The following is a 120,968-nucleotide window of genomic DNA, read 5'->3' on the forward strand; positions in this document are numbered from 1 at the left end:
AAGTGAATGTAGAGGCAATTGTTTGGGGAAGTATTTGTCAAATAAACTCAAACAACAAATGCATTTGAGGAAATTGGATTTGTCCACCTGATATTGCAGGAACAGGAGAAGAGGCTAAATTCATCAGATAAACTATACATCTGAACTGTTTGTTCTCCTCTATCCAGCCTCCAATCATTATTTTAGGGAGACTACAAGTGTTCTAGGCACTGCAGAAAATTTATAGGAAACAGATCTCTAGCTGCTGAAGCTTGCAGTCTGGATGATGGACGTGGCAGATAGGGCAAGATTTAGCATTCAGCAGTTTGCAGAAGGAGGGGAGCCTGTCTCAATCTACAGAGTTACAAATTTTAGCCCTGCATCCCTGTTAGTGATTCAGTAGGTTTATTTCCTTTCAGTTGGCAGCAGCGCGGTGGTGGTGACATGTTCAGGTGACATGCTCGAGGGTCTCACAGCTGTGGTGAAGTCTAGGGGGGAGGCTATGTCAGGGGCTGGTGCTGCCTGTCTCCGTCTGTTCTGTATAGGGCGCCCTTGGCCAGGGACTTGGAGCAAGGTGGGTAAATGTCACCTACTCCATTTTGCAGCTGCAGAAATCAGTTTTACTTCTGCACCAGCCTCCCAGGGTGCCAGATGTGAGTACCCCAGGGTTAACTGCTGGGGCCTGGGGGCATTGTGACTGCAGAGCAGGAGGGATGGCCGTGGTCTCTAAACAACTTGCAATAGTGGCTGAGAGAAGGAAGAACAGAGGAGGGGGGTCAGTAGGTTGGGATTTGATTCCCAGAAGTGCAGATCCAGGGAATGATCTCAGATTCAGGAAAGCAAATTATGCACAATGTCTGTCGTCAGAGCACAAATGAGTTCCCAAATGGCTTGGGAAGCTGAGATCGAGACAGGAGGTGACTGCAGTTTGGAAATGCAAGACGTAGGGTCAGGAGCCAAATCTTTGAGCTGCAGAAGGCAGAAAGTTGAAACTACATCTTAGGCTTGAAAGGAGGAGTTGGAGAAATGATGGAAGAGCTCGTGACAGCAAGGCAGAGCAAACCTCAGCAGCAGCAGGTGCAGCAGAGCAGGTAGAAGGAGAAATTGGGTGTACAGCGTTTGTCACATCTACTCTGTAGGGATCCCAGCTGAGATCCTGAGGCCTGTCTGGGTACAAGTCCTTTTCCTCAGAGACTGGGATCTCCTCAGTGGAGCTAAAATAACGTGTCCTAGACAGGCAGTGGGCTTCCTCTGCTCTTCCTGTGTATGGAGGATTTGCCTCTAGGGCTGTCAAGCCAGTATTTTCCAGTGCAAGAAAAAATCAGCCTAAAGCCTCTCAGTAGAAGTCTTATTTTGTAGTAGGAATGAGCAATGGATAGAAATAGCTAATATGGCTACATAAAACCCAATATGAGAACCTGTGGGTTAGAAAATGCAGGTCTTCCTTCTGTGTTTGTTCCTTGGGGCTTTTGGCAGCTGGCTTTCACCTGGCTGCACCTTAAGGAATCGGGAATATGCCTGCCCTGGGTGGTGGTGGGGACAGGCTCCCTGCATGTGGTGCTATCTCTGGCTGTGTCTCACCATGGCCTGCCCTCTGGGCTTGGTCTGTGGCATGTGCTCGTAGCCTGGTGTTCAGACTTGCTGCAGGTTTTCTGAGCTAAATGTAGGGACCACTTGAAGCCCCTTGAAGGGGGATGTTTACTTTATATCACCCAGGTAAGTGATAAGAAACACTAGCTTTTGCTTGAAATAGGAACTGAACACGAATTGTTGGGGGGGGGGGGGGGGGGGGGGGTATGAGAAGAGCTTAAAGGAAAGCTAGGAATTACTGAAAGGAAGCCTGCTACTTTTGCACACTGCTACTTTTCCAATTTGGCCCCGATCGAGTAGCTGGATGGATGAACTGGTGTGACACCAGCTGCTTTCCTGCCATTCCTGGCCCAATTGCAGTCTCCAAATGCACTGATCTTACACAGGAACAGAAAGGGCCATCTCCCCTGTCTGTAGGCTCTGTACACATAACCAAGCTTTCATTTGCATCCCCCCAAAGTAAGGGCTTTGCGTGATTGCCAGGAGGGGATTTGTGCTAGAGAGCAGCTTGCGTTCACTTTGTCAGCTAGAAATGAAGTGCAAAGAAGGACTCCAGCAGTGTGGGAAGGTTTGGTGTTAGAGCGGGGCTGGATGCCTATGTGACCCTGCCTCCAGGCCTGCTTGTTGCTTGAGGCTTGGCCTCCCAAAGGATGGGGTGGTGGTGGGTGGGAATGGCTTTCCCCCGTGGGAGCAGGCAGACTGGCTCCTTGTCAGCAGTGGCCAAAGCAGTGCGGGCTGCGCTCCCCAGTTCTGTGGGATCAGCATGCGGCCTAGTTAGGGCTGTGGGAAGGATTTTCTTCCCCTAGTCTGAGAATTCAGGTTAGTGGGTTTGGCTGCTTTTGCTCTGCACAGAGGGATTCAATTTCCAAGAACTTTGACTCAGCTTCAGCAGCTGAGCTTTGGATTTGGTCAAAAAATCCTGACCAGAACCTCTGAGCGTGGGCTTCTTGTGCTCCAAGATCCTGTCCTGCTGTCCCAGGATGTGTCCTAAAAGGTGCACCCACCCTGGCCCCATCAGCTCCACAGCCTTGGATGTCTTTGGGGTGCAGAATGGGACTCCTTTGTGTGAAATCCTCTCCCAGCTCTCATGGTGATCCAAACCAAATCCACCTGTTGGAGCTCTGTGCTGTCCTGATGCAGAGCAGATGTGTTTGGGCAGGTGCGGTGTGGGAAGGCTGCCAGGCTCAACCACACGCCTTTCCAGGACAGAGAGACCCTCCAAAGATAAGTCTGCAGTTCCGACGTGGGGGTATTAAGTGTTTTGCTTCAGGGCAAACGCTGCCCAGTTTATAACGCAGCTGCTGATGAAATCATGTCCGTATTCTGGGGAAGAGGCAGATCCAGCCTTTTCTGGTCCAGTAACCCACAGCCTTACTTGTTTTCATTCTAGGGGTTACAGCCTGGCTAAGAAACTTGTCTGGGTGATATGTTGCTTGATGGCAAATACCGTCTGTGCTGTGGTGGGAAGATTTACCATTTCTTGATGTTGCAGTAGGGGAAGGTGTGCTGTGTGGCTTTGCAGCTGTTTCCTTGAACGGGCCTTGCTGGTATCTTGCCTTGTGGGTTATGCTGCCATCCTAGCTTTTTAGGACTTACCCAAATGGGGAAAAAAAAAAAAAAAAAAAAAAAAGCCTGTACCTACAGCATTCTGTGCATCCAGAGACCACTAGACCACTAGGTCTGGAACTCAAAAAGACTCGCTGGCTCCCGAGCAGGCGTGTATGAGGTGTGACTGTCCCTGACACGTGCAGCATGGGGAGACCACAGGGCCACCCCTCTCATAGCATGGCTGCCCCCTGCGTATGAGGGTGACAGAGGGTCAGATCTGCGTGGCTTAGCAGGAGCTGCTCCATTTTCTGGCCGTACGACTTCTCCTTGTGCAGAACCGTCTGAGCCGGGCCCTGTGCATCAAACGGGAGGAGGCCAGGAGCTGAGCTCTGTCCCTTCCAGGGGCAGGAATCATTTGTTACCTGGTCTGCTGATGACTTGGGGTCAGAGCCAAGAGAAGAGGCAGGAGGACGGAGCCTTGCCTCTGCCTCTGTGCTAGCAGCAGCTCCTTTGACACCTGCACTTAAATTCTGGGCCAGATGCCTCGTGCCACTTTAGTCCCTGGCCCAGCTATATTAGAAGCAACACTAATCAGCCTTTAAATGCTGGAGACATTAGGAGAATTATCTCCATATTTTATAGCTCTCTTGCGAATATTCTGGTGCAACGCAGATGCTAGGCTGTGGGCATGACTCATGGAGTGGGGACTCTGCTTTATGGCGGGCTGTATCCTGAGGTCTTTCCCATATCGCTGCATTATGTTGCCTAGCTCCAGAGCAGGGATATTGAGTATTCTCTAAGCCCAGATTACTGTGTATAGCCCTTGTTGTATGTGCCGCAAATGAGCGTACGGGCTGCCCATCATAATAAAAGGGCAGGAAAATTAACTTGATAGAAGAGGCTGGTGGAAGCGGCTTGTTTGTGATCTCCCCTAGGAGACGGAGCCATTCAGCGCCATTATGGAACAGGGTCTGTTGCTTGCTTTCACACAAACCCTGTACATTGCTGACTTATTTAGAACTCATTTTATACCGAACAAAGCAAGAACAAAAAAGGCCTCTCCAACACTGCAAAGCCAACCCTCTTGGACTTAAACCTCCTGTTATGCTGAAGCTTCTGGAAACCTGTGCTTAACGATAATCCTTCTAGTTGCTCTGTCAGGTTCTTTCGGTGTTTGTTTTTCCTCATTTAACTGTGTGAATGAAGTCAGGATTTGCCTTCCTGACCAGCCCCCTCACAGCTTGTTAATGAAGCAGATCCTGTGACCTGATCTAGCAGCCAGCACCCTCTGCACCGTGGAGTCTCTGGCAGAGCAGGCAATGAATGGGGGGCTGTAACTCCCCTCCTTGTCCCGGGGGGCTGTGCTAGGCCTTTTGTGGAGGAAAATGATCTCCCCCCTCTGCTGTAGCTGATATGTTGAGGTTGGAAGCCGATCCAAGACATGGCGCAGTGCTGTCTGTCAGTCCTGGGGTGAACGCAGGGAGCTCCAACCTCCCCAACCTGCCCAGTGAGCCTGTTTAGATGGACTGCATCCCCTCCTTGGCCCAGTCCCAGGGCAAGCAGGATGCTCGGGCATAGGAGGGGTTTCTGCATGGTGCTTGTCTTGATGGCTGCAGCGGGGTTTGCTGTGTGCTTAGAGCTTGGAGTGTGTTTAAACAACTTCTCCCCCTGCCCCAGCTTCCCTGCCTGCAAGAGTGAGTAGTTTTTTCCTTATTGACCTCAGCTGTGAAGATGGATGAAAAGAAATTGCTCAGAGCTCTATTTGCACTTTCTTCTGGACCTGCTGAGCAGTTTCCCTGAGAGATTCATGACACAGGGAAGACAGAGCAGGGTAGAAACCTCCCACCTTCCCCCTTTCCAGCAGCTTCAGCATTGTTTGTTTTCAATTGCATTTTTCTGAGAAATGTTTTATTTAGGAAGAAAGAGGTTAGCTATTTCCTCATGGCCAAAAAGAAAAACATTTTCTTTAAGACAAAGCAAGAGACGGAGAATTGGAATTATTTTCCTAATGTTTAGGCTTTGTCAAAACCTCATTTTCCAATGAGAGAGGAGATGAGAAGAGAGGGAGCAAGGCCAAGGAAAAGCCTCTAACTTGTGTCAGGAGCTTACGTGCATGAGCATAATTTGTTCAGTGTTCCCTTTGCTTCTCCTCTTCCTCCTCCTCTCCCCACATTCCCTCTGACAGGGCCTCCCTTCCAGGGCCTTCTGCCTCTCATGTTCTTAAAATTAATTTCTCTATAGTGCTGGTTATTTCTTCATCATACTCCGGGCTCTGTCTCACTCAGCTGCTGGCCTCTGAACTTCCAGATGGACTCTTGCCACTGTATTTTCTTTTTATATCCTTCTTACTGTAATCATTTCTGTTTCCCTCTCGCGTTCCCTCTGACCAAGTCAGCAGATCCATCTCTGTGTGCCCCTCTCCATCACCTGCTCTGCACTGAAGCCTCGGGCACGGTGCTGCGCTGGGGCCAGCTGACAGGAGCTGACGTTGCCCCCGCGCCACCCTGCGGTGCTCCCACCTGCAGAAATCTTCACTTGCAGGTGGATTTTCTTGGCTTCTATAGAGAAGCCAAGCTCTGTTCCAGGCTCCTCTGCTCAAATCTGAGGCAGTGATTTAGCAGAATTTGTTTTGACAATAGCAAAGGATATTCCCAGCCAATTAAAAATATGGTAATGGAAAGATGGGAAAGAAATGTGGTGCTTCCTCTGCTTGAGGGGTTTGTTGTTAGCTGTCACTGTGCTTAAAGGGATTAAAAGTGCATGCTATAGGTCCATGTCAGATTGAATGTTAAGCTCCCAAGCTACAGCCATGCTCTCAGGAGCAGGGAAACAATAATTCATTACTGTTGGGGATGGAAGGATTACTTCAGTAATTTCCTTATTGACTGGTATTCTTTCTCATGCAGGCACGTACATGCATATGCACAAGCACACGCAATTACAGCACTCATTTTATTAGCATCTCACGCTGCGGATGATTGAAATCTAGGATCATTTCTGGAGTTTGGCCTCAGATACCATGTGCAAGATGCCTTGTGGTGCCAAGGATGGGCCAGGTGACAAAGGCTGGAGGTCTTGGAGGACCTGAACTCATGTCCCTCCTCCAAGGTGAGGGTCTATTTTTTGTGCGTGTTTCTCTGTGTGTTGGGCTGCCACAGGTAAAAGGTGGCCTTGGCCCATCATCCTCCTCCTCCTCAGAGATCCTACAACAGGTTGTAGGATCACACCTGTAGGATCACAACCTAAAGTTGTGACAGGATCCTCAGCAGGCAGCGTACAGCTTGTAGTTTCCTGGGTTTTCCACCTGTGGAAGAGCTCCATGAGCAGTTTCTCCCATGGCAGCAGCTTGTGATGCAAAAGTTGTCTAAGGAGGTTAGTATGGGCACAGGGACTGTGGTGGCCGAGGCTGAGAGAGTAAAAACAGCCTCGTTACAAGCACCTTGTGAAGGTTACTCTCAGCTGCACACAGGTGTGCCACAGCCATGTCCTGGGTTTATGGAATGGGTCGGTAGGCAGGGGCAAGGAGCCATGGAGAGTCCTGAGGCGGCAGCTCAGGCTGTTTTCAGGAATGAGACTCACAGCAGAAATCAAGTGTATGTAATAAAATAGGTGGAAAGAACTTGGAGGTATACTTCCCTTTCCTCTGGGAGAGAGGTTTGGTGGAGAGGCAGAGGCAGGATGTCTTGACAGAGGCAGGATCTTTTTTTTTTTTTTCTTTTTTTTTTCTTTTTTTTTTTTTTCCACTGCCTTGTGCTGTTTGCTGCGTCTACTGCTATTTGGACATCTTCATTTTCTCTTGCCTTTCTTGATGGGTTACCTGCTCTCCGGAAAGGAACGTGGTGAAAGGAGCTCAGGTGTCAGGCAGTCTGTTGTGGACCCGCTCTTGGCTTCTGAGATGAGGGAGACCCAAAAAGGGCAGGCCTAGCAAAACCTCCCCCACCTAAAGCACAGAGAAAATAAGGATGCGTAGGCACACCTGGAATCACCACCTCTTTGGGCTGCAGGGAGAACGGGGTATCGGTGGCTCCTCGGGGGGTGTCTTATGCCTCCTAGCCCACCTCCTGCTTGTCCACAGGCGGCAGACTGAGGCCGAGCCTCCCACAGAGGCTCCTGGAGCAGCCCATGTTTTCCTCCCTCTGCTCCTGCTTGCGTGTTGTGATGGTGGCGGCATGAGGTGAGGATTTGCTTCGCTTGCCGTTTGAGGGCTCCTGGCACAGGACAGCTGAGGTCCTGGTGTCTCCTCTAAGACAAGTTGTCTCCTTGCTGCCTGGCCCAAGGTCACTGCAGCAAAATCTTCAAGATTTGATGTGCAGAGCCATATGGGGTTGAGCTGTTTTCTCGCAGGGAGCTGGAGAAGCATATAAAGGGTTACATCAGACTGCAAGAAAAGACAGACTTTACAGCAGTGCTGTTTTTTAACAGGCAGCCCAGACTTGTAATATCAGCACTTACTGAATTAATTTGCTATGTAGCACCAGTAAAGCTCAAAGTTCTTTCAGTGAATTCTAGTTTTGAGAAAAATCAAGAAAGTAATTACTTGGTTTGGTCATTAATTACTCACTACTGGACATTTTCGAAAGTGTAGTATGAAAAGCCTGAGGCAGCTATTAAGAGTAGCTCTAATGCTATTGATCTATTTGTGTTTATCGTGAAATTTCTCTGCTTTTATGACATTTTATTGAACTGAAGGATACAGGTGCATGGGGCCAGGAAGTATGAGCTCTTCTCTTCTTTGCTTGTCCTCTTGGTGGGGGAGCAGTGACTTCTCAGAGGAGAGCTTGGCAGGATGGTGGGACAGTGGGGACTCTAGCCATTACCTGGCCCCACAACTGGGGCTGGAAGGCTCCAGCACGGCTCAGGGCTCTGCTGAAACCTGATGATCCCCTGGCACCGGCTGGGCTGCTAGTAGGACAAATCCACCTCCGGAGGGGAGGGAGAAGTGGAGCCAAGAGATGTGGCTTACCTGTGGTCTTGCAGAAGATGGAGCAGTGTCCGGATCTCCTGACATCCAGATCTGCTCAGTTCTTGAGCAGACCAGCTGGCTCTTGAATCACTTTTGCTGGCACTTCCATTACTGTGTTTGGCTGGTGACAGTTCTCCAAATCTCTCCGCTGCTGCAGACAGCCCCCAGCACCTGCTTCCTCCATTTATGGCTCCCCTCTTGCATTTCACTCCTCTGTAGCCATTCATGGACATGACGTATTGTTTGTAATCAGATGTTATCTGGAAAAAAAGTTATCTACCAAGGAATCAGGGGGCAGGCAGGGTGTGCCTAGGCAGTGGTACTTGCTGCTTTGTTTCATTCCTCTGCAACCCCTAGGATAATCTTTCCTGTTCCCTAGGCACAGCCTAGCTGCCATCTCTGAGTGCTGTAACACAGATGAGGTTAATCCTGCTGGCAAGAAGGAAAGGTGTAAGCCAACAGCAGCGTGACAGCTTTCTCTGGTGAGCTGGAAATGCAGCAGGGAACAGTGACAGCTTCTGGAAAAGGGTAGGATTGTCATTTAGTTTCCAGGGGGTTTCTCAAGGCAGACCAAGGTCTCAGGAGGCTGGTGTTGGTTGGATCGGGATTTGTTCTGGCTAAGCTCCCAGCAGTGAGAGGTGCAGTCTTTCCATGTCCAAGCTTGGACAGAAAATGCCACCAAGCCATTATTTTATTTTTCTTTTTCCTGTACCCTGAAGAACTGGAAGAAGAAACACACATTTAACAGTGCCAAAGGGATGCGGCTGTTCAGCTAGTGCCTCCTGGCCTTTCTCCTTCTCCCATCATGTTTGGTATGCAAAATTGAATCACACCCTTCTCACCCGCTTCCCACTGGGGGAAAGGTGGCCTTTAAATCATATTATGATTGCAGACGATGTTGCAGAAGGGGAAAATGAGATGAACTTTAAACTCGCCTTTGCTTTACAAATTTGTTCATGTCTTCCCTCATAGCTGCTTAGTCATGCCTATTAGATTTACCATTTTCTAGGAAGGAGAAGTGGAAGGGAATTTTATTATCTCTTCAGCATCTGACTTGGTGCCTTCCTCCCCTCCTTTGTCTGGTTTAATCAGAAATTTGCAGAGGTTTTGATTGGATTCTTTTGATCCTAATGCAGAATACCCTCAGGTACAGGATCATTAGTTCTCATTAGGAGAAGAAACATTTTTCTGTGATGGTGCACATCCTTGTACAGCTAATTGAAGAATCATCACAGGGACTCTATGGCTTTGTTACTTTTCATGGGTGCCTTAGATGCTTACAGTGACTGACCAGGTTGAAAATGAGTAGGATAGAAAACAAAGAAGGGAAGGGACCAGTTGTTGAATTAATTAGCAACTGCTAAAAGAAACACTTTGCGTTTTTCCGTGCAGACTGTGCAATACAGTGCTACTGGATGAAATTAAGAAAATGAAATCAAGAACTTGGCAAGTTTGATATGGAGGCTGGGTCTGTATTTGCATATCAAAAGTAGCCAGAATTTTTGGAACAGTAGCACACATTCTGAAAGGGATTTTACACTTTGTTTGAAGAGTTAAATCAGTTTTGGGTTATTAGAGACTGCAGAAGGAGACCTGATTTGCATATGTGCTGTCGGTAGGAATCTTATACTTCAGCCTGGCACGTCCCCAAATTGGACACCAGACAAGATGGCCACGGGCCTGCTCCTGCCTGTCAGTTCTCCTGGTCTTGGATTTGTGGTGATGGGATGGAGGAAATGGAAATGAATGGGCAGGAGGGAGAATATTTAATAGCGAAGAAGAACTTCTCTGCAGCGGGCAGAAAGCCAGCAGGTCTGCACCAGCCATGTAGGAGCCTATACTCAGAGCAGGTCACAGAGCTGGATCTCAGCCCTGGCACTTCTGCAGCCATTTCAATTAATGTCATCGTTCGAGGCAGAGCTCCTGGATGGAAAATGTGCACTACTGTGAAATGTGATAGTGTTGTGCCCTGGGGTTCTTCTTTGGAAAGTGCTGAAATGCACAGTGCCATGTGAGAAGAACTGATACCTGAGGGCTCCTCGCCAGCTGGTGCCAGAATGGGACCCACCAACTCAAGTTGAAGATGACAGAGACCTATGTATGAGCAATACATGTTTTCTTCTTCTTTGTGTATTCCTTCTCTTTCTTTTCCTTTGCAGAAAAAGCATTTAGGTACTGGAACAGATCACAAGAAGGTGCGATCAGTTCTCCCTCACTGGAAATCATTCTCAGGCGTGTGTTGGATACCAGTGTAGAAGATACGTTGTAGCTCCACCAGGAGACACTGGTTTCCATGAGGATATGTTGCCAGGAATTGTTAAATAGCCAGACATCATAGTAACACCAGGTTTTCCTGGCCTTAGAATCTGGAGCTGGCCCCAGCAGTGTGATCCCACTGGGCAGCCTGTTCCAATGCTTTACAACCCTTTTGGTGAACAATTTTTTTTCCTAATATCAACCTCTAAACCACCCCTGGCGCAACCTGAGGCTGTTTTCTCTCATCACTTGGTGGTTGGGAGAAGAGGTCGATCCCCACCTTGCTATAGTCTCCTTTAAGGTAATTGTAGAGCATGATAAGGTCTCCCCTGAGCCTCCTTTTCTCCAGGCTATGCAACCCCAGCTCCCTCAGCTGCTCCTCACAAGACTTGTTCTCTAGATCCTTCACCAGCTTTGTTGCCCTGCTTTGGACACACTTCAGCACCTTGATGTCCTTCTTGTAGTGAGGGGCCCACAACTGAACACAGTACTTGAGGTGTGGCCTCACCTGAGTGGAGTACAGGTGACAATCGCTTTCCTGGTCCTGCTGGCCACACAATTTCTGATATGAGCCAAGCTGCTGTTGGTTTTCTTGGCCACCTGAGCACGCTGCTGGCTTAGAGAAAAGTGGGGAAAGAAAATGCTTTGAAAAGCTGTTAAAGGAGGGAAGATATTTCCTGCAGAGCACTAACCCATCACACCTTACTGTGTATGTCCGGACAGGTGCTCGAGTACTTTGCCTGGGAGATGTGGGGACCAGATTGGCACCGCAGCCGTGTGCTCCTGCCTGGCTTGAAGGACACAGCTTCACAGGCCCGTGCAAGCTCCTGGGGGCAGGCCAGCAAGAAGGACACAGCACTGCTCGGTGGGACCTATGCTGCACAGCTGGTGGGAAGCAAACCCTGCGGATCTGTGGTAGGGGTGAAGCTGTCACTGTTTCACACCTTCCTGCTGGGGAGAACTCCCCTCTGGGTTTTTGCGCTTCGGGAGCTGGTGCAGGAACATGTGGGATGCACCAGCAGGGCAGGGTCAGTCTGGTTGTCTGAGAGTGGTGCCCTGGCCCAGCTCTATGGCACAGTTGGGCGGGTTACACCTGGTGGGAAGGGGCTTAGCCCTAAGGGACTGAGGACAAGGAGTTAATTCTGGCACAGATCCCGCTGTGTGCTTGTTCACAGCCTGATGAGAGCCATGGGAAGAGCTGTCTGTGCTTGCCTCATTCAGTGTGTCTTTTCTCTGTGCATCTGGTGGGGGAGATGGGGCACAAGAGAGCCCAGCCCAGCATGGCCTGGCCCTTCCCGTTGTGTTCTCCCATCCCTGGCCTGCGGGTGTGTGATTTGCCTGCAGCACCAAGCGTAGGTGGCTTTTGAGAGCAGAAAGGTGCTGAGTACATACTCCCTGCTATTTATCATCCCATTTGCTATGTCTGAGGGGGACATGTGGGCAGTGGGAGAGCAGGGTGTGACGGAACGAAGGGTGCTTCTGAGCTGCGGCTGTTTATCACCGTTGCAGAAATCCTCCAGTACGGCAGCCAGACAGGCACGCACACTCCCCCAGCCCCCTGATCATGTTATTATATTACACCTGACATTCCTTTTTTTTTTTTTTTTCTTTTCACTAATATGTTATTTTTGGCCTGACAGCTTTATGAAGGAGAAAAGAGAAATAGAGAGTGAGACACACACCCGGACAGACACAGACAGTATTCATTCCTTATCAGCGAGGAAGGGGTCTGACTCAGACACACAAGACTTACTGATTGAAACATCTTGCTGTCTCCAGCAGCTCTCTCTGCCACCAAAGGGAGGTCCCCAATCTGCAGAGGTGAGGGGAAGGGGCAGGGGAGGATCAGGTCTGGAGAACTGGTCCTTCAGCACTCTCGCTTTCCTGGCTTGAGCCATTCCCTGAGCTCTGCTGGGATGTCTACTTAGTCAGAGAAATCGTGCTGCTGACCCGGTGGGAGAGTATGGTGGTGTGGCTGACCACATCACCTGTAGTGCCTGGTTCTCGTGTTGGATAGACCAGGCTCTACAGAGTTACATCTCGTGGAGAGATGTCCTGCCTGGGTAAGAGTTCAAGGAAGAGCAGTGACCCCAGCGTGTTGGGAATCTTAATGCGTGTTTCATTTTGCAGAGAGGAAGAAGAGAAATGAAAAAGTGTGTGTGTGGGAAATGCCATGTCAGATGTGGCCACTAGTTATTGTGTTGTATTCAAAGGCCACCGGGCAGAAGGAAGTGTGTGTGGGAAGTGGGAGAGGCAGGAACAAAACCTAAAAGGCTGAGTGTTGGGATTGTGAAAGTGGAAAAAAGGAGTGCAAAATGAGCAGGAGTTCATTTGAGCTGGATATTGGCTGGCAAAACGTAAAAAGGAAAAGAGAATATTAAAAAAAAAAAAGCTGGGGATAAAACCAAGGGGGACAGTGTTCCAATATGAAAATAATGCTGAGCTCTTCTGTCCTGTCTTCCATGACTCATCAGGTCACCCAGAAAATTCACTGAAGAACCAAAGAGGAGGGTACAGGCCACGCACAAGCCACTGGCTGGTGACAGAGCAATCCTCGACAGCAGATCCCCATGGTCACACTGATCCCAGGAGCGTTGGCTGTGCACAAGACTTTGCAGGATCATCTTTGGACTCTTTGGCCAGGTTGTTCCTCTGCCCACGTTGCTGCAGCAATGGCAAACACCATCTCCCTGCTGTGCTTCCTTGCAATGGGAAGGGGTGAGCTGGAAAAAAATTTCCATCTGTGTTGCTCCCCTTGGATTGCCTTGTGGTGTTTTTTATTTCATTTTTTCTTGCTCTGATTTGGGGTCATCACATGGGCACTGACCTTTGGAACTTGTGGGAAGGCAGACGAAAGGGTGCAGGGGCACGACTGTTGCTCTGTTCTGTGACCAGTCACAGTCCTGTCCAGGTGCAACAGGGGAGAGACTCCAGTCATGTTTGACTGCCAAGTTAATGATCACAGCCACAAATAGAGCCCAGGGGAGTTTCTTAAAATGCAGTTGTCAGCTGGAAAATGAAGCAAAAGGCCAGATCAGTATGCTACCTATGCATATGCTTCTCTGCCTTTGGTCCATACGCTTTCCCCAGGACGCCTAACTTGACTGAATACATTCTTTGCAATAATATTTACATTGGGCAGCTCGTGTGCTGTCCCCACTGTAGCCCTTTTTGCTAACTGCATACCAGTCTGTGTTCATTTTCCAAGGAGAAACAATCTTCAGCCTTCTCCATTCCCACATTTCAGCAAAAACGTCTCATTCCCGAGCATTATGGGAGAAAGACTGATCAAACAGAGCAATTAATTCAACAAACAATACAATTAAGCCATGATCCCAGTGTAGTTTCCACCCAGAAACAGAATAAACAGCCTTCCCAGCATGGATAAATAAACTCACAGATGGAGGCTTTTGTGAGTGGTGAAGTTTTCCCTCCACAGCTTTCTTGAGAGCACATAAAATTGTGGAGTACATAAATCTCTGGCTCTCCATCCTCGTGGATCGCAAGGAAGGAACTGTGCGCCTGCTGTGGGGCAGATGTGTGTTGGCTTGAGACTCAGGGAAGGGACCTGGGGACTGCGCAGAGGCGTGCGCAGAGAGGCTGCATGCAAACAAAGGCTGCTACAGCTGGCTCCTCCAACCTCCCCTGAGGCCAGCTCTTGTCACGGTCTTGACACAAAACACATGGCGTGAAAAACTGTGAAGGAGAGGAGTGACCTGCTTCACACTTGGCTGGACTCACTTGTTACTTCAGGAACTGATAGAAATCCCCTTTTTGAACTGGGTAGCAAAACTGCCTGAGCTGATGGTGGGGGAAAAAAGGCTTCTGCAGAGTCCTTGGGCAGTACAGGTATATCTATATACCATGATATATAGATATGTATATAGTATATAAGCAGAAAGCAGAACTGAGTAAGCCCTTTACCCAAGGAAATGGCAGGTAAACCTTCCCAGGGATGATGCTGGCTGTATGGAGGTATAGGGATTGGGGCTGGCTGCTTTGACCCCCTCTAAAATCAGCTGGAGACCATTCTGGGAAAGGCTTTCCTGTTACCAGTCACCACTGGCCTCTGTCCTGAGCTGCTGGAGTCAGTAAAGTAAAATGTTACCTCCCTTGAGGGCTAATAGAAAGCAGGATCATCAGGGCAGTGTGGGGAAGGAGGTTATGAGAGCTTGGGCTGGAGACCTACAGGAAGAGCAGTCCCTCTGGGGAGCACTGGAGTGGCGGTGCTCTGTGGGGTCAGGAGAGACATCTGAACGGAAAGGAGCAAAGGGCAGGCTCAGGTTATGTTGCAGCTTGCGTGGTATCTGGGGTAATTTCTTTTAGAAGCAGTCAAGTCGGAAGCAGGAGGGAATGGTGCCATTTGTAAGAGGTGTGAAAAGCCTGAGTGATGTAACCACGCCTGCGGTGAGCAGTTGTGGCAGTCTTGGGTGCAGATGTTCTGGAAAGAGAAAGGAGAGGCCTGTTTTTCTGAGAAGAGCCTCCATGGTGCTGTACCCCTGCTATTTGGCTGGGAAAGGCTGGCTAGAGGCCACTGAGACCAGGGGAGAGGTGGGTGCTGCAGGGAGCTTCAGCTTGCGGAGTGCCCCCTGCTCGGCAGCACAAGTAGGCATGGTGGCAGCCAGGGATTTGGCAGCAGCAGGGCTGAGGGAAGCTGGTGGAAGTTGCTTCCCAGCTAAACCCTTCCCCAAGAAGAGTTGAAGTGGAGTTCTCTCCTTTTTCCTGCCACAGAGGATGTTTCTGTTGTTCTTCTTTACCTCCTTTCCTGCACCCTGATTGCTGGACACGTTGCTCAGAATCCAGGAACTTGTTGTACGCCCAAATGGCTCAATTTTAGCATCCAGGATCTCTGAGCAGGGACTTGAGGCAGTGAACCTGGCACCAGCCCCTGCTGCTGCTGTTTGAACCTTGGCAGGCTGTTGTGCTAATGACGAAATTAGCTGGGGAAACAACTCGCAGCCTCGAACTGGGTAAATCTGAGGAGTGGGAAGAGCAGTGCCGAGGTGTTCTGGGCTGAGGGAGCGTGCTGTACGTGATGCACAGAGCTCAGGGCCAGTGAAGGAGCACCCTGGGTCAGCAGGCAGCTCGTGAGCACCGGGAGAGCTGCATGAGCCTCGTGCATGGGCCAGTGGGTGGGCAGGGACACGCTGTTCCAGCTTGAAGCCAGCCTCAAATACTGCTGGTGGTCTCTCAATGGAAAAACCTTCAGATACATGCATTAAACCCAAGTCCGTTGATAAGGACACGCATACCATGACCTAGCCGTGGTTTTCTCACACTGTGAGCAATGTTTGCTTGGGCTGATGTTATATTTTCTGGGACCTACCCTGCTGTGGCTTCCTATTTGTTGTTGCCTGTTAAGCAGCGGTTTTGATCATGGGTGAGCAGAATTTCAGGGCTTACATCTACTGCTCGTCGCACCCGAGGTAGGGTTTTGACTTGAAAGAACGGGGACAAACATTCCTTTCATCCTGACTACTGACTCGCACAGGCTGAGATCAGAGCCCTTCTGCTTCCAGATAGGAAACAGCTGCCATTATGTTCATTCTCTAAAAGCTTCTAGAACTGGCCGTCCTCCAGCTTCTCTTAGCAAAACCCTTTGGTGAGCTGGGAGGCTACAGGTGGGCCAGCTGCTGCGACGCTGCCGTGCCTGAGCCCTGCCGTAGCTGCTGACACAGCCGGATCCCGGGGTGGAGGGAACAGTGAGGATGAGAAACTCAATGTTTTCAAGCAAGGGTGTAAACCACTAGTGGCTTGAGAGACTTCGGAAGGGGAATAGCTGGAGAAGATTTGGAAGGCAGATGCATGCCTGTGCTCTGAGCTGACCAGAAAGAAATCACACGGCTGCAGTTCTGTGGTGCTGAGCTAAGGAGTTTCACTAGAAGGTAAAATACTTGGCTTGGGCTTGGCACCATTCTTGTTTGACTGCGTGACTTTTGGCCATCTCCAAGTGAGCTCACACCTGCCAGTAAAATGTCATGTGGCTGTCCTGTGTCATGGGAAAGGCCGAGAGACTTGCTCTTCATCACCATAACGGCTGCTAAACTCTATCTAGCTCAGCACTTCTCAGTGAAAAAGCTTATTTACCCTAAACCACTTCTCTTCAGAGCTAATGATTTCCAGGGCAAGGGGCTTGTTCAGTGGGAAGGCTCTCCGAGTCGAGCAGATCTCACCATCTGCAGGCAAAGAAGCTCAAAATCCCCTCTTCCTCCCAGAATTCGGTTCATTTCTTGCAGTGTACAGAAACTCTGGGACGCAACTGATGATGCTGTCCTGTTGGCAGTGGAACTGAGGTGGGAAACCATCTTCCAGAGGCTGTCAGTGGTCTGGGCAATAGTTTGGCTGTTACTTCTGCAGCCTCTGCCCAGAGCAACAGGCTCTCCAGGAAGTCTCAAGGATTGTACTTGTGCTTTCCTAGCAGCATGTTAGCATTGAGTCGTTGGGTGCTGAGTTCTGTATCCTGGATGGTACCTGGTCAGAAGCCCTGCTGGGTGATGGAGCATGGTCTGCACAGGGGCATTGCCTCCTTCCCCTGGGGAGGCTTCATCTGGGCAAACACTCCATGTCTCCTCGATGTGTGCTTGAGCTGTACCAGATCAGAGGCAGAGCAGGGAGAGGATCCTAAGAAGACAATGTACTTTGTCTTCCTCTCCCCCAACCAGAAATTTGGTTCCCTTTGCAGGTGCACTCTGCTCCCAGCTTGCTCCAGCGCAGTCTGCAGGGATTGCGCAGCAGAAGTCTGAGCAGTGTTGTTTTGCCCATGTTTGACAGGTAAGCAGTGGGGGAGCTGTGTCACCCTGACCCTCAGATCTTGCTGTTACCTTTCTGTTGTCATTTACAAATTTCAGGGCCCCTTTCAGCAAATACTGTCACTACTTCATGACAAAGTGTGCTTCCCTTGTTGGCATCGCTTTTCAGGTACCTGTTGGATAGACTGTTTGTACTCATTGACATGGAACAAGCTCAACTGAAATGAAATCATTTATAAAAGTCAGGAGAGGCTTTGGACACTGTGGTTCATTTCCTGCTGCATTCACCAAGCTGCAATTAACATGGACCTGAAAGATTACACAGTGCTACTTGTCTTCTCTCTCCTCTTTCATCCTCTCACTTCCTTTTGCCTTCCTCATTTCCTTCTCTTCTGAGCTGGCCGTATCATATGTCTCCGTTTTTACTGTTCTTTCTTCCCTCTTCCTCTGCTCATTCTCCACTTCACCCTTTTCCCTTCTCTTTGTGTTTTTTTTTTTTTTTTTTTTCCTCTTTGCTTTCCTTATCTCTTGTACTCTTTTTTTCCTCTTGCTTTCTTTATTATCCCTCTATATTTAAACCCAGGCAGAAACAAATTATTTATGAAGGGTTGTAATTTATGATGCGTTCTTAATGTCTTGGAAGACACAGATAATTTATTTAATGAGTAAAGACATGATAATTCACACATGATGATTCCAGTCAGAAAATTAGTTTCATTAATTTGCTGTAAATTCTCTGCCTTGATTTAGTGCAGGAGGAGTTCCTGAAACCAACGCAAATCTTCACCATGTTTTTTTTTTTTTTTTTTTTTTTTTTTGTCATCACAGAACCAGAGTGCAAGTGTGCTGGCTTCCCCACCCCTGCTTATCTCTGTTGCTCTTCTGCTTTCTGCTTCTGTCCCACCAACACTAAGCTGCAGACAGCAGAAACACTTTTTCACCATGCATGTGGCTAGGAAGCTGGAGTGGAGCAGGGATTCCAGTTGAGTGTATTTTGCAAAGCCACATGCTGTTCTGCAAAATTTTCCCACTAAGCTCAGCTTTAAGAGAATAAAAAAGTGAGTTTCCCTTTTTAATAGAGTATAGAAGGTACTTTTTCAAATAAATTTCAAAGCAGACAATTTTACGGTAGAATGTTGCTGATAACTGCAGTATATATAAATATTATAGGAAACCTATAGAAGTGATTCATGGTGTACTATTGATCTAATCAGATTTAACTAAGTGTTTGCATCATTCCTTATTAATCACAGATAATAGGGCCCCAAGGACACCTTGCAGAATCAGGACTTTTCTTTTCAGAAGTGAAAAATGTTCACTTTCATTGTGGATGGACGGGGCCCACAAATTCTGGCCTTATCTTGATGGCATCACTGCAATGCATGGAGTTTCCCCAGGAGTGAACTTTCCCCTACAGTATGTTACTTTTTTTTTTTTTTTTTTCCTTTCATAAAACAGATCTATCGATCGTGCTCTAAACCACCTTATTGGGGGTACTGCTCTGCTGTCTAATTGATGTCAGCTTACAAATGTTTTTTACTGGAAAAAAAGGATTACAACATGAACCAGTGTTCTGTGAATTGTAGAGTTGGATGGGGGAGATGTGTATTACCACCGGGACTCTTTCCTCTTGTTGCTCATGCCTGTCCTCCCCAGTCCTGCCTCTTTGGTTTATAAATTCTGTGCTGAGTTCCAGCTGTTAACTTCTACTTGTCTGTTCCAGGATGAGATTTGTAATTCTGCTTTTCATGGGTTACCCTAATCCCTGGAGTCCCCTTTGTATCAACACTGCAAGAGAAGCCTCATCTCAATGGTCACATACAGAGGAGTTTGATAAAGAGCAGTGATAGGCTGGAGGATAACACTATTAGCAGATATTATCAGCACTGCTGTTCCTGCATGTGACAGAAAATTGAGCACAGGCTGGGATCCTCTTTGCTGCTTACAGGTTTGGATTAAGCTGGTTCTGGGACTGAAGTTTTGAGTATCTAATCTCTGTTGCCTGTAATATGCAATTCCACAGACAAAGCTGCTTCATGAGTCTGTTGTTCACGCTCGCTGGCTGCATAGCTCTTGAAAGTTAGGTGCATTTCTCCTTGGTTTTGCCCTATGGATTGTGTATTTTGATTACCACAGTTGAGCTGATACAAGCAATTCTTGAGATGCTTCTTTAGAAACTTATATGTGTGCATCAGACTGGGCAATCCAGCACCCTGCTTGTTACCTATGAAATCCCATACAAAGGGCTGTTCAGGGCTGTGGCAGGTGAAGGATTACCCTTCACCTGAAGTGAAAGCCTCCAGGAATTTCAGAAAATGCTTGAAAAGGGGGGTTGTCAGACATCTGATTAAATGCCCAAAACCTTTTCAAAGGTAAATGATGTTGGTGAGATTTGATTGTGCAACTCTCTCAGGGTCCTCTGGTCAGCTCAATCAGGAGGGGCAGTCACTAGGGGCTAATCATGAAGTGTGGAGGATGAGGCCTTTCAGTGCAAGGTCCTGGAGGTCTTTTATTTGGTGCTTTATAGAAGCTCCAGGAGTAGAAAACAGCACAGGGAACAGAGTTTGAATGACTGTGTGGGTCTCTGGGTCTGTGTGGAGGCAGGTAGGTGGTCGACAGGGCTGCAGGGCTGGGGCTGAGCTTGTACAAGAAATGGATCAGCCCTTTGGCACCTGGGTGCTGCCCCAGTGTCCCTGTGCACTACCTATCCTAGTGCTTCTTGAGCTTGGGCTCACTTTCCTTTGCTAATATTGCATGAGCCATGGGCACCTGTAGCTGTCCCCAGCTTGCTTCTGGAGATCTAAGATACATCTTCACATCCTCTCCAAAACTGCTTCCTTCAGAAAGAGGGGATGGGGGCTTCCCTGTGCTAGAGTAAGGCTGTTCAAGGACCTTTGCATGGCTCGGCTGTGTGCCCTGGGACCTGTGTGCTGAACACCAGATGCAGGTGGGATGCAAGACAAGGGTCTGCATTCCTGTTGCCTAACCCTTGAACCCAACTTTCTTTTCTTTGTGCAAGGGGCCTGTGAACTGAGTTTGAGTTTTGCTTGAAATTCAGGTTGTGATGAGCTGGCACAGTGGGGGCTCAGCCCCTGAGTAGAGTGAACTTTCTGGATAAAAGTCACCACAGCCTGCTGCAGGTTGAGGGTTCAAAGCCTGCTCGTAGCCTGGGATAGCACGATTTTACTGCACTTGGCTCTGCTGCTGGCCACAGCTCACTCCTCCTCCTTTACTAGAAGTTATCACAATGTAACTTGATTGCATTGTTCTTTATGAGGAGACTGAGTTAGATCTTGGCAGAATTTGTCTTCCCTCCCCCACGTATGGGATGAGGCCTCCCCAGGTGCTGTCTCAAGTGTACGCTCGAGCGTTTGAAACCCCTGCTTGAAGCCAGACAGATGAGGAATGAATATCCCACATGAAAATCTCCTGCCTTGCCCCGTGGCGGCGGTTTCGCGGCGTGCTGGAGCCAGCTGCACAAACACAGGAGCACGGTGCAGCCATCAGCGCCTGCCTCGCAGCCTCCTCCCAGCTCTGCCTCCAGTGCCTCTGGAGGCCGCGCCAGCTTTGGCCTTCATGTCCTCAGGTGGACATCGCCTCTGCCTCCAGGCTTCCTGGTGGGGGTGAGCAGCTGGTGGGACTGTCCCTGCCAGGGGCAGCTGTGGCCCCATCCTGCTGCAGGACTGAGAGCAGTCAAATGTAGTGGTTTGACATCTCTTTGGGCCTCTTCGGGACCCCGAGCACCCCTGGTCCCCCACCCCATGTGCCAGGCTGGTGTCTCAGCAGTTGTTCCTGCTGAGCTGTGCGCGGGGCACAGGCTGCCATGGGCAGTCACTGGAGGGTAGCAATGAATCTTTGTTTTTCTCAGCTGTTTTGAAATCTCCTTTCTGAAGGTGGTGTGAATTAGGCTCTGGCTGTTGTGCCGGAGTGCTTGGTAGTTTTCTGGGGCTCTTCCCTCCGGAGAGAGCTCCTCTCTTCCCCACAGAGCCTGCTGCACCTGCCTGCCCCCAGGAACATCCTGTGCCACCAGTCAGGTACAGGGGACTTGTTTCTTCTGCGTGGCTAATGCTTTTCCAGTTGATGTGGCAGAAACTGCCAAGAGAGCACAGAAGTTGCTTTCCCTTCCCTATAGCTGGAGATAAATAAACCCCTGGCACTTCTGCCCTGCCAGAGTCTCTTGGCTGAAAGTGGGGTTGGTGAGTTGTAGGAGGGGTTCACCACCTTGTGAAGATGTCAGGCTGTGCTGGGAGGTTGAAACACAAAGCCCCAAGGCTGTCACAGCCCCAAATTGAGCAGATGATCAGGGAGGCTCCATGGGAAGGACTGTGGCTTGCTAGGATCCCAGGTGAAGAAGAAATTAGGGACCTTGCAGAGCGGCTCGTGCTGCCTGCTAAATGCAAGTTCATGTCCTGAGACCTTTTTCAAAGCACGTAGAGGAATATCTGCCTGGGGAAGTCAGTAAGTAGTGAGTCCACAAAGCAGTCTGTTTGTGCTAATCTCATATGGAACGTAATAATAGTGCTGAGCACTGGCTAAGTGCTGGGCAAATATTAGTGTATTATTTTACTTGTTGCAGAACCTGAAACTTATCTCTCTCAGTAAGCTACACTGTCTGCTCCTGTAAGCTTGCTGCCCAGAGCCTGGCTTTCTTCTGCAACCACCTTTAAGGGGCTTGGGACAGGATGTTTCAGCAGGGTAGCTGGGAAAGCCCATTCTTATTTTCGTGTTGCACATTTTTTTTTTTTTTTTCCCCTCCCCTCTTACTTGACTCCAGTTTTAAAGGCTGTCCTGGTTAGTTGCTCCCCACACCTACTACTCATAAAAATCCCCTGCAGAGACTCACCGGGAGGTAAGCTAGTGCCAGCAGCTACACCAGGGTGCAGCATACTGTATTTGCGTCTGCTCTGGTGTTGGCTGCCCTCTTTCTGCAAGTGACAGGCTCTGGCAAATACCAGGCTGTTCATTACCATTGCACTGCTCCATACATAATGAGGTAAAATGAAAACAACTTCTCTCACTACAGCTATGTGATCTGGGAACTCATAAAGGCTAAAGCGCTTTTAATTATGAGCTTGTTCCGATTATGCCCAGGCTTTCTGTTTCCTCCCATAGAGCAGGCCAGCCCTCTGAGGTCAAGATGAACTTCAGTTAGAGAATTTCTGGCACACTGAGTTAGGAAAACTGGAGAGTTCCCCCCCACACACCACCCCTCCAAACTAGACACCTGCAGTGTGTGATCTATTGTTCCCCAGAGGCCCATTCTCTTGGCTATAATCTTGATGAAAGCAGAACAAACATTTATTTCTGGACACGAAAGAACCTCTCCTTTTTCTCTGGCTCTGCAGTACACCAGGAGCCCCGTGTTCTCCTCCCAGCTGGGAGACTGCAGGTGAAGCAAGGAGCCGGAGCCTGTCAGCTCAGTCTTCTCACTCCTGGGCTCAGAACTGAGATTTCTTAAGCTGGACCCGCTCCCTTCATCCTGAACTTCAGCTGATGTGAAAATGAAATCCAAGTCCTCTCTGGAGAGGGACTGGACAATCTGCAAGCAGAGATTCAGCCTGGAAGGGCCCCCCTTCAGTTCCCTGCTCGTGCTGACTTGGGGTGAATCCCTGCCTGTGCCCCTGGGGGTAAAAGGACAGCTCAGGCACTAGCAGCCTCCTAAAGGACATGACTGGGAGAAAAAGGGAGGCTGGCTGTGCCCCTCATCTTGGGAACTGAGGCTGGGTGCAAGGCTCTGGGGCTGAAAGCCCAAATCTCTGCCACAGGGCAAGGAACCCTATGGCTCGCAGCACTGGCTAGCCGTGTGGTAGCAGAGGGAGCGAGGAAGGTGCTCCTGTGCCAGAGTCCCTAATATATTTTGGTATATGTGCATTCAGCTTCTTAAGAAGCTGTTAGAACTAGTAGTAGTGATTTCCTATGAATTTCTCTTGCAGTTCACCTACAGGACCTTTTCTCCAGTCAAACTATATTGAAAGCATCATATGAGCTAAAACACATTCCAGCTCAAATTAGGACAAGATAGCTCAGGCCTTTCTTTAGGGAAGAAGGACACGTGGGGATGACGCATGGAAGTTGATGTGCTTGTGACTACTTCTCTACCAGCACTGAGGGCAAAAGGTCCATTTTTGTCAGGGAAACTCTGGTACTGCATCTCTGTCTAAGAACTGTTGCCCTATGTTTTGCTGGATGCCAGTACAGCTGTAACAGCTATGGCCAATTAATTAGAACTGCTTCCCCTTGTTTTCCCCTTATAAATCACTTCCTCTTTAGTCAGTCCACAGAGAAAACAAGGGAAGAGTGAAATAAGTCTGAAGTAAAATATGAACCTCCCTTTTATTCCATATTTCAGACAATAGCAGTCTGCAGGACACCCAGGGAATAGGTTTTCTGAGCCAATGCTCTGTGAATTCACACTCTCTTTATGAGCCTCTTCAGTGTATAAAGTGAAGTTTTTAAAGGCTGTTGCTGTTCCTTTTGAATGGCTGTGAAGTCTGGGTCATCGCAGATCAGAGTAAATTCCCCTCCTCTTCACTGCCATCAGAATTAGCTTTTCCTAACTACAAAGCCTGATGAGGGCGGGTCAGCCCGGAGCTCTGCCATGATGAGGATCTTAATCAGGGTTCCAGCCAGTGTGCTCGCCCTGATTGGGAAGGAAGAGCAGGGTGATTTTTTTCTTGTGTGTTTTGCGTCATGTAAAGATTTTCACGAAATAACCTTTGGTCAGCTCTACAAGTAGAGAACTCTGCCACTGCATGGAGGTGGGCCACCTCCTTTTGCCGGAAGGGAGGGAGCCTGCAGTGGATCCGATATTTGCATGAAGTCTTGGCTTAACATGGGCCCGATTTCCGTATATTTCAGTATTAAGGCCCAAACGCTTTTCTCTGTCACTCCCTGGCCAGAGGCAATGCTGGCTGGACCTTGCTTCATGTTGCACAGTGACCTGGTATGTCCAGGAGCAGTCCTGTGCCCCGGAGGGATGCTGGCGGGGTCTCTGGCATTGTGGTGAGGGAGAGCATAAACAAAAACGGACCAGACTTGCTGTGTGTGTGGCTGAACTCGGGCAGGATGAATCTGGACTTCTGTACTTACAGGTTAGAAGGCTTTGTGGTCTTGGCTGGGTCTCATTGTCCCAGCTGAGGACTCTGACACTTCCCTATACAAGGTCACAGGTATGGATGTGATTTGCCCAGAAAGCAGCAAGTGTGTGATGGGTGCTAGCATCCTGCATGGGCTGTGTGATGGATGGGCCTGATGTGCAGTGCTCTTTGAACGAGTGGGTGAAGGGGAAAGAAATAACCCAGCTCTGCTTTCCAAATGTCTTTGGCGAGGTCCCTCCCGAGAGGGAGATTTACGGTGGCAAGGTGAGGATGAGCAGTAAGTTACTGTTAGCTATAGATCAAAAACTGGCTAAGAGAAGCGAGCAGTAATGTTGAGTGATTGCAAAGCTCCTGCCAAGCTGAACAGTGTCTGTCTGTTCCCCGTCTTGTTCCCATGTGGGTTCATCCTTAACAAGTTCCGTGGCACCGGATACAGGTGATGTTTCTAGGGTCTAGAAGGAGGATAAGAGCTGCAGGATCATGAGTATACCTGAAGAACAGGTACCTCCTGGGTGCTGCACCCAGCTTGGGACCCTCAGCAGTAGGTCTGGGGTTTTCATGTGCGAGCCTCCATAACTTTGCAGACTGCAGCCAAATAAACCCCATCTAGCTGACCTGGGTGGCTGTGCTAGTGGCAGAGATTTCTGCATCAGGCCAAAGCAGGTCATTAAGAAGGATATTCAGGACCAGACTTAGTCCCTGGCAGGTGGATCATATATTGGTATGTATGGGAGAGCGTCCATCTGCGTGATGGGCAGGTCGGAGAGCGGGGTCATTGGTACCACTATCCTCACGTCCGAGATGCTCGTGCAGTCCCCTGATCACAGCCCCTCGCTGCTGATACATAGCTTTCTAAGCCAAATGGGGTGACCTACCCTCCCCTGCTCTTTTATTCAGCAGCCATGATGCCTTTTTTTTTTTTTTCTGTAAGCTATTGTTTCCAGCTCTCTGGTGGCTTCCCAGAAGCCTATGCATGCAACCTGCAGCTAATGACAATCCATGAAGCCACACATCCTTCCAAAAGTTTCCATGAAAGGAGAAGTCCAGGCATCGTGTGAACTATGCTCAGGTTTCTCTCTTATCCAAAAAATGAGAAAGCTTAAACAAAATAGCCCCTTGGCATTGTTCCTAGGAAACCACTCACCAGGCAGTCTGAAATAATCATACAGATAATTTACTTGAACGCTGCCGATATGCACATTTTAGACTTCTCTTTCCATTTCAAAAGAAATTGGAAAGAGGGGCAGTGTTACTGTCTTTTGAGAAATAATGGAGGCAGAGGGTTACATAGGCAGCAATTCTTCAATTTCTTTTGTGGTATTAAGAAAAAATTGCAGAAACTTCAAGTAGCAGTAAGCAAGTAAATTCTGTTTTTCTTTTTCTTTTCTTTTTTTTTTTTTTTTTCTTTTTTCTTTTATACATAAGAACAAAGTTAATTGATACTTTTTTTTTCTCTGTAAAAGTGTCCAAAGGGTATTTGAAGTTCAAATGAGAAATCTTATTAGGCTCTTGTTTTGTAGAGGGATTAACAGAGAAGTTTAGGTGAGAAGCAGATTTTGGCTGACACGGCTGCATTGTTGCAGTCTTTGCCCCCCCACACTTCCAAAGTTTTCATCTTCCAAAACTACAGATTTTAATTAAAAAAAAAAAAAAAGTGTGGGGGGGAATTCTCGGCCTTTCAGCTCGGCAGCACATACAGACAAATAAATTAAAAAGTGGGAGAAGTGGAACTAACCCAATAATCCGTGAAAACCTAATTTCCCTCACAAGCGTCGCTGACGCAAGCATCTCCCCTCTCCCTTCCCATTCTCCAGTTCAGGGGCAGTGATTGGAGAAATTGGCTAACAAGATCAGAAAATTTAATTACCGTTCTGCCTCCCCTTCCCAAGAAATTGGATGTCACACTTCCTTGTAGCCTGTTTTTAAGATCCGCTATAGCTGATTTTCATGGCCTGAACCTGACTCCCTACCCTTTTCCCTCACCTTCCTCCCCCTGTTCCCCAGGGGAATGTCCATCGCATGGTACAGCTAATCCTCAGTCCTGAAGTGCAGTTAGAGCCCATGGCCCTGTTTAAAGCCATGCTAAAGCTCTCCGTGGCCTAACCGAGCCAGCCTTTGTTCCCGGTGTTGGAAGGAGCATTGAAGGGAGAGGGGAGGCTTTAGGTTGCTTCGCACCACGGAGCAGCAGCCTCAGGTGTTCCTGGTCCCTCTGCTTCATGGTGATATGCAGTGATGTTGCGTTATCGATGCTATTGTCTGTCTGGTCTGGGGATCTCTCTCAAGCCCGGGGCTCAGTTGTGTTGCAGCCTGTGAAAGGAGATGGGACTGCTGCCTGCAATGGCTTAAAGTTGTATCTGACTAATGCTACCTGCTGAAAGGAGTTCAGGAGTCCCAGACCCAGCTTACGTGGATTTTGCTTGGCAGATATTGGCACTAACAGAAAGAAGAGAGACTGGAAGGTCCCCAGTAGTGCTATGTCCCCAAACTTGGTCCGAGTGTGCCAGCTGGCAGTCATAGAGTGTCTGCGCTGCCCTGAATGCTCCTCCTCAGCAGCCCCGCACCTCCCGGGGGTCTGTCCCCCCATGCCCGGCCTCGGGTGCTCTGCTCATTTGCTCTTTCTTTGGCTCTTTGATCAGTACAGCTGTATCAAGGCAAAAGGAGACGCCAGGGTGAGGGAGGGCTTTGGATTAGCATTATTCTTGCTCCTCTGATTTTATGCCTGGGCCACAAACTAGCACATGGAAGAGTTTCCCTGCCTATTCAAAATGCAGGTCTCAGACCTAAGCTCCTTCTTTTTCCTCCTCGCTCCCAGGCTTTTGTGGGAGCCCTGTGGATATAGAAGAGCTGAGGCTGTTACTGCTTGGCTGTTGCAAGGGTCTGGGCAGGGCAGAGATGAATGCAGCGCAGAGGAGAAGAAACATGGCTTGCTTTGTAATGTCACTTCTATCATCGGAAGGGATCTCAGACACGTAATTAACTAAAAAGGAGGCTGTTCTGCATAACACAAGCCCGTTGTATCCAGCTCAGCAGGCCTGGTGACCCAGGCTTTGGTCTCATGGCTGGCGATGTCACCAGAATCCCCTGGTAGCAGAGCAGCCTCACTGGAGACAGCTGCTCTATTTATTTTTCGATTTGTATTCCCAGCATGTCCTGTTCTGTGCGAACTGTAAGCTGGTTTAGAAATTCAGTGCAAGCGCCTTATCAGATAATGAATAATGATTTATTGAACATATGGGTAAACAGCATAGATAAGGTATAAATACACTTCGGAAATGCAGTTGCATTTGTTAGAATGTATACTGAACCAGCCCCGTGGCTCTCGGCACTCATTGCAGCTGCCACAAAGGCATCTCTTGCATGGGCTGCCACGCGTCGCTGCGGGGCCCCGTCTCTGCCCGCATCTGCACCAGGAGACACCTTGGGGTGCTGCGTGAGGGCGAAGTCACCTGCAGTGAGCCCAGGCGTGAGGTTGGATGGGATGTGAATAGAACTGAAGATGTTCATCCTCTGTAAATGAGCCAACGCTGTGGGAGCAGTGGGGTTTATGCTGGCTGGGTCTGGGCTTAAGCTACGGAGCGTGGTGCAGGGACCCCAAAATTAGCATTTGGGGACAGCGTAAGGGCTGGTGCTGCCTTGTGGCCAACAGCCTCGTGTCACACAGCCCGTTCACATGCACCAACCAGCTTGCTGGGGTACGTGGCCACGCTGTGCCTCAGGTGCCCCCAGCAGCAAGCTTAGCTCTCCGAGCACGATGTGTAGGTACCCGACTTTTGTCTGTAGTGCTGTGACTGCCTCTGGAGGACAGAAGGTAGGATTCCACTGTTAAACACAGGGTTATGTCTACAAACATGGTGACTAGGTTTGTTTGCGATGCCCTGTGCGTGGAATAGCTGACTTTCCCTTTGAGGTAACTCCTCCTCAGCAAACAGCAGCTTGCAGGCCCTGCTCCCTAAGCTAACAGCTGTCTGTGCTGCCTGTAGTCTGCTGCATGCTTTCTGCTGAATTGGCAGCTCCCGTTGGTGAAAAAACCTGCTGGAGATCCAGCATGCTCCTGGTGCTTCAGGAGTGGTCCAAGACTTGTTGTGATGCTCTGCCACCACTCCTCTGCCATCCTCAGGTATGTGCCATCCTCCCCTCTGTGCTTTCTCCTGCGTCTCAGCGGCAGCCTCTGCCTGTGGCTGAAAACCCAGTCGTGCCGAGATGCCTCCAGCCCCAGGAGGCGGTCAGGCTGCCCCCCTTTGTTATTCTCACTGCGGCCCTTCAGAGCGGATCCGCCACTTTCTGGCCAGGAGCTCTGCTGTTAAATGAGCCCGCATTATTTGCAGCCCCCTTGAGGTCCCAGATAAGCGATAGCCATGCCTCTCCCTCTGCTCTAATCAGCAGTCACCAAAGGCCGTGGCACTGAAATATGTTGAGAGGAAAGTCAAAGCTCATGGAGCTGGTTGTTAGGTGTCTGAACCACGAGCGGCAGGGGTGTGAAAGACCTGGCTAACCTGGGGTTATTGCAGAACAGGACTCGGCGTTTTGATGGTTGTGATACCACCTCTCAGAGTTGGGAGAGATAGAGGTGACACAGGTATTTTGAGGTTAATATGAGAAAATCCTTTAAGACACAGAGGGGACACAGTTCGGGGCTCCTCTGAGATCACCTTTTGCGTGCAGGAGGGCTGTGTGGTGAACGGGTCTGAGCATACAGCTGGGGTGGGTTCTCCAGCTTCGGCTCTGCCTGTGGAAAAATGTTTTTCATGTGCTGCGTAGCAGTGATTGTGGCGTTGCTTTCCCTGAGGGTCTTGTGGAGAACTGGGGAATTGTTTCTTTTTTGACTTTAAGATTTTTTCAGCGTCTTACAGCATGAATGTGCTCCTCTCACTTTCCCTGGTTTGTGCTCATCAGCCCCTTGTTTTTCCCCAGCAGGCCTCGTTCACTGTTGTGTGACTTCTGGGCTAAAAGGTAAATTTCAAATGCCCTGGGACTGAGAGCTTGATAAAGCTTTGTGATCCAATCTGTTGGCGAATATAGCCACAGAGAGAATTCGATTTGCATACATTTCCTACCCTGAATTCCTCCGGTGCTATTAGGAGTCACCATAGCTAACACAATCTCTGAACTGTGGGGCTTATGTGCGTGCCGAAGCACACCTATTTGCCTTCTTGGAAAGAGATTTACTGAAGCGTTTTTCATGTTATTGTCCACCCCTCCACCCCCCTTTCTCCCCATCAGAGGATTTCGTGCTGCTGTAGAGACTCTTTGATCTGAGTTAATTCTTTGATGAAGCTCCACGGGACAATGGAGGAGCTGAGCACGCTCTGGGGAGAATTCTTCCCTCTCAGAAGGAGTAGCTGATAGTGGTGCGAGGTGGTGTGGCCCCAGGGCAAAGAGCCCCTCTGCTGCTATTTCATGGCCGGACACCAAGCTGTGAGTACTGGGCAGGGGGGAGATGGGGAAAGAGTCCTCGCCTGAGGGCTGGTGGTGTAAACGTGGCGGGGAAGTGGGGCGTGTGGTTATTGAAGTGACACTGGGGAGCTGCCGGGGCTGAGCAATGGGGGCTGTGTGTGCCGTCCTTGCTGGAAGGGTTTTAGAGATCCTGGTGGTATGAGGGCCAGGAGGACAGCCTTGCTGTCTCTGGTAGGTTTGGGGGAGACCCCTTCTCTTTCAGCTGACCCAGGCACGTCTTGAAGTTTCCAAGCCGAGCTCTTTTTCCAAGCCTGTGTGCGAGAGCAGGGCGCAGGGTGAGAGGGAGGGCTCTAGGCTTTCACATACAAATCAGAGTGGATGCAGTCATGGATTCGGGTCCTGCCACATCAGACTCCTCCTAGCTGATCTTCCCCTTGGTGAAGCTGCCACGAAACAAAGCTATGTGCCGGCGCGTGAGTCGTGTGCGCTGCGGGATCAGCTCCCGTGGGAAAGTTACCAAGCTGCATCTCATTGGCTGTGGTCGTTCCTCCTTCCTCTGCTTGTCTGGCTGCCCCGTTAATTGATTACTCCACTGTTCTGCTGTTGCTTCTGGAGCTGAATGCGTTGAGTTAAACTGAGAGAGCAGAGAAAGGGAACAGTGATTGTGAGTGCCAGGCTTGCATCTGAAAGATTACGGCACAATCTAATGAGCTCATTAATTTCATTTCATTAACCAAACAGTGCTTGTGGAGAATGGCAAATATTTAAAGAAGCCCAGCAGGGTCAGAAACACATTTAATTAATGTTGTCACATGATACTGAGAACAGGAGGGGGGAATAAATCCTGATGCTATATATTAACATCCATGCTGACTTCTCTTTTGCGTTTTATGTGCTTCTTGGGTGAAAGTCCTCCCTCTCTTGTCTGGCCCCTATTGTGGCAGTGCCTGAGCACCTCCCAGGCTTGAATGCATTTCCCCTTCCTCCAGGCTCCCCGTGGGAGTGAGGCAGTGCCATTATCCCCTGTTTATAGGTAAACACTCGAGGCGAGAGCAGGAGAGATGACGGTTATGCCAAGGGTCAGTAGCAGACGATCCTGGTTTCCCTCTATTTCCTCTCTTTGGTGGCCCTGCTCATCCCTTGGGACTGAGACTTGGATGTTGAACGAGTTCACCACAGAGAAGAGATGACCTCCTGTGCTGGGCAGGTATTGGTTCCTTCAGAAACGCACCCTTTGCCTTGCAGAAAAATAACACCCCTAGCTGCGTGTACCATGGCAAGCACTTGAAGCCCCTGTCTAGACAAGGACTTGGTGATGCTGGGTGACTACACTGTGTGATTATCCCAGTAAATTAGTCTGAGCTCATCAGCTTCTTGTTTGTCCAGCTGGGTGCCCTAGATGCCACAGCATGAGCAAAATCTGAAATGCACACAAACTGGGAAGAGAGGGTCAACCCCTTTTTCAAACCCTTCCAAGTCTGGTGCATTGGCTTGGCTATTTGTAGAGGCTGGTGTGTGTCACAGCAACGTGGGATCTCATCTGATTCTCCCCCATGTCGGAGGCAATTTGGACTGGGGATTATGTAATCAATGAGCTGTGAAATTATTAATCTCCATTGTTGAGGTGGGCTTTACTAAAAGTTTGTTTTGATTTGGGGGAGGCTATATTCCTTCGTAGTTCAGCAGCTGGATCTGCTGTGAGGCGTGTTGCTTTCTGGTTGTCCTGGTACGCTCTGCTTCTTTGTGAAAATTGAGTCCTGATGGATACCTGTAACACACCTGAAGGTCTGACTTTCTCATGGGCAAATTATTTCTGTGGTTTCTGGGTCAAGAAAAATCCCAGCTCAAATAATCCCAGAGGGTGTAGAACTGTTTTTTACCCCAAAGTCTCCCGGTGCTCCTGTGTTTGTGTACGTATGACTTGGTGGCATATTAGTATATTTGTAGTTGTGGTGAGGCACCCCACTGTTGAGAGGAGGAGAAGTTGGCTCAGATTTAGGGCAAATGGTCACCTGAGTCTGCCTGGAAGATTGCTAGGGCCAAGCCCCTGCAGTACCATGCAAACGAGCTTGTCCAAGGCACTGCAAAACCAAGTCAGCTTTGCTGCTAATGGCAGGTTTGCAGCGTGCTAGGAAGAAGTCCTGGCCTCCCGGGACAAAGCTGGCGGAGGGGGGGCTGTGCCTGCACAAACGGGGAACGCTTTTTCCATCAGCATTTGCTTCTTATGGCAAATGTGCTGTATGTGGCAATATTCCTGAGCGGTGATTATAGCAGAGTTAAAGAAGTGTGCGCTGTTAATGCGGTATTGATAATGTGAGGGGTTCAGAGGAGCCGTGCCTGCTGGCTGAGCAGGTAGAGAGCCGGGGGGGTGAGCGGGCTGCTGTCATTAATTGCCGCAGCTGGAGGAAGCAACCGGCTGGAAGGCTGAGCGTAAATCGTGAAGTGCCTATGAATTAGTCCTCTGGTGACAGCTCTCGGTGTGGTCTGGCACTTCCGCAGGCACTGCAAGCGGCTGGGGAGCGGCGGAGGGCACCGGGCAGGAGGAGAGGGTCTTCCTTCACCCTGCTCTGTGGCACTTTGCCCATTACCCCGTCACTCACCCCTCAGTTTCTCACGGTGTGATTCTGCTTTATTGCAATAAGATGAAGCTGCACTTGGGGCTGGTGAGTTCATCCTCCATCACGGAGCACTAACTCTGTGCTCTCGGCCAGAGGGAGCCTCACAGGGCAAAGCCTGCTGCTACTGCTGGGGGTGCCCCTGGGGAGAGGGGCCTGGCACCAAGGGGTCTTGGCACTGCTCTGGAAGCACTCAGCACCCCAGCAGGAGGCTGTGCTGGCAGCAGGAGGGATTTTTCCCCTGTGCCAGGGGTTTAGCAGTGCTGGTGGCCTGGGTGAAGTCCCTTGGGATGCTAAGGGACCTAGCAGAGAGGAGGGCGCAGTGCTCATAGTCGCATTAAGACTAAGGAGAATCGTCTGATGTAAGTACCTGCTGGTTGTCTGGTGGTGACCTGAGTGTCCCTTTTTGTTGGCCTAGATGGAAAGTCACTGAAACGAAGCAGTGGGGCCTGTGTCCTTGGCAGGCAGGCGTTGTCCACAGGGAGCCCTGGGGCTTGTGCCGGATGCGTTGGATTAGTGTCCGAGAGGCAGATCGCAATGATTTCCACAGTGAGTTGGTTGGCTTGTCCTTCACGTTTCTGCCATATGGGCCTTGGGCAGGTCCAGCTCCTGCCTTGTCCTTGGGTGGATGGGCATGGTATCAGCACAGCGTGGGAAGAGGCAAAATCCCTCCCTGCTGCGATGACCTGACCATGCATCGGGATGAGCAATAGTGCAACGTGACCTGGGGAGAGGTCCTGCAGGTCTGGCCCAGCCGTGGGGCAGGAGAGGTTCTTGTCGGGGCTGAAGCCGTGGCCCAGAGCAGGAGGTGCGAGCAGCAGGAGATCTGGCAGGGCTGAGCCTGGCCTGGGGGCTCTTGCCAAGCACTTGCGGTGCTGAGAGGCTGATAGCATTTCTGTTGTCTCGGTGACATGCGCTGCCCTTTCTCAGGAGGCTCCGTTTTTGTCCGTTCTTTGTTCGCCAGCTCCAAAGTCTGTGCGTGGGCTTTCTCTCCCACCCTGTGGAGTGGCCGCCCACAGCATCCTGTTGAACCACTTGTGCATGGGAAAAAGAAAAACGTGTCCTCGTGCATGAAATCACAGGGACGAAATCTCCAGTGCCTGAGGAAACCGCTGTGCCTTTAGTCGCTTCTTTGCAGCCACGCTGCCTCCAGGATGGCAGTTTGCTTTATGGCAGTCACACATATTAAAGCAGTGCTTCCCCGTCGCTTCCCCACTCCCTGAGAGTCAGGTCACACCAGGGATGTGACAGATTGGCTGGTGACCTGGAAGGACATCAAATGGAAGGATTTAGCTTCTGGAGGGGGCTTGTCCAGGGAACTCGTGGGTGGAAAAACAAAAAGCTTTCCAATTCCAATGCTGTCTGTCCTGCTGTTTCTCAGAGGAAGAAACTGGAGTGAAAGGAGCACCTGACAACAAAATGCTCCCTGAACTGCAGCCATTTCATACAATTCCCATTCCCGGTCTCTTTGAGTAAGTGTTTGGCCACCTTTGAAGGTGTTTTCTAGTTTGCTGGTGTCATCCTTGAATAGATTTTCTGGCCCTACTCTCTGAAATTTGGACCGTGACCGGAAAATTGCTTATCCCTTTTACACTCAAGGTGTTTGAATCTTTGTCAATCAACCAGCTTGCGAAAGTGGAACAAACTTTTCCTCTAAACCTTTCCAGCCATACCACAAAAACAGAATATTTATTATAGGATCAAGAAAACCCAGAGTTGCCAGTAGAAATCTGAAAGGTAGAACATAAAAACAAAATTGTGGGTTTCAACAGAACTTAAAACAATACTGTTACATTTTTATTATTGTTGTTGGTTTGTTGTTGTTGTGTTTTTCTGTTTTTTTTTTTTTTTTTTTTTTTTTTTTTTTTTTAGATGGAGGTTCCCTTCTCACAAGCTGAAAGGCAAAGATTTTTTCCCAGCTCTAGCAGTTGCACCTTCTGCTGTCAGAATTGATAGCTTAGATTCTCAAGATACTTCAGGCTTCAATAGTTATGCTCCCTTAACTGAGGTATTACAGATACTATGGATTTTCTGAGCACATCCTTTACTTTTTGTTGCTTTCTATGGTTCAATGGTTGCCTCTGTGGGCGAACTTGGAGCATGATCCAGAAGGTAAACAGAAATCCTTAAAATAAACAAATAAATAGAAGAAAGTGAGTCTAAATATAAGTCTGTCAAAATCAGGCTCTTCTCTGCAGCAGCATTAAAGTAGACCAATTGATTGCTGGTGTCTGTGTCCAAAGTGCTGAATGAGCGAGCCAGGGGGAATATCCTCCTGGTGGCTGTCAGCATCGCGCTTGGCAGCTGAGGTGCCGGGTGTCCATCGTGGACCTGGAGACAGATCAATGAGCTGCACAAGTGAGGTTCTGGCTCTGCTGAACTCTGGGGCAAAAAATCTCACAGGCTTCCATGGACTTCATGCTTGGGGGAAGAAAAGAAAAGGAAAAAAAAAAAAAAAAAAAAAGCATGTACTTTATCTCAAAATTTGACCTAAGCATTTACTTATCTTCCAGCTCAAGTTATTGGTTGTCAGCAGTTTTCAGTTCTAGAAGAGGCCTTGTACCTTCCTCCAGAAAACCAAGCTGCTTTACTCCTTGTAGATGTGCACCCAAAGGCACTAACAACTTTTGAAAGTCTTGACCTTGCAGGAACCCACAGGAAATGGTAACTTTTGTTAGCCTGACTCTGCTTCCCTGCTTCGATTCTCCCGTTGCAGTTCTGCTTAGGCACTCTGGCAGTCATCTGAATTCACAATATGTTGGGTTGTGGCTGAAATATTTTAGTTTCCACTTTTCTTCCCTGGTAAAAAAAAAAAAAAAAAAAAAAAAAAAAAAAAATCTTATGGAAAAGTTTAGACAAAAAGATTTTTTTTTTTTTTTTTTTGTTAGAAATTCTCAAGGGAAAGGACTAGGAGACAAATCCTATTTTCTGAATAACTCTTCTTTCAAATACCAACGCAAAATCTTTTATAAGCCCTTTTAGAGGAGTGGTTGTAAACAGAATTGTCCATGAAAATGGAATATGTCTTGCACATCCTGAAAAGCACTGGGACGTTGTTGTATAGGGGCTGCTACTGCTCCATCTCCTTCTGGCTGAGATGGAGGCAGCAACACTCTACATTTAAGCACAGCCTTCAGGCAAGCTTTCCATATTCATAAGACAATGGCTTTATCAGAAAGGGAGGCATTTTGGGGAAATGTCAATATAAGTATTACAATCTCTTTATATTGTCCCCTAAATCGTCAAAGTGAGGTTGTAGGAGATAATGTGCGATTATGCTGTCACTGGAGTTTGTGGATCCATACAGGAGCTTTTGAGAGAAATCCTTTCAGGCGTAGAGGGACCGCGTGCTCCAGTTTTCGTCTTCTCTCTGCTGTGCTTCAAAATGGGCTGAAAACTGCATTTCAGTGCATGTGAGAGACTGGCTGGTATTTGAGAGCGAGGTGTTCCCACTGTCCTGTTTGGTGATGACAGTGTGAGTGGCACTGGGATTAGGGGATTCCAGAGGACCAGCGGTGGCTGCAGATGAGGAGATGCTGATATCTCACGTGCCCACCTTCAGGAATGTCCTCGAGTCTTGGGTTTCCTAGCAGTCCCAGCCTTCGATGCCATCCTAAGGGCACAGTAACAGTGCTCCTGCTCCCTTAGCTGGTGTGTGCTGTCTTTGCATGGACAGAAAGCTGGGCATCCCATCCTGCCTGGCTCCTCCTTGCACAGGGGTCAGATCTGGGAGAGCTCGGAGGGGACAGGCTTGGGGAGAGGAGCTTCAGAACTCAGGAAGGAGGGATAAAATCACCCTGGAAGACAGATTTTGGGCATCTTGATTGATTTCTGATGGAGGTCTTTCTCTCATCAAAGGCTGCGTTCCTTGTTTTAAGTTTCCGACAGGTTCTGTGGAGTGTTACCCCTGCTGAGTAGAGGAACTGAAGGCACAAGGCAGAATTTTGGCTGCAGTGACTCACCGGCTCCCAGAGGCAATTCTCTGAGTGGTGAGATGGGGCCGTGCCTGCCCTGCCTGCCAGCACGTCGCAGCAGGATGGCACCGCATGCTCGGGGAGTGGAGGTAAGGCTGGCACCTAGTGCTGTGGAGTGTTACGGCCCTGGGGACAGGCTCCTCTCACCTCTCCTTTCTGCAAGTGATGTCTCCATTTAGTGATAAATTTTATTTTTTCATTGTATTTATTATTCATTTCCCCCATTTAATATTTAAACACGCGCAATCTGTAAATCACGTATCCTGTAATGACAGGAGCTAGGAAAGCTGGAGCGCTGGAGGCGGCATCGATACAACACAAACATAGCCAGAGGGTGTGGGAGAGCACTTGAGGGATTGGGTTTAACTGCCCTGTTGCTGATGGGGTGGGCTAACCTCTTGTTACTAGATAAGCCAAAGTGTCCTGACGAGTATTCCCTGGGCCTGGTTCCAGCCCTGTAGGGTGCTGAGGGCATGGTGCAGCCAGCAGGGCAGCGTTTGGTTTGTGTCCATGTGGAATTGCACAAGGCATTGCTTGCTGCAGCAAGGACCTGGTGTTGCTGACCCAGGAGGTCTCCCCCACCTCTTCATTTCCCCCCTCTGAGAAGGCAAAATCCATTTATTCTTGACAGGCCCATTTGTACAGCAGCATGGAGCCCAGCTAATGCGTAGTGGGGATCGTTCAGGTCTGAGATGAAGTGTCTCCAGGGCTGTGCAGTCTCCCAGGGCCTGGGAGACTTTGCATCAAGGAACTCGTCTGCCTTATGTGGGGCTTGAAAGCTCCTGGCTGGCATGCTGGGGCCATGTTGAAGTGTCCTGTGAGAGGGGTGATCTGCTCATGAACTTGGTGCGTGGGGCAAAGGCTGCAGGCGCTGCCTCCTGGTAGCCAAGATGAAGCTGCTGTGCCTGAGCGAGAGAAAGTGAAGGAGCCCAGAGGAGCAGTGGGTAAGAAAAGCCTTCTGCTGCCAAGTGGAGGAGTTTTATTGCACGTCTTAACGGTATTTACTGTGTTTTCCTAGAGCCCCAGAGCCAGATTTCATGCAGTTCAGCTGTCACTAAAAAGCAAATGTACATTTCTAGCCCTCCTGGCCTTGTTGACATGATGGAAAATACGATTCCTGCATGTGGAAAAGCCAGCAGGCAAATACCTGCTCCCTGAAGCATACTGTCCTCTGATCCCACAGCGAAGCCTCGCAGGTTGGGAGGCACGCTGCCCTACGCTTGGGTTCATCAATACTGAACATCTGTCCGAATTCTCCCTGGCTTGTTCAGGCTGTCTCCAAGACCCACAAGGCCTGGCCTGAAAATGTATTATTCAATAAAATTGATCTGGGTGGTAGTGAGCTGTTTTATTTAATTGCTCTCTCTTTGTTTCCTTGGGCGTTTTCGTTCGTTCTTTGAAATGCAAGTCTGTCCTTGCCGGTTTAACCTTACAGAGAGGAACCCAGGGGAATCCTCCTTGCTGGGATGTGGCCAGGGAGCGTGGTGGGGGCTGCGTGATGGGGACGGGTCGTGTCCTGCAGCCCTCCCAGCATCCCAGGACCAGGGAGCTGCTGCTGGCTTGCAGGACCTGGAGGAGGTCGGGGAGCAGCAGCGTGGGTGCAGGCGGGCAGCTCGGCTGAGAAAAGTATCTGCTTTCCCTCAGCCTCTTCTGTTGTTCCTGCCCCCCAGCCCCCCCCCCCCCCCCCCACGCCCAACCCCTCCAATTCCCATTAAGATAATTAAGTCAGAGGTTATGATCGCGGGTGGGGGAAGGAGAAGTGTCAGACCGCCCTCCCTGGGTGGGGTCCCTGTACCTTCCTTCCTCCCACAGTGCCACCTTTGAACAGGCGTCCGGTCTTTTTTCCTTTTTTTTTTTTTCTTTTCTTTTCTTTTTTCTTTATTTATGAATAAATAACTGCCTCAGCACAGAATAAATCAAAAGTCTCTCACTGCACTGATGCTTTCGGCGAGCTGGTTCCTCTCCCTTTATCCAGCTCCGGGTGATGCCTGGCAGAGCCTGCAGCCGCAGCGCGCTCCCCGCTGCTCGCCCTTGTCCTCCCGGCCCCGTGCCCCCTGCAGCAGGTGCTGCCCCCGGCCACAAAAGTGGCAGGGTTTTCGAGGCTGAGCAGCAGTTCCTGAGGCGAGGCGGGTGGTGGAAGCAGCACAGAGGAGCCGTTTGTTGTTCCTTACGGAGCTGGTCACTTGGTGCAGTTTGGGGAATTTGCTCCGGGATGGTTTTGTGTTTTCCTTGCGGTGCGTGGAGCAGGTTGAAACGTGTGGGGTGCACAAAGTGGGACTGGGGTGGGGGGGAAGCTTTGCAGCATGTGATGGGGCTTCAGGAAAAGCAGGTGTAGATGGGTTGTGAAGAGGTCAACGCGCTCTGTCCTTGTTCCCCAAAAGCTAGCAGGTATTTGCAGGAAAAGATTCCCTGCTATTTGGTATCAATTAAAAATAAAATTAGATAAAATAAGAGCTGTTGTGCTGGGCATGTGCTAGTTTGAGGAAGCTTTTGTCGATGTAAACATGCCTTCTGACAGCACTTGTGCAAACAGCGAGGAGCAAAACTTTTTTCTGACCTGTGTCTGCACAGAGGTGAGCGGGTGGGCGTGAGGATGGCAGGAACGGACCAGTGCAGCGGGGACTCAGGTGAGGACTGTCTGTGTTTCTCAGCCTGCCTGTGGGTCTGGATCTTGCTTTGGGCAGAGATTTTCGGTGCCCTGTGTCCCCAGCACCACCTGCCCTGCAAAACGCTGAGCAGGCTTCTCCCAAGGCCCAGCACCAGCACCTCTCCTTTGTACATTTGGATTTTTCACCGCAGGGCACTGGTGTCAGGGTGTCCCTTAGGCAGCAGAGGTTTTACAGTGGAGGGATTTTGTGTTTTGTAGCCTTCCTTCTGGCCACCTCTCCCTTCGGTCTGGGGTATTGCGTAGGACCAATAAGTAATGCTGTGAGACCCAGGAGCTGAGAGGGGGCTGCTTGGCTCCAGCATGCTGCAAGAGGCCACCTCGTGCCAAGCCAGGCGCGTGCTGCTGGCTGCCCTTCCCGGGGCAGCATCCCAAATGGGCTAGCCATCGGCCAGCAGCTGCTAAATGAAGTGTAGGTGCATAAATCTCTGTTTGTGGGTACTCAGCAGCTGACCCCAACAAGGAACAGGTCTCTCTGAAACCTGGGCAAGCTCCTAAAGCTGTCACACAGCTACCTGACAGGCTGGAGCAGTCGGCTGTGGATTATGTGGGGCTTGAGTCGTCGGTGGCTTGTGGGTCAAGCCAAATCTGGGCCTTAGCATTCTACCCTGTTGCATGTTTCCACGGGGTGGTGGTGGTGGTGTGAGATTCTTGTCTCAAATCTCTATTTTGCTCAAGGGCTTTGCATCTAATTTTGCAGTTCTGTGTAAACTTTGATATCATATGATGGGTTCTCAGGGAGTTGCATCTAAATCTAGAAACAATCTGTTTTTTAAACATTGCTCCAATCAATTTTGGGTTAAGTTCTTAGCTGTGTTAGTCTTCAGCTTCAGGAAGCATGACAAACATGTGATGTCATCAGTTGTGTACTATCACATGCTTCTAAAATGCCGTCAGACTTGCTAAATATTCAGTGTATATTTTCTGTCTCAGCAGACTGTGTTGGCTGAAACTGCTTATGCAAATGAAAAGCTGTACCTCTTCAATAGGTTATTATGAGCTGATCCTGAATAATTGGTGTTGAACTGAGCAGTAGGTGGGAGAAGTCAGCAGAGGCAATAATTAATCAAGTGGCTTCATGTCTAGCCTAGATGCGGATCCTAGAAAACCTTCTCTGAAGACAGAATGGGCTCCTTGGAGCCTTGTGTTCGTGCCTAACCATTGCAAACTCCTTGCAATAACATCTCTCCCATGTGCAGCTCGAGTTCTGTGAAAAACTCGTTTAGGTTTTGCCCAGCGACTCCCAAGGGAAGCTTGTCAAAAAGTCTTTCTGCTCTGAGCCTCTTAGCATGTATTTCTAAATTCCAGCTTATATTAATTCACAGCTGCTTTGTTCCCATTTGTTCTTCGACTGAAATGGCTTTTTTTCACCCTTGTTTCCTCTCCCTTTTTTCTCTCCAGTTCTCCATATATTTCTAGACCACAGCCATGTTTCTTCTTGGCTTTTGTTTTGCTAGACTAAGTGAGCGGAGCTCTTTTCATCTCCTCTCAAAAGGCAAAGCTCTCCATTTCCTGTATTACCCTTTATTTTGCAGCTTTTTCCAATCTGAATTGGACCCAGCCGCCTAAATCACAGCTCTGAAAGACAACAGGGCTTTCCATTGAGCCTGAGCAAGTGAGAGCTAGGAGCCCACTTTCTGGCCATGAAGAGCAAGCCCCAGAGGGAGGTAGCAGCACTACCAAAAAAAAAAGAAAATTAAAGAAAGAAAAACCCAACAGCAAGGAGTTCACGCTCAGGCAAGTTCACTGCTAAAGGAAGAATCTTTTCTGTTGTAAAACAAGGTCTATGCAAAAAAGAAAACGTGGAATTGATTTATCTTGGTGGCCTGTTAAGAGTTAATCGATAAAATAACAGTTGCTACCTTATTACGAGAAACTAGCTGATTAGAAACTTGATTAATGGGATGATTTTTCATCACTATAATTAAAGCACTGCATGGCTTCTCTTATAATTGATATTTAATGTTTACAGGGAAGGCTGGTTGCCTATAAGAAACAGATCTTTTTTTTTTTTCTCTAATTGTTCACCTGTGGGTCAGGCAGAGAAGGCCAAGTGGCTCCTTTAGCAGTGGGGAAGAAAGGAGAAGAAGATGGGATGCAGTTGGTCAGGATCAAAAAGCAGCCTTTCTATTACTAGAGAAATGGAAGATCAGTGTTTCATAGGCTAGGATACAGCTGGATTACAGTCTATAAACAGGAGAGAGTTGTTGTTTTGTTTGTTTTTCTGACAGCGGAGGTCTTGGTAGTCCAAGTTGCAAAGACCCAATAGAAAATCCAAACCAGAAATAAGATCCCACCTTTTACCAGAAGATACAAGAAGGGCTCTGCCTGCTAAAGCCCGGGAGTCATCCATCCAGTATCATCTCTTGGACACCAGAAAGCAGTACACGTTAGCAGATAGTGAAAAGTTAGAGGAAACATGGTAAAGGGGCTGTGGTGCTTCTCCTCGTATCCTATTCCAGCTCCAGCATCAATGTCAGAGAGGCTTCATCAGCCAGAGGTGGTACTTCTGCGTTTAATTGTCCTGGAGGAACTTTCTTCATTGACTTTGTCCACAAAAGTTTGGGCCACTTCCCAAGAGAGGCAGTGGAATCTGCCACATTGGATGCTTTTTCTGAAAGATCTGCCCCAGTCCCTCCAGCCTGTGTTCCCTGGGCATCAGCCCGTAATGTCAGTCATCTTTCCTGGCCTTGATGTCTGTTAACTCTTCAGCTAAAACTAATGCATTGGATTGCAAGGATGCAAGTCCTTCTGCCTAACAGATCCTTCAGCAGTGCTCATGCCCAGTGTGATAAAGACCTGACCCAAAGTCTGTGTCAGATTCTGCGCCAACTTTAGCTGCTTTGGGGCAGGACTGCAGGACATAGATATGTGTTGGAGATACAGAGCTATGCCAAGTTTGCATACAAGTATTTAGACCATAGTTCATACCATGTTACCTGATCTAAATTAGATTACTGGGACATACTATATGCATTTTCTCCACTGAAGAGCGGCTGTTAAGTCCTAACCACCACATTCTGTCTCTTTTAATTACCAGCATTAATCCATTTTTTTGCCTCTAACAGAAGACTTCAGCCCTCGCTACAAAGAAACTGTCAGTGATCGTGCCAGCATATGAGCACCAGGCTTGCTCCTGCGTAAAAGCAAGTCTCAAAGTCTCTGCGCATCCCAGGTCCTGTCTTTGTGTCGGCCAGCATGGGTGGCAGCTGTGATGGCAGATTGGGGATGGGCCAAGGTTAAGCAGCGAGGCCGCCGGCACTGTTCCAGCTCTCAGTCTGGCATCCTTCATGCGGGGAGGTCGTGCTCGCTCCTGTCCCCTGTTGAGTGCTGGGCTCCTCTCTTCCGCATCAATCCGCCCGTCGCTGTCAGGATGGCGGCTTGCTTGGGGTGGCTATGTATGCAACGAACGTCACACCACCCCGAGCGAATCTGCAAATCTAATAATCAAAACCATCGCTGATGCATTATTAAAATTGTTTTGTTTTTCTTTCCTGCGAGCAAGAACTGGAGTATTTGGAGGTGGGTAGATAGTGCTAAATTGTGTTTATTGCACGTCTGTTGAATATATAACACGTCTCTGCGACCTCCCTGAAGAGTTATACAAGCCTTTGCACAACATAATAATTCTTAAACACTTAGAAATGCATACAAATACCCTGGTGCGACGACAGGAATCTTAGACCTCACATGCTGGGTGACGGATGCTGCTGGGGGGGCCACAGCTGCCCAGATCCACAGAAGACCTCTCTTGCTGTCCAGGAGCAAATTGTTAATGCATTCTCCAGGAGCGACAGAGGAATCAGCGGTTGGTTTTAAAGCTGATAGCCCCAATTGCTTTTGAGAGAGATGCTCTGGAAACTCTTGATGGCACCAGCCAGTCTGCAGACTCTTTTACCTTGTAATCAGCCAAACAGTAAGAAATCTTCATCATAGAAAGTTTTCTTGTCAGTTTTATTTTGAAAGTAACGTAATGGAATGTGTGGGCTATGCCAGATCTGATTTGTTAGGATTCCATTAAAAATTCATTTTTTAAATCTGGGAGTGCGTACAAATTTTTATTTTTTAACTTTAAAACACAAATGCTTTTACTCTGGCTTCAGATGACATTTTTTCTTTAAACAAATTAACTGAACCCCACCAAACAACATTTTATCCTGAAGTATTGGCTCAGAGTGCTGACTTTTTATTTTGGTGGAAAATATTTCATTGTCTCACTGCGAGTTAGGAGATGGCAGAATTTTTCAGGGTTATGATGATTGATCCAGATTCAGAAAGGAGGCTAAATCCAACATGTGTGTTTCTGGGAAGGGATGGAGCCTGGGGCAGAATTCTCTTCTCTTAATAGCTCCTGCAACTCTTTTCATGGGCAAACTGGGGTGTGAAGCTTTACTATACTGTAATTGTATATAGCATGCACTTAACCCTGATGTTAAACTGTGTTAAGCCCCAGAGACAGTTAGACCCCTTGGACCAAAATCAGTAAGAGTCAATGATACAACTTTTGGCAAATTGAGTTTGCATATACCTGCGGTTATTTGGTTACATTCATCATCTCTCTCTGGCTGGCAGCTCGTGTTTACTGAAGTTGGCTGACTGAGAGTCCACTTCCATATCACGGAGTTTGCTCCTTGGCTAATCTTATTTGGATAGCTGGCAGATAGATATGCTGCAGGCTGTCATTGCCTCTGTTTGCTTTGCTAATATCAGAACAGTTTCAATATTACTTGCTCTGGAATGTGTGTTTTGACAAGATCAGAGTGCAGCTTGCTGTCGAAATGGGTCAGATTCCCACATCTCCCAAATTTTGGCTTGGGAAGGCTGTTTCACAAAAGAAGAATTTGGCTGAAATAGCCATGAATATAAACCCAGTTGTGTATGTATGTGTCGCCTGTAAAACAAGCCACCAGCACGTATTGCCACGTATGGTGGGTAGAGATCTCTCTCCTGGGGTGGTGGCTGGTGTCTACCCGCCAGAGCTCTGACTGGAGAAACACAATGCAATGGAAAACCTTACTGGTCTGAGCCTTCTGCCAAATATCAAGTAATTAGTGATGAGAAACAGGTTTGGAAGTGTCCCTGAAATACTTACCATGGGCTTATGTCTCCCACAGAAACCCGGGATGCTGCAGGTGGACTGTATCTCAGCAGAATTTTGGTGAGTAGGCTAAACTGGTTGTCTAGACTCCTGCTTGCCATGTTTACTGATGTGGTCTCCTTGAGAATGTGCTTGCTACTGGGAGAAAGGGAGTTGTTAAAGTCCTCTGAGGGAGAGCAGAGAAACCAGAGAGCTTAGAAGGCTTGTACAAAGCAGGACTTGGAATCTGTCTCCAAGATGTGGTTTATGGCTCTTGCAATGAGCTTCCCTGTGGTTGTTGCTTACCTTGACCATATTTGCCTAGCATTTCCCCTTCATTTTTGGGTTCAGCGTACAGATATGAGCGTCCATAAGTTGGAGAGCACTCTGACTTTGCTGGGAGGGCTTGTCCAGGTACTTGTATTACCTCATTACAATAAATTACCACGAAGCACTCATTGCATCCCCCCGTATTTCCATTGCAAACGGGAGGTTTTTCAGCATTGTAGGATTGTCAGTGGTTATGGCCAAACTGCTCCTGTATGCCTGTACTCCAGGAAAGCGTGTGTACATGAACAGTGAGAGCAGTTTGTGGGGCCAGCTCGGAACGGCTCGGGCATGTGTTCAGTTGTCCTTCCAGGAGCTGTGACAGCCAGAGGAGCGTGGCGGGGACAGGACACCCTGCGGCAGCCTGCCTGGCTTTGCCCTTTCAGCACAGCCGCGTTCTCCCTCTTTGGCAGTGCGAGAGAAATTTCTGGCTGATCACAAAAGGGCGGGAGGGAAGAATAAATTAATTTAAAAAATTTAGAAAAAAAAAGCCCAGCTACTTTTCATTTTCCAAAGTACCCATTTTCTTAACTATTCCTCCAAATTATCATCTCATTAGATTTATTCTGTTTCCTTGATGTTGTTGTTATTCTGTTTATCCCACGTCACTCAGCAAATGTCTCCCGTCTCCTTCCAGCCAACTTGCACAATACATTACAATTACATAATTACGCCATTGTAATCAAATAATTAAGTTGCACATTAAACACGCATTAGAGCTCACAAAGGAAGGAGCTTCAGACATGGGCATGGAATAGGAGGGAGTGAGCCAGTCAGTGTTGGCACTAATTGCATCTTGCTTTTAATGACTCAAGGACTCCTGTTTTTTGGTCTCAGGTGGCAAAATGGGAGTGTGTTGAGGCTGCTGAGTTTTAAATAAGCAAGCAGGTTTAGTGAGCAGACTCCCCTGTGGAGAGAAACAAGGCTCAGTGACCAAACACACACAGAAAGAAAAAGGGAATAATTGTGAAGCCTACTGCCTTCAGGTCTATTGAAATCTGCTTTAATTGAGGCTCCAAATCAGCTCTCCCAGGAGAAAAAGAAAACCTGTCTGTTGCTGTCATGGGACACAGCCAGTCTAGCAGGAGAAGGACGTGGTTTCTTTGGGATGTGGTTATTTTAGCAGCGGTAGGGGAAGAGTGAATGAGTCTGTGGGTTAGTCGTGTGTGTTTTTTTCCCTTTTTGTGTTCATTGATTTGGGTAAAATAATGCCAAGCAGATCCAGAGCTGTTGTTTGGCCTCATCCTTACTCCTTTGCTCACCACAGAGACACAAGGAGGGAGTGTTTGGGATTCACTGTTTGGTGTAGGTCCTAGAGGCAAAACTGTGGGGTCACTGCTCTTCATTCAGACCCTGTAGGCTGAGCTCTGGGAGAAAACCTGGCCCTGGTCTCATCATGCCACAACCGAAGAGTTGCAATCTGTTCTTTGAAACAATTTTCGGTCATCCTTTTGAAGGCTCCTGTGTGAGTTTGGGGCAATAAAACTCCCCTGAATCCTCTGTCTCACAGGTGATGCCTACCAAAGCCAGGGAGTGAGCAGCACAGGACGCTGAGGTGACATGGCTGCTGCTTGCCAGGTTTCGGAGGTGGGATGGAGAACAATGTGCAGACTTTGCCTACATCTCTACACCCGTGGTTCTGGGCTATGGATATTAGAGGTCAAATTCAGATAGAAATTGCAGACATGGAGGAAGGAACCTCTGGAGAATGACAGCAAATGCGTGGCCAGTTTGATACAGGGAACTAAAAGGGTTTATCTGGTAGGCTTTTGCAAGTAGGCTCATGGTCCTCTCCTAAAACCTTTGGTTAATTAGTCTCTAAGATATATTTGTAATGATATCTTTAAACTTGTTATTAAAAGCCTTAGAATTAGCCAAGGTATTTGCTTTCTAAGTACGTGTGGATGTGTGGTGGAAGGTAAGATCTCTGTGTGAATAAGCAATATGGGGGAAAAAGCGTTTATAAATCAGGAAGCAGTGAGTTGCAGCAGCCTGTGAGGCTCCCTTCTTCTCAGTGACCCGAAGGACAGCGTGCCAGCCGTGTCCTCTTGGGAAGTCAAAGTGGCTGAAAGCTGCAGAAGCCAGCTGAGAAGTGAGGAGCAGTGAAGTACTCTTCAGAGGTCCACCGTGCTGCCTGCCATTGCTCTGGTACCATGCTCACCATGCTACAGTAGCTTTTCGGGTGCTGGAAGACATGCAGAGCTCTTCTGGGTTTCTCGCTGTGCCACAGCTGACTTACACACCTCTTCTAGAGAATCGGACTGCACTGTGGCCCTTTTTCCCATTCAGAGGTGTCCATGTGGCATCAGATAAGCCATGCCTATCCCAGGCAGCCTCTTTCCTCAGGGAGGAGAAAGGTTGCAGCAGGATCTCTGCTGCATGGGTCGTGAAGTGGAGAAGGAGACATGGTGGCAAAATCAGAGAATTTCAGACTCCACCCAGCCACAATTTAGCCCCATGTTTTTCCCTAAATCTCAAGGAAAAGAATGTGATTCAAAACAGCTTTCACAAATCTCAACTTTAAGCGCAAATATGCACGCTTAAGTAAAAGATTGTTGAGCTTTAGATAAGAGCTCTTTGCTCCATTAAATTCGATTTACTGGGTTCCTGTACCACGTACAGACTTGACAAAATGCAAATTGTGCAGATTAGATAAGATGGTGTTTAAAAGGGGTGGGGGAGGGGGGGATAGGGGGGGGGGAAAGTCTGGCTATTGAAAGAAGATGTGATTCGATTAGCAGAACCAAGGCTGTAAGTGGAGATCGAATGGGCTATAAACAATTTAAGGCTTGGGAGGAGGCCAGCACTGGCTGGGTATTCATTTATGGTCCAATGTGCTGGCTCTCTAATCCACTAGGAGAAAGCAAGCCAGAATGGGAAAAATATTCTGGGTAGAGTGATCTTTCACATTGAGAGGCCATCATGTCACCTTCAAAGATTTCTGAGCATGTCCATCTAATATTGTATACGTACTTAAAATACTAGAGCCGTATATTTCTTCAGCCCTTCTACACCTATCGGCCCTGTGTGTGTATCTGTCTTGTTTCAATCTCATTCTTTCTATTGCACCCACATCTAGGTGAACTGTTGGAGATACCTGGGTGAACTATCAGCGTGCCTCGCAGTGTTATGGTTTAAGTGTGGCTTTAATAGCAATGTTTCCACCAGCTGCTTGCTTATTTCATTGACCTGCTTCTGGAATGCTATTTTGCATGCAGTGACAGAGTTTACTTAAAAAAAAAAAAAAAATTAAAAAAAAAATTGAGGTTGTGCTACTTGAGATTTTTTACTGGGTGCACGAATACACTGCATTGCTCCTTTGAGCTTCCTGTGCTGCTGACCGGAGAGGCATGCTAGTGGCTCTTACGAGAATTAATATTTTCTTACAGCCCGGTTTCTGGGAATTGACTGTTTATATAGCTTGCGCTAAAGGAAAAAAAAAGTTGCTGAGAAAAAAGCCTGGGAGGTGAAAGTTGGATGTACTCTGAGGCTGAGAAATTAGGCCAACACCCCACCCCCAGGCTTTTTGGATGCTAAGCAGTGGGACTGCATTCCCCCCTGAGTGACTTACCTTGGGGAATAAATACTGAGGTTGTCTGCAGGACCCTCATGCTGAATATCACTTATTCAGGAGTGATAGGAACTGTTGTTCCTCCTTTCCTCTATTTTCTAGACAAACAAGCAAGCAAAAAGGGGGTTACATATGGCTCTTTGAAGGTTAGATTTTGACATGAGCTGGTCAGTGATATTTTTTCAGAAGTTTTCCTTTGGGAAATTTCTTTTGGAATGGAAATGTGGCTAAAATTTTGTTGTGAAGGGAGCATTCTGACAATATTGAAATACCCTCTTTTGATATTTTTCAGAGCGGAATATGTTATGTGTATCCTTTCATAGTGACTGCCTTTTACAATGTTTTAATTGTGTTGAAGTCAAAGGAATGCTGTTTCCCCAGGCACTTTATTACGGGGAAAGTTTTGGGTTTTGCTTAACAGCACCTACAAATTTGAAATATCAAAATCCTTTGCAGAGCAGAATTTCTGGTTGCTTGAATGCTTTTGATCCACTCTGTAAATCTGTCTGGACAGACATTTCTCTTCCCTGTTCTTTATTTTCCACCCTGATTTCTAACCTGTCTTCTAATTTGTTTTATGTTCCTGTCCTTCCCTGGTGATGGCAACACCTCCTAATATAGCTTGGTCTGCCAATTCTATTATTTGCTCTTTACTTCTTTTTCCAGCTCGTTAATGTAGAGGTGACAAAAGATGGGTCTAACAGTGATCTCTGCCGAACCCCACCAGGTACATCTCCCCATCTTGACAAGTTGCTGTTTATCATTTTGCTTGGTTTATGGTTTCTTACCCACTTTCTGAAGCACACAACATCTCTCATGTCCTAGCAGATTTGAATGGCTTCTCGGAGTGATCTTTCATAGGTTGATGGATCAAATGTCTTCGTAAGGTTGAAATACAGTTTTTACTCTGGCTCTGGGATGGAGAGGTGAGAAGTTGACCGGGTAGAGGCTGAAAAATCAGTGGTGTTATTTAAAGCAGCATAAGTATTGATAGAGGTAAGAAGTGCTTCTCCACAATGTCCCGATAGCAGGGAACGGGCTGTCCAGGTGGAGTGGTAGTGATAGACATGAGGCACAATGTGGAGAAGTTGCAGACCTTTGAGAAAACAAATCGAGGAGGTAAGGTTATAACACAGTGCTACCCACCCATCATATCCCAACTGTGAGCTTCCTTTCGTGAGGGAACTGGTCTCTGGCCACCTCATTCCTTGATAGGCCCTTTCAGGGTGCGGTCGTCATCACTGGGGCAAGAGAAAGGCAATAAATCCCATACGACATGCTTCAACCAGAAGTGTGCGTTGACTTTCGTTGACTTTCCTCCCCTCCCTTGCCTGGGACAAGGCTTGGGCACTGTGAGGAGGTCTTGGCCTGGCCCTTCTCAGACCCACTGGGATATCCCCGCCTGACTGTGCTCCAGAATGGCCTCTGCTCATAGGTTGGCACAGCCAGGACGTACCTTATGGCATCTGATTATTTTTTCCTCCTCCCTAATTGGTTCCGTTAATTTATTGTGGACAGGAGCTTGCTCTGCCAAGTACTAATTACAAAGGTTATTGTTTCTGCCCTTTTTAAAGCGCAGCAGGAAAACCTACAATTCCATCACATGAAAAACAAGACAAAAAAGGCAAAAAGTTTTTGGACTGCATGTAACCCCCCTCCAGTATGTGCTGCTCGGCCACTGCCTTCCAGTCACAGAAGGAAGCCTCCTGTCTCTGGGACGCAGGCTTGGGGTTTTCACCCTTTTCCCTGCTGTAAAGCCCCATCAGCTTGAAACATGCCCTTGAGTAGAGGTATACTTGATCCTCAGAGCTCTGGATTTTGGAGGCAGGATGGGTGCATTTGAAAGCTGGCTGGTGATGAAGTGGTGCAGTGGCTGATGTTGCTGTCCTTCCTGTCCCTGTGCACGCTGCAGCCTCTGGCCAAGGAACAAGCCTGGGCTCACACAGCGTAGTGGCAGCCTGTCCCCAGCTCCTGTTCAGTGTGCTGTCTGACATTGCCTTCTCTGCTCTGTTAATGATGCTCACATTGTTCTTAGGCTGGCTGAGATGACTGTAGTCCATCCCCTTCCTGGCGAAGGGAACTAGACATACTTTGCCCCATGGAGCTGCTCAGGAATGTTTTTCCTCTTTTCCTGGCTGGAGAAGTTGGGTGCCTTGGCTGAAGAGGAAATTCTACAAAGCCAGGCTTTTGCCTAGCACGTGAGAGGAGGAACAGTTACTTCTTGGCTGGCTTTTCTGGAGCCACCATTTGCTGACAGAGCCGCAGCATCTGCCTGGATTAACCTGGATTTTATTGTCAGCTGAAGCCATCTAGACCAAGTACCCAGCCTTGCAGTTCTGTTGTATTTTGAAGGTGACAATCCCCTTTTTTGCTATTTTGCTTTTTTGTTATAGTAACATTGCTATGTTGCTCTAAAATGTGGCTTGGTTCTCCACATTGACAAACCTAGTGTTGCAGCCCTCAAGGCTGCAGCTGAGTTCTAACCTTTGCTTGACAGTAGGTGTTCACACCATGCACGAGAGTGTGCTTCGCTCGTGTTTTGTGTGGTATCTGTCCCTTGTGGCTCTGTATTTGCTATCCCAGGCTTTGTTCCCACTGCAGTATTTGCTCTGGCTTGTTTCCTGTTTATCACATATCATGGCTGGAGTTTGTTTTTGTTCAGCAGCTCAGAAGCCTTTGGAAATGAGTGTTTATAAACAGAGGGATGTTTGGGACCACAGTTATGTCCACCATAAATCAGCAAACTTCAGCATTGTTTTATACTGATTATGAATATGACTTTGTACTGTTCCTTTTCTACTCCAGCCTCTGGCACAATATCATTCTCATTCAGTCTTTTCTCTTTTATAATACTCAGCCCCACTCACTGGGCAGCTTTGTACCAGAGTATGTACTGGAGTACCAGATAAATTAAACATACGGGCAGTACTTAGTTTCCTCTGGGTGGCAAGTCTGGATGGCATCTGTGGGCAGTACTTTCATGTGAAGGAAGCACAGTTAAAATCTAGATTCGAAGGGAAGGAGAGTGTATATCATATTTAAAAGAGCTTTTGAGCTTACCATATGAAGGAGAGTTATGTTTTATACTGTAATTTTAATAGTTGAGAAGCTGTATCTCATAGTGCTTTACGAAGCAATGAGGTAGATAGTGATAGTTCAAGCAATGTGTAGGAAAATGTGCCAGCCATATGTGTAGCCATATCTCACATGCAGCCTTGGAAATCATTTATTTTTATTGAAGGGATGAATTTGCCAGAATGTCAAGGCTGTCTTCTGCACTTTTGAAGAAGTGCCATGTTCTCTTTAATCTACAAAGGCTGGAGATGAGAGGGGAGCAAGCATTGCCTCACCAGGTATCTCCTTTTTCCAAAATGTTCCTGCATGTTGGTGAACAGAGACCAGGCTCAGCTTCAGCACATGGCCTTTCTGCTGTTTAATGAAGATTCCTTTTTTTCCCGTCAGACTTCTTTCTTTCTGTCCATCCTTCCTTCCACTTGTCCTTCTGCCGAGCCATCCTTCCTCACAAAATCGCGTATCTGTTTTCCTCTTCTTCCCATATCTTGGCTGCATTTCACTGCATCCTGTGATGTGTGCTCTCATAAGGCTTAATAACACCTGGCCAAGACAAAAGTTTGACCACGTGCAGCTGCCTGTGAGAGCCAAAGGGTGCAGCAATTTCACCATGTTGGCCAGAAGACACATCCATGTGCAGATCTTTCAGGTGTCCCAAGACTTGTTCTAGGACTCTTAATATATTTGCCAAAAGCCAACTGTAAAAGAAAAGCAGCTCCATGTGGTGCATTAAATGTTTCATTTTATGTGCCTCAAATTGAGCAAAAAAGTTGGAAGTCAAAAATTCTATCACAAAGAAATCTTTCTTAGTTATCCAATTTGTGCAATATCATATTATAGGGAAAAACAACTGCTATCTGCCTCATAAAGGTTAATATAATAATAAGCAGATACTGACTTCTATTGAGATGAACATGATGATTTATTGACCCAAGAGGTAAATATTCAGTGAAGCGAGCCAGGGTCAATATTTACCACGAGGAGAATAAATTCTTATATTCCTATGGTATGGAAACCATACAAACCAGTCACCAGTAAAATGTCAGCTGCTTTTATGGTGATTGTTGCCATTTGCAAGGAGACAGCTAAGTATGGCAGACTACTGCCAGGTGCTTCACCTCATACTTTTGTAGCAAAAGTCAATTTAAAAGCATTTTATTTCCATACTTTTAAATACTTAAGAAAGTATTATTAAGAATAAAAATACTTCCCTAAAATCAAACAAACAAAAATGCAACTCTAAAGGGGTACAGTGGTTTGGAATAACTGGGTGTATTTCTTGAATAACTGTTATAATTTTATTGTGTTTTATTTTACTTTATTAGAGAAATATTCAGCTTCCAATTTATAAGCCTGGCAACTTTCAACCAAACTGGAGATTTTCTGCACACGTATTCATTTTGATTGCAAAGCCATTTTTCATTTAAGAAATGCTTCAACACATAAATGTCAAGCATCTCTTGTAGTTACCATGGATAAAGACAGGCTCTGAATGTTGGCACCTGCTCCAGTGCTCTGTTCCCTGGGCAGGATTATCTTTTTCAGACATCAAAATCAAGGGGAAAGGGTATAGCATCGTTGTCATTGTCACCACACCAAGGGCCCTAAATTGTCCCATCGGGAGAGATGGGAAGAATTTGGGCCATTGAGGAACATGGGGCAGATTTGGTAGCACAAAGGATCCTCTGGCAAGAGAGCTGTGATGCGTCCTGGAAAAGCAATAAATTTGTGTAGGCTTTTTCTCTTTGTTCCCAGGGCTGTCAGAGCAAGGCTGGTGGGACGTGGGCTGTGTCATTTACACCCTGCCCTGTCCTGTTCTCTGCTGGTGCTGTGTGGTGAAGAGCGACCTTTTGCAGAGTCTGGCCTGGGGTAAGGCATCGGGGTTTGTTCCTGCCCCTAGCTTTATGGTCTTGGGTCAACTGCACCCTTCTGCATGACTGTTATTCTAGGAGAAAATGTGTGTTCACCTGTGTGCAACCTGCAGCCTGTCTGGCTAATGCAGTCCTTCACCTCCACGTAATCGGTCTCTGAGAGCACAAATGGCAGAAGGACAGTGGCTTCAGCTGGTGGCATCCTGGTTTTGCTGCTGCAGTAGGCTCTGCTGGTTCTGGGTAAGTTTTGTGAACAGGGAGATGTAGCAGGCCTGTGTGCAGACAACTCATGTTTGTCTGGGCCATGGCGTTAGCACCCTTCTGCAAGAAGCCTCAGGCGTGTTCTTCAGTCTGCCAGGCAATGTGCTTGGGATCACAACCGTTTCCTCACGGATGCCCACAAAACGTCGTCATGCGAGATGATATCTGTCAGCTGCTCTCACCTGGGTGAGAAATGTGAATTATTGTGTACTCTGCCTGCCTTGTAACACATCAAGGTCTTGTTTCACTAGTGATGTGAATGGTAGAAACCATAAATATACTTCATGGGGGGGAGAGGGAGGAATTGCACCATCTATTATCCAACTTGAGCAAAGTGACATGAACAAGGATATTATTTTAGAAAGTTTATCTCTTTTGTATCTATGGTGACAAGATCCTTATCGGAGCAAGACAGACTCACAGGCTTTCTGCTCCTTGTTATCTCAGTGTAGGATGACAGTATAAGTATCATGGCTAGAAATGTTATCTATCCTTTATTATTTCACTTGTGAGGGGCTAACAAGAGTGTTATCAGGGTGTTTACAATCAAAACACGTGCAGCTCAAGTGATAAAAGGGAGAACAGACATCTGATCTCCAAGGATATGAAGACAATACAGCCTTGAGCAGGAGGAGATGGATCTTATTATTGAAAATGGTTTGGCAGGCTGGGAATGGACAAACAAGCCCAGGCGACTGCTCACATCATAAGTTTGAGAGACAGGGTGGGGAGAGAAGCACACATACGCGCGCACATACTCTTGCAGAAAATGAAAAGGCGATCGTATCAACAGCACTCTCAGCTGAAAGAGAAATATTTTCCAATAATTTTGTTATGATTTTTTTCTGTACTCTCCTCTCACTTGGAGCGGTAATGTGGCAAGCTGTCAGGACCAGCAAGTGCAGTGGAGTTGCTTCAAGTGAGTCAGAATCTGAGAAAGCTTACCCAGGCTCGGAGGGTGGAGAACAGACAGCTGCCAAGATTACTTGTCAGGGGTTTCATTCAGATTAGCATGGCACTGACCCGAGTTTCTGCAAGGTAAGGAATTAATTTAGGGGTGCACAGACACAGGGTTAGTGGTGACCGTAAACATTATCCTAGATCTCCTCAGGGTCAGAGAGGCTAAATCCCTAACGGACAGAAGTCTGACCCTGGGATGCTTCTATTACGGATCACTGAAAGGAGTTCAAAGATGTCCTAGAGAGCAGATTCTCATTAGTCTACAGTGCGAGCAAACCAGGTGCAAGATGGTGTCAAATTCTGATTTTCTTACTTGACATGAATTACCCTCAGCTGCTAAGGATGGGGCTGGGCAGTGCAGCACTCCATCCAAATCCAGGCCTTGATCCTGGAGGTGGCTGTGTGCTCAGGTCGAGTTCACTGGCTGTTTTTTGCTTCTGTTGGAGAGGTTATGGCAGGGATGATTCCTGTCTTTGTTCCCCTTTTGGTATTAAAATTTTCTTAAGCCAAGCAGAGGGCTTTTGTCCTGCAAAATTAATGTTTTTCCATCATCTTTTCTCACTTATCTGTCCCATGGCACACAAGGGCACAGAAGCTTATGCCCTGGGAAATAGCAGGATCTGTAGGCAGGAGAGGACCCAAGCTGAGGGCACAAACACCAGTGCCAGGTTTCTCCCTCTCCCGTTGGGAAGGAGGTGGGGAGGGTGGCGTGCGTCTTAGTGGGATGTAGATGGCATCAGGCATTGGGAGGGACAAAGGTGGGGCAATTTGTGGGCTGCTAGTGACAGCCCCATCTCTGAACATCTCAGTTTGACTGTATGGCTGGCTGAAAATGGAAAGTAGGTAGCTTTTTTGGATAATGGGTACGGAATGAGCATGAACATCTTACAAGCAGCATTATTCTGCATTAGCCTGTCTGCTTAACTCCTTATTCATCTTGATTTAGGTATCAGATAAAGCGAGCTGCTTGCGACCTGTCTAAATGACTCTCACATCACTCTCTAATGGCTGTCAACTCCAGGTAACCCTCCTTCACCCGTGGGTACTGGCAGCAACACCTCTGCCTTGTTTATGAGAAATAATCTCTGGCTGTAATACACGTAGTGTTTTTATTTGAACCCCTAGCTTTGGAGGGCCAGTGGGGCCATTTTGTATGGTAATGTATGACCCATCACTTCTCTCCTGCCCTTCATCTCTCACACCTTTAATTGCACTTGTGTTTCTGAAGCATATGGAATTCATTATTCAACAAACAGCGTCCTTTGCAATATCAGCCTTAATTAACTGTTCCCCTCTGCATTTTCATGCTCTTATCCTCTCCAAATCTACACACTGAGACAGGCTGATGGCCCCCCACATGCATCAGTGCCAGCCACTGAGCCATGACCAGATAAGAAGAAATGGAATTCCTTATCTCTTTTTTCTTTTTAAAATACATATACACACAAACACGCAAACCTGGAAAAGGTCAAGGTTGCTGGGAAGGGAGAAGGCCCTTCAAGACAACAAAACCCCCTTCTCTTTTAAGTCTCCATAGCAACTTGATGGAGCATCATGGGATGTCAGGATGAGAGAGGCCTATTCTTTCCGTGCAACACTCTTTCCACTTCATTAGACTCTTTATCAAGTATCTCTGCACTGGGCTGAGTATATTTTTTTGTGTCAGGGAGCAGTGCAGATGACTCAAAAGCATGCTGACCTTTTCAGTGGGACCTGGGAGTTCCTTGTGGGAGTCGCATCCTCTCCCCTCGCCTTCCTCCCCCACAGCCCCCTTGTCTCCAGTTCACATGACCCCGGTCTGCATGGCCTTCTAATCAAAACCCTGTGGCTGGTGAGGTATGAAGGGTTTCTTTATAAAGAGAAAGGAACTAAAAAGCAAAAAGAAGAGTATGAGAATGTCCTTCACTGGCACTGGAGGTGTCAAGACCCTAGCTGTCAGAGCTGTGCGTCTATGGGGAAGATTAATGACTCTGCTCAGAGAAAATCCAAATAAAATGGAAGAGAATAAATACCAAGCAACTGTGTGGAGGATGAAGGGAAGGGTGAGGAAGGAGTGAGGGAGTGTGATGGGGCAGAGGTATTTCTCAGTCTCGGAAGTGTTTTAACTCCCCAGGGAGGAACAAGTTAGCATAGGAATAGCATAGGAAAGCTCTTTGGATTTAGTCCTGTGGTCTTGAAGGGATGTTTCCGTCTGTGGGTATTGATCATTGAATGTGCTTACAGAGTGCTGGTTGTGGTAAGGCGCAAACACTGAATATTGTTATCTTAGCTTCCCTGGAAAAAGTACCCACTGTAGAGAAGCCTTTTGTTTTAAGCTTCTCACCACACTAGCCTGTTTCATCCTCAAGGTACCTTGAATTGCTTTGCAAATCAATGCACTGGTTGGTCCTTGGAAGCAAAGTGCTGGTTTTATGCCAGGCAGTAGCACAAAGTGCAGCCCAGGGAGCTGCAGGTCTGGCTCTGCAGGGGTTATCAAGTGATCAGGACCTTGCTATGGGTGATGGGATTGTATTAGCTTGCACCGCAGATGCAGTAGGACCTTGGAACCAGCCTTTTTGGGCTTACCAAGACACCACAACTACATTTAGTTTTTAAGATGATTCTTTGGATTTTTACTTCTTCCAGGGAGCCATTGCGTGACAGTTTGCAGCTTAATTTGAACAGACTTCACACTACGAGAACCCAGCTGAGCTTCTTACCACAACAGCTCACGGTGTGAAACTCCGTATGGTTGGAACCATATGAATTGGGCAAGGAGAGGGGCTTGTTAGTATGGATGACTGACAAGGCCAAAGTCATTTAAGCAAGTGTTTGTAAAGAGCCTTGAACCTGGGCATGCTTACACCGTGTGCTCCTGAGCTAGATGATTTACATGGGTGTTTTTAGGGGGAAAAACCGTAAAATAAAATGCTCTGCACTTACAGAAGGAGTCAGGGTTATGAATATCCCAGTCCAACTGCTTCAGTCCTCAAAGGAGTAATTTTGAAGTGGGAAATCCCATTAATTCATAATAGGACTCCTAAGTAGTTCCCTCTGATGAATTTGTGGCACTCTGCAAGTCCCATAATTCCCAATATACAGATGAGGAAACTGAGGTTAAGTGACTTAGCCAAGGTCACGTAGGAAATCAATAACCACTCCAGCCCGGGTAGGCAGCACCTCTCACTGACTTCACGAGACTTCGACTCCCGTGAGCGAGCTGTCAGCGCTGACCAAGTGGGAATACCATCCCCACCGTCCTCCTGGTCCCAGTGAAGGAAACATGGGATGAACACTGTGTGATGTTACTAACCAGGTGCACCCCTGTTCTGGCACAGCCGGACTGTGGGAGCACGGTTACGGTGTTTATTTGAGCTTTACAGCTCTAATGAATGTCCCCAGGCCTCAGAGGAGGCCTAGCCATGCAGAGCAGGGTGGTCGGTGGTCTCCAACCCCAACCAGAGCAACGCTGCTTAACCGTCCCTGACAGATGGATGTTGTCTTGCTCGCAGGATCCTCAAATATGGAGACTCTGCAGTCTCCTGGTCCCCTGCTGTCCCAGTTTATCCCAGTGCCCTCTGCCATCTGTCTTAGCACCGTTGCTTTCCCATGGCACGGCAGGCAGGAGCCTGAATCCCATACGCTCCATCTGTGTAAGGTGCTCTGGTTGTGCTTCACAGTGTGTTTCTTGTCATCTGCGGTTTGCATCTGAAAATGCAGCAAGAGCATCTCTCCTGCAGGTGATGCGATCCTGGGGCAAGATTGTCTTCTGGCAGGTTAGGGCCTCATGCGGGACCTGCCTGCAATGGTGAGTGTCTCTGCTGGCATCTGTGGGAGGCCTGTCAGCTGGTGCTCCGTCCTTCCTGCTCACCAAGTCTCTTTGCTCCTGTTTCACCTTCCTCTGCTTGCCGCTTTTGTCTTGGGCTCGTTGTGGGGATTGTTCTGATTTAGGGGTGTTTCAGGAGTGGGGGGATATGTGTGTTTGATCTAACTTCCTTCCCATGTGTGGCTGGTCCTGCAGAAAGGGGCTGTTTGTCCCAGAGAAGGCAGGCAGGCTGGCTGTAATCCTGTGATCCTTAGCTTGCTCATCGCAGCAACACCGACGATCACCTACGTGTTGTCTTTATCTCTTGCCCTCTTACCAGCACTGCTAGCTGGAGTCACATGGGAGCAAGAGGTGCTAGTCTGGATGCAGACTTCTAGCATGGCTCAAGTCTCCAGAAGGAGTCCTTCTCTGTCCAGCAGTGGCTTGCTGCCCTGCTCTTTTCTTCTGCAGCTTTTCTTTAGCTAATTCATAGCTATTTGAATTGCTGATTCTGCTCTTGCTGTTACTGTAGCCCAGTGCTAATGATCTGGCTCTATTTCCTTCCCAGGTAAATGATACAAAAGCACAGCAAGCAACCTGGAGCCCGCTGTCTGAACAAGCATGTGTTGGGATTAACCTGTTGCCAAACAGCTTCACTGTATTTTTTGTAGTGCTTCCTGCAGCCGCACCTGACAGTTCTCCAGAAGGCTGACGAGAAGCAGTTAATGCTAAGGTGTTGTTCTTGATGCCAGGCTCCTTCCTACTTTGCTCTAAGGTCTCTCGAGGATGGTGTGCACTTCATATTTGCCTCTTTTCTGATCAGCATTTTGACACTCATTTGTCACTTTCCAGACCTCCGACATACTCTCTCCTGTGTAACTTAACCTGCAGAAAAGCAGAAACTCTCAGGAAGGGTGCAGGTGGACTTGGGGGTCTCTGGATGAAGGCTGAAATGCTCATCTGGGCAGGAAGGTGGGTGGGAGCCCCTGCAGAAGAAAGCTTGGCCTCATGTAGCTCCTGGAGGCTGTCCAAGCCTGGCATTGAAGCTGGCTAGCTTGCTTGATACTTTTCTTGTCTTTGGGCAGTTTTCTGAACTTCTGTCAGGGCTGGGATCACAGCAGCCCCTGCTGATGCTGGGAGAATGCTAGGGGAGAGACGCAGCCTTGAGGACATTCCCCCATTCTGCAGCACATGGCAAAGTAGTGGTATTTCAGATTCAGTGGGTGGCAAAGGAAATATTTTGGACTGCAGACTGTAGCTTTAAAAAAAAAAAAAAACACTCTGCATTTGTTTGCGGTTTCCTTCCTGAAGCCTTTACTGACTCTGAATATATATATATATATATATATATATACACACACACACACACACACACACACATATTGCATCCTTTTTTACATGCAGGTTTTAAGGCAAGACGGACTTATTCCATCGATTATTATGACTGCAGGTATTAGCTGCTTTTTTGAATGAGGGATAGCTTAGGTCCCCATTCTCTGCCACTGGTTTGATTTCACCTTCATTCTTATTATGGCATTTCTGAGAAAGCTTCTTGTTTTATATAGCAGCTGTGTTGTCTTAATGCAGCTGTAATGTGTGTTTGTCCAGGCATTGCCTTTGGGGGACAGCAGGACTAGGAAGATGTTTTATTAGATCATTCACAAGTCCTAATAATCTCTGAGTCTCTGTAATATCTCTGGATGTCAGCTGTGCGGCTTTCACTGTGTGGTATGGGGTTGTAACCTGGAGATGGGAAATCGCTTGTGTATGATCCTGTATCAGTTTCATCTTGGTTTTAGCTCTCCCCTCCTGGCTGTTTCCAGCAATCAAAGAGGAGTTAGTCCTTGTATGCCAGATCTTAAACCGTATGTTGGCAGTTCACACATAGAGCGGCGTAGCAGCATCAGAGAGGATCCTAATCGCTTGGAGCCTGGCTTGTGCAACTTGCTGGTGACACAGAAGATCTTCCCCTGCAGACTGGATCCTGGACAGCATTCCCATCCCTGCACCTCCAACTGCCAGTGTCTAGGCTATGGTAAGGCTGCGGCTTCCCTGGTGCTGAAGTGTGTGTCTTGTGTGTGCTCTGCTTCCAGAGCTAGACTTTGCCAAATTCTATTGCTTCTGCCATAAGAATTAGTATTTCCACAGCCAGTTGTATTTGGATGGGAGCTCTCTGACCAGTGGTGAATTTGCTCACTCGCATACAAATCCATTATTTGCTAGGCTCCATTGCCTTGCAGCTTATCCAGTGTGGGGGAGTTCTCTAGACCAGAAATGTCTATTGCACTAATGATGATTTTCTTTTTATTTTTTTTTTTCTTAATGTAGTGCATCCCCTCTATATATTGCTCTCATAAAGTATTGCTATATTGCTCTCCTCTCACTGAGTTCTGGTTGTAGTGTGCTTGAGAGCCATCCCTCTCCTTCAAATACCATTTGATGTTTTCTCTTGCAGAGATGTTGGGGGGACTGTGGAGGTCATTCTTGCTTTGTTTCTGGTTGCTTGTGTGTCTGTCATATATTCATTTGCTACAGCTTTTGCATCACAGCTTTGTGGATTAAATTGTGTTTTAGGCTAATGTAGTAGTTCTGCACTGACTGTGCTTGGAGTTTCAGTCTCCGTAGTCTCCCTTAGTATTCAGTTATGACTTGTATTGTCTTTGTGGTATTGTGGCTGGTAGAGTCATTTTAATTTGTCTCTATTTTGTTGTCTTTGTGTCTCCTTCTTTGCGGAGCACTGTTGCTGTCCAGCATGGTCACTGATGTTTTACTTTTTTACCGTCTTTTTGTCTGCTTGTTTGTGAGCTGCTGGTTTCATAAAACACAGCCTAGAAATGGATGCACACCATAGCCATTGGCTATTCCAGTCTGTGTTTGTGGCTGTTTGGTGTGTTGTGTGGAGAGAAGGGCTAAATAGTCAGCGGGAGGCAGAGGAAGTCTTGTTAAAACTGCTTCAAAGCACTGTGAAAGGGGGAGAGGCTGGTCAAGGCCGGAGTCTCGAGAAACGAGTAGGAACAGGAGAGTGGCCCTGCATGTGATGGCTTCTGCTCCTGCCCTTCTTGAGTGTAACATCCATGAATGCAGACACTTCTCGTGGCTGCCTTTGCTCAGGGATGTGACTTTGCTTTAGCACAAGAAGCTTGCTTGCTTTCCTTGAGCTGCTGCCTAAGGCAGCTGTGTCTGCTGCAGCCATGTGCAGCTTAGACTTCAGCTGGACGTGCATCTTGGTGGCAGTTTTGGGGTCTTCCCTTTGTGGGTTTTACATATTTTTTGTCTATTATATGTGAAACAGATCAATATCTCTTTTGATTTTTTATTTTTTTTCCTGCGGTGGGTTCATTATGCTGTTTTGCAACAAAAAGGCACATTTAGCATTATGTCTACAAGGGCTGAGATGATACTTTTTGCATTTAAGGTTTGTGTGGGCCAAAATGGCTTTGTAGAGCCTATCCAAGATTTTATTTTATTTTTTCCTCAGCTTGCTGCTGACACAATCAGAAGCTCTTGCAGCATAAAGCAGCCTTTCCCTGCTGCACCTTAGCAGTGTGCGTGCTGTTGCTTTTTCTCCTATATCCAGCCCCTCTTGTAATTGCCTCGTTTTCCCATAGTGAGCTAAAGAGCACCCTATTGCTGAAAACAACTCCTTTCAAGGCAACCTGCTTAGGAACAGGGTTTGGGGCTAGTGGTTTCCTCTCTTTGTTTGGGTTTTCTGTCTTGCCACATTCGTATCTTTCGGCTTTCAAGTACCTGCAGGAGCCAACTTGCTTCCGACTCCAAGTTCAGTCTCCAAACATAAAAGAAGAGAAAGTCAGGACAGAAAGACATTTAGTCTTTCTTCCTTCCTCCACACCTGCTGTTCTCACTCGTCAAGCACTTCCTAAGGGTAGAGTTCTCCAAGTTCCTAGTCATTACCCTTTATATAAGCATAATATAGTACTGTAACACTCCCTGTGGGGAAGCTATCTATTGTAGCAATCTGTAAAACAAAAGCTGGATTGATCCTTCTCCCATTGCTCCCCCAAAAAGCTGCATGCTGTTCCTCAAATGGAAAGTCTGAAAGCCTTCATCAGAGGGTAGTTCATTTTTACACGACATTTTTACACTCAAGCAAAACTGAAAGCAAGGCATAATTTGAAACAGCTAAGCTAGCCGTTAGAGCAGAACCACGCAAATAAAATGCCTAGGATGATGTAGTTGAATATGTTGCAGTTAGAAAAATGACAGTGTACAAGGAACAAGAACAACTAGGCAGATGAATGTGAATTAGTAAGGAGCAGACTTCCAAAGCAGACAAATCAAATTGAGTATGTAGAGCATTATATTCAAAGGAATCAGGTAAGAAGTACGCTAGATTGTACCTTAATCAACAAAACAGGTGCCTCTGCATCCAGAGAGTGATAGAGTTGTGGGTGGGACCTGTGGGACCCGGCTCCCCTTGTCTTTGCCATAAGGCTTCGTGACCTTGCTCAGATCATCATACCTCCTGCTGCATTAGCTTCTGGGCCTGCAAATTAGGGCACACACCTGACACAGAAGATGCTTTTTAAGATCTGAAAATGAACCTTGCTCTGAAAGAGCTACCTGATACTTCTTTTTGAATGGACCATCTTAGCACTTGTCATCTTCTGGGACATTGCTGATTCTTTTGCTCCTTTTTTTTTTTTTTTCCAGAAGACAAACACATGTATGAGATGTGAAGGGTTGTTTTCACTGATGTTGAAGTTTAAAAAATTGTCATGATTATACCCAAAAAACATATCCAACAAACCCAAGAAATACTCTTTGCAGTTGTGAGAAAACGTGTGGTTTTGGACCTGCACAGGAAAATCTAAGCTGGAGGAATTTGTGTATTCACAGAATCACAGAATTTCTAGGTTGGAAGAGACCTCAAGATCATCGAGTCCAACCTCTGACCTAACGCTAACAGTCCCCACTAAACCATATCCCTAAGCTCTACATCTAAACATCTTTTGAAGTATTGTTGAAGTCAAATCCATATTTTTCTTGAACAACCTTTCAGGTCACTCTGTAACTTGTAACTTAAGGTCACACTTCTTGAGATGATTATGAAATGCCCCAGATGCTCAGTGTGATAGTCTAGACAAGGCTGCTGAGAGAGAGATGCAGAAAGTGGTTCCTCTGACTGGTACAGACATGAAAAGCCCTTGAAATGGACAGCTTGCAGGCAGAGCTTCCCTTTGATGCTTACACTTCTCCATTCTTGTAAAGAAAAGACTGATCCCAGTTGAGTCCTACCTAAGGACCAACTTGTGGTCACAGGTGAACTACCCTCTTCAAATCCTGTTGGGTTAATTTCCCCAGTCCCACATCTGAGGTTGAAATTTCACTAGTTCTGACAGAGAGAGATCCCTTACACTATAATATCTGAGCAATTTTTGCTCAGATGCTTCAGCAAATGTATTATAGACCAGTCTTGGCTGTGTGTATTATCTGAATTGTAAAGAAAAGTTCTCCAGCAGTAGCTGAAATGTACAACCTCTTGATGGGAATGTAAGCCAACACATCCTTTACAAAAGGCAAAATTGATCCAATAGTTCCTGTAAGAATCATATTATGATTCTTATGTTATTGGTATAAAATTGAAGGAAATGCATTATCTGTTTTTCCAGGTTTGGATACAAAAACACGAGCAACAACTGACCTGAGCATGGAAATCATAAAGTATGTCCTTTTAATCAATTGTGTCATGTTTGTTATTGTTTAAAAGTAAGCACGTGGGTGGTTACTGTGATTTAGCTGGGATATAGTAACTCGTTATCTAGGTGAAACGTGTTGGAGCTTGACTGAATTCAAGATTAACTACTATAACCAAATACAACATATGCTGCATGCTGTTTCTTACACCATCGCCAATAAGGTGTGAATTTGGGTACTTTTTAATCATTAGGAAAAAACAAACAAAGCTAAACTTGTAAAGAAATATAATTAATTCATCTTCTCATTGATGTAATTAAAATAGAGAACACCAGTATTAAAAGCTTCCTCGGGGCCTCCCTAGGGCTTCCCTCCCTTGCTCACAGGCTGTGGTTAAGGTCAGGCTCCTGCTCTGGGCTGTGTCTGAGCCATGCTGTGGCCACCTGCCTGCCTGGCTGGGTGCCCCCGGCAGTAAGCAGGGAGCACTGCGAACCAGATCAGAAATTGAGTGAGGTCTGCAATGGCCATTTCTGCACAGGCTAAAAGGAGCCGGGGCATTCTGACTTGCCCACAGAATTTAGCTTTCAGCTGCTGTTCTGGTCCAGTTCCTCCAGAGATAAATATTTGAGCTGGGTGTGGGTGGATTGAGTTTCATCCTAACAAGTAACTTGCTAACTGTTTATATATATATATATATATATATATATATATATATATATATATATTTTTTTTTTTTTTTTTTTTTTCCCCTGTTACATTGAGACTTCACTAAGCCTTCACTTTGCTTTGTTTATCTCCATCAGATAGACGTGGATGAGGTGAGTGGGCTGAGAGGTAGCGGGGAAACACAGGGAGAGCCTGAGGTGGTGATTCACAGACTCAGAGCAAAAGTGCTCGAGGTATAGCTACATGGGGAGGAACAGCTTTAGTGTTCATCAAAAGAGATGAAAGCCTCTGAATCTAAAGGGGTGAGATACCAGTGGAAAACCAGGGTGCTCAGCATCTTAGCAGAGGTACTGCTTGATGCTGCAGGTTGTTGCATTAAGTAGAGAGTGGGAAAAATCTCAGAGCTTGGGTGTAGAATGGAGGTAGTGCTGCAGCTAGGGCTTTGGTCGTGATTTTCCAGCTGCATGGTTAGGACATGCTCTTACTTTGTTGGTCTTTATGGCGAATCTCATGTTTGGTGCTTGGTGAATGCTGTAAATGCTTTGTGTCTTCCAGACATCCTTATTTTTGAATGTATTTTAAATCTGTGTGGAACTGTAGAGTCCTGGTTGTCCTAGATATGCTTGCAGGGTGAAAAACCACCTCACCCTCTACTGCAGTCACTTGGGTTGCCTTTCTTTCACTGGCTTGACTCTTCTTGGGTTTTCCATAGTACTGGAGGATTTTTCTTCTCCTTTTCTTTTTTTTAATAAATACTATGATTTTTATCAAAGGCTTTATTGCTGAAGACTTTCAGCATGCTCAGGGACTTCCACTTCACCACCTCCTAGATTTAAATGTGGTGTTGCCTCCATCACAACTCGTTTACCACGAAAGATGTTACAGTGTCTGTTTGGGCAAATCAGTCTATGATGTGGCTCCATACAGCAGTTCTTAAGAAAATCTATTTGTTTTTTCCCTTTTTCTATTATTAACCCTTGTTCATCCATAACAAGTGCTCTGGCTGCTGTTAATGTTTGGTAAGCTTGTACCAAGTGGTTAGTGTTTTACACTCATCTCTATCAGCAGGTGTTTTGTTTTGTGTTTTTGTGTTTTTTCTTTTTCTTTTTCTTTTTTTTTTTTTTTTTTTTTTTCTGTCTCCAGTGATGCTTGTGGATGCATTTCCTGTTGTGTCCTCTAACTATATTTTACTCTTCGGTCATTTTCTTTGTGACAGTTTGCTGCTGGTTTTTGGAAGTGATTTTCAGTGAATTAACTTGGCAGTTAATACCAACCTGCTTCCTCAGCTTCAACAGCTGCTCGAACCCTGGCTCATCCCGATTTGAAAACGAATGCTGTAATGAATTTTCTGTCAGCCTTTTGCGGTCGATATTTTTGGCTTTTGCTGTATGTCATTCACTCCTGGCATAAGCTCCCCTGTGGCATTCTGCGAGGGAGCTGAAGCACGCATCCACCCCAGGGGCTGGTTCAAGTCCTGCTGGGGGCTCCTGCGACCCAGCGAGTGGCAGAGGTCTGGCCTCCCTCCTTAGCAGAGGACGGGCTGCATGGAGAAGACCTGAACCCACGGGGCTTGCCCGGGACAGTGCTAGCTACAAACCCATGTTTTCTAATTTTTGAGTGCTCCTCGGAGACCACTTCACCTTTTGCAGAATGATTTAGGAGGGTGTGCGGGGTACAGCGCTGTTCAAACAGGATTCCTGTGCGAGTGTTATTTATTACTTCTGTAGTGTCTTCCAGGCTGCTTTCTTCGGTGTCATGTTGATTCTCTGGGGACAAAGGAAACAAAGGAAGGAAAGCGCTTGCAGGAGTGATAAAACAGGAGTATGACTAATATCTTTTTTTTTTTCCTCTCTCTCCACAGTGTTTTTTCACAGATCAAAAATCAATTAAGGGTGAATTTCTCTGGGAACTCTTTAAACAATGTAATATTTCATTACAGATTATTGCAAACTCTTTCACATTTGTAGCCCAGGTGTGAATTGCAAAATTAGCCCCGTTTTAATAATTTTCTCAGAGGTAACATTTCTCCGGGCACTCTGTATTTGGTGCAGGCTGTGTGGCAGCCGCTAGAAAAGGCGCATTTGTCGTCCTTCCCCACACAGAGGTAGAGGACTGAAGGAATGGGCAGCCTGGTCAGTCACAGCATTATGGTCTGAAAAGAGGCAAAAACTGCAGAAAGCAAGAGGCTAGGTTCTGCTGTTATGGGAGAGCAAAACAGTGACTTTGGTATAGAAAGGTTTGTTTTGTTTTCTGAGCCCTCCTTGAGCCATCTGGCTAGCTGTCTGGCCCAAGCCTCTACCTCATGTCCCACTGTTGGGAAATGTCCCCATTTCTGTAACTTGTGACCTCTGTCCTCTATTTCTGGATCCATCCCTCCTGTCTGAACCCCATAGAACTGAGATAGGAGGACTCTGACAGGCATCTGGATTTCTAACTGTGTTTCAGTCCTCTGGACACAGATCTCCTTCCAAAATCTTCCCTTCCTGAAGTCCTGAAAAGCTGAGCAGCAAGGCTTGCTCTGCTCCGCTGCAAACTCCCCCTCTCAATCATTTGTCCTCGCTAGAGTTTGTCCTTTTCAGGATCCATTTGCTGCATGATGCATCTTTCCTTATTCCACCTGATTATTGATTCCTATTTGGGTATCATCTGTCTTACTGAGACTCGGGGAGTCGAGGCTGGGAGGGAGAGGTAGCATCTGTTACTAGGTCAAGTGTGGTGGAGTTGGGGCAGGGAGGGAGATGAGCTTTGGGATGCTCAAGGCCCACTTCAGATTTTTTTGCTGACTTGATAAAGGGTTTTTGTACGTTCAGGAGGCTGACTGCTTTCCCTGCCTGAGCAGGTGACTTACTTGAAGAAGTTCCCTTTCTCTGTAAACTTCACCTTGTTCTTCTAGCACCATCACGGCTACAACAGCACAACTGCAAATGCTCAGCCCTCTCCTCCCTCTCATTTGAAGTCAGTTAGACCTGGATTAGAGTCATAAGAGCCACCTATACAACTGTGTTCATCTGTTTGCCTCTCAGTCTACCTCCCTTTTTCTCATTTCTTGTTCCCTGCCATCAGGTGGCTTCTCTGTGTCTTTTTCTTTTACACAGTTCTCCCCTTCTCCAGGAGAGTTATGGGGGTTAGCTGGGTCAGGTTGATGCCTGGCACTACATGGAGGACCCAGCAAAGGCAGATTGCTTTAAAAATAGAAAATAATAAAAGAATTAACTCTCCAGAAACCCACTGACCATAATTGCTTTGCTGAAGAACAGTGAGAAGAGGCAAGCAGCTATGATACTTCCCTTGAGTACTCTCTTGGGCTCTAATTATTTTCAGCTCAGGATATTTGCTGTGTCTGATAAGACTCCTCTGTCTAATAATCCTTGCTGGCTCTCCCTTCCAAGCACTGGCCCAGTCTTGCCTCGAACCCCTGTAAACTTTCTGCACCCACAGCATCTCACAAGCATCTGCTGCCTGTTATACGATGAACCATCTCCTTTCACTTGCTGTGAACCTGTTTCTGATTACTTTCCTCTGATACTCCTAGTTTGTGGGTTGGATGGGATGATTAACAGGCAATCCCCACCCACCCCTCCAGTCAGCTTGGGATTTTGTAGACCTCTGTTAAATTGTCCTGATCCTTTTTTTTTCTAGTCTGAAACATCCCAACGCATTTGGTTGTTCCTTATATAGAAGCTGTTCCAGACCTTACATTGCACTTGTCCTTCTGTGAACCTTTCCCAGCTGTATTGCTTCTGCTTTGCACTTCTGTAGCTATGTGGTGACACTATCCATGTAACTACCTGGCTGCTTAAAGGGAATTTATGGGCACCGTGTGTTGCTGCAGTGACCAGAATTAGCTGCATGTTTTGGAGAAGCTGGCCCTTATTTGCAAAGGCTTTTATTACATGAACCTTTTCAGTGAAACTGCAATTATTATGAATCCTGAAAGAGGACTCTCTGCAGCTTCCAATTACAATTCTGGCTGCATCCAATTTGAATGTCATTTGCTATTTAGGGAACATTTGAAAATGCATTTTGGGAGGTGTCTTTCATTTCATTTATGGAGGCTAACATTACTTCTAATGCTAAAGGAAATTAAAAAGTGCTTCCTGCTTAGAATCAATTAGTTTTAATGAAAAAAAAAAAAGTTGGCTGCTGTATGGTGGCCACATGGCAGCTTCTCTGTAGAGAGGAAACCAAGGTGGCTGGATGCAGTGCCAGGGTTGTGTCTGTGCTGCTTTGCAAGTTCATCTGCACCCAGAACCACCTATTATAGCTTTGTTGGCTTCTGAAACAGGAGACACGAGTGCTTGCTGCAAACCAAGCTGGGTCTGCAGTGAGGAACCACCTAGGAATGGTTCAATAGCCGACACCTGATGCGAAAGCAGGTAATTTAGTTCAGATGGGCCAGTTCGGTCATGTGCCACTTCTTGTCTTCACCTGGTGGGAATTCAACAATGTGAAGGGGTAATGACCCAAGAGAATTTGGTCTGGGGAGCTGTGGTGTCAGGGTCAGGGAATTTCTGGTTAACCCGGTCACATGCATTTCATTCAGATCGGGTGCTGACGTGTTGATTCGCCTTTGCTGGATTATCCACATCTCGTGCTGCAGGATGTATGTTGGCCAAGGGAAGGAGCTGACCTGATATGAAACCTGCTGCTACGTGGTCTGAGCAGACTTGAGCCACCAGTGAGAGTGAACTGGGTCAGCACTGTGCACCCCGCATGAGAAACAGGATTCACGGTGTCATCTAACGATGCCTGAGAGTGCTTTCTTGTGCTTGTGTTTTCACTCCTTCCTACCTGGAAACAAGCACAAGTAGATTAAAAAAGCTGCTTAGTGGATTCTTGCATTTAGTCAAGTGACTATTGGCTTTTTTCAAGGGTTCACCAAACTCCACTAAAAAGCAGGTTGTTATGTGTTAGTCTGGAGCCCTTTTGTTCAGCCTTAGATGTTTTTTATTCCCTTTAGGGTATTTACTGAAAGAACAAGAAGAAAATAACTCAAGGTGGCACCATGCAAAAATTGTATGTTAAGAATGAGAGTGCTACATTTTGGCTTTTCCTGGAACACAAGTGTGATACCTTGCCCCCTTTTAAGTCAAGTATCAGTTTAGAAGGAAAGAAAGAAAGAAAGAAAAGGAATGATACCCTACCTCAAAATCCCACTAAAAGAAAGCATTTCAATGCACATTTTTCCTTCTCTGTTTGGGGGGAGAGGTGGCAAAAGAAGATTGGGTCAGCAGGATGTGAGGAAAGGCAGCACATATGACAAATGTTAGTCATGTTGTTGGACACTCAGCCTGCACTCACGTGGCATCAGTGAGGATGAGGAGATGTAGGAATGTAAACAAAACTGTAAATAATCATAAATGAACTCATTCATCTCATCCAGTATTACCTGATTATGCAACAGAAGTGCTTATATATTTTTTTATTTATTTATTTTTTTTAATTTAAGATGCATATTATTAAGGAATAAAGTAAAACATTTATTTAATCTCTGGGTAATATTCATAACTTAGTTTGCAACTCAGAATCCCAAAAGCTTCTTGGCTGGACAACTCCAGAAATATTTGAATCTGTTCTTAACTGTATGTCCTGGACCTTTGCTTGATTGGGATGATGTATTTAAGCCAAGGGGAGACTCACACAAGCCTGGCCATGTGTTATGTACAATGGATTTTGCAGGTAGAGTGTTAATAAGAGAGATTCATTATGTTTTGTTCAATGGTGCTGTTATCCATATGCTGCTTTTCAAAGCCTCTGTGCTTCCTGAAAGCATCTCAGCATACTTTCAGGCTTGGCTGGTGTTTTGATTTTGCTTGAAAATGGAGGGCAGAGTTAAGGTTATTTATGTTATTTAACTCTGACCATAGCATCTCATTTGTTTTCCTGACTTTTTTTTTTTTTTTCAGCACTACCTCATTACTGAATCTTCTGGTTTTCAAGATGAGAGTATACTGCTTTATTTAAGGACATCTTTTAGGTGAGTCAAACATATCTATAAAGCATTCATCTGATAATATGTGCACAAACCAAAATTTTGTTCCTTTTCACCCCAAACTGAGTGACCAATTAGTTAAAGCTTTCATGAGTGCAGCCATGCATAGTTAAAATGAACTGAAATCTAGACCTTGTGGAGGTGATTAAGAAGATTTAATCAGGCACTGCGTTATGCTACATCATCCTAGTCCTGGCATCTGAACTTGAGGGATGAGAGCCCTTGGTCTGGGCTGTCCAGCAGCAGTGGAAGATCAGGGATGGGGTTGGGTACAGGGAGGGGCTGGGCTGGTGGCCTCCAGGCAGGGCCACGAGGTGAGCTTGTTTCCACATTGTTCTATCTCAGCAGCAATTTGGTGATATACGAAAAGCCAGCACCACGGTGAGTCTGTAGCTGCCAGCCGTGTGAAGCGTGCTTTAAAAGGGCACGGCGACAGCATGTCTCTCCCATTTGTTAAGGTCTGGGTTCGCAAAAAGAAGCACACCTCTGGCTAAAAACAGGCCTTGCTGCAGTCTGGTGTGTACAAGGGGAGTGCTGCTGAGAGGACTCTCTAACAAGCAGGAATGCAGGAGCCTGGCACAGGCACATGAGCCCTTTCCTGTGATGGAGCCATGGAGTGTGCAGCAACCTGGTGCCCAGGAGCTGGAACGCCCCACTTAGCCCTGGGGATGCAGTTTGTTTCTGTGTTCTGGCCTTCCTTCCCCCTTGCTTGTTTAAACACTGATAATCTCTTTGGTACAGTGGGTATTTGTTATTGGACTTAGCTGTAAAGCTTCTGCAAAGCTCAGGGGAAGGCAGGGAGCAGCTGGAGACATTCCTCCGATGGACTCAGTTAGCCCTCTGCACCTCGTGTTCTTGTCCCCCCTCACCTCTTTATTTTGCCTACCCTCTTTTCACTGCTGTCTGTATTCCACTTCATCTTCACTTTTCTGTTCCTGGAACCTGCCACATGGCTTGCAGGGTTCCCATTGCCCAGGAGCCTTTAAGATACCACCCTGATGGGATGTCCCTGCCCGGAAAAAATATAATTTCCTGTTTTTTTTTTTTTTTTTTTTTTTTTTAATTTTTATTTCAGACTTCTGATAGTCAAAATGGATGGCAAAGCTCATTTCTTCTCCATCTCTTCACTAAGTGAAGAGGAAGAGCAAGGATCAGCTTGTCCAGCCCTTGTGCCCACTCCCCCCAGGGGGAATGCTTCACCCGTGGCCATTGTGGGGAGGTCCTTAGAAAAATCCTGCTGGATCTAAACTCATTCCTACATAAAAGCATGTGGCCTTCTGTTGCAAATTCACAGCTGCTTGTGGCACGTGCCTCTCTCTGAGCTGGAGGGAGCCTGAGCAGGAGCCCGCTGGGATGCTGCATATTCACACTGACTCCAGTCAAGATACTCACCACCTTTCTCCGCTCTAGTCAGGTGGCAACATTAAATATGACCACAGGCAGCTATCTGAAAGATTTAAGCACATCAGGCTTTTGCCAGCCATACAGGTGAATGAAATCTTCCCTCCCTCTCCAGCTCTCCATAGAGACCAGCTCCCCGCTGCCTGGGTTGCCAGCCAGCCACACGCTAATTGGGGCTGTCATCAAAAGAAATGAGTTTCCAGGCGAGCTGAGTTCAAGCAGGTCTGGATCTGAAGTGTGCAGCTGCCCACTCCCTTTTGTCTCCCTTCCCCTTCTGTCTTTCCTTTTTCTTCTGTCTCCTCTGTTTCTTTTTATTTTTTACTCTTTTTTTTTTTTTTTTGAGGTTATTAATGTAAATGTCCCCCTGTTATTAATTTTATTATTAATTAATGTAAAATGCCCCCTGACCAGGAGGGGTGAAGTTGAGCACACAGGTACCTCCAGAAAGGCATGCAGGCGGTGCAGTGCGGGGCAGGGCTCTGCTCTCTGAGGTGTGGGTGTAAGGCTGGGTACGGGGACATGGTTTATGGCACAGAGCATCCCTAGAAAAGCAGCCACCTAGAAAAGGATGGGGAGGAGAAGCCCGATGGGGTGATCTTGGGCATGTGGTTAAGACATGACACAGCTGGTGCACTTCTCTGGGCTGGGTACAGGGTCACAGAGGCGTTGGTCATGCCAGAAGCTGTCAGCATCATCATAGCCAGGCTGAGGTGAGGACGCATCCCTGGTGCCATAGGAATTGACTTCTCCTCCAGCCTGCATCTCCAAATCCCTCCGGGTAATCTCTGACTGCTCACTTAAAGATGCTCTTTAAAGCTGTGCCCCAAACCGGATGGGTTTGGCCCCTCCATCAGGAGACTGCGACTCCTAGTTGCAGGAGACTGAACTCTTAGTCGGTCCTCAAAGGCATCAGACTTGCACATTGATCTTTTGTACCATCTTGGTCACACAGGCCACGTTGCATCCCCTTTCTGTGCTGGCAGTACCGCTAATGGAGCTGGGCTCAAGCTGGATTTCTTCAGCATTTCATCTTACTTTGTTCGGCTTTAATGGCTGGGCTTTGCTGCTGCCCTGGAGTGACCAGCACTGATCATTCCTCTTTCAGGCTCCCTTCTCAATGCAGTGCAAATGTAATTTTTGTCCTCGGAGCATTACCAGTTTTAATAGCACTCTTAATGCTCTGTTGTCTCGTTGTTCTGTGGCTACAGTAAGGGTGGCAGTATGATGGGGCCTTCTGTGTTGCGCCCGTAAGGAATTTGGGAATTTTTCATTTCCATCACGGAGAACACCTTTCCAAATGCCTGTCCCCTCTGGGCTTGTCTGGGACATACGAGATATCTGGGTCCTCATGTTCCTGAGAGACTGAACTGCGCAAAAACTCATCAGAGACATGAATTTTGGCTGCAGCTCTGGTACCTCTTCTGAGATACCCTCCCTGATACCACCCTCAGGGACCAAAGCCACAAAAGGCTGAGGGAGGGAGCAGAGAGAGGCAGGACTGATGGAGAGACTGCTCTGCGTAGCTAGAGAGACCACGATTGCTTACCGGTCAGCTTGGAGGGTGGTGCTCCAGCTTTTGCAAATGGTGTTTTGCTCCAGAGCAGGTGCTGAGAGAGCACCGGCATCAGGGGCATGGGATTTATGTGGGGAGGAAGGGTGAGAAAGATGAGGGTGGATCGCACCCCAGCAAAAACATGACGACATTCACTTAGTCCTGTGCTGACGGCCGTGCGGTTAATGGAGTGAGAGGAGATGAAGGGTGGCTGATTGGAGGTGAGGAATGACACTGGTGGCTCAGAGCTGTGAACGTGATCTTCCTGTGAACATTTTTACCCTGCACATCACTGCATTTCTGAGTGCTGGACTAGGGAATCACTGGAAGCCATCTCCCCCAAATCCCAGTTTTGCAGGGCAGGAGCTTCTCGGGGAGCCTCATCCACCACTGGGCGTTTCTTCTAGCCCACAAAATTCATAGTTTGGGAGGTCACGAAGCCAAATGCTACCAATGGGTTCCATAAAGGGTTGGCTGATTTTATGGCCAATAATAACATTTGTAGTTATACATGCTACAGTAAGATAAGGCTAATCAATTCTCATGCTTCAGGTCAGCAGCTGATTGCTGCAGGGGTCAGGAAGGAATTATTTCCTCACCATTTACAGCTTTATTTAATTGGCCAGATGCATTAAGAACCTTTTAATTATTTTTTTCTCTTCTGTCCTCTGAAGCATATGGAATTAAGCACTTCCAGAGACAACGTTCTGCATTGGTAGGGCACCGCTGCTCTTGTCTGGTCAGGCAAATCTTGCCTGTATTAATGAACCCTTTTAATGCTTGGATTTTTGCTGGAAGTTAGCAGCCTGTTTTTATTCATAAAAGGATATTTCATTAGTGCTTCCTGATAACTCGGAGGAAAATTTGTTTGTTTCTTGTAAGTGAATGCTGTGTGCAGGACCTGCTCTCAATTTGGTTCCAGAACTGGATGGAAATTTTCTGCCCTAGTGCTAGTTACACGGGCATAGCAACTTATGTAATTTTTGATTTCTATCTTACACTTGAAAAAATAAATTAAAAAAAAAAAAATCCAACTGGGGCAAATCCAAATTGAAGAGCTTTGTTTTGAGTTGAGTCAAATTGTTTGCTTTAAATGAACCGAAGCCTGCAGCTAGGAGCAAATGCAACACTAGAGAGCTTCTGCCAGAACTGATTTGGGGGAACTGTAATTGAGATGCTCGGTTCCTTGGTGCGGACTGTCCTCTTCAGGGTGAGCTCATCTCCACTGCACTCTGCTGTCCTACCTGCACCCAGAGGAAAGCAGTCTGATAATCCCAAACTACCACTCCTATGGCTCCACATGGCTTTGCCAAAATGCACACTAGTCATGTCTGCCTCTGAAATGACCTTCATCATGCTAATTAGGATTAAAAACCTTTTATTCGTGATTCTGTTCTGAACCTCACTTTGGGGGAAACTCCATTACATCAGTCTGCAGTGGTTAAGCAAGCAGGGGAGTGCTGCACAGCTTCCTCACTCCATTTCCTCGCTGCTGGTTGGAGCTGCATAGGTTATAGTCTGCCCCCAGGCCAGCTCAGGATTTGTCCAGAAGCACCATTCTCTTTTATCACGAAAGAAGACAGATGCAATCCATTTGAACTAAAAAATGTAAAGCCTTTGTCTCTTTAGATGAAGCCTGCAAAAGAATTTTTCATTTTGGAAGCTTTGCACTGAAACCTTTTTTCGCAGGGAGTATTTTAAAAAATTAATATTCTCATTTGATTAAAAAGAAAAAGAAAGCAAATCTGGGATGCTTGAAATATTCTCTTTTAAATTAAAGTTCCAATTGCTCTGTGAGACTTCCAGATGAGCTGAAGTTTGCCCTGTTTCAGACTGAGCCACCGTTATCTTTGGATCTGAGTCTTTCCTGGAGTCTTTTTGTTTTCTTGTTTTGGCAAATTTTAGGAATTGCTGAAATTTTGTCTAACTTTGGGGAGGGAAAACTATCAAATGTCTCCCCTGCTCCTGCAGGACAGCAGCAGTATGCCCTTCCCTACAGTAACCTGACGTGTTTCTTTTAATGTGTATGCAAAGGAAAGCTCCTGCTTTCATCCTGGCTGCAGTCAAAGAAAGATGAAATGCGAAATTCATGCCCCATGGGCTGGATTTGTTTGGACATGGGTGACAGGGGTTAGGAGAGGTGAGGAAATGCAGGGACTGCCTGGGATGGGGTGATGGAGCAGGCTGTCACCCTAAAGCTGTCAGTGCTGCTGGGCCACGTCGTGATCTGTAGCAGTCACACCTCTCTTTTGCACCTATTGAGAGATAATAATAAATTAATTGAGGCTTATTAGTTAGATTAATTGTAAAACTGAGGTGAATTGCCCCCTTCTTTCTCCATCTGTATTCACTAGCCTTCCACAATCAATTAGATGCTGCCCATCGATATTTCAGCCTTTTTCAATAACGAGGCGGCAGTACTATGGTTCGTGCATTGAGCTGGAATGGTGTAGACCAAAAAATCATTATTGTCATTGCTTTAACATAGATTGGGAAGAGTGGGGTTCACCTGCTACAGCCTGAACCTCTGAAAAATGCAAGGAAAAAAAAATCATCAATTGCTTTACTGCTTTTCATGGTGGTTTGCCACCTGCCGTGCAGCGAGGGCTGAAGGGATGTGTCTGTCTGCTCGCTGGTCAGAGCCTCCAGAAAGGCTGTCAGGGCCTGCTGGGGAGGTGCTGGCCCTGTTTCCACCTCTGCAGCCTCAGTTCTGTCCCAGCTTTGGATGCAGTGTTCAAGTTACAGCCAAGTTCCCTCTCGGTGGAGCTGCGCAGAAGAGATGGAGATTTACACCTGTTCTCCCAACTGGAAAAAGATCTGCTTTTACAGTTAAATGTTGAAACTTTAAAAATGCAGGTTACTTCTTCATTTTGATACTGCATAGCATACTGTACAAATGGGAGAAGCAATATAACTAGTAATTGCAGACAAATTCTCTATTTCCTTTAATTGTTTCCGTAACTTGATTTACTTTTGAAATACTCTGTGGATGCCTTGCTTGTTTACCACCTCTTTGTGTTGCTATCACTTCTTCTGCCTTGACTGATGAAGCGCATTCATCATTTCTTTTCATTTGCTGTAGACAGACACAGTTGCTCTTAACAGCAGCTTGCTCAGAAAAGGAGCTTCTGGTAAAAATGGTTAATATCAGTCTAGAACACAACAAGGGATTTGTAGGGAAAAGGCAGAAATAGCATGCATCTGAAGAAAGCAATGTCTGAGCATCGTTTCAAGAGCACTGAGGAAAATGTAAGCAGGATGAAGCAAGTCTGTGGGTAGGGGAAGGGATGTAGCTGGGGAAACTTGAGGAGTTGTTCCTGAGAGCACATCTTGCCTAGGTCCTTGGACCATGTCCATGGCATCCAAGAGAGGTTGATGCCCTCCTGGGTATCCCCCTGCTTCCCCTCCCCATTGCTGCCTTTCCCCTCCTGGCTCTCCGCTCCAAGGATGTGACTCTTACCTAAACTGACCTGGTTTGGGCCAAGTTCTGTGTCCCACGTACCACTGGTTGTAATGGTTTGTCTCCAGGCAGTTTTTGTCCCTTGTGTGGGGTCGTTCTCCTGGTGGAATTCATGGATATTTGTTAGTTTGCCTGGGGGATGCGTCTTGTGAAACTGAGCCTTCTGGACAGGCACCTCACTTCTCCTTTACTGTGCTTTTTGTGCCTCCTGTGCAGGCCACTTCTGCTGCAGTGCTACTGGGTTCCCATCTCCTTCTCCTGCTCTTCCTCATCCCCTGAAAATGTTAAAATGATCAGGGCAGGGAGCTGCCTTGTCCCTGCTGCCTGCAGTGCCGGGCGTGCTTGCTTATGGTGCTCTCTACAATAAGCACCACAAATAACCCAGAGGCTCACCTTGGTCTTTTCCAGCTTCAAGCACTGGGCTCTCTTGCAGAACTGTGCCTCCTCTCACCTACTCTTCTGCCCTGGGAATCCTGAATTTGCTTCTGTGCAGAGGTTTGGCTTTGAGTGAAAGAGCAGACAGCTATCAGCCTGCTGAGACTGGTTGGTAGCTGCGAAACAGGGTGTTTTCCTGGGAGCTTTGGTGGGGGGGAGAGCAGGGGAGACATGAATTACATCCCTGCAGGCTGTGGAGGTATCTGATGCAGGATTCCCACACCTCCAGTGGTTCTGAGTGAAGTTGTTCCTGTTTCAATCAGTGCAACCCTTTTTGTGTGATGCCAGGCTCGGAAAGCCTGATCGGCTGTAACTGGCAGGTAGGTGAAGAAGTGACTGCGTAATTTTGCCTCTACAGAATTTTAGAGCCTGTTTCTTGGTATGAAAACTCGGGTGTCTGCAAGCCGCTGCCCATCTTGTGGGCTAGTGTGCCTCATGTCCATCAAAGCTGTATTTTTTTAAGATCTTTGCTTGGATTTTGCCCTGTATGCTAGCCTTCATTTCTCTCTCTTGTTGGTGTTTGGAGACTTCTTGAGATTTAGGATGGCTCAACCCTTCCAGGATGGGAGTGTGAGCAGCTGGCTAGAGCACGGCTGAGCTTCTACATGTGCTGGTAAATCCCCTAAACTTCTTCTAAGTGTGTTTTTGGTGTCTGTGTGCTCAGTGACTGGGCCAGAAATGAAGAAGAGGAAGGATGCGACCTGGAAGATATGTCCATAATGTGGTTCTTTGAAGATTTCACAACTACCCTGGCACCGTGTGTGGTTTAAAGAGGGAGGTAAGATTTCTGAAGGGGGTTATTTCCATGGAGCAGTGTTTGCACAACACGTGCCAGAAGTTGCTGCTGTTTTCTGGGGACAGCTGAGTGCCTATCTCCGCAAAGCTGTCTGCATGCAGCAAAGGCTGTCTGGGGATGCTGGCTGATTGCTTTTAATTTTGCTGTGAAAATAACCTAAACTGACTGAAAAAAAGCATTTCAAAGATGACTTCCTGATTGTAAGCCAAAGCTGGGGGCTGCTGTATATAGATGTTTCCTAAGCATTTTCTTTGGCAATAATCAGCCCAAAAGCTGGTCTCAGAGGAGGGTCACACATGAGAGTTATTAACAGAGGTTTTTACGAACATGAGACTCGCACTCAAATTTCAATTCAGATAAAATATGCCAATTGAAGTGTATCTTCCCCTGTCGCTTTTGTAGAGGGAGATTTTATTAACACCGATTGCATGGAAACGGAGGTCGGCCATGCTGCCCCCACGCAGATAAAAAGACATTAATGCACTTAGGCTGTGACAGCAAAGAGCAGCTGGTTTTATTTTATGTTCCTTTTGACTTCAGTGGGAGTTTCGCATGAGTAGTGCAGGACTTTTGGGACTGGGTTCAATGACAGATCCCGCTGGTGAGCATATCTGGAGGAAGGGCTGTGAAGGAGCAGCCTGCTGTCAGCCCGTGGTGTGGAGCAGTGATGGCAGGATATAGGGTGACCCCCAGCACTGCGATGGCACGGATAGATGGTGAGGACCTCAGGAATGCTGGAAATGGAGGAGTTGTGGGATGTGCAGGTGCTCCCAGGTTGATGAGGTGTGGATGCTCAGCCCAGGCATGCTGAGTGCTGGTGCACCTTGCTTCAAAGGGCTGGGGACGTGTGTGGGGTCATTCCTGCTGCTCGCCCCACACGGCTCGAGCCACGGCCGCTTGCTTGCCTTAGCTTGTGCATCCTGGTCTTCTTCGTGCAACAAATTCATTTCTCAATGCCTCAAAATAGAAATGGAGAGATGAGCTTTCGTGTGGCCCAGGCAGCAGACATGGAAAGCTGTGGGAAAGGACTGTGCCTGATGTGGGGACACCTGCCCAAATCCAGCCATGAGCCTGGTCCTGTGCTGTGGGCTGGTGCTGTTCAAGAGGGTGAGGAATTAAAGCCCCGCACGCGCCGCTCCCGCCTGGCGCAGCCAGCTGTGATGATGGATGTATCTCTCAGTCCTCGGCAGGAATTGTACAACACCTCATGACTGCGCTGCCCGATCGATTAGTACATCTCCTTCAATCAAGCAGACTATTTTGTGCAAGCCTGAAGCTGGCTTTCCAAGACGTGGGCTCCAACCTGTCTGCGCATTTTGCAGCTCGTAGACCACCTCCCTGCTGGAGGGGCGGGATTTGCTTGGGCAAAAGCTTTCTTCTTCTAGGTCATCTAATTCGGAGCTTTCTGATAAATAGGCTGCTCGACATTTTTTGATATAAAGGTCAACATCCTCTGATAGACTCGAGGATTTTAAGATAAGTGGAGGAAATGGCATTGGTAGGCTGATTTTGATAATGATACTAATCTTGTGTCTGATCTTTGATAATGATACTAACCCTATCGGTGTGCCGCTCATATCTCTGAAAATGTGACTGGTATTTTTTTTTGGCAGAACCAATGCTGGTTAGCACAGAATAGCTTTACTGGAGACTCTAACTTGTGCATGGGCTGCTGTATAAAATGCAGAAAAGGAACCTTGAATTGTTTTTAGGGCAGATTCAGTCAGAGTAATTGTTTTTGGCTGCATATGGTCACAACCTCCTGAGTCAGCTTTCCCAAAGCCGTGACGTATTTGCTAATTAATTATTGCAGTGATGAGTACACATTTGATATAACAATTGAAATGCACTTCTGGGGGCAGACTCTCTTTTTTTGCAGAACAGTTCCAAGTGCTAGAAATCCTTTTATTCAGGCAGAGGACAGGGACTGCCCTTTATCAGTAGTACTGGGGAAGGCAAGAGGGCCAAGAGAGTCATGGTGAGCTCTGTGCTTTGGGAAGCCTGAGAAGTGCCTGGGATGTGGAGATGTGGGTTTAGACCTTCTTGGGCTCAACAGCACTGGGACCTCAGTCTCTGTGGCTGGATGCTCACTGTTAAAACAAGGTTGTGCAGTGAACAGAAGTGGCAAGCTTTCCTCCCCAGAGCTGCTCGGCCAGTCTGGTTGTGGTTGTGCTTCTGTGGGGCTGAGCATCGTCCCCTCTTGTAGGAACTTTCTCCTGGTGTAAGAAGCAGAGAAGGTGGGTTACGGAGGAACTGCTGTCACCTTTGGAGACCACGGCAGAGGCTGTGTGAGCACCAGACTGTGCAGCACACAGACCGGTGTGTTTCTATTCCTTAGACTCACCCAGCAAAGGTCTGAGGGTTCCTGGGGACATCAGGGCTGGCGAGGTCTGGTTTCCAGCATATCTGTGCACCTGGAGGGTTTTGGTGCCTCTTGTGAATGCTAATTAAAATTTTCTCGAGGTAGGGTGATATATAAACAGCCCTCTGTTTTTAACATGATTTATAGTATCAGTTTTGAGGTATTCTTAGAACCAGGTAATTTGCATTTTTTTTGTCTTCTCTTTAAACATCTGTTTTTCCCAAATCTGTAAGGACATAATTATCCCTGATGCTGTCACCTCTCTATTGAATCTTGGTTGAAATAAGCCAATCACTTCAAAAGTTACCAGGGATGCACACCACCGCACTCCTGTGCAGCCCAAGTGTTTCCCTCAGAAATGAGGCTGAAGAGGTAAGATGGGCTCACAGTAATGCACAGTCTCTTTTTTTTTTTTTGTTTATTATTTATTTTTGTGTGGTCCTCCAAAGAGCATCCAAGTGGCACGCTGCCGTACTCGCCTCTTTACAGAAGTGCTGCATCAGCAGAAACGTAATGGATCTCTCTCCTTTGGTAACGTTTAGTGCAGAGAAAATGCTGCTCCCAAGGGGAACGGCTCATGCAAACCCTAACATGGCATAACCTGGCCTGGCATGGGAGCCGAGCAAGAGGGATACCCTCAGGGTCTGTGCAGTGCATGTGGCCAGAGCCTGTGCTGAGAGGGCACCTGCCTCTGCCCGGGCTGGTAAACTCCCTCCAGAGCTGCAAAACACAAACCTTTCCCTCTCCCCAGCTGTCTCATGAGAATGCTGATGCTTACGTTACCCTTGTCGGCATCCTTGGGATTGTCTCCTCGGTTAATTGCCTAATTGGTTTGAGTCGTTCATTTGTAATTTTGCTGTCTTGGCCACTAATGCATGGAGAAACATCCCGCCTGCATTGTCCTCTCTTCATTTTGACATTGGTGGTTTTTTCCTCTCAACAGCTTCGTGTCCAGCATTAGAACATGGCTCATGAGGGGCTGCTCTCTGCCTTGCACCCTGTGTCTCTGTGCATTGCCACCTCCCACAGCCCCTGCAGCATTCGTCCCTGCAGCATATGGCCTACCACGGGCATGCGTCGAAATCTGACGAGCATCCCCCATCAGGTGGGGCAGTGCTGCTCTGAGCCTGGCTCTCACCAAGGGCCTGTAGACGTTCAATTTCTTTTACAAGGTGCACAAGTGACTTTCTGGTGTCTGAGCCAGAACACCGGAGTAAATGCTTTTCCCATCTCCCACCACAGTAGACTGAAATCCCAGTAGAAGCAACTTATTCCTGCTACTCGACTGTTGCTGCCAGGAGTTATCTGTCCTAGTGGAAGGGAGTTTGCTTTGTGTGTTTGTTAGGCTCTTGCAATTGCTTGCTCCCTGTAGAGAGAGGTATAAAACTCCTTCCAGGTGACATTTGCAGAAAAAAAATCAATTGTTTATCAACATCCCAGCAATCAATAAGTGCAGTGATAGGTGCAACTGTCTCTATTGGAGCTTGGCCTTGATTGCTAAGTAGTCAGCTTTTTGCTAAAGCCACCTGTGGCTGGAGCCTGGACGTTCCTGTGGGACCAAAGGATGGATCTTGGAGGATCTTAGAGTAGAGACCTGAGGGGCGCCTTGTGCTGCCCAAGCCCACCCCTTCCACTAGGTGGTGGTGGTTATTGCTTGGGGCTCATTCTCTTTGGCCTGCTGGTGTCTGCTGTCTGGCAGACTTCAGGAGATGCTTGGGTACGTGTGGACAGATAGCCAGCGTGTCTGGTCTCTGGGAATTTCCACACCAAGCTGCAGTTTCACAGTGAAGAAGGGAAACACGGGACCAGAGACAAACCCTAGTTCCTCAGTCCCAGAGGAATCCACCATCCATTTCTGAAGTCTAAAGTGAAGCTGTGCCCACTTGGCCATCTAACTTGAAGTCCCCAGGGTCTTCTTGCTGCATCTGAAGTGCCCCCATGCCTGTATCACTTTTCCCTCCCTGATTTCCTCAGCAGCCTTGGCTTAGCACTGGAGCAGATGGGATGGATGAGGACCTGATACGAGGTTTGGGTTCCTGCTGGTGGGGCAGATGATGGTGCTTGCTTTCAGCACCCTGTGCCAGCGTCTCCAGGCATCCTTCTCCTTCCTTCAGTGCTGCTGGTGCCCAGCGGGTGCTGGTTGTGCCCGGTGCTGCTCCCTCTGCTCGGGACACCTGCGGGCGTTCACACTTGCTTGCAGCTGACTTGGTATCTCACCAAATGAGGGAATTCAGGTGGCCCTACCTGCACAGGGTTCCTGTGCCTGAGCTTTCCCTTCTAACCAACTCTGAGTTCTTCCAGTGACTGCCGACAAGGCCAAGATACCCTCTTACAAAAGATGCAGCACAGGAGTAGGGCTGGAAGAGTTAACACTGGCAGCTCGCAGACACGCTGGAGAGTTACATCATGTTGCTGTGGAAACTAACTTTCTGAAACCACAGTGATGTATGGTAAAGCTTTGGGTCAGCGGGTAATAAATTCTGTTTAAAAAGTGATTTTTTCCCCATCTGCTGATGTAAACATCATTAAGAGAAATGACGGCTGAGAGATGGATTTCTTTTTATATCAATTTTCAGACAAAGAAAATAATTTTTTTTTTATAATAAAAAAAGTTGCTGGAAATCAGAGTGTGCTATAAATAATAAAATAAAGAAAAAGCACCGGTGATGGAACAGAAATTTTCCCTGGTGATTGGTTTACAGCTTTCTGTGATTTAATGGTAACTTGCAGTTGCCTGTGGGAAGAAGCTGCAGCAAAGCCCTGGATGTGTTCCGTGAGCCGGCAGCCCGGCTGGCCTTAGAGGAGGCTTTTCCACTGCTGTCAGCCCAGGGTGAGTGGTGTTTGCAGCAATGCCTGAGCCCTGTCTTTTTCCTCGGGCTGCTCTGCTTGGCTCTGGCTGTGCAGGGCCTCTCCTGCCAGACCTGCTCGTGTCTTGGTAGGACACCGCGAGCTGCCCTTGCTGAGGATGTAGCCTGGGTGAGTCTCCTCAGCATCCTGGTTGCTCCGTTCGTTGCTGGTCAGCCTGGTCTGATGCTGGATTTGCAAACTGCTGCCTAAATCCCAAGCTTTGAGGACTTCAGAACATCGCTGCAATACAGTTCCTCTGTGCCGTGCATTTTCTTGCCCTGCCCATTGCCACTGAAGGGTATGTTTCCTACTGCCTGCCCTGCTGCTCTTGGGATACTCTGTAACACATGGGTTGATTTCTATTTGTTGTTATTACTGTTAATTATTTTGTTCTGTTTTGTTTTCTTTTTACCCTTTACCCAGGAGGGTCTGGAGCAGGGGAGCAAAGCTCACTCCGTTTACACAAAGCAATGTGACAGTCCCAGCTAACTGCAAGTGTGCCTCTGGGAATGCAGACAAAGGTGTCACCGTGATTAATGGGGTAATTAATAAGCAATTAATGTGCTTTAGAGCATGGCTATGCCTTTTATCCCAGCCATCCACTAAGTACTGATGCACTTTCTCTGGTGACCATCAGAGTTCAGAGCAGCTTGGGCTGATGAAGATGATGCTTGCAGACCATGATGCCACCAAGAGCTCCTCGGTGCCACTCTGCACTGACACAATGGGAAGTCTGCTTTGGAGGGAGGGAAAGAAAATGTGTGGGTTTTCTTCCTTTTTTTTTTTTTTCTTCTTTGTTTTTTAGCTAATTGATGGGATTAAAAATATTACAGTGGAATGCCCTTGAAATGCATGCTCTGAAATTTCCTTCTCTGGCGGTTCTTCCATTCACATCCCTGAGCTCTGAAAGCTGGCCTACGTGCAGACACCCCACCTGGCGTCACAAATTCACATTCCCCTGGCCAACAGCGCTGCTCTTGGCTGGTCCTTCTGCCTCTTTGCTCTCCCAGCTCAGCCTGCATTTTCACGTCCCCTCTCACAGCCCACATAAGCCCAGGGCTCTGTCGCGCCTGGGTGGGTTCCCTCAATCATACTCAATCCCATCGAGGTGCTATGTTAATGTCTGGAGCTGAGCAAGAAGCATATTTTCCATTTCATGGCAAAATTGCAGAGTTTAATTTAAATGTATTTTTTGTTCTGAAATGTCCCTGTGAAACCATTTAAAAATTGTTTACATATTTTGAGTCAATTTTTTTGGCATTTAAAAGCAATTGGAATGTAAAAAAAGCTTCTAAGTGCAAACTTGTTTTAAAATGAAAATCAAACTATTCCATGCCCTCAAAATAATGAAACATAATGTTTTGATGTTATCAAAACACCTGGGTCAGATTTTTGTCTGGAATCAGGAGCGTGTTGATACCGACGTGTCCAGGTGAACCATTTCCTTTGCCAGAACTCAGCGCGCTCCGGACGGGAAATCCCCAGGCAGCTCTGGCAGTAGCAGCCAAACCTGGCCTGCTTGTGTGATGTCATCCTTTCAACTCCTCAGCCTCAAAGCTTGTGCTCTATGAGGCATCCCAAAGGTGATAATTAACCAGCAAAGCTACTTCGTAGAAAAAGAGGAAAGATGATAGGAAAAAAAAAAAAAAAAAAAAAAAAAAAACCACATTCATGAGCAATGGTGTAGCCAAGGAGGTGAATGAGGGCTTGCTGAAGCACCCACGTATCTTAGAATGTGAATGTTATAATGCAGTGTGATAAAAAAAGAAATGAATGGGATAAAAAAATGTTGCCCAGGTCCAAGCATGTATGTGGCTTTGAGCTGTCTGGTGTGCTCTCTTGGCTCGCAGACACTCCAGTGCCTCCAGGAATGCAGGTCCTGTCTCTTCCCTGTGCTTGGATTTTGCAGGCTTTCTTCCCCTGGCTCAGTGTGAACCCATCTCAGTAACGGATGGAAGGAATTCAGGGGAAGGAGGTGAAAGATAACACAGCTTTGACGTGGCAGAGATGAGAAATTTTGCACTTTGTCATCGACTAATGGGAACAATAGCAGGAATGAAAGCTGACTGCTTGCTTTTGGAAAGCAGAGGAGAGAAACAACCGACGTGCGAGATGACAAGAAACATCTTCCCCTGAAGGCCAATACGTGTGTCATTTGAGCTCGATGTTCTGGTCCCCTCAGTTATTTAGGTGGCCTCCAGTCATGAAGAGCTGGAGCATTGCTAGGGAGCTGCCCAGGTGCTGCGTGAGGACAAAGATGCTCAGCTGGGAAAACCCTTTTCTTAAGCACTTGCCTGAATTCCCTGTGGCTTGGACACGTGCAGCAGCACGGAGACCAGGTAGTCCAGGCCTGGGGCATTGGAGGGGGCTCCTTGCCCACTGCGTCCTTGTACACTGGCCTTCAGGAACTGGGTCACCCCTTTACACCCAGCAGCTCTCCCCGACCTGCCTGTTGCCTGTGGCATGCCTTGTAAGTGCACTTGTTTGTGTTTTTATTTCTCAGGTCCAGCCTGGCATGTGGATATTTGAAAGGCCATTTGTAGTCAGACCGTGTATCTGCCAACACAGCCTGCCTACTGTAACCAGCTCGCTCATGTCATCATTTACCGCTCCTCCAATATTTGTGTCAACTGTGATCTTTGCTGGCAGCAAGCTCATGTTTTGCCTTCCAGATCATGGAGAAAAATCTCCCAACAGCCCTGGGCGGAGAACAGAGCTTTGTCTGAACCTCACCATGCTCGCCTGAGCTTCTGAGGCACCGGTGGCCTCCCCTGCTTCGGAGGAGTCAGGATTTCTAGTCGAGATCCCCAGTTCATCCGCCTCCATTTTGCCTGCCGAGCAGAACAACAGGACATGCACTGGGGAAGTTGTTTTAGCCGCGGTCTTAGCTTGATAGCAGTGACGAGAGGGCAAATGATCTTTCTGTCAGTGTAGTGAAAGCCATTGCATGCTATTGATTTTTTTTAATCACAGCACCCCATTCAGAGTGGTGCAAAATGCTGCTTTAAATATTAATGCTTTTCCCACTGCTGTCTACCTTTGCCCCCACGTCCTCCCATTCCAGCACGGGTCCCAGGCTGTGGGGCAGCTGAGGGAAGCTCACCGAATGAAGGAGGGCTGTACGTAAAGCACTCGGCAGTGCCCCTTTAACGCAGGAGCAACTTGACTTTTATTGCCAGTGCTGAGAGCATCTACAAACATAGATTTAGCATCAGCCCCCAGGCTTAAGATACAGCTGTTATATTTTTTCTTTCTCCCTTTAATTTTTTTTCTCTCTCCTTTGTACTAATGTAATGCTTATTTAGGAACTGCAGCCATCTGTGTCTGCTATGGATGGCACTGTTAAATTTGCTATTGCTTTCTTTCCCCTGGTTTGATGAGACTCCCAGTGCACAGAAAATTTCCCAGGACAGCAGAGACTTTCTTTGATTGCTTTTTTTGATTCCCTCCAAAAGAGAATGTTCACAGTGCTCTTTCTGTCCCGGAAAAAGGTCAGCAGCCAGAAAGCTGAGGATCCTGCCTTACGTCGGGTTAATGAGGTGAATTTATGAAGGGCTGGCCAGACAAGAATGTTGTTGAAAGTAGAGGTGGTGGTTTTATCTGCAAATAAAAAGGGAGGGAAGGAGGAAGGGCTGGGACCAGAGCCCTTCCCGTTCCTCCGAGCAGCTTGTGGCTGACGGTGAGACAGCTCACGTGGGAATTGGGACAGTTGCTGTACTCCAGGGAATTTTCAGTGTTTTTCAAGTGGAATAATTCTGACTCGACAGATGGACAGGGACCTATCCCAAGTTAACAATCTGGCGATCAGCGAGCGCAGCGGGAGGCTCAGGCACAGCTCCGTTCCAGCCAGGCAGAGCAATGATGGGTGTGTGGTTTCGCCATCAGGCACTTGGCTATTTTTGTCAGGCGAGGCAGAAGTTGATTTCTTCCTGTTTTGTCGCTGAGTTGCTTGCAAATGGCTCGTGTTCACCCTTGTGAGGGAAGGTAAATCTTAAAAATATCTCTGAAGGGAAGAAAAAATATCTTTTTCTTTTGGGCAAAGCCCTTGTAGAGTGAGTTGCTCCAGAGAAAGCCACCATTAAGTTATTTACATTTTAATCCCCTTCTCTTTGTTTTCATTTAGTGTTTTCTCTATCATGTGTTCCTTTCAACTCTTCCCCATAGAACCATAGCTTCTTTTTGCACCCCAGGCCACCTGCCTTGCTAATAGCCCTCTTTGCAGAAAGGTTAACAGCAAGTTTATATGAAAATACTTTACCATCTGATGGGGACCAGGTATCGGGTGGTGGAGGTGCTGCTTTATGGTTTGTAGGGGCTGAGGAGCTGTCACTTTTCTTACCGCAAGCCCTTTGGCTGCATCTGTTTGGGCACTCAGGGCCGTTCCTTGTCCCCTGCCCATACTCTTCCTCCAAAGCAGTTTTTAAATTGCCTTGCCATCTCCCAGGATGGGACAAGGAGTCGTTTGAAATGGTTGCAAATGGCCCAGGGTTCAAAACCACAGTAGAGACTGTTGCAGTAATGTGATGGTGTAGGTGGTTAAGTTCCAAATATCAGGAATATTGGTTTGATTTTCTAGGGTGCCTGAAGTCACAGGCTCACTGGAAGCTGTCAGCTGCCCCTGGACTTTCATTGATGCCTCTCCATCCTTCAGATCCCGGTAGTTAAGAGCACACGGTCACCTCCTTACGCTGCTGCCATGCATCACAGAACTGTTCCCTGGGATTTGCTGCGAGGATCCCATGGAGCCTGTGGCACATTAGCTCCTGAGCTGGCAATTTGGACTCGTACCTGCAGTGCTGAAGGTGCATACACACACCACTAACACTTAAGAGCTTTGCAATATGGTTTTGCAGCTGTCAGCATGATGAATGGATGTTATGTTGTATTTCCTGCTTTATCAAATACTAATTATGTATATGATAATTCTAAGCATCGTGGTTACTTTTGGCTCATTTGTTTTTCAGTTTCCAGAGGCATAATGGGATATTTCGATACCCCCACTTCCATTCTTGAAATTCTGCTTTAATTGCTTCTCTTCGGCTTTTGCTTAAGGTTTCCAACTCTGATGGGTCAGTGTATTGATCCTGCACTTTGATAAGGTCAGTGGAGATCAGCTGTGACATTTCGAGGAGATTTGCTCCTCCCCTAATGGGCTTAGTCATCAAAGAGTTTTTCAGGGGACAGGGCAAGGGGGAGATTGAATTTAAACTCTTACATATGTTTATTTAGGCAGTCTTGTAAGGCTCTGAATGGTGATACCGGTTGAGAGCCCAGACTGTCTGCTGTGGAGGTAGAGAACTCTGCACAGCAGAGTTATTGAAGCTCTGTGTTTATGACCCTCGTTAGAGCAGGTGCTGTCTGGGTAACTGACCAGCTGAGATGACACAGACTGAACCCAAAAGGGTTCATGATAGAGCAAAACCAGTGGCCCTGCTCCCCAGTTCTGCAGAGGCAGCGCTGTGCCTCCAGTGTGGTGCCTCCAGCCACAGCTCATCTTGGATGATTCAGAGGAAGGTGAGAAAAAGAAATAGCAAGCAACATCTGTCTGGCCAAATGAGCCTGGAGGAGGAAAATAAATAAATGAATTCCTTCCTTATGTCTGCAGGCAACCAGCTGAGGTCTTGGAGAATGAGATTTGACTACAGCTATCGGCTCAGTGAGAAGCTTCAAGGCTTAGCAGCAGATAACGCAGAATTTCCTGTTCTTGTCATGGCTCGAGGAAGGAGGAAGCGAGCAGGGGCACGCATGGGTTCCCCGGGCCGGAGGTATGCCCTGCGCCATCCAGTCCCACTCCCTCTAACCCTGGGGCTTGGGCTTTCTCCCAGGAGCTGGAATAAAGCCTAGCTGCTCAGAAGTTATCTCCTGCTATGCTAAAGATGTCAAATGATGAGGGCCCACACCCTTGCAAGGTCCTCCAGTGTTCGGGTTCCCTCCCTGCTGGGAAATTGCACTGTATTTTGGGATTTATCTGACCTGAACTTCCAGGCATTGAATCTCACCACGTCTTTGTCAAAGGCCTGGGAAGTCCCCTGCAACCTAGGATATTTCCATGTTTAAGATGTCTAGACGTCTTGTGATCTCCTAAGCATCTCTCCAACAAACCGAGCTCAGCTGTTAGTTTTCCCAGCGTTCAGATATTTCGGTGGCCTCCAGTCGAAAGCCCCCTGGTGTTTCCCCCAGCTGGACACTGAGTGTTGGGGCACAGGCTGGGAGGGAGCAGGTGGTGGGAGAAGGTTAGTTGCTTGCACGTGGTGGCTCTGCAGCAGCCCCATGGGGTGTTGCTGTCACCCATGCATCCTGCTCGGCCAACCACGAGTTATTTCATGCATTTGTAGGGTTGAGCACTGGCATTGAGCCCAAACCTACAGATAACCTGCCCCAGCAGGCACACCTGCCCGCAGCCCCACAGCTCTCCTGGGAGGGGACATGTTGATGTGCTCTGTCTCCAAGTGGTTCACAAGGTTGCTGAAGTAGACACAGTTGTTTTTCCTGCCTAAGACATCCCCATATCCCCTAGAAAATCTCTGCAAATTCAGAGCTGTGCTACACTCCTGTTAAAGTCAGGCGTGTTGTTTTTTTCATAAGGAATCATGTAAATGGGGGTAAAAGAGGGAATTAAGGAGGGACAAAATGGGGAGTAAAGGAGGGAGCAGATGCAAATAGCCAGAGAAAACCTGGTTCCTGTCCCTGCTTGGATGAATATTCACTTATTCCATGGAAAGCATCTGCAGTCCTCAGCGGAGCTGGAGCTTTCTGAGGTAATCTCTCCCATTGTAAGTAGCTGTAATTTGCATGCGTTGTTCCCAGAGGCATCCTCTTGCATTTGGTTGCATCAGAACATATTTCTCCACGCGGCAGTAATGTAAGTAGGCGGTGTAGATTGGGGGTGACCAGCTTGTGGCTGAGGACACCGCTGAACAAATCTGCTTGTGTGTCACGTCATCTGCTTCGTCCACGTAGGGAGGTTTATCCTCTTGGATCTGCTTGGTCGCACAGATCAAGGGGCCGTTGATTGGGCCAGACTGACACCTGGTAGGTCAGGGAGATATAAATATATTTAGTGGTTCTCTAACAGGCTATGAATCCTGCCCCTTGTATCTGATCTCATTTACCCTCCTCTGCAACCTGCCCTGTCCTCATTACGTGACCTCGCTTTCTGCTGTCTATAAATGTTCGCAGCCAAGAGTATCACTCCAGCAAGTGGTGGATAAAATGCCAAATGGTGTGGACAGGGAGCAGTGTTGGCATTGATCTAAACTGCCTGGAGAACCCTGCCGATCTAAGAGCAAAAGCTTTTTGTTGGTGTTTTTGGACTATGAAGTGAGGCCATCAAGTTTTCAGGATATCCCTGGCAATGGCAGAGCAATTCAATCATGCTGTCTTATCAGATTCTCTTTGTCTGTCTTATCTTTCCCCTCTCCTCACCGTCAGGATAGGAAATGCTTTTTCTGAGGGGTTAGTTATGTGTTGCTACGATGGGCAGCTGCAGTCTTTAGCACAGTAAGCAGATACCAGACTATGAGGTAGCTTAAAAATTCAGCTGTGTATATGGCCAATGAAACATCTGGCCTCCAGGTCCACCCTGACTCATGTCCTGCACACCCTTGTGCCTTTTCAGCAAGGGGCTTGCTGTCAGATTCCCCCAGGAAGGGGAAGACGTGTTTGCTGAGATCGTTGCTGGAGGAATGATCCTCGCCATGGAGCCTTTCCAGGGCACTGCTCTCTGGAATGCTCCTGGCCCTTGCTCTTCTTGGAAGCTCTGCTGAGACATCTGTCAGCTCGAGCCCACAGAGGGAGGCCAAGGTAGGTCACTTTTTAGTCACTTCAGCTGACTTTTTCTCACGTGGATCTGAATAATCTCAAGGAACAGAACAGCTTTGGGTATTCTGGCCGTGGTCCCAGCCCTACCCCTGCAAATTCTGCACAGCTCTGTTAGGAGAGGGCAGTGTGAGGGAGCGGGGTCGGGCAGCTGGTCTCTGCCAGCTGGGATCTCACCAGATCGTGCGGATGGGTTTGGTTTTGTGACATACTTGGGTTAATGCTTTACAGACACTAATTCTGGACAAGAAGCAACAGATCCAACAGTGTTTAAGTTTAAAGATGGGATGAGATCTGTAGGCCTTGTTTTGCATGGAGCAGGACAGTGGAGTGCTCAGAAGTGGATTTAGGATATACAGCTGCCTTGTTTCTGGTTTTCTTGGGCTTAGAGCAGTCACAGGGCTCCCACGGTTCAGAATTTGTCCAAGGTGCTCCAATATCACCGAGCTGAAGGGTGCTGAGTGTGCCGTGGTGGTTGGAGCCCACTTGAGAGCCTTCCTGTGTGCTCCTGACTGCTGTGGCATGGCGCGGCTGCAGAGGGGAAGGAAAAGGGGTACAGGCCCTGAAATGCCTTGGTAAGCTGGTTTGCCAAATCTCAGTGTCAGCGGTGCTGTCAGCATCTCCCTGCCAAGAGAAGCAGGCAGGCAGCTGAGGTTTCCTCTTTTTTCCTTCCTTTTCTTTCACTCTAATGCTCCTGCTAAGCTCTCTTCACTGTGCTCACCGTAATGGTCCCTCGCTCGGTTTATGTCCTTCAAACTCTTCCCTTTAAACACTTAGTCATCACTTAGCTAAACTACTATATACAAATATAGCTCTTTTGATCTTCCTACGTAAATCAATACCTCCTGCCCTTTAATCTTCTTAGTGGCTTTCTCTGAACTCCCTCCAATTTACTATCTGTCTTTGAAAGTGAGTTGTCTTTTGGGCCTGATTCTCCACAATTTCAAACTTCCCCAAGTCCTGATACCTGCCCACAACAGGAGGACGTGGTGGCTCCCCACCACTCTGTTTATGTAGAAGGAATACAAAGACTTAGGTACCAAGCACCACTTGTCCCCTTCGCCAGAGCCGAAGGGTAATGCAGCCCAAGGCCGTGATCCCAAGGCAGGTCTTGCAGGATGCTGAAGGCCACAGCGAAAGCCAGCCTCAGTGCTTCTGTGCCATTTGGGGTGAAGGAGAGTTGTCCCACTTGAGTTATGGAGAAGTGTTTCTGTACTGATTGGTGGCATACCATCTTCTCTGCAGCAGTAGAGCCCACGGGTGCAAGCAAGCCCAAGAGAAATTAAGATTTGTCCCCTCAGAATGGGTAACAAAAGTGTCCCTTCCTGCATGGGGCAGCTCCCCCACCTGCCTGCTGGTGGGACCTCTCTGGCCATGGCTGGTGGGGTGAAACCACTAGGAAACTCAGCTCAGCAGGAACCCAGAGCTGGGAAACCCATCCGTGGTGTTGGTGGGCCGAGAGGCACTTGTCGTCGCTGCACAGGGAGGGATCGCCACGTCCGCTGTGTAGTAGCAACTGGAGCACTGGGAGGTCCTGCTGGCATATGGTGGGAGGTAACCTCATGCCTTGTGTCACATAGGGGGCAAAAATTAAGGCCCTCTGTGTCATAGAATCATAGCATGGCTCAGGTTGAAAGGAGCCCTAAAGATCATCTAGCTCCAGCCCTCCTGCCATGGGCAGTGATGCCGCCTACTAGATCAGGTTGGCCAAAGCCCCATCCAGCCTGGCCTTGGACAACTCCAGGGATGGGGAATCCATAACTTACCCTGGCAATCTATTCCAGTGCCTCACCACTTTTACAGTGAAGAATTTTCTCAAGAACTGTAAGTCTTGAAGAGACCATTGCACAATTCCTCCTCCTCTCCCAGCCTTGATGGTTTCTCCAGCCATCCCCTGAGCTCATACCACTCTTGAACTGGGAATGCTGTCCTTTTTTTTTTTGCCTTTCAAATAAAAGGTTTATAACAGCAATAATCCCCTTCTTTTAGCATCTCATTATGGGTCAAATGAAAGCTGATTGGAACATGAGATGGAGGATTTCACCTCTCTGCTCATCCCCACTGGATAAACGTAGTTGTGCTGCCGTGGGCCGTATAGCTTAATTAGTCACTATTCTCTGCTCTTCCTAAAAGGGAAGAAAAAAACCTTTGCAAAGCCTAGGCAGGCTGTCTGTGTCATATTTCCTGTGTTCTTAGAGGTGTTAATGAATTCATTAATCACTTAATGGCAAGGAGGGTCTTTGGGGACCAGCATCGCAATTTACTGCTCCCAGGAGGCAGACTCTCTGTCACTGATCTAAAGTTTCAGCTCCGCTAATTTGTGCCAGCAGAGCCGCCGAGCTCCTGCCTGCAGTCCTTGGAGTGTGTGCGAGCCTGCAAGCGTCGTGGCCACTGGGAACACCGCAGCAGCATGCAAAGCAGCAGGGCGATTTCACTGGGGAAGAAGAAGGTCTTGCGACGAGTGATGTTCTGTCTCTGAAGTGTTCGGAGTCTGCACAGAGCAAAGGAGACGTTCCCCCAGCCTTGCGGTTGTGCTGCTTTCCTTCTTTTCACTGGGACAGGCTTCCTGAGGAACTACTGGGAGAAGCCCCCCCTTGCAACAGGCTGGGGAGTGCACCAGGAGCCTAAGAGGTTTCTTGCTGACTTACAGGAAATCTAAGCTATGGAATCGTGGCTGTATAATCTGGCCTGGGACCGCAGGCTATGCAGGGAAGGGAGTCTGTGAATCTCTTCTGATTGAAGAACGTCAGGGTGATGTATTTTGACTGAAACTGTCAGTTAAAATGTGAATTTGGATGTTTGCATTTCTGTTCTGCTGAAAATGTTGATTATTTCAGTCTCTCGCCCTTGTTGCAGAAGTGCAGCTCATGGCAAAGTTCCCTACAAAATGGCTCCTTTGGCTTAATTCTAATTGCACGGCAGTTCAGGGAGAGGAGGACGTGAGCAGAGCCCTCCTCTCTGCTAATTCCGTTCCACCAGCCTGTCATCACTTCGCAATTGCACCTTTTTAAAGGTTTTTCTCCCTGCTTTTCTGTGGCTGAGTTCTTCTCCTTAACTTCTGCTCTGATTTCTCTTCCCATCTTTCCCTGCAGTCTGCTGCTGTCACGGGCTGGGAGTCAGGGAAGGTGAGCTATGTCAGATGAGGGGCAGTGGGGAGGGCAGAGCCTCTGGATTGTGGCTGTCCCCATGCACATGCTTGCTCCCCATCCCTGGCACCCTCCTTGGAGCCATTTGCACACTCGTGTTCCTTGCTTGAGAGTTGCCATGGGGTGGAGTGAGCTGAGAGGAGGGACAGAAGCTACGCATCAGATTGAGGGAGAGGAGAAAGGAGGGAGAGAAAGCAGGAACACAAAACCACTTCATCGTAGAAAACACAAAGGGAGGCAATTTCAATAAATGCCAGATGGTCAAAATTAACCAGAGACATGTAGAGCCCTGCATGTCCAACTGTTTGCTTTGGCAGGCATTCTTCAGCTTTTCAAACGAGAGTCTCCCAGGTGCCCTTTTCTTCTCCTTGGCCTTCCTCTTCCCCTTCGCTCATCCTCTGGGCCCCACTTCTTAACCCCACCCTTCTCCTCCCTTGGGTCCTTTTCCAGCCCCTCATCTCTCACTGCTGCCCTTGATTGACGTTGCACTGCAGATGCTGACTTGGGTTATGACTAGGAGAGACCCATGCCTGGGAATCAGTTACTATCCTCCATGGTGAAGAAAGGTCCTCGCAGCCTTTATTTGTTGTTTCAGCCCAAAAGCCAGCAGGAGACCCTCATGGCTCGGCAAGTGGAGGATCCTGTGCCACTTACCCCGGTGGGGCAGGGGACATGGCAGTGCTAAATTTGAGCCCACAGGAGGACTCCTTCCTCCCGACAATGCAATCAGGAAGGCCCTTGTACGCCGCAGATGGAGCGCTCCAGCTAACGGCGAGCTCTTTTGTGCGCGCGTGTGCTCTCTGCATTTGAAACATTTATTATTCTAAATTGCCTTCTGCACATTTTACAATAATTACGACTAGTGTTTGCCTTGTTATCTCCACTGTTACTAACAAGAATGCCATCATTATTCCAGTCATTAGCAAAATGGATGTTGTTGTCCGGAGCTGCCGGCTGTGGGCCTGCTCTCAGAAGGAGTCTTGCGCTCTCCAACCCTGCTTGCTCCATCTCTCTTGCAGGGGAACATTGTTGTTCTCAGTAGGTTTGGACCTGAGGGGGCGGAGGGGGAATGGAGATTATGTGAAGAAGAATTGGTTTGAGGGAGTGCTGGTGGGTGTCGAGATTAGCAGCGGTGAGCGCTGGGAAGCTGCTAATGGCAACATCAGCAGGAATGAGAGGAAAGGCAGCCATTTCCTGCACTCCCTCAACCTTTGGTGTGTCTTAGGCCTGCTCCTGGCATTACAGTCCGGCAGCTCTCCCTGTAAGTGCATGTTGCCTGGATGGGAAGAGACACTTTTGCTCTGGCAATAGATCTTGCAGGTGAGGGAGGAAAGGCTGAAATTAAGCTGACAGCACTCAGCTGCTGTAAGGCGGGCCCAGTGCTGTGCAGTGCCACTGCCTGTGCAAGAAAGGCAACTCCAGGCTCCTGTCCCACTAGCAGTAGGATCCCCCAGCAGATATTTGGGTGGTGCTGGGTCTACTCTGACAAACTCAAAATAGGTTGTGGGGGGGGGGTTGCATTTTTCAATGTGAGCACTTCTTCTGTGGGCTCCCTCCCAAGAATTTGACAACCCCGAAACATTCAGGAATTTGTTTGGATTTTGCCCATTTCAGGGAAGGAAAGAGGAAGGGTATTTTAACCAATAAGATCCTGTTTGACCTTGAAGCCTTCCATTATGTATTCTAATTAAAATGGAGAACTTCAAGTTTCAAATCTCATGTACTTTTTTATGAAACCTGACAAAAATGTTTACAGAAGCTAGGTGACCAAATGAAGCATTTTGGTTTTAAGTTGAGTAATGTGTTTCATTCAAAGCCAAAAGATTTTTTTCTTTTTTACTAAAAAGAGTAAAACAATCTTTTAAAATTCTTCTTTGGTTGTTGAAATCTTGGCAAAACCAGAACTGATGCTTATATAGCTTACTATGAGACTCCAGAGGAAAGGTCTTATTTGCTTAGAGTGTAAAGACAATATGCACAAACGCAGAGAGGCAAATAGCAAGATTTTTTTTTTTTTATTTTTTATTTTTCCCCAAGTATACCGATCTTTTGGGCCACAGTGCAAAAATTGCAATGTTCTCCCATGGTCCGTCCTCACATGGCTTGATTTCTCACTAAAAACCCACTTTGCAGGACAGCCATGCCCTCAGTATTTATTAGCCACAGAATCACACTGTCTGTCCTTAGCTTTTATAGCAAGCAACAGAAAAATAATTATGGGCATATTTTCCTCCTTTCTAAATGCAAATTATCAATTCAGGGAAAGTTGTATAATTGTTTCCTGATAATGGTATTTTTAGGTGTGCTCACATCTGAATGCTAGCTAGCAGTCCTTTTTCTATTGCACTCTCGAAAGAAAAGCAAACTTCAATAGAATTGTATTTGTTGAATACTGATTAACTAAACAGAGTTTGGAGTTTATGTGGAAAGTAAGTCACTCATGTCATTTTCTACTTTACCGATTTAAACTATTTCCTGTATCTTAGAAAACTATCACCAGAGTAAACCATAACTGTGATTAAACATAACACAGTTGATAGAATAATGTTACTTATAATGAAAAGAGAACTTTTCGTGTTCTACCAAACCAGGAATACAGCAGAGCAAGTAATATACACATATAATGAATGACTCAGATCTGTGACAGAACAAGTCATGCATGTGTGCATTCTGTAACCCCCAACATGTGATATTAAAAGATGCTAAGGGTGGCATTCAAGTCTTGTGTAAAGTCAAAAGAAACAGTGATCTATGATTTCAGTGGAAGTCAGCTTGGCCCCTGAGATGATGAACTGAGACAAAATTTGAGCAGTTTCGGTGATCCTATAGCATATATTCTCAAAGGTGCCTATTTCTTGGTCCAAAACTTCAAGCCCTTCTAGTTTATGACATAATGTAGAAGACATGTAGATGACATTATGTAGAACATCAGGTTCCTCAGTAGTGTGGATTGCCACCAAGGAAACCTGTTCTGCTCCATTCCACCTCCCTTTCAATGTGTGTGACCTATATGGGGTTACCGATACTCATAGGTTGGTTTCGTTAGCCTGCTGCTGAGTTGCAACTGCTATGACCCAGACCCCACAGCTACTGCGACCACTGTGTGTCAGTGTCAGGCGTCTTTTGATGGCTGAAACTCAGATTAAGATGGGAGCTGGGGAAACTGATTTACATCTGTGGTTTTGAATGAGGACAAAGTGGATTAGGGGCAACACTGCAGAAAGGATTGGTTGGAACGAGTGCTCCAGAGCCTCCAGTGCTGTGCTGCACGGCTTCGCTCCTGCATGCAGTGCGTGGCCTGTGGCTTAGAAGCACTGAACACACCCTCTGAAGGGGATGGAGCTTGGTGACTTCAGCGTCCCCTGCCAACCCAGGGCCTTACTGCTCCAGTTAGAGCACTGGTAGCAGCCTCGCAGTGACCAAAGACCCAGGTCTTCTCATCCTGGACTCTCCATCTGCCTCTGTAAGAGCTGCTGCTAAGGCATTATGCTTAATTAAACAAGATAAAGAGGACAAGAGAAGCAGAGGGATTAAAACTAGGGATGAGTAGCTGGGAGTTGCCATTGCTCTTGTTTATGCTGAGCCTCTCCATGGGGGATGTTCTTCAGTTTGTCTCAGCATGCCGAGAGTCCTCTAAGTGAGAGGCAGCGGTTTACAGAGTCAACAGATTTAAGCAGGCTACGAATATTAATTATTAATTACTCTTGGAGAGTGCTATACGTTAGATTGGTGAAGTAGTTAACAGCTCTGCCTCCTCCTCCCCGCAGACACACTCTTGCTGTCAGATTTCTCTCCCCAGCTAAGACCCTGGTGCTAGAATTAGGCCAGAAACTATTTTCCAGTCGAGTGGCTTTTAATGGGCTCTCCAGACTTCTTCTTTTGCATCCTGTGAGTGACGAGATATGTAGAGAGGAGAGACGGTGGGATTGATTCGTACCGTAAGAAGTATGAGAATTTAGTTAAGTGGGGCTCAGCGCTGCTAGAGCTGCGTGAAGCCCCGCGGTGGTTGCGTCTCGTACTCAAGAAGCACCCGCTAATTATCCACAGCAGCGGGCAGGGCTCTGGAGAAAGCCCATTTGCAGGAGTCCTCAGGGAAGCTGTATTTCTGATGGAAGGCAAGGCAATGATCTTTTGGATCTTCTCTTCTCCATCTTGAACGTTGTGCCAGGGTTCGGCACGTTTCTGGGCGTTCCTTGTCCACCTTAGTTATTGCAGAATGAGAGAAGTGGTGCTTTGTGTAATGAGCATGGTGGTTTGGAGATGGTGGCAAGTCCCAGTGCTCTGCAGATGTTGAGGGGGGATTTTAGTGTCTCTTACAGCCTTATTCAGGTACCGCTTCCCTCCGGGTTCTCTCCATGTGGCAGAGCGCGGGTTGGCTGGGGCGCATGGTCCCTTGTGATCACCTGCACCTTGCTGTGATCTGAAACTTCGCCCGCAGGGGAGGATGCCATGAGGGAAAGCCCTTTGGGATGATGTTGGTATGGTCTTCTGCTGACCTAAACCATTATACAGCTCTGCTGGCTTCAGGGCAAGCCTGAGTTGGGGCTGATGTTGTCTAGTAGAAGTGGATGGAAAAGATGCTCCAAAATTAAAAATAAGCCAACAGCGAGCTACATCTCCTCTCTGGCAGCCTTATTTCACGCTCTGTAGCTGCATGAGGAACTTGGCCCTGCTTCCCAGCCAGTTCCCCCTTCCTTCCTGCCTCTGCTCCCCAGCCAGGCATCGCAGAGCAGTGACCTCCATGGAGCCAGAGGCCAAGCAAAACCCTGCAGGCTGGGCTGAGCAAGGGAGTGTCCCAAGCAAGGGATGAGCCCCGAGCTGCTGGGGAGATCCTGCTCCCCACTGTAGTAGTCGGGTTCCTCCACCTCCTGGGCTGAATCCCTGGCATGGCAATTTGGGTGTGAAGCACAGTCCTAATTTTGGAAGGCGCTCACGCAGCAACAAAAAGGGCAGCGGAGAGCAGGCTCGGGAGCTCTTTCTGTGAGAGGAAGGAATATTGTGATCTGTTAGCATCTGACTTGTTTCCAAACACCTACCACGCTTTGTTCGTGCACTGTATTAAATAGCCCGTGGAATTTAATTCCTCTGGGAAAACAAAACAAAACAAAACAACCTCCCCACCCCCAAAGTGCAGCGATTTTGTAATTGGACTGTGACAAAGCTGAATGCCTCCTGATCAGGGGGGTTATTGTTTTTAATTTCTGCATCATAACAGGGATGCGGCGCAATCCTACATCTAGGCAGACAGTTTGGCATGGAAAGTCACAGCTGGGTGATTGCAGCTCCCCCAAGCAGGGGCTTTTAGAGTGAAAATGCTGACAGATCCATAGCAATAGCGGGCAGGACTCTCATAATTTATTTTTAATGCCATGCTGTCTTTAACTGTGCAATTTCCTCCGGGGTGTTTGCTTTGAGATTGCAAGATAATTACATCTCAGAAACCAGGCTAATTACAGTTAACAGCCTGAAAAGTGAAGGCCCCCATTTCCCGCCCCCCCTGCCCAGGTTTTTCCACCAGCTTTCCTCGCGGCCCGCCTGCCCGAGCCGCGGCAGCAGGGTGAGGAAGTTGCCTTGGCACCGCGCTGGGACGCTCGCTTCCCGTCCTCGCCCCGCGGAGGTGATGGCCCCGTTGATTTGTGTTGGGTGGGGACGTGGCAGCCCCACCAGGAGCGTGATGGGGAGTTCGATAGTGGGGAGGTCAGCGCTGGTGCGGCGGGGAGGAGAAGCTGGGGCTGGTGGGGATGGCCAGAGAGGTGGGTGGCATGGTCAGTGTGTCAGTGCCCTCTGTTTGGTGCTGTGCTCAACCGTGCGCATCGCCATGCCAAAGGAGAGGGATCTTCCTTCAGCTAAATGGGGGGAAAAACATGAATTTTCCAAGCCTCACCATGCAGCATTTAAGTTCAGTACTGCATGCGAGCAGTTAGCTGGGGAGCGTGTTCTCTTGCCCCAGCCTGCATACCTGTCTCAGTCCATCCCTTCTCATTATCAGCCTCAGTTAATTACTCGTGGGTGCACGGGCAGCAAGCTGGGTGCTGGCAAGCCCATGCCTGGGGTCTCATGGCCAGGCCTGCCGCTGCCTTCCCTGTAAGGCAGTGGAAGTGCTTCCCCTGCCTGTCCCTCCACTTTTTTGTCTCTGTTTAACGTAGCTATTTATTCGTAGCAGTGGTGAGGTTATAACTGTAGTGATCTATGGCTTTTGTAGGTTAGTTAATGCATTTATTAGTACAAATGGGGAAAAGAAAAAGAAAGCCCACACCTGACAAGCTGTCTTGGCATCTCGTGAGATGGGCGTAGAGCACGCATCCAAGGTAAGTCCTTGTTTTTTTGTCTCTATCAGCTGGTCTAATAAAAGCCCCTAACGTTTCCTACAGGTCTTGCTGCCTTAATTTTTGAGTTTGTTGAGGGAGCTGGAGCCTGCTCGGCTGGGACACAGGGAGGCAGCTCTCCTTAGGAACCCCCCAGAAGCCCAGGGGTGGCAGGTTGTGGTTCCAGTCCCAGCGGTGCTTCTGCTCGCCATGCCCAGGCTGAACTCAGCACACTACAGCCAGGAGCTCCCGAACATCAGCTGCAATGCTCAGCTCAGCCCGTGCTCATTCGGAAATAACTCTGAAAGCTTAAAAGGCTCATCCTTGCTCTATCACAATGTGGTTGCCAGGCTCCTTGGAGAATGACAGCAAAGAGCTTCAAAGCAATACAAAAAAAAAAAAAAAAAAAAAAGCCTTCCTCCAGCAGCCTTAGATGCTGTCTGGCAGAGTATGCATACACTTGCTCTTCGTGTTTTTACACGATCTGGAAGGTTGGCCTCTAATTCTTACAGTCTTGAAAAATAATTCATTTTCTCTTCTGGGATTCCAGATCAGGGATTAATTTAATGATTTTTCTTTCCCATTGTTTGTTTTTAATGATTAAGGTGATAGTTATAAATTGTTAACAAGTTCTGGTAGAAATGTGATCCCTGGGAACTTTTTTTTACGCTGAATAAAATAACAGTGAGATTGATTTAGCAAAGCCGGGTGAGTTGCTGTGTCTTCAAAGATTATCTTGGTTCTGCATGAAGGGCCAGCTCTTTGAGAGGTATTTAGGCCTAACCGAAATCAGGTGCTTAAGCACCTTCCAAATAAGAGAGGCTTCTGTCTGTAGGGAGTGATAAAATTGTGTGCTAAATCAGCCAGCGCATTAGACCTTACTTTTTTGGCTGGGTAATTTTTTCAGGCGGATCGTTTCCTCTCCCAGACCGCTGAGCTGGCGCCGAGTGGTTATTTTATGGAAAACCTTCCTTTGCTGGAAGCAGCACGTGGCCCCGGGCTTGCTGGGGTGGCTGCGTGGCTGGGGCCATGCCCACGGGTTGGTGTTTCGGCATGACCGACTACCAGCCCGTGAGGACGCATGGAGCTGGAGGTGGTGGGGTGGCGTTGGCTTGTCTTGCTCCCCCAGTTTGCTTAGGTCTCTTTGTTTAGTGTTTGCTGATCTGTGAAATGTGTTCTGGCCCTTGTTCCCATGGGGCAGGGGCTTATCTGAAAGCGGCAAACAGAGGTTTCTGGAGAAGTGTCTTCCAAGGATGATCTTCTTCCGATAGAGGTTGTAATTGTTTAATGATTTTCCATATGGATTTCCGTGTGGGCTGCTACAGCACAGCCAGTGCTGGCTCGGCACTGGGGAGTTTCTGCCCGTGCTTGCTCTGGCTGCCCTCTCTTCCCCCAGCACTCGGTGGGGCTGGATGCAGCCTTTGGGCTGGCCAGCTGGCCTCTGTGCACTCTCACAGTCTTTTGATTTATATTTGCCTTGATTTTTTACTGCCCCGTGTCAGGCCCAAGTCTGAAAGTTGTCACGTTTTTCCAATTAAATCAGTTGACCTTGTACAAATGGATTGTCTCTCCCTGCACACCTCGCCTCTCCACCAGCCTCGGTCTGCATGGCTGCAGTAATGCTCCTTTAAAACAAACACTGTTTTTGCACTACCTCCAAGCCATTGCATCCTGCTCCCTGCTATTGCAGACAACCAAGCTTCTCTTCCCTTTCTTGGGCTGAAAAAAAACACCTTTTTTATTGCACTGGCTTTCCTCCTAATTGTTTGGACAGTGAAAAGCCTTATTCTAGTTTCTCACCTAAATTTATTCATGGATGGTTTGTGACCTTTTGCTGATGTTGTCCTTTCACCTTAAATAGCACTTTCTCTTCCTTCATGTTAAACCTCCCGATACATGAAGAGAGAACAATTTTATCACCTCTCCACCTTCATTTTCTTAAACTAACAAGTCAGGGCCTCCCAGCAGCTGACTCTTGTAAAAAGGCCACCTTTGCTCCGATGCTGCAGATAGCCTTCCTCTGAGCCAGTTCCAGCCTGAGCTCGCCATCCTTGACCCCAATTTTGGGTGACAAGGATTGCGTGGTGCTTCACACGGGGTCTTGCCAGGCTGTGTGCAGTGACTCTTGTCCCCCCGAAGCACACACAGGTACTTATGAGGCCCCAGTGTTTACACGGGGCTTCTGCAGGATGCGAGACCACTCTGTTTGAGGAATGGGTTTTTAAAAGGTTTGATCCCTTTCACAATGTAGTCACAGTTGAAATTCCCATCGATTGCTAAGGCGTGTGTCCAGGACTTAATAAGTCTTGTTGCTCTGTGCCAGAAGTGGTGAACTCCTCTGACATGATAAATCGTGTGCCAAAGGTGTTGATGCATCTGACCGAGGGGAGCAGGAGCTCCAGGATCGTGTGGTTCAAAGCAGGTGATGGCAGTGTGCAGCCAGGGATGGGTTCCCTCCTCCTGCCCCCCTTTGCTTTACTCAAGGAGCAAAGATCATGTAAATATTGTTAAATTGTGTTTTAAAAGAAAAAGATGCGAAATGGAACCCTTGGCACTCTGGTGGAGGAGAGAAGGATTTCAATGGATGGGAGCAGAGCCTGGGCAAGGCTGAGCAGGTGGAGAGGTTTCGGACACATCCAGAGCTGCGGGCTGTGTCTGAGATGGTTGAGCCCTACCCAGGTGGGAGTGCTGGCAGCAGACAATCGGGAGGGCAGTGCCACGAGGCACAGGAGGATCCTCCTTTCTAACCATCGCATGTGATGCTGGGAACCGCAGCTGAGTCCTGAGGCTGGCTGGAGATCAACCAGAGATCCTGCCTGATGGAAACAGAATCCTTCTGTTTCCTGATCTAAGCCCTGTAACACAAAGCAGATGTAAAGGTCCAGCTGAGATCAGGAAATCTTTTGTGTGCGAGGTGGAGGCAAAAAAAAAAAAAAAAAAAAAAAGCAAAAAAATAAATCACTGCCAGCCCACGGAGCCTGTGCAGGGGGCAAGCAGGTATGTGTGGGGCAGAGAGCTGGCTGAAGGGAAAGGGACGCTGCCTGCTGAAGCACAACCTGCCCTTCTGGAGTGATAACGATAAAAAGCAGTGCCACGGGAATGAAACAGAGGCAACCCAGCCCGCTTCCATTTCTGAACCTAATACCCTCAAAGCCCTGCTGCCTGGGCTTCCTGAGGCTGGGTGGAACCTGCCCTGCGCTGCCCTGCCTTGTCTTCTCTGCTTCCCACAGGGGCGTGTGGCCGAGCAAGGAGCACCTGGGTTAAATAACGCCTGTGGCATGACCTATGCCTTCTGCAGGACCAGGTGGGTGCCAGGCCGGATTCTGCGCTGCCAGCAGCACCCGTCGTCTGCCTCTCTGCACCATGGGGGTCCCAAATCCTGCGTGGCAGCCCCGCAAGTTGCTAAACAAAGCAAGGGAAAAATCAGGCGCAAGCTGTGCAATTTGCAGATGATCTGTGTACCTGCTAGTTTGTAACAGATGTTTTCCTTTGCGTGACCATTTGTGAGCAGCTTCCTTGTCACAGTCTGTAGTAGCTGCAGTGCTTGGGAGTGAGTGATACCTTGCACCTGCACAGAACAATATTCCTGAGCATAAACCAGGTTTACAATTCTGGAAAGCTGCTGTTGCGCAGAGTTTTATATCCAGTGCAAGCAACAGCAAAATAAAACTGTACAATATTTTTGAAACGTGTTAGAAAAAAAAAAAATAGAAGAGGAGAATTGCATGCATGGGATTGGGTCCATGCAGCTCTGTCCTCTCCAAGGGGTGGCCAGAAGCGGATGCTGCAAAGGGAGGTGCAGCAGAAGGCAGATCTGCCCTATGTTAGATACGCTTATCACCCCTAATAACGGGAGGCTGCCTTGCAATATCATTAGCACTGTCAACAGGGATGTTGCTATTTAGCTGTCGTAACTCTGGCTATTCTTGTTATCCGTATACATGCCTGCTTCCTTTCCGAAATGTCACAAATTCTTGGCCACGACAACTTCCCGTGGAAGTTAGCTCCATAGTTTAATTATGCATTGTGCAAGCGCAGTGTTTCCTTCTGCGAGGCCATGCCAGCTGGTGTCAGCAGCACAGAAAAGCCGGGTCAATTATTATAGGGTTGCTTCTGAACAGCGAAACATCAGCACAGCCTAACTAGCACAGGCACAGGTTATGCCAGGCATTTCAGACAAGCCTGTAACAGATAAAAGGACTGAAATTCCTCGTCTCCTGGGCGAGCTGGCAGGTGAATGGGAACGTAATACCTTCCTTTGGGTTACCCGCAAGGGGGAGAGGGGGTCTCTGGCTCAGAAAGGCAGATGAGTTTTCCTTGTTCCTTTTGAGCTGTGCCAGTGGACTGCGATTTTGGAAAATGCACAACAAAAAGAGGAATGAGCTGAGTCTTGCGCTGAAGAGACAAATTTTGCAGGGAGCTTTCTCCCTGGCATGTGGCACTCTCCCAGATAACAAAGGTCTTTCGGTCACCTGGGGCTTGGAGTGCATGGGTACGGGAGGAGGCTGCCCTGCCTGGAAAAGCAGTGCTTGCCCTGTGTCAGCATGCTCCCACAAACACCTTTCTCACCCTCCCAGCTGGTGGATGACGCTAAACCACCTGAAGTTTGCTCCTGTGCTCGTTTTGTGCCATGTTCCCATGTGGACTCACCTGCAGAGATCTGTGCAAAGCTGGATTCCCTGCGGGCGCTGCCGGAGCCTGCTGCAGTCTGTTGGGACCGGCCGCTTGCCATCTGCTGTGGGAACAGGCAGCAGAGAGCACGCACCGTGACAGGCTGAGCGAGGTACCCTACAGCACAGCAGCCTCCAGTGTAGCTCTGGTCAGAGCAGCAGGACCAGGCCTCTTGCAACCCTAAGCTGAAACCAGAATATAAATGTCTGTATGTACAAGAGAAAAGAAAACCCTATGCTCATAGAGGTTTGGTGGCAACTGGGAGATGTTGCTATGAATATGTGTATAAAGCTGGTTCAATGGCTAGAGCATGTTCTCAAACCCAGAATTTGAGGATTTTTTTTTTTTTTTTTTGAATGAATCAGACATGGACAAGGTTTGTTGTGCTGCCAGCCTGCTAGCACAAGCCTGGCTTGGTGGGGATGCTTAGACACCAGTTGGGTGAAATGGGAAATGTAGCTATGGGCAGTGGGGGGCATCCTGCCCCTCTCCCCCAGCTCAGTGCCTCCTCTCTTCACAGAGCAAACCAGCCTGCTGCGACAAGAAACTCAAGGGGACTGAAGATGGCACCTGTATTTTGGGACAGACAGAGGTGGGTGACATAGCTTTGGGGGTGAAGGACTCACTTTTGGGGGCTGCGATGAGGCGTGGTGCTGGCTGGGGGATTCTCGGGTGCTAGGAGCTGCAGATGCAGGGGGCCTTGGTTGATGCAGCCATGCTTTGAAAATAATGGCCTTGCAAGGCAGAACAAAAATGGGGAGGGGAAGGGAAGGCAGGGAATATCCCATGTCTTGGTGAAGGCAAGTGCTGGGGGTCTCTGCCAGCATTGCCCCTCTTTGGCTCTTTTGGTAGGGGGGAATTTTTCATTCCTTCCTGCTTGTTTTATCAGATTCATGACCAGCTAACCAACAAATCCATCTCTTCAGAGATCAATTACAGTGTCTGGCTGTGAAGCCTGGAAATCCAATTAACTCCCCCAATTTTTATTTTATTTTTTTTTTCTGTTAAAAAAAAAAAAAAGGAGGGAAGAAAGAGAGAGACAGAGAGAAATACATTGATGCGGGGGCATAAATCACCTCGAAAACATTCCAAACATTAAAATAAACAAGGACAGATTTCAACTTCATTTGTCTTTTTTTTTGAAACTCTGTCACTGATTTATTTTGCTGCTCTAAGCCTCATTTCTGTCTTTGCTCCTTTTCAGAGTCAGCTGCTGCCTCTGGAGCAGAGCTCCAGGGCCAGATGCCACCTGCAGTGATGCCAGGTCCCCTCACCTGAGATTTTAGGGTGTTAAACAGTTTCCTTCTGGTAGGGCATTTGGGGACTGATTAAAATGGATGCTCAGCTCTGTCTGGATGGGGCTGGTAGTGTGGCTGAGGAGCGTGACCCACCTGGCTTCCAAGGAGGAAATAACTCTGCTTCTCAATCACTGATTTCTGACTTTTTGCAGCCATCCAGAACTGTCTGTTCAAACTGAACCTCTCCATCCTGACATCACATCGTTGGTCTGTTATGGGACTCACTCCATTTCACCAACTCTGTCATGTCCTCAGGCCTACCAAGGGCTTAAAGGAAACCCTCCTCTACAAGGTGGTGAAGTAGTGTCCCTGTGGAAACACTGCATCCGTGCAAGTGCCTAGAGGTAAGCAGGGCCCAGGTGTGTCTCAGGCAGATGGTCTCACTGAGATATTAAGAGAAGCACTGGGACACATTGCAAGGAATGTAGAGGAAAGAAGTAGACTGACAGATTTGTGATGTTCCTGGATTCAGGAGCTGGCCAGCAAAGGCCCTAGCAAGTGACCAGTGATACAACTGTTTATTGAAACAAGGAGGCAGGAATGGTGGTCTAGAATGAACAGTGTGATGCTCATGTGAAATTGGTTAAAATAAATAAATAAATAAATAAATAAATAAATAAATCCGTTTGGCAGGACTCTTTGCTGCCACCAAGCCTAATATTTTGTCTGGTGGCTTCAAAGTTTTTTTTTCCAGTATTTGGGAGAGGCTGCAGAGGGACACAGCAGCACTGCTGGTGTCTGTAGCTTGGTGTCATGGTGCCAAAGATGTGCATGGGTCATCAGGTGCAGGCGTAAGGGTAATGGATAACCTAGAGATCCTAACGAACCTTCCTTGTAAGGATCATACCTTAATTAGGAACTGGCACTGTCAGTCGTATCTGTTAACTTTGATCTTGGTTGCTGTCAGCCAGTGGAGTCAGTAGGAGTAGTAGGAGTCAGAAGAAACATTTTTGCCTAAATAAGAGGTTCTTCTGTCTCTCAAGTGCCTGCTATTTGGCTAATTTATCCTAAGGGAAGGTTATTTGTTAACTGCCTCTTAAGAGTTTCCAACAGAGCTGAAGGAGGGGTGACAACTCCTCTTCACAACCACCCCCGAGGGGAGGCAGGGCTGGCAGTGCAGGCACCTACCCAGGCTGGTTAGCACCGGCAGCAGGTACTGAGCATCTGCAGGGGAGCTGCAGATATGATTTAGCATCCTCGGTATGCTGGTGCCCATCTGGAGTGGCAGCAAGCTGGGAGGAGTACCCTTGGACAGCCCAAACAGAACGAGGTCCTTGTGTTTTGGCAACTGAATACCACCCATCTGTTTCTAAAGAGGGCTTTTTAATTCAGAGCACTCTGAGGAAGGAAGAGAATTGAATATGGTGCAGAAGGAGAGCAAGTGAGCCTCAAGTGCTGGGCAGTGACAGCAACTTCAGGGAGGGTCAGCCCTGGTTTCTAGGGCTGGAGAACCTCTGTCTCAGGCAACAGGGACTTGAACCTGCAGCATCTGTGCTGTGGTCTGTAGTCCCTGTACCCCTCTGTCAAGCTTTAGTTTTCATTCCAGAGGAGAATGAATAATCCTTGGGGGTGGCTGTGAAGAGGAATTGTCACCCTTCCTTCAGCTCTATCAGAAACTCTTCAAGAGGCAGTTAACAAATAACCTTCCCTTGGGATAAATTAGCTCTGAATCCCAATTCAATAGATGCTCATTTTAAGATGTCCTTGTTACCTTGTGTGAGTGGCTGATCTTCCTTTGAATCCTGCTGTGTTTTCAGACCCCGTGATTGCTGCGAGCAATCATGAGTTCCACATTAACAGCTCATGCACTGATTGCACTGAGCAGTCCCAACACAACCTTTTGTGAAAAGTTTTTGAAAGTTGAGCTCCATGCTATGCTATCAGAAAGCTACACAGATCTCACTCCATCACATATTCTGGCAACTGACTTCAAATGAGACCTGGTTTGCAGGGGCTGGTGTGCAGACAAGAACTGTGCTTCAGAGTCCAGCTTTTGAAAGAACATCTTTTAGGCATTGTCAAGGAAACCTGCTGATGACGCAGAGTTGGCCAACTGCGCCTCCAGGCAGCCTGGAGCAAAGGCTCTGAGATGTTCAAATAGTAACCCTAATGGATTTTTTTTCTCCTGCCAAACATTGTTCCAGAGTAGGAGAATGTCATTGGATAGCTACAAAGAAGAAAGAACTGCATCAGAAAGAAAACCCTCTTGCCATGTTATCTTGCCCAAACCTTCCAGTGAGGCAGCCTTTCAACTCGGAGTAGGACTATGTCTTGTGTACCAAAAGTATTGCCACTGTTTGCAAAAAGCAAGGCATCCTTATTAATAAGCCTCTCCAAAAACAATGAAATGAAACATGCAATCTTGCACAGATGCTCTAATATATAGCTTTGACTTTTGCGACAGTTGATAGATTTTTATGTCCCTCACACCAGTGGCAGCTGTAGTGTAAAGTATTGTGTCGATTAAAAATCTATTTAATCAAATGCTGTCAGGGGAAGAGTTCAAAACATTTGAAGAATGATTCCTAAAAGCTGTCCCTTGACTGTGAGTGAAGTCATCCAGAGATTGGCCTGGCAGGCTGGAGTGCAATACAAAATCTCTGCTCACCTTTATTTCTAAAGCAACCAACAAACTACAGTGATGAGTATTGAGAGGAACCTTTGTCCAGCAGAACAGTGTAGGCTGTGGTCACTTCTTTTCTGGGAGATACGCCCCAAGAAACCTTTGTTGTAGATAAAACCCATTACTCAATTTATCAATCCCTACTTACACTTCAAATTCCTATATCCCAAATCCATGGGATGGATTAGATATCTTAATGTGGAATGTAAAAGTAGGCTGGAAATCATTGCTGTGCAAATTGTGCAGAGGGTTTTTTCTTGTTCCATGCCTGAAATGGACTTCAAAAGAATAAATAAAATCCATTCTGTTAGCCCCCAGTGAGGAGTACACTTCCTTGCAGAAAGGGAAATAAAAACAAGCTCCCAATATTTTATTCAGCCCAGAATGAAATGTTTTGATATGGGGGAATTTAGCTAATTTTCTTACTTCTCAAAATAGGTCAACTTTGAAATAGAAAATGTCACATTGAAAAAAAAAAAAAAAGCTGAATGGATTTGTTTAGAAAATGTAAGAATATATATACATATTTTTGGAAGTTTAACAAGCTTTTGAATAGAAAGAAAGCATCCAGGCAATTTCTAATTCAATTAGACTTGGATTTGGGACCAGCTTTCACTCTCCATAAACTGCATTTCTTTTTCATTTAGAAAATCCCCTTCCTCCATCAAAGCCCCTTCTAGCTATAGCTGGAAATAAATAGCTATAATGAAGCTGGAACGAGTGAGTATGGCCATACTGAGTCAACTAACCACTGTACTTTTCTTTCCCAAGGCTCTCCAAGCATCCAGGCGTGTTCACCAGAGTGTGTTGGCATTTGGGACTGTGTAGGGAAAACCAGGGTATGTGCTGCTGGGACTGTTATGGAGGAAGTTTTATCCCAGCAACCCTCTCCTGCAGGACTTCTCAAGGCTTGTCTCTTTTTCCTCTTAACACCAAATTTTTCGTTCATTACAATAAAAAGCTTACAAAATAGCTTTCTCTCTCTCTCTCTTTTCTTTTTTTCTTTTTTTCTTTTTTTCTTTTTTTCTTTTTTTCTTTTTTTCTTTTTTTCTTTTTTTCTTTTTTTCTTTTTTTCTTTTTTTCTTTTTTTCTTTTTTTCTTTTTTTCTTTTTTTCTTTTTTTCTTTTTTTCTTTTTTTCTTTTTTTTTTCTTTTTTTTTTTTCTTTTTTTTTTCTTTTTTTCTTTTTTTCTTTTTTTCTTTTTTTCTTTTTTTCTTTTTTTCCACCTTGGTAGCATTTCTGTCTTCCTATACCTTCTCTCTTTGCTCTATCATTTATGTATGTGTAAGTAGTAAGTTAGTTCCTATTCTCACTCTGGGGGGTTGGGTTCCAAACAGTTTATTGAGTAATAAAAAGAGAAAATTACAAGCCATTGCCCAGGGATAATGTGCTAATAATTTTATGACTGGACAAACGGTTGGAACAGCCCACAAATGGTGGTAAGCAGGAAACCTGGTATCTATTGCTGACAGAGCCACCCCCAAAGAGATAAAACCTCATTTCTGGTAATCAAAGTTGACGCAACAACTGTGATCTGTTAAAAATTACTTTGGGGATGGGTAGGATGATCCTTATTCCTTTTGGAGCAGGGGTAGCAGATATGCTTTGGAAAGTGTTTAGAAGTCAGTCCTACCCAGAGCGAGCTTAATGGACCACCATGCCTGCTCCCATCCACACGGCCCGCAGCTGCAGGCTGGGGATTCTTGGAAAAACAGAGATTAAAGGGTGTTAGTACTATCAAGCAAACATGAATCATCCCAGAGATAACAAAGGGTTTAGGTTTCTTTAGACACTGACTGTATGGCACTCAAGTGCACTAAGCAGAGCCCCAGCTTTGGTGCTGCAGAGCACGGAGCCAGAATCTGCTGCCACAGGTGACCCTTGGGTTGCACCCAGCCGTGTGGCAATATGCCCCTTACCTCTCACCCCAATACTTATGTTTTTAATGATTTTTACTTTTGAGCCCGTAGCTGTTCTGGTTCCTATCCAGTAAATCATCCATCCCCTCTGAGACTCCTGATAAGCCTCTGGCCTCCGTGTCACTGTGTGACAAGAGGTGACGCTGGCTGGCAGCAAAGTCTGCCTCTGACCACGGAATGTAATCAACAGGTGCCAGTTAAATGTTTCCCTCAGTTGCTGAAGACTTAGGAGTAAAAAGCACTACTCAGCTTGCCTGTCTTAAACCATTCTGGGACTGGGATGTCCCCAGTTGGCTGTCTCAAGGAGGATGTCCCCCTCCTGGGGACAGAGCATCACACCTGCACTAACCTTTTGGCTGATGTGGAGTTCAGTGGAGAAATGGGCAAGGAGGGCCTGTGAGCGGCCGCTCTGCCCGTCTCCCAGCAGGCAGGAGGAGCTGTACCCCTTCCAAACCCACAGCAGCTCCAGCCCTCGAAGTGGGCAGGAAGCCACGCGACGGGGAGTAGCTGCTTGCGGCTGCCAAGACCTCACATTTGTATGTTAGTGATGCAGATAGATTCCCATAAACCAGTCTCCATCCTGCTTTACTGCTGATTTAATGGTCGGAGGAAGAACTTGACTGTTTATTAAAACATTAGACAGTAAAGTTTAACAATAGACAGTAAAGGGTTTTGTTTTTCCATCCCTCTGCCTGTTAAAGCAACAACGCGTTGGGCTGGGGAGGGGCCTGCTCCTAACCTCCGAAGGCAGAACGCGAGGGGCCTGGGCAGCACTCCTCCGCCAGGCAGGATGAAGCATCTGGCATCACCTCCTCCATGTATGGCAAATCCAGCATCTGGAGCAGGAAATCTGAAGTAGGGCAGGGCCCTATCCCTGCTTGGTACAGCCCACAAGGCTGGCTAGATAGTGGCAGGGGGCTGCAGCAGCACAGCTGCCTCTGAAGCCCTCTACGCTTGCTAATTAGCAGCGCTAACTCCACCAAGCTTGCCAAAGGTATCTGCTTCATCACCCATTCTCCTTCCTCCCTGGCAGAAGGCATCTCTGCCAAGAGGCCCCGACGGGAGCCAAGTTGTGCTGCGTGGGCCTGGAGGACGGACGCTGTCCTCACAGCAGCGTCAGCTGGCTCAGACCCACGGACCCTCCGATGGATGAGGAGGGAGGGGAGCGAGCTGGTTTGTTAGGGAGCTACATCCAGAGACCTTAGGTGCAGCAGTACCAGACCCCCAAATGGGACAGGAGGGGAAGATGTGCCTTTGCTAGGCTTGGAGAGGGAGAGAGAGCAAGTGTACCCATTCGCTGGGAGGAAAAGGACGGGTCTGATTACTCATAGTCCTGGCAGTACTTGCTCAGAGCATTTTGGATGCTGAACTGCTTTTCTGAGTCCTCCAAAAGGGCTTTCAAAAGGAGATAAGGTTTAGGAGTGAAGTGAGAGGGGGGCCATCCCTTGGCTCTGTGGGCAGGAGTTATGTGTGAGGCACTCCGGGGATCAGTGGTAGGGCTCGTGCTGTCCAACATGCCCACAAACAGCCTGGCAGAGGGAGCAGACAGCAAACAGGATTTGTAAGGCAGCAGCAGCATTAATTCAGGAGAGTGCCAACAAAAGCTGACTGCGAAGAAGTGCAGAAGGATAGCAGCATGCAGGTGATAAAATGGCAGAGGAAATTCATTGTTGGTAACTGCACATGGAGAAAAATCAACAGTGGCTGTCCCTACACAGCGACACAGTCTAAATGAGCTATTACCTCTCTGTAAGGAGATTGTGGAGGCATTGCAGGCTGTTTCTGGAAATGTCAGCAGCAACCACAAAGGCAAGGGCGAAGCTAGGAGCTATGGGGAAAGAAATGGAGAATAAAGCAGTCTGTCCTCACACTGCTGCGTGCATCCATGGTACCTGTCCACCTCAAGTGCTGCCTGCAGTTCTGGGGGCAGTGCCCTGGGGGCCATGCCGGAGAGACAATGTGAAAAGGGTTGCAGAGTCCTTCACGGCAGGACCTTGAGAGCTCAGGAGTCCTTGGTCTGAAGAGAACAGGACTGAAGGAGCAAATGAGAGGAAGGAAGCCCCGGGTGCCTGGGAGGAGGTGGATGTGGGGCTGGTTGGTGCTGGTACTGTGCAGTAACCCCAGCCTTGGCTCTCCATTTGACATTTGGGACTGCTGAACTGGGCCAGCACCCAAAACACAGGTCAATGGAGGACCGCCAGCAAGAGGTGACACACCTGACCAAACCCATGTCACCATTGCCTTCTGTGACAGCAAGTCCTGCCTCGTCCCCTGTCCTTGCCCTGGCCACTGCTGTTCCAAACACTTCAGCAAGATGGGCAGCGCCTCGGGAGCCCCTCGGTGTGTACAGACCATGGGGAGGAGGGCTGGGGCAGGGCTGGGCTGTAGGTGCAGCCATGGAGCAAGAGCTCCCCGAGCAGAGACAGGCGGTAGGCAAGGTCCTTTGCTTTTCAACCACTGAAATGCTGTTGGTGTATTTTTGTTTGTGTATACGCAGCTGGGAGTGTGTTTGTGCACATATATTTACATACATATACATACATACTTACCTCCCCACGAGTACATGCACCAAAATGCGTATATTTCCCCAGTCTGTATCTTTCTGTAAACTGCAGAAATACAAAAGAATAAAATTAAGTCCCTTATCATTGCTAAGTCATCAGAAACTAATATTACATCTACTGGGCATTTTTTTTCCTGAACCATCCCCACTTCACGATCCTAATTTAGTGATTCTTTCTGTAGCTCTTTACATTCTATTATTTATAAGAAACAATATTCAGTCCTCCCTTGACAGTATTTGCAGGGCTGCGGAAAGCAGTGCGGCAGAAAGGTGGTAGAACAATTTTGGTTATGTTTCCATAGCTACCTAGCTGCTAAATGTGGTTTATTCCATTTTAAAGTCAACCAACACACACGCGCACCCGCACGCACACACAAATCACCAAATGAAGTATATTCAAACTAATCCCTGGTCTGCCTATTACAGCCTAATGTCCCTGCGATTTGTATATTTAAAGGGGTACTTGCTGCAGAAATAAATGGCAGGGCAGCGTTCTCGCTGGCTATAGCAGGATGATAAACATATTGTTTCTTTCTTGCTCTCCTCTCCAACGTGTGTGTTCCAGTCGGTCCCTGTAATATTATTATGGATATTTTTACTGAGTGCTGTGTGCTGAGGAAGTTGGAGGTAGGATGGTGTCCTCTCGTGGTAAACAGCATCTCTGCAGCCTCACACCAGCAGTGCCAAAGGAGAACTGGGGCCAGGGTGTCCTAGACCTGTGTGGGCATTAAAATGCAAACCTCTTTGGCTGGAGCTTACAGCTCTGTGACCACATGTGAGGCCAGCCCTGCAGCTCACGTCCCTTGGTGCACGCAAAGCCAAGCAGCCCTGCCCTTGCTCCTGGCATGTTGTTCCACGTAGCAGTGGCGGCTGCAGGTTGCACCAAGCCCATCCCTGGTTTAAGGTAGGTAGGAAAAAAATAAAGTCCTGGCAAGGGAGCTTTGGCTTTCCGAGCTTGCTCCAGCTTTTAAGCCCTTTGCCCCAGCTGTCCCCCGAGCAGTCCCAGTCCTGCTTTCCCACCCATGGTGGGAAACCATCACTCTCTGGATGTTTCCTTCCAGCAGCAGGAGGGTGCAGAGCCATGGGGCTGGCCCCAAGAGCTGGTGAGCATGGGCATGAGCTGCTCGCACCTCATGGCTTGGTTGCACGCCTTGGCATGCAATAGTGTATGTATGAAAATGCAGACCTGAACCCTTCCTTGTCAACTGCCCATGCCCAGGTCATTTTCAACCACTCAGGGAGATCCAGCAGTGGGCCAAGAGATGCTGCTATTAACATGTGTGACACAGGTGTAGACACATTTCTCGTTGACTTCCCCTCAACATTTCTGGGCATTTGTCAGCATTGCTTTCTCTTGGGCTTGTCCTAAATCGATTCCCAATGGCCATGGTGCTCTCCTGTGCCATCATTATGTGTGATTATAAGCAATAGCAATAATCATCGTGTCACTGCTTCCGAGACAGGCTTTGCTGTCTCTGTATTGGCACTCTTTCATCTCCAGCTCCCCAGCAGGCAGATGCTGGCAGGTCAGTGTGTTCTCTTGGGTCGGTGGTGACAGGTAATAATCTGAAGCTGGCAATGTCTTGAAGGATCGCGCTCCAGGCTGTTCTCTAGCAAGACGCAGGTACAGGAGCATTTCTTCCTGTCTTTTCTGCCCCTTTATCCAGCAGCTCTGGGCAGGGGACTTGGGGGCCCCAGCAGAACGCGGTGAGATGGATCCCCTTCCCGGTGAGATGGGTCCCCTTCCATTGCCAGGGAAATGGCAGAGTTTATGCAGAAAGCCTCCTCCATGCAGCAGCGACGCAGCTGGCTGAGACATTCATCCATCCCTCCTCTCTGGATTAAGAAGGGCTTATTATTATTATTATTATTATTATCAGTTCAATGTTTTACAGCTAAAATTCAAATAGCAGCTTAAGAGCTTAAAGAATGAAATATAAGGATGTGTTGGCATGGATGGGACATCTTTCCTCTTCCTGCCTGCTGAGCTCTGCTTGGTGTTAACCTAGGGAAAAAATACACGTGCCTCACCGTTAGCAGACAGCCCCTGTGAGGTGCAACCCTCCAGGCTCCTGGCTGGCTTGCTGGGAAGGTAGGGCACATGGGGAGACCTTCAGCTTCTCCACCAGGGTTCATCCCAGATGGGTTGTGCCATCTTGTGCCCAATCTGCCTGGCATCTCAGCCCTCTGCAGGGTTTCCCTTTCTCCACATGCCAATGTCTGGGGCTTTTTGGGAGGATGCTCGTTTGGGGAAAGCTGATGGACCAGATCATCACACTTAAGGGCCACCTGCTTCCTTGAACCTCCTGAGGCTCCTCAGAGCTGTGTATCCTAGTTGTAACGTTCCTTCCATTCTTGTCCATCCCTACCCAGGGCTATCGCTATCGCTGTTGCTTTCTCTTTTTATTTGTATGTGCTCAGTTGTCAGCCCGTAATATTCCCTAACAGGCAAGCACGCCTTCCTGATCACCTTCCTTCATTATGAAAACCTCATTTCAGCGCTGATGGAAAACAAATTGGGTGAAAGAAAACATGCCACCCTAAAACAACTAAAAGGTTTCTTGTTGGATTAAATATTAAAATTAATAATCCAGCACTGCATTCAGCCCTGTATTTATGTTAATATTTAATTCAATAAAAGCCCACATATTAGAACATTTTCCTATTTGCTCAAAGCTACAGATGAAATTGCGCTCGCTGCGTACCACAGAGCAACACGTGGCAGAGAGGAGGCATGGCAGCTCCCAAGCCTCCACCTGGAAGGGAGTGGAGGCTCCAGCAGTGGGAGAGGTTGGTAAGGCTGCCCGGGAGTGCAAATCCTGCTTGGCAGTGAGGAGAGAGGCTGTGGGTTGGGCAATGCAGTGCAAAGCCCAGGGACAACAAGTGCGGCTTCAAACCTCGTGTGCTGCATTGCACGGGGCTGAACCCCTGAAGCAGCCTGAGGGTTTTTGTCCCTGCAGAGGTTGGCTGCTGGGACGGCTGGTGAGGAGCCAGGTTCTGGGCTGGAGATGCATCCCGGCAGTCAGGGCTGGCATGCTTTGGGCTTGGAGTCTGTGGGCTTTGCTTTCAACTGATTTCCAGGGAGTAAGGCTATCAGGCACCTCCACTCAGACCAAGGGACACGTCTGGAGACCTGGCAGGTTCCCCGCTCTTCACAGCTGGGATGTCTTCTCCAGCAAACCTCACCTGCAGAGGAGTTGGTGGACGTGTGGCCACAAGAGGTTTGAGATGCAGGTGTGAGCTGGCATTGGACAAGGATGGGGCTGCTTGGGGCAGAGGCTTCATTCTCCTCCCACCCTCCTGAGACACCTGATTTCAGCCTGATGCCAGGCGAGTTGCTCTGACTGAGGCGCTCTACCAGGACAAGTTCATTCCCTTCTCCAGCGTTGGCTGAAGCAGACCCAAGGTGCTGCTGCAGTCCTGCTTCCAGCCTCAGCATCCTGGCACGAGGAGCATCCCTGGCCCCAGAGGTGTTGTATTCTAGTACAGAAAAACACCTGGGAAGGACGTCAGGAGCCCTGCTCGGTTGTTCGCATTTTCCAAGGGATCGGTGAGCAGAGCCCCTAGCAGAGGCTGCTGCTTGAATTTTGCCAATGGGGAGATATTACAAAAGCCATACAGATATTTAAAAAAAAAAAAAAGATACTTTCCCAGGATAGCTGCGATTGAAATACAGAATAATTATATTGCCTGACATCGCATGGAGAAGAACGTGGAGCACGTAGCAGTGATCAGTAAAAATTAAATGCTTAGGAGGTGGAGTACAAGTGAGTTTTCTGCAGCTCTGATACATACTCAAACTTCCTTGAACCTTTTGGGGCCTAATTATATTTGAGGGGATTTAAGCAAAATCTGCATAGAAGATAATACCTTTTTTTTTTTTTTTTTTTCTATTAAGAAACTGCTTAATAAAACAGATTATGTGTAAAATAGAAATGCAGACCCTGAGATGGAAGAGTAAAAAGACATTAATGAGCAATGTCTGCGTGTTAATGAATTGTATTAGCATGCCATTACCTGCAAATATTATAAATGGAGCGACCAGCTTTATGTTCCCTTCTCTCCCAAGAACTTCATGTCACTTCTGAAGGTGGCGTGATCTAGTGAGTCCTATTCTGTCGAAGGGGAAACTGAGGCAGAGGTGTGTCACCTGTACTCACCCTTCAAGCCTGTGGCGGAGGTGGAGATGAGCGCATTGGCTTTTCATTTCCACACTGCGTGCTTCTGCCTTTGGGCATTCAAAAGACACCAGGAATGCAGAGAAGGGGATTACTGGCTTTTATTTGGGCTTAGCATGTCCCTTTGGGAAGGTAGGTGTAACGGAGCCCGTGTGCTGGGGAAGGGCAGGTGGGGACGGGTAGCTGTGCCGAACCCACACCGGAGCACTCCCTCCTTGCAGCAGCACTCCCGTTGCAGTGATGGACACATCCAATAATAGTCCGGGTAAAGAAGCTGGGAGGAGACGCTGCTAATAATTGCGAGGGATGTCAGGAAGGAAGAACAAATGTATTTAAACATATGGCCTGGGATTCCTCTCACCTCACCAGGCATGTAAAAATTAGGTGCATGCTCATTTTGCTGCTCTCTGTAGTCGGTGCAGGAGCAGGTTCCGTGCAGAAGATGATTTGTCCTGGCCCAAAGGGTGCCCGTGGCAGATGGGTTCAGTTGTTCTCTGGAGGTTTCTCCTCCTGTTGACAATAGTGAGGGTGTAGACAAGTTTTAGACTCGATGTGTGCCTTTTAGTTGGTGTTGTTAGCAGAGACACACCATCTTTCCTCCTGGAAAAGGTACAAAAACCTGTAATTTCACAAAATTTCCTGTTAGTTAGTGTTCATTTTTTAAACGGCCCTAGCTGCCGGGAAAAGCTGATGTATTTGAGGATGATGTGCCATGGCTGTAAGGTGGGGAAGAAGCTGCTGCCCTGTGGCTGGCAGCGATGGCAGTGCAGATGTCCTGCTTTGGCTGTGGGGTCAGATCCTGACCTTGGGATTCCTGAGAGCATCGCTCCTCCCAGCGGGGGGCCAGGAGAGGAGACGCTCTCAGGTGTCTGTCTTTGCTGTGTTTTCCATGTCTTTGTGAACAGATGAGAGGGGAAAAGGCACGGATGACAATACTCTGCCTTCTTTTCCTACTGGAAACAGGGACGAGCAGATTTGCTTTACCAGATGTGTCTCTGCAGGCTCCTGGCAGGTTGTCCAGGAGCCACAGCTCGTGGTGGCAGTCCTGGGGGACTCTGCAGGTGGGGGAAAGGCTTCTGCTCCCCTTTTCTTACACACACAGCTTTGGGAAGTCTCCTTTGCAGTCACAGCCCTCCAAGGGCAGCTGGCCCCTTGTGTTGGGTCTGTCAGTAAAACCACCGCACCCCTGCAGCTGGGCAGAGCTGGGGATGACCCGGGGAGCTGCAGGCAGAACGTACCAAGGGTACCGAGGGGCTCTGGTGCTCACCCACCTCAATGCACCACACGTGGCTGTGTGATTTGGGGGCTGGTGGTCACATCTGGGCCAGGACATTCAGGCACCTGCATACGGACACTCCTGTTCACAGCAGCAAGGAGAGGTTACTGGCCGCCAGGTGAATACGACGGTGTTTGTGGTTCACTTCCCACCACATGGTGATAGCATCCATATCCTAAAGCATCCATAGAAGCCTAAAAAAACATACAGACCTAAAAAGCCCTGGATTCAGAGCAAGTAACATCCTCCCTCCTGCAGAGATGTAGCAGAATTGCAAATGCCCAAGCCCATGAGGATTTCGCTATGCATCCAGCAGCCCTGCGCTTTCTTTTTTTCTTTTTTTTTTTCCCACCTTAGGGGTTTCCACTGCACAGCGAGTCCAGTAATGAACTGTTACTCTGGAAAATAAGACTTTCATTAGGTTAGGATGCTGCCAGGGTACCGCGTCCCTTTATAATGAACCGTGATATTGTGCGAAGCGTGGTGTGGAGCCGCTGATTCTGCCTCCATCCAGCACCACGCCTGGACCCGAGGCAGAAGGTCTGCAGCTCTCTGAAGGTTTCCAGCCCATGGGGAAGCTTTTTGGGAGTTCCCATCCAAGTGCAGGTCAAGCCAGGTTTTAGCTGTTGGAAGTAGCCCTGGCTTCTTGTTACCCATGTCCTAAAAACAAATGCTGGTTATTTCTGCTTTATGTGTTCATTACTCATAACTAGCAGGTACTGAAATTGTACCGCGTTTCTCTTCTGGAATGAAAACATTAATAACTGCTTTGGCTAAGCACAGAGAGATCATCTATTTTACAAATATGCAGAAAATTCAGGCTGGCTGGGATTAAAGCCCAGCATTTCTTCGCAGGCGGTGGTTTCAGTGCTCTTTCACCCAGTGCTGGGTTCCTATGGTGCTGCTTCAGCCCCGATATCAGCTGGCCCCACACCTCCCCATCCCTCTGCCAGCCATCAGGTGCACTCATCCAGCCCCATCTCCATCGAGGACAAGGAGCAGTAAATTCCAGCAGTCTCCTAATTTTTATTTATTTTTTTTTTAAGACAAAATAGGAGCTTTAAAGGACATGAAAGTAAACAGCCGCCCTCCGCCCCCCTCCCTCGCAGCAGTCCTCATTTCAAGCTGCTTTGATTTCGTTGGCTTGGGGCTCCCTGCGGTGGTGCAGGGTGCTCAGCGCCACAGCCTGGTCCCCCGGCCTCGGGCTGCTTGCTGGTGGTGGTGCTGGTCCCAGTGGTGGCCGGCTTCAGGGACTGCTCCAGATGGGGCTGAGAGCTGGCCAGGAGAACAAAAGTGATGTCTTTTACCCCAAATATATTTCCTGAGATCAGCACTCGCAACCTCAGTGCAGTGCTGAGGGCTTCTGCCCATCCCTCCTTCCCAGGGGATCAGCACATCTGGGGGTGCTCATGCTGACATGCAATTTGAAGGCAATTCACGACTTGGGACTGAGAATTAAAGCAGGCACGCTGACTTTTAGGCAACCGAGTGAAAAGGGGGAGCCCCTAAAGTGCCTCAAAGAGGGTGAGAAGGCACCGCTGTCTCCCTTTGACATCATGGCCTCCTCCCTGCCCAGTTTCTCTGGCTGAGCACAAGCAAGCAAGCCATTAAAATGGAAAAAAAGAGCAATGATGACCTCTTCCCATTGAGCCCGCTCCTGCTTTTCATTTTGCAACTGGAAAGTACTTGCTGACTGGGGTCTTCCAGTTAGAGCTGGGCAAATGAGAAACTTCCCAGCTCACTGCCCGATCCTCCCAAAAAAAATTCAGCCAAGAAGTGGTTTGGATCAATGCAAAGTACAGACCCTTTGATTTTTTTTTCCTACCAAAATAAACCCTTCTCCTCCCACCCCAATTAATTTTAGATCAAATGAAATGTTTTATTCAATTTCAGCCTGCAATGTCACTTCAGTACATTAGCTGGAAGAATATTCCTTTTCGAAAAGTAGCAGAGCAGAAAAAGTTCACTGTTTTAAAACTTTTTTTTCTCCCCAGATGACTACAGGATTTATTTATTTTATTTATTTATTTATTTTTGGAGGGGGTTGGTTTTGGTTTTGTGTGTGTGTTTGGTGTTGGTTTTATTTTTGATGCTGTTTCTCGTGGACATTGGTGCTGAGCACCCCAAGGCAGAGAAAGCCCCCAGGGTGCCCAAATCACTTTTCTTCCCCCTGAGCTCCCTCCTCCTTCTCTGCTGGTTCCTCTGTAATCAACTATTAAAAACCCAGCTTGGAGACTGTCCTTGCTTTCCAAA

The 120,968-nt window shown here is 47.7% G+C and overlaps 1 protein-coding gene and 3 long non-coding RNA genes across 6 annotated transcripts; all 4 read left to right on the forward strand.

Moving 5' to 3' along the window:
* Positions 1-11,056: 11,056 nt before the first annotated feature.
* LOC311428994 lies at positions 11,057-18,940 on the forward strand. Of its 3 annotated transcripts, none has more exons than XR_014687984.1 (7): positions 11,057-11,251; positions 11,977-12,157; positions 12,811-14,185; positions 17,019-17,107; positions 17,914-18,143; positions 18,339-18,501; positions 18,809-18,940. It is a non-coding gene; the product is annotated as an uncharacterized lncRNA (long non-coding RNA). The 3 variants fall into 3 exon arrangements; XR_014687985.1 differs by having other exon boundaries at positions 18,388-18,501; XR_014687986.1 differs by having other exon boundaries at positions 12,811-13,054.
* A 24,885-nt stretch (positions 18,941-43,825) lies between these two features.
* On the forward strand, positions 43,826-82,820 carry LOC311428992 (uncharacterized protein). The gene is made up of 10 exons (XM_084540179.1): positions 43,826-43,849; positions 43,945-43,988; positions 57,689-57,756; positions 59,631-59,788; positions 63,384-63,435; positions 68,360-68,450; positions 69,981-70,051; positions 77,579-77,692; positions 81,016-81,244; positions 82,803-82,820. The coding sequence occupies exons 1-6, from the start codon at positions 43,834-43,836 to the stop codon at positions 68,400-68,402; spliced, it is 381 nt and encodes a 126-aa protein (XP_084396305.1). The 5' UTR covers positions 43,826-43,833; the 3' UTR covers positions 68,403-68,450; positions 69,981-70,051; positions 77,579-77,692; positions 81,016-81,244; positions 82,803-82,820.
* Positions 82,821-83,023: 203 nt separating this feature from the next.
* On the forward strand, positions 83,024-85,974 carry LOC311428996. The gene is made up of 4 exons (XR_014687988.1): positions 83,024-83,217; positions 83,343-83,460; positions 84,829-85,258; positions 85,423-85,974. It is a non-coding gene; the product is annotated as an uncharacterized lncRNA (long non-coding RNA).
* A 582-nt stretch (positions 85,975-86,556) lies between these two features.
* Positions 86,557-109,765, forward strand: LOC311428995. The gene is made up of 8 exons (XR_014687987.1): positions 86,557-87,721; positions 87,884-88,018; positions 88,266-88,433; positions 88,525-88,684; positions 100,086-100,191; positions 105,380-105,451; positions 106,064-106,501; positions 109,552-109,765. It is a non-coding gene; the product is annotated as an uncharacterized lncRNA (long non-coding RNA).
* Positions 109,766-120,968: the final 11,203 nt, after the last annotated feature.

Source organism: Aythya ferina (assembly GCF_964211825.1).
Source record: "Aythya ferina genome assembly, contig: HAP1_SCAFFOLD_235, whole genome shotgun sequence".
In the NCBI taxonomy this organism is placed as follows: Eukaryota; Metazoa; Chordata; class Aves; order Anseriformes; family Anatidae; genus Aythya; species Aythya ferina.

Bases quoted from the DNA above. Each gene is read 5' to 3' on its own strand.
- LOC311428992 (XM_084540179.1), top strand. The intron at 57,757-59,630 runs GTGAGTGTCTCT...GTATGTTGGCAG, and splicing joins TGCGGGACCTGCCTGCAATG to TTCACACATAGAGCGGCGTA. The intron at 63,436-68,359 runs GTATGTCCTTTT...CTTCTGAAACAG, and splicing joins CTGAGCATGGAAATCATAAA to GAGACACGAGTGCTTGCTGC.